The 114991-nt window shown below is 46.4% G+C and overlaps 2 protein-coding genes across 2 annotated transcripts; one reads left to right on the top strand and one right to left on the bottom strand.

Annotated features, from left to right (window-relative positions):
• The first annotated feature begins 6140 nt into the window (after positions 1–6140).
• Positions 6141–41932, top strand: MANBAL (mannosidase beta like). The gene is made up of 3 exons (XM_073555283.1): positions 6141–6298; positions 25769–25934; positions 41071–41932. Exons 1-3 carry the CDS (start codon positions 6225–6227, stop codon positions 41176–41178), a joined length of 348 nt encoding a protein of 115 aa, XP_073411384.1. The 5' UTR covers positions 6141–6224; the 3' UTR covers positions 41179–41932.
• Positions 41933–51506: 9574 nt separating this feature from the next.
• On the bottom strand, positions 51507–61023 carry LOC141059065 (uncharacterized). The gene is made up of 2 exons (XM_073555281.1): positions 60129–61023; positions 51507–54895 (listed from the first exon to the last, which is right to left on the bottom strand). Exon 2 carries the CDS (start codon positions 54887–54889, stop codon positions 52226–52228), a length of 2664 nt encoding a protein of 887 aa, XP_073411382.1. The 5' UTR covers positions 54890–54895; positions 60129–61023; the 3' UTR covers positions 51507–52225.
• Positions 61024–114991: the final 53968 nt, after the last annotated feature.

Below are 114991 nucleotides of genomic sequence, written 5' to 3'. Positions count from 1 at the left end.
GTGGATTGGGAGTCAGAAGAGGTAGAGGGTGGAGAAGAGGGTTGTGTTTGGGGCATGATGGGTGTTGAAGGAGACTGGTGGTAGGGGGCAGGGAGTGAATGCGCGGATGATGTGATTGGGAAGTGGTACGGGGCGGTATGTTGGTACGGGGCAGGATGCTGGTATTGCATAGGAGGGGGAGAAGGGACAGTGGCTAGAGGGGGAGCAGGTGAGGAAGTACCGGGGTGGGTTGAGGAGCTTGGGAGCTAACATGCGCTAGAGCAGACTGGCACAATTGCAGTACATGCATCTGCTGGTCAGGAGATAGCTTATCCATGCGCTCGAGTACTGACTGGAAAAATGTGTAGTTGGGAGATTTACTTGCATCTGACTGCATCCTAACCAGGAGTGTGCGCAACTCAAGAACACTATTTTGAGCAAATTAAATCCTGCGGTCATTTGCTCAGACAACAGTTTGAGACAGTTCTGGAAGGATGCACTCAGATGCAAGAACTCGGGCGCATAGCTCTTTTCCTGACCCCTCTGGCGCTGCCACCCAGAACCCACAGGTGTACTAGAGGTGGAAGCACCAGAGGGGTGGGGTAAAGGAAAAGCTATAATCTTCACCAGCAGATTCATGCAATGCAGTCGGCCATGACACTCCAGTGCAAGGGGGTGGGACCAAGGGATCAGATGTGAGGGAAGGTTGGGAAGGTGAAGATGGACCGGGACTGTCGAATTGTCCCTCGGTGGTGGACTCCTGAGGGATCGCCCCAGAAGGGTTCAACTCTGCAGGCTCCCGAGTGCTGCAGATGGTGCTGTGGAATAGAGAGAAAAAAATAATTAATATATTGATATTGCATGGCCCTGGCTGAAACCAAAAAAAAGTGTTAGACATGTAAACATTTTTTATTAAATGGGGTGGGTAATATTTACCTTTTGCTCACCATCGTTGACCGGAGGAACGACAGGGCGTTGGCATATTTGTACTTGCTCCTGCGACCTCCAAATCCACTCGAGGCCCGCATCTTTGTTGAACTCCTTCTTGAAGCGATCCCTAATTGACCGCCAACGCTTGATAATTCTCTCGCCTGAAAAGTGAAACCACAAATTGGTTAGTATACAACACTTTACAGCCAGCAACATAACTGACCTGCATATACTTACGCACTTGATTCTGGGCCCGAACATCGAGGCCCTCCCAGTTGGCCAAAAGTTGCTGGCATACTTGCTCCCAGAGCCGACGGGTCACAATGATATCAGCGTGGCGGCAGTCCCCCATATTATTCTACAGTGGCTCCTGCTCTTGGATCAGATCGATGAGGAGGTCGATAACTAGCCCAGCCTCCTCATCGTCCGAGTCAGGAGCACATTGTGAAGCCTGTTAAAAAAGACAAAAAACAAAAAGCACTAGACTCAAAACAACATAAAGTAGAAAAAAATAAATAATAAACAAATAAAGGTGCTTACCCGATGTCGACCGCCCGGCCTCTCACGCCGACGACCCTGGGAGGAGCTTTAAGGACCTCTGGATTGAACACCAGAATCAGAAGACTATAAAATAAAAACAAAAATTATGTGCTTGGATGTTGGCGTATGTGTTGTGTGTAGTGTGATGTCTGTAATGATCACTTTTTTATTTGTTGTGTGACGATGTGTTTCTGTGATGCAAGCAAGAAACTTACCAACTGCGAGCTCACTCCGGGTATCTCTCCACCCCTTCAGTCTTCTTCTGGAAGCACCTCTTCTGCTGCTGCAGCTTCCTGTTATACAAAAATTATAGATTAATATATATGTATATATATATATACACATGCATATACAGGGGGGTCCAAAAGTAGGTGGAAAGTATGTGTAAGATTGGGTAATGAAGCATTTCCTAATAAATGGATTGGCCGAAGAGGCCCACTTGATTGGCTGGCACGTTCACCAGACTTGACCCCAATGGATTTGTTCTTTTTGGGAGTACTCAAGGACAAAGTTTATAGTCGAAAATCAAAAAGTGTCAGTGATTTGAAAAATTACATAAGAGATGCATTTCAAGAAATTAATACCCAAAGAGACTTGTGCAAAATTGTTTGTCTAAGCATAAGAGGCAGACTTCAAAGCTATGCAAATTGTGATGGAAAACAGTTTGAGCACCTGCGTTGATAAAAATTTATTGTTCAGAAAAAAATTTAATTGTCAATGTTATGCTTGTGTTAATAAATATAATTTTACATATACATCAAAGTAAATGTTATTTTCAGTCCACCTACTTTTGGACCACCCTGTATATATAGATATACTGTAGGTATAGATATAGACATAAGTATAGCTATAGGTATAGATATAAATAAAGATATAGATAGATCGCAAACATGGCCAAAAAAATGGGGACATTAAAAACAAAAAAAATTAATTACCTCTAAGCGCTAACGACACGGGGGAGGGCTCCCAGAAGAAGAAGACGACATGTCTGCCGCTGGATGGCTGTAGCTGGCTGGCCTGGCTCTGCGACTGGCTGATCACGCTCTGTCGCTGGCCGCTCTACGGCTGGATGCGCTGCGGCTGGCTGCTCTGCGACTGGCTGCTCTGTGGCTGGCTGCATGGTAATGGATGAGTGCCTCACTGGCATTGTTTATATCTGTTTCCTGGGGGCTGGCCAATTGGATCTGAGCATGCTCAGACTTAAAAGCCGGATCCGTCTTTTTCAGGATCCGGCGTATTCCGGCGCCCATAGACTTCCATTGTAGCAAAAAGCAGGAAGCGCCGCATCCGGCGCTGTCCTTTTTTTGCCACAGACAAAAAACGTTACTAGAGATGTTTTTTCCAGACACCGGAAACAAAATTTTAGCCGGATCCGGTGAAAACCGGAAGAAACGGAAAGCCATGCGGCGCAATCCGGCGCTAATACAATTCAATGAGAGAAAATCGGTTCCGGCAGCAGATTTTGCTGGATCCGGTTTTTCTAAAAATAGCCGGATCCTGCCTGTAGGAAAAAACCTGATGTGTGATAGTAGCCTTAGTTAATTTATTTCAGTTCTTCAATACAAAAAGTGAAACTCGTATATTATATAGTCATTACAGTGATCTATTTCACGTGTTTATTTCTGTTAATGTTGATGATTATGGCTTACAGCCAATGAAAACACAAGTCATTATCTTGTTAAATTAGAATACTTTATAACAGCTTGAAAAATGATTTTACAATCCGAAATGTTGGCCTACTGAAATGTATGTTCTGTAAATGCACTCAATACTTGGTCGGGGCTCCTTTTGCATCAATTACTGCATCAATGCGGCGTGACATGGATGCGATCAGCCTGTGGCACTGCTGAGGTGTTATGGAAGCCCAGGTTGCTTTGATAGCTGCCTTCAGCTTGTCTGCATTGTTGGGTCTGGTGTCTCATCTTCTTGACAGTACACCATAGATTCTCTATGCGGTTAATAACAGGTGAGTTTGCTGGCCAGCGTAGACGGGGCCAAGTCCTGCTGGAGAATAAAATTCCCAACTCCAAAAAGCTTGTCCGCAGAGGGAAGCATGAAGTGCTCTAATATTTCCTGGTAAACGGCTTTGCTGACTTTGGTCTTCATGAAACACAGTGGACCTACACCAGCAGATGACATGGCTCCCCAAACCATCACTGATTGTGGAAACTTCACACTAGACCTCAAGCAGCTTGGATTGTGGCCTCTCCGCTCTTCCTCCAGACTCTGGGACCTTGATTTCCAAATGAAATGCAAAATTTTCTTTCATCTGGAAACAATACCTTGGACCACTGACAACACTCCAGTTCTTTTTCTCCTTGGCCCAGGTAAGACGCTTCTGGCATTGCCTATTGGTCATGAGTGGCTTGACACAAGGAATGTGACACTTGTAGCCCATGTCCTGGATACGTCTGTGTGTGGTGGCTCTTGAAGCAATGACTCCAGCAGCAGTCCACTCCTTGTGAATCTCCACTAAATTTTTGAATGGCCTTTTCTTAACAATCCTTTCAAGGCTGCGGTTATCCCAGTTGCTTGTGCACCTTTTTCTACCACACCTTTTCTTTCCACTCACCATTAATATATATATAATAAATTTTATTTCTATAGCGCCGACATATTCCGCAGCACTTTACATTTCAGAGGGGATTTGTACAGACAATAGACATTACAGCATAACAATAATCACATAGATCATAACAGATACCAAGAGGAATGAGGGTCCTGCTCGCAAGCTTACAGTCTATGAGGAAAAAAGGGAGACACGAAAGGTGGGTGGTAACAGTTGCTCTGATTGTATGGACCAGCCATAATGTTAAGTGTATAACAGTACAGACACAGAGGGCTAATGGATGCATAAAGCATGTGGGAACATGATGCGGGGAACCTGGTTATGGCAAAACTTTTGGCTCTGCCACACAGGGATAGATTAGGTTAATGTGTTGAGAAGGTAGGCCAGTCTAAATAAATGCGTTTTCAGGGCACGCTTAAAATTGTCAGGATTGGGGACTAATTGTATTGACCTGGAAAGTGCATTCCAAAGAATTGGCGCAGCACGTGTATAGTCTTGCAGATAGGAGAGGGAGGTTCTGACTATTGAGGATGCTAACCTCAGGTCATCAGCAGAACGGAGGGTGCGGGTAGGGTGGTAGACTGAGACAAGGGAGGAGATGTAGGGTGGTGCTGAGCCATGGAGAGCTTTGTGGGTGAGGGTAATAAGTTTGTACTGGATTCTGGAGTGGATGGGTAGCCAATGTAATGACTGGCACAAGGTAGAGGCATGCTTGGATACAGCACTCTGTGAAAAGCCAGCTTCTTTAGCAATGACCTTTGGTGGCTTACCCTCCTGGTGGAGTGTGTCAGTGTCTGCCTTCTGGACATCTATCAAGTCAGCAGTCTTCCCCATGATTGTTGAGCCTACTGAAACAGAATATGGGACCTGTTTAAACACTTAGGAAGCCTTTGCAGGTGTTTTTTGTTAATTATTCTAATTTACTGAGATAATGACTTTTGGGTTTTCATTGGCTGTAAGCCATAATCATCAACATTAACAGAAATAAACACTTGAAATAGATCACTCTGTGTGTAACGACTCTACATAATGAGTTTCACTTTTTTATTGAAGAACTGAAATAAATGAACTTTTTGATGATATTCTAATTTTGTGAGAAGCACCTGTAATATGTACAGTAGTCCCCCATAGGCCCTCTTTTTATATCTCCTTAGCCAGCCCCCCTTGTAATGTCCCCACCACTAGCCCCACAGCCAGACCCAATTGTAATAGCCCATAATCACTGGCAAATAAAAATAAGATAAATAAAAGCTATACTCCCCTAATCTAGGCTGCCCATCCACGGCAGCTCCGTCATCTCTTCTATTCTGTAAAGCAGTGGGCTCGGGAAGGCGAGGTGACATTGGACATTTTTCTCTGTATTAGTTAAAATGAATAGTCTTTCAAAACCACAACTCATCTGGCATAAAACAATCCCTTGTGCGGCTAAGTCTATAGAACAAACAAGAAAGTTAAAGGGATTGTCCAAGTTTGACTGCGGACTGAATCCTCACAGCACGTGACCGCACACTGTCAGGGTTCTCCAGTGCTGGTAACGAGAGGGGGAACTCACATTCCGACTAGACATGCGTGGCCTCGCTAATACAAGTGAATTGCGCGAAGCTGAGGACGTGTAGTCAGCGCATTGCCATGTTTATGCAAATCACGTCTGTAGTCACGTCACCGCCTACTCTCGCCACTGCCCAATCCTGACAGTGTGCCGTGCACGCGCTTTGAGGATTCAGACGTCTGCAGTCACATGTAAATCATTTTCAGAGTGTTATTACATCTTTCAGTTTTTTTTTTAACGGTTGTGGCTACAACAGCCATAAACTATACTGAGGTGAGCGCCAACTCTGCCCCATCCGTGTATGAGGTGGTGCACGGCACCTGCCTCACAAGAGCTTCCAAACTCACTAGCCAAGCCAGCCATTTGCAATATTTGGTGTGCTATATGCCACTGGAGCACACTTCTTATTTCTCCTTATTTTATATGTTGCTGTCATTATACACAGTGTAACGTTTACAGGATAAAGGTTTTAACCCAACATTCAGTAAAACTACAACTCCCAGCACACCCCGTCACGGCTGCAGCACGGCCACGGTACAGCCGGTAGGGTCTGCGCAGCACGGAGCACCCACCACAGCCGCCGCCATTTTTATGGAGACCAATCCCAGCGTGCAGTGAGCGCAGACACAATGACTTCTCCCGATACCATCCCATTCCATGGCAGCTCGTCACTTCCTGCTGCTGTACAATCCCTTCCTGGTGATCTGCCGGGGCTGCGGCTGCCTTTGTCTGTGAGTGTAATCATGCAGTGTGTTATACAGCAGGTGAATGTCTGTGAGGACGTGCCATTACTGTGCCTGGCCATACTGACCCACTAACCTTACTTTTCAGCTTCTAAAATCTGTTCACTTGAAAATAATGATTCTTGTTTTTATAGCATATTCCACGCTGCAGTACAAGCTGCACATTTTCCTATAGACAGTCCTATATTTACCTGGTGGCGCCTGTCACAGCCTCTGGTGTGCTGTCGCCTTGGCAACCAGACTGTCCTCTCTGACAGACATTAGGGTTGTGACCTTGTCCCTAATGGCTTCCAGATCCTCTGTATGATGGCTGTCACTGGTGCCCCATAGACTAATAATGGGCTCGGTCAGGTGCTAGTAAAATGGCTGCCCGTTATAATAACCACAATCCAGCCCATGACGGACATGGGAAATGACGTGTAATAAGTACGGGGCCCCCGAACTGAGCCATCTGCAAAGTTGTCATTCCTATCTGCTGACAGAAAGTTAAAGGGAATCTGTCACCCCCAAAATACTAATTAGGCCACTCATACAGATGTGTAGGCCCTTACCCAATAAGCCTCATACCTGTAGGATAGATTTCAGTAAGGGTGTGTGCACATGCTGCGGTGTACAGTACCATTATTCCTATGGATATTAAAAACTGCAGTGCAGATTTTTCCGCGCGGATTATCTGCGGTTTTCAATCCGCAGAAAGAATTGACATGTCAATTCTTTCTGCGGATTCGCTGTGGTTTGCAATCTCCTCCATTGTAGAGATGAAAAACCGCAGGATAATCCAAAGGTAAAACCGCAGGTCTTTCGACCTGCAGATTTACCTGCGGATCTTACAAAATCCGCGCTGCCAAATCCGCACTGCAATCCGCAGCGTGTGCACATACCCTAAGAGTCAGCTGCTGCATAGTGACACTGCTCCAGCTCAGTGCGCACTCTCATTACTGGTTACAGTTTTCAGTTACAGTACCAGGCCGCACACAGGAGCCATCGATGAGAGTCAGCACGGACACTACAAGAGCTAAGCTACACCCATATAGTGTCCTTATGGATTTTCCCAGCTGGATCTTGTTTGTAGTACAGTCTCGGGCTTAGGGCACAGACGGTAGCCCGCAATGAGAACTGATACTGCAGGATCCAATCCACGCGCCACTTACACACTGTGCGCCGTCATCCCTGGCTCCTGTCTGTGGAACTGTATTGCAAGCAGGAGCCAGCGATAAGCGTGCACACTGACACTGAGCACAGCTAGCCTCATGCACTGTCATTCTGGAGGTTCACAGCCACTATTTGACTTCAATCATCTATTTGTATAAAAGTGAATGTATGTGTGTGTATCACCAACCAATCACAAAGCATCTTTCATTTCACCAGAGCTGTTTAAAAGAGGCTGAGCTGTGATTGGTTGTTATGAGCAACAGTTTTCCTTGCAACCAATCACTAAGCAAAGAAACTGAGCTGTGATTGGTTGCTGTAATCATTAGTTTTCTCACTCCATGACAACACCTCAGCAGACACTGCCATAGTGGGAGAAATCTAGCATCCCCGGGAACATAAGCTCTCAGCCATTGTCTGCCCCCCAGAAAGGAGCAGAGCACATGACAGAAATGAATTTCCCCCTCCCTGCCCATATACCCATCACACATCCTCCATCCTCCATCCCATAGGCACATCTTCCCTCTTATAGGGATCCCCGGTATGGAAGTTAGGATGTGGGATATTAGTGGTAGTAGTCCGGTGGCTCTGGCTGACGGGATGATGTGGGATATTAGGGGTAGTAGTCCGGTGACTCTGGCTAATGGGATGATGTGGGATATTAGTGGTAGTAGTCCAGTGGCTCTGGCTGATGGGATGATGTGGGATATTAGGGGTAGTAGTCCAGTGGCTTTGGCTGATGGGATGATGTGGGATATTAGGGGTAGTAGTCCGGTGACTCTGGCTAATGTGATGATGTGGGATAGTAGTGGTAGTAGTCCAGTGGCTCTGGCTGACGGGATGATGTGGGATATTAGGGGTAGTAGTCTGGTGGCTCTGGCTGACGGGATGATGTGGGATATTAGTGGTAGTAGTCCAGTGGCTCTGGCTGACGGGATGATGTGCGATATTAGTGGTAGTAGTCTGGTGGCTCTGGCTGACGGGATGATGTGGGATATTAGGGGTAGTAGTCCGGTGGCTCTGACGGGATGATGTGGGATATTAGGGGTAGTAGTCCGGTAGCTCTGGCTTTAGGGGGTGAAGGGGGATATTAAGCGTAGTAGTCCGATGGCTTTAGCTGAAGGGATGATGTGGGATATTAGGGAGTAGTCCAGTGGCTCTGGCTGATGTGATGATGTGGGATATTAGGGGTAGTAGTCCGGTGGCTCTGGCTGACAGGATGATGTAGGATATTAGGGGTGGTAGTCCGGTGGCTCTGGCTGATGGGATGATGTGGGATATTAGTGGTAGTAGTCCACTGGCTCTGGCTGACGTGATGATGTGGGATATTAGGGGTAGTAGTCCGGTGGCTCTGGCTGACAGGATGATGTAGGATATTAGGGGTGGTAGTCCGGTGGCTCTGGCTGATGGGATGATGTGGGATATTAGTGGTAGTAGTCCACTGGCTCTGGCTGACGTGATGATGTGGGATATTAGGGGTAGTAATCCAGTGGCTCTGGCTGACGGGATGATGTGGGATATTAGTGGTAGTAGTCCAATGGCTCTGGCTGACGTGATGATGTGGGATATTAGGAGTAGTAGTCCGGTGGCTCTGGCTGACGGGATGATGTGGGATATTAGGGGTAGTAGTCCGGTAGCTCTGGCTTTAGGGGGTGAAGGGGGATATTAAGCGTAGTAGTCCGATGGCTTTAGCTGAAGGGATGATGTGGGATATTAGGGAGTAGTCCAGTGGCTCTGGCTGATGTGATGATGTGGGATATTAGGGGTAGTAGTCCGGTGGCTCTGGCTGACAGGATGATGTAGGATATTAGGGGTGGTAGTCCGGTGGCTGATGGGATGATGTGGGATATTAGTGGTAGTAGTCCACTGGCTCTGGCTGACGTGATGATGTGGGATATTAGGGGTAGTAGTCCGGTGGCTCTGGCTGACAGGATGATGTAGGATATTAGGGGTGGTAGTCCGGTGGCTCTGGCTGATGGGATGATGTGGGATATTAGTGGTAGTAGTCCAGTGGCTCTGACGGGATGATGTGGGATATTAGGGGTAGTAGTCCTGTGGCTCTGGCTGACAGGATGATGTAGGATATTAGGGGTGGTAGTCCGGTGGCTCTGGCTGACAGGATGATGTAGGATATTAGGGGTGGTAGTCCGGTGGCTCTGGCTGATGGGATGATGTGGGATATTAGAGGTAGTAGTCCAGTGGCTCTGGCTGACGTGATGATGTGGGAAATTAGGGGTAGTAATCCAGTGGCTCTGGCTGACGGGATGATGTGGGATATTAGTGGTAGTAGTCCGGTGGCTCTGACTGAAGGGATGATGTGGGATATTAGGGGTAGTAGTCCGGTGGCTCTGGCGGAAGGGATGATGTGGGATATTAGGGGTAGTAGTCCGGTGGCTCTTGCTGAAGGGATGATGTGGGATATTAGTGGTAGTAGTCCGGTGGCTCTGACGGAATGATGTGGGATATTAGGGGTAGTTGTCCGGTGGCTCTGGCTGACAGGATGATGTGGCATATTAGGAGTAGTAGTCCGGTGGCTCTGGCTGACAGGATGATGTGGGATATTAGGGGTGGTAGTCCGGTGGCTCTGGCTTTAGGGGGTGAAGTGGGATATTAGGGGTAGTAGTCCGGTGGCTCTGGCTGAAGGGATGATGTGGGATATTAGTGGTAGTAGTCCGGTGGCTCTGACGGGATGATGTGGGATATTAGGGGTAGTAGTCCTGTGGCTCTGGCTGACAGGATGATGTAGGATATTAGTGGTGGTAGTCCGGTGGCTCTGGCTGATGGAATGATGTGGGACATTAGTGGTGGTAGTCCAGTGGCTCTGGCTGACGTGATGATGTGGGAAATTAGGGGTAGTAGTCCAATGGCTCTGGCTGACGGGATGATGTGGGATATTAGGGGTAGTAGTCCAGTGGCTCTGGCTGACGTGATGATGTGGGATATTAGGGGTAGTAGTCCAGTGGCTCTGGCTGACGGGATGATGTGGCATATTAGTAGTAGTAGTCTGGTGGCTCTGGCTGACGGGATGATGTGGGATATTAGGGGTAGTAGTCCGGTAGCTCTGGCTTTAGGGGGTGAAGGGGGATATTAAGGGTAGTAGTCCGATGGCTTTAGCTGATGGGATGATGTGGGATATTAGGGAGTAGTCCAGTGGCTCTGGCTGACGTGATGATGTGGGATATAAGGGAGTAGTCCAGTGGCTCTGGCTGACGTGATGATGTGGGATATTAGGGGTAGTAGTCCGGTGGCTCTGGCTTACGGGATGATGTGGGATATTAGGGGTAGTAGTCCGGTGGCTCTGGCTGAAGGGATGATGTGGGATATTAGGGGTAGTAGTCCAGTGGCTTTGGCTGACGTGATGATGTGGGATATTAGGGGTAGTAGTCCGGTGGCTCTGGCTTTAGGGGGTGAAGTGGGATATTAGGGGTAGTAGTCCGATGGCTCTGGCTGATGGGATGATGTGGGATATTAGGGGTAGTAGTCCAGTGGCTCTGGCTTTAGGGGGTGAAGTGGGATATTAGTGGTAGTAGTCCGGTGGCTCTGGCTGAAGGGATGATGTGGGATATTAGGCGTAGTAGTCCGGTGGCTCTGACGGAATGATGTGGCATATTAGAGGTAGTAGTCCGGTGGCTCTGGCTGATGGGATGATGTGGGATATTAGTGGTGGTAGTCCAGTGGCTCTGGCTGACGTGATGATGCGGGAAATTAGGGGTAGTATTCCAGTGGCTCTGGCTGACGGGATGATGTGGGATATTAGTGGTAGTAGTCCGGTGGCTCTGGCTGAAGGGATGATGTGGGATATTAGGGGTAGTAGTCCGGTGGCTCTGGCGGAAGGGATGATGTGGGATATTAGGGGTAGTAGTCCGGTGGCTCTGGCTGAAGGGATGATGTGGGATATTAGGGGTAGTAGTCCAGCGGCTCTGGCTGATGTGATGATGTGGGATATTAGGGGTAGTAGTCCGGTGGCTCTGGCTTTAGGGGGTGAAGTGGGATATTAGGGGTAGTAGTCCGATGGCTCTGGCTGATGGGATGATGTGGGATATTAGGGGTAGTAGTCCAGTGGCTTTGGCTGACGTGATGATGTGGGAAATTAGGGGTAGTAGTCCAATGGCTGTGGCTGATGGGATGATGTGGGATATTAGGGGTAGTAGTCCAGTGGCTCTGGCTTTAGGGGGTGAAGTGGGATATTAGTGGTAGTAGTCCGGTGGCTCTGGCTGAAGGGATGATGTGGGATATTAGGGGTAGTAGTCCGGTGGCTCTGGCTTTAGGAGATGAAGTGGGATATTAGGGGTAGTAGTCCAATGGCTCTGGCTAAAGGGATGATGTGAGATATTAGTGGTAGTAGTCCGGTGGCTCTGGCTGAAGGGATGATGTGGAATATTAGGGGTAGTAGTCCGGTGGCTCTGACGGAATGATGTGGCATATTAGAGGTAGTAGTCCGCTGGCTCTGGCTGACGGGATCATGTGGGATATTAAGGGTAGTAGTCCGGTGGCTCTGACGGGATGATGTGGGATATTAGGGGTAGTAGTCCGATGTCTTTGGCTGACGTGATGATGTGGGATATTAGGGGTAGTAGTCCGGTGGCTCTGGCTGACGGGATCATGTGGGATATTAGTGGTAGTTGTCCGGTGGCTCTGACGGGATGATGTGGGATATTAGGGGTAGTAGTCCGATGGCTCTGGCTGACGTGATGATGTATATTAGTGGTAGTAGTCCGGTGGCTCTGGCTGAAGGGATGATGTGGGATATTAGGGGTAGTAGTCCAGTGGCTCTGGCTGAAGGGATGATGTGGGATATTAGTGGTAGTAGTCCGGTGGCTCTGACGGAATGATGTGGCATATTAGGAGTAGTAGTCCGGTGGCTCTGGCTGTAGGGATGATGTGGGATATTAGGGGTAGTAGTCCGGTGGCTCTGGCTTTAGGGGGTGAAGTGGGATATTAGGAGTAGTAGTCCGGTGGCTCTGGCTGACGGGATGATGTGGGATATTAGTGGTAGTAGTCCGGTGGCTCTGGCTGAAGGGATGATGTGGGATATTAGGGGTAGTAGTCCAGTGGCTCTGGCTGAATGGATGATGTGGGATATTAGTGGTAGTAGTCCGGTGGCTCTGACGGAATGATGTGGCATATTAGGAGTAGTAGTCCGGTGGCTCTGGCTGTAGGGATGATGTGGGATATTAGGGGTAGTAGTCCGGTGGCTCTGGCTTTAGGGGGTGGAGTGGGATATTAGGGGTAGTAGTCCGATGGCTCTAGCTGATGGGATGATGTGGGATATTAGGGGTAGTAGTCCGATGGCTCTGGCAGACGTGATGATGTGGGATATTAGGGGTAGTAGTCCGATGGCTCTGGCTGACGGGATGATGTGAGATATTAGTGGTAGTAGTCCGGTGGCTCTGACGGAATGATGTGGGATATTAGGAGTAGTAGTCCGGTGGCTCTCACTGACGGGATGATGTGGGATATTAGGGGTAGTAGTCCGGTGGCTCTGGCTGAAGGGATGATGTGGGATATTAGTGGTAGTAGTCCGGTGGCTCTGACGGAATGATGTGGCATATTAGGAGTAGTAGTCCGGTGGCTCTGGCTGACAGGATGATGTGGGATATTAGGGGTGGTAGTCCGGTGGCTCTGGCTTTAGGGGGGTGAAGTGGGATATTAGGGGTAGTAGTCCGATGGCTCTGGCTGATGGGATGATATGGGATATTAGGGGTAGTAGTCCGGTGGCTCTGGCTGAAGGGATGATGTGGGATATTAGTGGTAGTAGTCCGGTGGCTCTGACGGGATGATGTGGGATATTAGGGGTAGTAGTCCTGTGGCTCTGGCTGACAGGATGATGTAGGATATTAGTGGTGGTAGTCCGGTGGCTCTGGCTGATGGAATGATGTGGGATATTAGTGGTGGTAGTCCAGTGGCTCTGGCTGACGTGATGATGTGGGAAATTAGGGGTAGTAGTCCAATGGCTCTGGCTGACGGGATGATGTGGGATATTAGGGGTAGTAGTCCAGTGGCTCTGGCTGACGTGATGATGTGGGATATTAGGGGTAGTAGTCCGATGGCTTTAGCTGATGGGATGATGTGGGATATTAGGTAGTAGTCCAGTGGCTCTGGCTGACGTGATGATGTGGGATATTAGGGAGTAGTCCAGTGGCTCTGGCTGACGTGATGATGTGGGATATTAGGGGTAGTAGTCCGATGGCTCTGGCTGACGGGATGATGTGGGATATTAGTGGTAGTAGTTCGGTGGCTCTGACGGAATGATGTGGGATATTAGGAGTAGTAGTCCGGTGGCTCTCACTGACGGGATGATGTGGGATATTAGGGGTAGTAGTCCGGTGGCTCTGGCTGAAGGGATGATGTGGGATATTAGTGGTAGTAGTCCGGTGGCTCTGACGGAATGATGTGGCATATTAGGAGTAGTAGTCCGGTGGCTCTGGCTGACAGGATGATGTGGGATATTAGGGGTGGTAGTCCGGTGGCTCTGGCTTTAGGGGGTGAAGTGGGATATTAGGGGTGGTAGTCCGGTGGCTCTGGCTTTAGGGGGTGAAGTGGGATATTAGGGGTAGTAGTCCGGTGGCTCTGGCTGAAGGGATGATGTGGGATATTAGTGGTAGTAGTCCGGTGGCTCTGACGGGATGATGTGCGATATTAGGGGTAGTAGTCCTGTGGCTCTGGCTGACAGGATGATGTAGGATATTAGTGGTGGTAGTCCGGTGGCTCTGGCTGATGGAATGATGTGGGATATTAGTGGTGGTAGTCCAGTGGCTCTGGCTGACGTGATGATGTGGGAAATTAGGGGTAGTAGTCCAATGGCTCTGGCTGACGGGATGATGTGGGATATTAGGGGTAGTCCAGTGGCTCTGGCTGACGTGATGATGTGGGATATTAGGGGTAGTAATCCAATGGCTCTGGCTGACGGGATGATGTGGCATATTAGGAGTAGTAGTCTGGTGGCTCTGCCTGACGGGATGATGTGGGATATTAGGGGTAGTAGTCCGGTGGCTCTGGCTTTAGGGGGTGAAGGGGGATATTAAGGGTAGTAGTCCGATGGCTTTAGCTGATGGGATGATGTGGGATATTAGGGAGTAGTCCAGTGGCTCTGGCTGACGTGATGATGTGGGATATTAGGGGTAGTAGTCCGATGGCTCTGGCTGACGTGATGATGTGGGATATTATGGGTAGTAGTCCGATGGCTCTGGCTGACGGGATGATGTGGGATATTAGTGGTAGTAGTCCGGTGGCTCTGACGGAATGATGTGGGATATTAGGGGTAGTTGTCCGGTGGCTCTGACGGGACGATGTGGGATATTAGGGGTAGTCCGGTGGCTCTGGCTGACGGGATGATGTGGGATATTAGGGGTAGTAGTCCGGTGGCTCTGGCTGACGGGATGATGCGGGATATTAGGCGGAGTAGTCCGGTGGCTCTCACTGACGGGATGATGTGGGATATTAGGGGTAGTAGTCCGGTGGCTCTGGCTGAAGGGATGATGTGGGATATTAGTGGTAGTAGTCCGGTGGCTCTGACGGAATGATGTGGGATATTAGGGGTAGTTGTCCGGTGGCTCTGGCTGACAGGATGATGTGGCATATTAGGAGTAGTAGTCCGGTGGCTCTGGCTGACAGGATGATGTGGGATATTAGGGGTGGTAGTCCGGTGGCTCTGGCTTTAGGGGGTGAAGTGGGATATTAGGGGTAGTAGTCCGGTGGCTCTGGCTGAAGGGATGATGTGGGATATTAGTGGTAGTAGTCCGGTGGCTCTGACGGGATGATGTGGGATATTAGGGGTAGTAGTCCTGTGGCTCTGGCTGACAGGATGATGTAGGATATTAGTGGTGGTAGTCCGGTGGCTCTGGCTGATGGAATGATGTGGGACATTAGTGGTGGTAGTCCAGTGGCTCTGGCTGACGTGATGATGTGGGAAATTAGGGGTAGTAGTCCAATGGCTCTGGCTGACGGGATGATGTGGGATATTAGGGGTAGTAGTCCAGTGGCTCTGGCTGACGTGATGATGTGGGATATTAGGGGTAGTAGTCCAGTGGCTCTGGCTGACGGGATGATGTGGCATATTAGTAGTAGTAGTCTGGTGGCTCTGGCTGACGGGATGATGTGGGATATTAGGGGTAGTAGTCCGGTAGCTCTGGCTTTAGGGGGTGAAGGGGGATATTAAGGGTAGTAGTCCGATGGCTTTAGCTGATGGGATGATGTGGGATATTAGGGAGTAGTCCAGTGGCTCTGGCTGACGTGATGATGTGGGATATAAGGGAGTAGTCCAGTGGCTCTGGCTGACGTGATGATGTGGGATATTAGGGGTAGTAGTCCGGTGGCTCTGGCTTACGGGATGATGTGGGATATTAGGGGTAGTAGTCCGGTGGCTCTGGCTGAAGGGATGATGTGGGATATTAGGGGTAGTAGTCCAGTGGCTTTGGCTGACGTGATGATGTGGGATATTAGGGGTAGTAGTCCGGTGGCTCTGGCTTTAGGGGGTGAAGTGGGATATTAGGGGTAGTAGTCCGATGGCTCTGGCTGATGGGATGATGTGGGATATTAGGGGTAGTAGTCCAGTGGCTCTGGCTTTAGGGGGTGAAGTGGGATATTAGTGGTAGTAGTCCGGTGGCTCTGGCTGAAGGGATGATGTGGGATATTAGGCGTAGTAGTCCGGTGGCTCTGACGGAATGATGTGGCATATTAGAGGTAGTAGTCCGGTGGCTCTGGCTGATGGGATGATGTGGGATATTAGTGGTGGTAGTCCAGTGGCTCTGGCTGACGTGATGATGCGGGAAATTAGGGGTAGTATTCCAGTGGCTCTGGCTGACGGGATGATGTGGGATATTAGTGGTAGTAGTCCGGTGGCTCTGGCTGAAGGGATGATGTGGGATATTAGGGGTAGTAGTCCGGTGGCTCTGGCGGAAGGGATGATGTGGGATATTAGGGGTAGTAGTCCGGTGGCTCTGGCTGAAGGGATGATGTGGGATATTAGGGGTAGTAGTCCAGCGGCTCTGGCTGATGTGATGATGTGGGATATTAGGGGTAGTAGTCCGGTGGCTCTGGCTTTAGGGGGTGAAGTGGGATATTAGGGGTAGTAGTCCGATGGCTCTGGCTGATGGGATGATGTGGGATATTAGGGGTAGTAGTCCAGTGGCTTTGGCTGACGTGATGATGTGGGAAATTAGGGGTAGTAGTCCAATGGCTGTGGCTGATGGGATGATGTGGGATATTAGGGGTAGTAGTCCAGTGGCTCTGGCTTTAGGGGGTGAAGTGGGATATTAGTGGTAGTAGTCCGGTGGCTCTGGCTGAAGGGATGATGTGGGATATTAGGGGTAGTAGTCCGGTGGCTCTGGCTTTAGGAGATGAAGTGGGATATTAGGGGTAGTAGTCCAATGGCTCTGGCTAAAGGGATGATGTGAGATATTAGTGGTAGTAGTCCGGTGGCTCTGGCTGAAGGGATGATGTGGAATATTAGGGGTAGTAGTCCGGTGGCTCTGACAGAATGATGTGGCATATTAGAGGTAGTAGTCCGCTGGCTCTGGCTGACGGGATCATGTGGGATATTAAGGGTAGTAGTCCGGTGGCTCTGACGGGATGATGTGGGATATTAGGGGTAGTAGTCCGATGTCTTTGGCTGACGTGATGATGTGGGATATTAGGGGTAGTAGTCCGGTGGCTCTGGCTGACGGGATCATGTGGGATATTAGTGGTAGTTGTCCGGTGGCTCTGACGGGATGATGTGGGATATTAGGGGTAGTAGTCCGATGGCTCTGGCTGACGTGATGATGTATATTAGTGGTAGTAGTCCGGTGGCTCTGGCTGAAGGGATGATGTGGGATATTAGGGGTAGTAGTCCAGTGGCTCTGGCTGAAGGGATGATGTGGGATATTAGTGGTAGTAGTCCGGTGGCTCTGACGGAATGATGTGGCATATTAGGAGTAGTAGTCCGGTGGCTCTGGCTGTAGGGATGATGTGGGATATTAGGGGTAGTAGTCCGGTGGCTCTGGCTTTAGGGGGTGAAGTGGGATATTAGGAGTAGTAGTCCGGTGGCTCTGGCTGACGGGATGATGTGGGATATTAGTGGTAGTAGTCCGGTGGCTCTGGCTGAAGGGATGATGTGGGATATTAGGGGTAGTAGTCCAGTGGCTCTGGCTGAATGGATGATGTGGGATATTAGTGGTAGTAGTCCGGTGGCTCTGACGGAATGATGTGGCATATTAGGAGTAGTAGTCCGGTGGCTCTGGCTGTAGGGATGATGTGGGATATTAGGGGTAGTAGTCCGGTGGCTCTGGCTTTAGGGGGTGGAGTGGGATATTAGGGGTAGTAGTCCGATGGCTCTAGCTGATGGGATGATGTGGGATATTAGGGGTAGTAGTCCGATGGCTCTGGCAGACGTGATGATGTGGGATATTAGGGGTAGTAGTCCGATGGCTCTGGCTGACGGGATGATGTGAGATATTAGTGGTAGTAGTCCGGTGGCTCTGACGGAATGATGTGGGATATTAGGAGTAGTAGTCCGGTGGCTCTCACTGACGGGATGATGTGGGATATTAGGGGTAGTAGTCCGGTGGCTCTGGCTGAAGGGATGATGTGGGATATTAGTGGTAGTAGTCCGGTGGCTCTGACGGAATGATGTGGCATATTAGGAGTAGTAGTCCGGTGGCTCTGGCTGACAGGATGATGTGGGATATTAGGGGTGGTAGTCCGGTGGCTCTGGCTTTAGGGGGGTGAAGTGGGATATTAGGGGTAGTAGTCCGATGGCTCTGGCTGATGGGATGATATGGGATATTAGGGGTAGTAGTCCGGTGGCTCTGGCTGAAGGGATGATGTGGGATATTAGTGGTAGTAGTCCGGTGGCTCTGACGGGATGATGTGGGATATTAGGGGTAGTAGTCCTGTGGCTCTGGCTGACAGGATGATGTAGGATATTAGTGGTGGTAGTCCGGTGGCTCTGGCTGATGGAATGATGTGGGATATTAGTGGTGGTAGTCCAGTGGCTCTGGCTGACGTGATGATGTGGGAAATTAGGGGTAGTAGTCCAATGGCTCTGGCTGACGGGATGATGTGGGATATTAGGGGTAGTAGTCCAGTGGCTCTGGCTGACGTGATGATGTGGGATATTAGGGGTAGTAGTCCGATGGCTTTAGCTGATGGGATGATGTGGGATATTAGGTAGTAGTCCAGTGGCTCTGGCTGACGTGATGATGTGGGATATTAGGGAGTAGTCCAGTGGCTCTGGCTGACGTGATGATGTGGGATATTAGGGGTAGTAGTCCGATGGCTCTGGCTGACGGGATGATGTGGGATATTAGTGGTAGTAGTTCGGTGGCTCTGACGGAATGATGTGGGATATTAGGAGTAGTAGTCCGGTGGCTCTCACTGACGGGATGATGTGGGATATTAGGGGTAGTAGTCCGGTGGCTCTGGCTGAAGGGATGATGTGGGATATTAGTGGTAGTAGTCCGGTGGCTCTGACGGAATGATGTGGCATATTAGGAGTAGTAGTCCGGTGGCTCTGGCTGACAGGATGATGTGGGATATTAGGGGTGGTAGTCCGGTGGCTCTGGCTTTAGGGGGTGAAGTGGGATATTAGGGGTGGTAGTCCGGTGGCTCTGGCTTTAGGGGGTGAAGTGGGATATTAGGGGTAGTAGTCCGGTGGCTCTGGCTGAAGGGATGATGTGGGATATTAGTGGTAGTAGTCCGGTGGCTCTGACGGGATGATGTGCGATATTAGGGGTAGTAGTCCTGTGGCTCTGGCTGACAGGATGATGTAGGATATTAGTGGTGGTAGTCCGGTGGCTCTGGCTGATGGAATGATGTGGGATATTAGTGGTGGTAGTCCAGTGGCTCTGGCTGACGTGATGATGTGGGAAATTAGGGGTAGTAGTCCAATGGCTCTGGCTGACGGGATGATGTGGGATATTAGGGGTAGTCCAGTGGCTCTGGCTGACGTGATGATGTGGGATATTAGGGGTAGTAATCCAATGGCTCTGGCTGACGGGATGATGTGGCATATTAGGAGTAGTAGTCTGGTGGCTCTGCCTGACGGGATGATGTGGGATATTAGGGGTAGTAGTCCGGTGGCTCTGGCTTTAGGGGGTGAAGGGGGATATTAAGGGTAGTAGTCCGATGGCTTTAGCTGATGGGATGATGTGGGATATTAGGGAGTAGTCCAGTGGCTCTGGCTGACGTGATGATGTGGGATATTAGGGGTAGTAGTCCGATGGCTCTGGCTGACGTGATGATGTGGGATATTATGGGTAGTAGTCCGATGGCTCTGGCTGACGGGATGATGTGGGATATTAGTGGTAGTAGTCCGGTGGCTCTGACGGAATGATGTGGGATATTAGGGGTAGTTGTCCGGTGGCTCTGACGGGACGATGTGGGATATTAGGGGTAGTCCGGTGGCTCTGGCTGACGGGATGATGTGGGATATTAGGGGTAGTAGTCCGGTGGCTCTGGCTGACGGGATGATGCGGGATATTAGGCGGAGTAGTCCGGTGGCTCTCACTGACGGGATGATGTGGGATATTAGGGGTAGTAGTCCGGTGGCTCTGGCTGAAGGGATGATGTGGGATATTAGTGGTAGTAGTCCGGTGGCTCTGACGGAATGATGTGGCATATTAGGAGTAGTAGTCCGGTGGCTCTGGCTGACAGGATGATGTGGGATATTAGGGGTGGTAGTCCGGTGGCTCTGGCTTTAGGGGGTGAAGTGGGATATTAGGGGTAGTAGTCCGGTGGCTCTGGCTGAAGGGATGATGTACGATATTAGTGGTAGTAGTCCGGTGGCTCTGACGGGATGATGTGGGATATTAGGGGTAGTAGTCCTGTGGCTCTGGCTGACAGGATGATGTAGGATATTAGTGGTGGTAGTCCGGTGGCTCTGGCTGATGGAATGATGTGGGATATTAGTGGTGGTAGTCCAGTGGCTCTGGCTGACGTGATGATGTGGGAAATTAGGGGTAGTAGTCCAATGGCTCTGGCTGACGGGATGATGTGGGATATTAGGGGTAGTACTCCAGTGGCTCTGGCTGACGTGATGATGTGGGATATTAGGGGTAGTAGTCCAATGGCTCTGGCTGACGGGATGATGTGGCATATTAGTGGTAGTAGTCTGGTGGCTCTGGCTGACGGGATGATGTGGGATATTAGAGGTAGTAGTCCGGTAGCTCTGGCTTTAGGGGGTGAAGGGGGATATTAAGGGTAGTAGTCCGATGGCTTTAGCTGATGGGATGATGTGGGATATTAGGGAGTAGTCCAGTGGCTCTGGCTGACGTGATGATGTGGGATATTAGGGGTAGTAGTCCAGTGGCTCTGGCTGACGTGATGATGTGGGATATTAGGGGTAGTAGTCCGGTGGCTCTGGCTGACAGGATGATGTGGGATATTAGGGGTAGTAGTCCGGTGGCTCTGGCTTACGGGATGATGTGGGATATTAGGGGTAGTAGTCCGGTGGCTCTGGCTGAAGGGATGATGTGGGATATTAGGGGTAGTAGTCCAGTGGCTTTGGCTGACGTGATGATGTGGGATATTAGGGGTAGTAGTCCGGTGGCTCTGGCTTTAGGGGGTGAAGTGGGATATTAGGGGTAGTAGTCCGGTGGCTCTGGCTGAAGGGATGATGTGGGATATTAGGGGTAGTAGTCCGGTGGCTCTGGCTTTAGGGGGTGAAGTGGGATATTAGGGGTAGTAGTCCGGTGGCTCTGGCTGATGGGATGATGTGGGATATTAGGGGTAGTAGTCCAGTGGCTCTGGCTTTAGGGGGTGAAGTGGGATATTAGTGGTAGTAGTCCGGTGGCTCTGGCTGAAGGGATGATGTGGGATATTAGGGGTAGTAGTCCGGTGGCTCTGACTGAATGATGTGGCATATTAGAGGTAGTAGTCCGGTGGCTCTGGCTGACGGGATCATGTGGGATATTAAGGGTAGTAGTCCGGTGGCTCTGATGGGATGATGTGGGATATTAGGGGTAGTAGTCCGATGTCTTTGGCTGACGTGATGATGTGGGATATTAGGGGTAGTAGTCCGGTGGCTCTGGCTGACGGGATCATGTGGGATATTAGGGGTAGTTGTCCGGTGGCTCTGACGGGACGATGTGGGATATTAGGGGTAGTCCGATGGCTCTGGCTGAAGGGATGATGTGGGATATTACGGGTAGTAGTCCGGTGGCTCTGGCTGATGGGATGATGTGGGATATTAGGGGTAGTAGTCCGGTGGCTCTGGCTGATGGGATGATTTGGGATATTAGGGGTAGTAGTCCGGTGGCTCTGACTGACGGGATGATGTGGGATATTAGGGGTAGTAGTCCGGTGGCTCTGGCTGAAGGGATGATGTGGGATATTAGGCGTAGTAGTCCGGTGGCTCTGGCTGATGGGATGATGTGGGATATTAGGGGTAGTAGTCCGGTGGCTCTGGCTGAAGGGATGATATGGGATATTACGGGTAGTAGTCCAGTGGCTCTGACGGAATGATGTGGGATGTTAGGGGTAGTAGTCCGGTGGCTCTGGCTGACAGGACGATATGGGATACTAGGGGTAGTAGTCCGGTGGCTCTGACTGAATGATGTGGCATATTAGAGGTAGTAGTCCGGTGGCTCTGGCTGACGGGATCATGTGGGATATTAAGGGTAGTAGTCCGGTGGCTCTGATGGGATGATGTGGGATATTAGGGGTAGTAGTCCGATGTCTTTGGCTGACGTGATGATGTGGGATATTAGGGGTAGTAGTCCGGTGGCTCTGGCTGACGGGATCATGTGGGATATTAGGGGTAGTTGTCCGGTGGCTCTGACGGGACGATGTGGGATATTAGGGGTAGTCCGATGGCTCTGGCTGAAGGGATGATGTGGGATATTACGGGTAGTAGTCCGGTGGCTCTGGCTGATGGGATGATGTGGGATATTAGGGGTAGTAGTCCGGTGGCTCTGGCTGATGGGATGATGTGGGATATTAGGGGTAGTAGTCCGGTGGCTCTGACTGACGGGATGATGTGGGATATTAGGGGTAGTAGTCCGGTGGCTCTGGCTGAAGGGATGATGTGGGATATTAGGCGTAGTAGTCCGGTGGCTCTGGCTGATGGGATGATGTGGGATATTAGGGGTAGTAGTCCGGTGGCTCTGGCTGAAGGGATGATGTGGGATATTACGGGTAGTAGTCCAGTGGCTCTGACGGAATGATGTGGGATGTTAGGGGTAGTAGTCCGGTGGCTCTGGCTGACAGGACGATATGGGATACTAGGGGTAGTAGTCCGGTGGCTCTGGCTGACGGGATGATGTGGGATATTAGTGGTAGTAGTCCGGTGGCTCTGGCTGACGGGATGATGTGGGGTATTAGGGGTAGTAGTCTGGTGGCTCTGATGGGATGATGTGGGATATTAGGGGTAGTAGTCCGGCGGCTCTGGCTGACGGGATGATGTGGGATATTATAGTGAATTTGGCTATGCGGAGTGGGCAGGGCTATCTACTCAGCTGTATCTATCTATCTGTCTATCTATCTGTGTGTGTGTGTATATATATATATATCATTATAGTCTGTTATAACTAACTGTAGTTAGTTACTATGCCCGGGCAGCGCTGGGCTCTTCAGCTAGTCTAAGATATGGCTAAGTGCCCAGTATTCAAATTGAGGGGGTGTAGTGTTGCACTAAACTCTTGGTCATGCCAAGGATGCACCAAAACCCCTTACTTTGCATACTAAATACACACGTGGTTAAAATTGTTGGTACCCCTCGTTTAATGACAGAAAAACCCACAATGGTGACAGAAATAACTTAAATCTGACAAAAATAATAATCAAAACTCTGTGAAAATGAACAAATGAAAGTCAGACATTGCTTTTCAACCATGCTTCCACAGAATTTAAAAAAAAAAATAAAACTCATGAAATAGTCCTGGACTGAAATGATCGTAACCCTGAAAATAATGTTACAAAATGGACATGTTAAATCAAGGTGTGTCCACCAATTAGCATCACAGGTGTCTACAATCTTGGAATATGTGAGTGGGCCTGTATAGAGGGCTACAGATACTCACTGTGATGTTTGGTGACGTGTGTATCACACTCAACATGGACCAGAGGAAGCGAAGGAAAGAGTTGTCTCAGGAGATTAGAAAGAAAATTATAGACACACATATTAAAGGTCAAAGTGATAAGACCATCTCCAAGCAGTTTGATGTTCCTGTGACTACAGTTGCACATATTATTCAGAAATTTAAGCTCCATGGGACTGTAGCCAACCTCCCTGGACCTGGCCGCATGAGGAGAATTGATGACAAATCAAAGAGATGGATAATACGAATGGTAACAAGAGAGCCCAGAAAGACTTCTAAACAGATTAAAGGTGAACTTCAAGCTCAAGGAACATCAGTGTCTGATTGCACCATCTGACGTTGTATGAGCCAAAGTGGACTTCATGGGAGACGATCAAGGAGGACACCATTGTTGAAAAAGAAATCATAAAAAATCCAGACTGGAATTTGCCAAACTACATGTTTACAAGCTACAAAGCTTCTGGGAGAATGTCCTATGGACAGATGAGACAAAAATGGAACTTTTTGGCAAGGCACATCAGCTCTATGTTCACAGACTGATAAATGAAGCATATCAAGAAAAGAACACTGTCCCTACTGTGAAACATGGAGGAGGCTCTGTTATGTTCTGGGGCTCCTTTGCTGCATCTGGCACAGGGTGTCTAGAGTCTGTGCAGGGTACAATGAAATCTCAAAACTATCAAGGGATTCTAGAGAGAAATGTGCTGCCCAGTGTCAGAAAACTTGGACACAGTCACAGGTCATGGGTCTTGCAACAGGATAATGACCCAAAACACACAGCTAAAACACCCAAGAATGGCTAAGAGGAAAACATTGGACTATTCTGAAGTGGCCTTCTATGAGCCCTGACCTAAACCCTATTGTGCATCTTTGGAAAGAGCGGACACATGCCATCTGGAAAAGGCAACCTTTAAACACGAGACAACTGGAGCAGTTTGCTCCTGAGGAGTGGGCCAAAATACCTGTCGAGAGGTGCAGAAGTCTCATTGACAGTTACAGGAATCGTTTGATTGCAGTGACTGCCTCAAAAGGTTGTGCAGCAAAATATTAAGTTAAGGGTATCATCATTTCTGTCCAGGCCTATTTCATCAGTTTTATTTTTTTTTAATTCTGTGGAAGCATGGTTGAAAAGCAATGTCTGACTTTCATTTGTTCACTTTCATAGATTTTTGATTTATTACTTTTGTCAGATTCAAGTTATTTCTGTGACAATTGTGGGTTTTTTTGTCATTAAACGAGGGGTGCCAACAATTTTGACCACGTGTGATACATTGTACTTCTCTGCCGACTAAAATCTATGATACAGGTATGATTCTATAGGGGTTCCCTACGGACCTGTATAAGTGGTTGAATTAGTGTTTTGGGGTGACAGACCTTTTAAAAGGTTATTCCCACTACTGGCCTTCAAAACAAGACTCTGAAATGTTCAGAATGGAGTGGTGGCAACATATGTGTGCCACCGCTCCATTCATTGGCTACAGTACTAATGAATATAGACGATAGCGCTGCAGAATATGCAGGCAATAAATATTGAGAGTCAGCCATTGACAAACACTGTAGAAGGTCCAATCTCCAGGCTCAGGCCAGCAGGTCATATTTTACTAATTGGGTATTCACTCAATTTTGTAGGTTTTTTTGTTTGTACCATAATTATGACAAACTCGTGGCAAAAAAAGTAAAACAACCTGCAATTTTTCAAAAATTTTTGAGTGTTCAGTTGCAAAAAAAAGACATTGCACAACACCGTCTCATGTAAATATTACCTGATGGGTGAAGGTTTCCCATCATGGCAGATTCAGCTGAGGTGACAGTATCCTAACCGCAGGAGCGGCCAACTAGTGTTGAGCGAACGTGCTCGGATGAGGTGTTATCTGGGCATGCACCGGTGCCAACTGAGTGTTTTCAGCGTTTTGAATAATATGTTTGAGTTCCCGCAGCTGCATGTCTCGTGGCTGTTAGACATGCAGGGATTGTCTAACAAACACTCATCCCATACATGTGTTGGGGCTGTCGCACAGCCGTGAGACATACAGCTGCTGGGACTCAAACATATTTTTCGAGCACGCTGAAGACACTTGGTTAGCACATGAGCATTCTCAGATAACACCTTATCCGAGCACGTTCACCGATCACTAGTGCCAGTCTGCACCACGGCATCACCCTTTTCACCCTCACCTTGTATTTATCCTTCCATTTAGTAGAACTGTTCATGAATCAACAGTCATAGGAAGAATGCAGATATGTGTAAAATACGAAATCCATGGGTTTAACCTAGTGTTCTCCATGCTGTTAGGCGAACATCCAGTACAATGCCAGAACCTCTGGATCTCTCGCCGCCTGACATTCCAGAGCCGACCTTCCTAGAGACTTTACTTCGTTATGGACTCTTTTGTGGAGCAATTTTCCAGCTCATTTGCATTTTGGCAATTATATTCCCCGGGAGCAAGTCACAGGAAATGGTGAGTGACCTTAACAAATTGTTTGAATTGCACACTGCGCACAAAATCCCAAGTACTAGTCTGAAAAGGTGTGCTTGATTTAGGACCACATAGTGCAGAATGTGACCACATCCACCTATAATAACTGTATTAAGAAAAATCTGTCTTTACCATCTCCACAGACTAGTCTTCTTAAAGGGATATTCCCATGAATATGATTTAAAAAAAAACAGCCCACATATGCAAAATAAAGCATTCTATGGTTTTTTCCTACCACAAATTAGGACATCACTCAACAAAAGATTCCTGTCCGTTTTGCTGGTAGCACTTGCATGGCATCACATCTTAAGCTGGCCATACACATTAGATGGCTGTCGTTGAAAGATGCTTCGGCTGATCGTTTGGCTTGGCCGGCAGCCATCTCATCCGACTTTCATTCGGCTGAGTGCTCCTGTTTTCTCTTTGAGAAAGCTGTCGCCGGAGAAGTATGGCAAAGGCTTATTTCCAGGCAGGGCTGCCACCATGAATTTCAGGGCCCATGCTTGCAAAATGTTCGGGCCCTTTTGAGACTCTGCCCAGGCTCCACCCAGACCTGCCTCCACTCCTCGAACCTTCCACAGTCCCACCGCACACCCTTGGAAAACCACACGTGCACCACGTCCTTACCAGCCACACATTAAGTTCCCATCACGAGATGCCAGCAGCTTTTCTTTTGTCCAAAACATTTTTTTTAAACTAAACAGAAAGTGGCCGCGCTGAAAGTACTGTGTGAAAAAAATGCAGTGGAGCTGAGAGTGCAAAAGAAATCTAAATACAATTGTAGGCAGTCATGGGACAGAATGGTGGTACTCACTCACAAATGAATGCTGGCTGCCCGTGATGGTGGAACTCATGAAGCCACACGTGAGTCAAACATTGCAGGGAGCGTCCTCCCGTTTGCTCAAAAGGAAAAACACCAAACTCCCCTCTCTCATATAAGAGAGAGAATTATTGTGGGTATGTTTATATTTTGATATATTTATATATACACGTTTTTATATTATATATATTTCCATATACAATTTTTCTTGGGGGTTTTTATATCCCGTTTTTATATTCCATTTTTATGTCCGCTTTTAAATGTCTATTAAAGTATTGTTTTTATGTACTTGTATTAGTTTTTAACATACAGCCTGAGGGCACTTTGCTGTTAGTAACAGGGCATGTGTGCGGTATATTCTGCACAAGAGATGCGGGGGTATAAAGAGTGTTAACGGTAGTGCAAGTTGCAAGTTCCATACTTTTGAGGAAGGGGGACGGTTCCCCCGAAACGCGTCAGGATTGGCCCTTGCACATGTCCGTCTTGTACGGACCGGTGACGTCACCGTTCACGCCCTCCCACTCGTCACGCCACTGCTCGGCGGCGCCATCGGCCGCTTGCCGTCCCGTGGGGTGCGCTCTCCTGTGGGGAGTTTGGTGTTTTTCCTTTTGAGCAAACGGGAGGACGCTCCCTGCAATGTTTGACTCGCGTGTGGCTTCATGAGTTCCACCATCACGGGCAGCCAGCATTCATTTGAGTGAGTACCACCATTCTGTCCCATGACTGCCTACAATTGTATTTAGATTTCTTTTGCACTCTCAGCTCCACTGCATTTTTTTCACACAGTACTTTCAGCGCGGCCACTTTCTGTTTAGGTTTATTTTGTGGATTTTGGCGGCGGAGAGCACACTTTATCCGCCAGGTGTGCCAGCAGCTTTTAGAGTTTACTGTGTGTCTATCCCAGCGCCGGTGTGATTATTGTCATTTCATTTTTTTAAGCTGCCACCACGACTATGTAGACTGTTTTGACCAGGCCCTACTCTGTGTCTTCCCTGATCCCGCCCTATTTGTTTCCCCTATCCCGCCCCATCTGTCTCACCTGATCCTGCCTCATGATCCTGCACCATGTGTCTCCACCCTGCCTCATGTATCCCATTATGCTTCCCAATTTGCGTACATATTGCGGCTTGCTGCTTTCAATTATAAAAACAGACTTTCTCCTTACCTGGCCACTGTTCAGCGTCGTTGTTTCCTCCATCCTTTTAAAACGTGGATTTCCCGGCGTACGACCGTGACGCCATAAGCCGGCGAAATCCGCGCTGGCGTCAGCTGCCAGCCTGTGATTGTCTGGTGATTTTTAACTATTGCTGTGCGGGCCTGCACGGCAATAGGTTTTAATTGAACCAGCAGGATCCTCACGGTGCTCCATACGCCAGTAAGGACAGTATTTCCCTGATGGCGGCCCTGTTTCCAGGCGACAATGCGATTGGCAGTTCAAATTTGGACATGCCCAGTTGACATCTTTCCCGATGATCAGTTGGCTGGCGCTCCCATACATATTAGACTTTTGGCTGAACTCATTGATATCCGAGGGTTTGGCCAACATTAGTTTAACATGTTTAGGGGCCTTCACTCCGCTCCCTTATTGATCATATGAGCATTGCATTATGGGGAGCACTTAGTGTGTATTGCCTGTATTCTACATCCCTTGTGAGCTAATGAACAATGCAGCCATTGGGGAAAGTGTACAGACCATACCTTTCCTGCATTTATCTTCAGTCCAAGTAGTATACAGCCTATACAGACTCCCCAGGTGTCAGTGGGGTCAGAATTGCTGGCTTCATTATTCACTAGGTCAATAGTGATGTAAAGCACGACACTATACATTATCTATGCACTCTCCAGGGTGTCCGGCTAAAGAACTAGTGTGAACTACTTATTTGAACATCTGCTGTCAGCCCTCCTGACACCCTTTGAGGCGCATAGATAGTGGACATTGCCGGCACTTATCCTCTCCTTTTGATCCTATGAATAATGCAGCCTGTGCTCCTGACACCCTGGGGACAATGTATAGACTAATACAGTACATGACTTTATTAGAGGCAATTTATAGTCTATACACATTCCCCAGGGTTTCAGGACCCCTGGTTGCAGTGTTCACAATATCAAAAGGGATGATCCTGATCTATGTGTTTACTCCACATCCTATTAGGACCACTGTCAGGAAGCTTAGGAGGAGTTCATGTGAGAGACCTGCTGGCCATAACTGCATGCTTTGGCCATGGGCCTTCTATGCTCTACTGCTATTCGGGAGGCACATTATGGTCAGACAGTAATGACAAAATACACAGTACAAATTATACATTTTTTAAATACTCCTTTTAATGTAAAGCCAAGACCTGTATTATTATATAGGAGGGTATTGTATTCGTGGTAAAACACATTTTACATTTCCAATAACAGCTGCAGTAGTTATTCTGCTGGACGGCTGCAGTGATGGTGAGTTGCATGTGGACTGGTGGCCGGGTATGTGCGCTTCCACCTACTATAACTGTATAGGAAACACACATACATGTGGATGAGGAGAGGCTTGAATCCCCATAGCTGTTGCTGGGGCACATCAATTGGATAGTTCTCTGGCTAGGTAATACACTCACCCTATGCTGATCACTTTTTTTTTTTTTTACTCTGAAAATGGGGTAACATACGGATGTACACTACAGGAGTTCCCTAACCACACATTCCACCTTCTAGAGTACACCACCAATGTTTATCTATTGGAAATGGAGATTTGTTGTGTACATGCTGCTGAAAAATATGCGCGGATTTGCAGCGTTTTATATTCCGCAGCATGTCAATTCTTTTTGCGGATCTGCAGCGTTTCTGCACCCATTGTCTTCCATTGAGTCAGGCAAAACCGCAGGTTTAAAAAGATCTGCGATTTTGCTGCGGATGTGGGTGCGAGAAACGTTGCAGATAAAGAGGAGGAAGAGTGTGTGGGCGGAGATTGTGTGTGCGGAGAATGTGGGTGGGTATGTGTGCGGGTCTGTATGCAGGCAGGCATCGTTCAATGTGACTACTAGTCCCATTTGGCTATGCCTGCTACAGTGACAGCTAGCCGATGGGACAGTGGTAGTCCCATCATCAGGCTAGTGTGTTCAAGTGTCAAAAAACAAAACAAAAACACATACACACATAGAATACATACTTGCCATATAGCTAATCCCTGACGCCCTTGATCAGTTGTAAAAAAAAAAAATGAACATAATAAAGCAATAGTATACTCCTTGTTCCGATGTAATCCATGTAATAATAATTGTCCCTCGACGATCTCCCATGGAGAGCTGTCACATCGGCAGGGTGATACACTGCGGGAGGATGCCTGCAGTCATTGTATCACTCCGCCGTCAGAGGTCTCTGGAGTTCAGGCTGTCACTTGCGGCTCTGCTGTGTGGGAAAATTCTCACGCAGCAATGCCGTAAAGTGAGAGCATGCACTCAGGTAACCTCTTCAGTGATGTACTGCAGAAGCCATTATCTCCTGTCAGTGTGTCACTGGAGGCACTATAGAGCAGTCAAGTCTCCTGATGTGACTGCTCTAAAGGGGAGATCATCGTGGGACACTCGTTATTAAATGGATTATGTCAGAACAGGGAGTATACTGTTGGTTTATTTTTATTTTTTTACAGGTGATCGAGGGCGTCGCAGGAATTAGGCATACAATAAAGATGGGAAACTGTTTCATGTTTTTTGTTTTTTTTCATTAAAATACTTTATTCTGCCTGTGTTTTTTTTTTAAAACCCTTTACCAACTCTAGGATTAGTAATGGATAGGTATCTTATTGACACCTCTCCATTACTAACAGGGCTTGATGTCACCTTACAATACAAGGATGCCATCAACCCCCAAAATATTACCCCATATGCCACTGCTACACGGCAGTGGGAAAAGAGAGGCTAAGTGCCAGCTTTGGCGCACCTTAGAGATGCGCCATTTCTGGGGCGGCTGGGGGCAGATGTTTTCAGCCGGGGGGGGGGGGGCAATAACCATGGTCCCTTCCTAGGCTATGACTGTCTGCCTCCAGTCATCGTCTTCCCCTCTCTGGTTCTCTGGTGCTGAAAATTGCGCGGGAACCCAGACCATTTTTTCCCTTTTTTTAAAATTAAACATTGTTCGTTAATAAACATCAGCCTTGGTATTACATATCTATCTATATCTATCTATCTATTTCTGACTATATATCTATCTATCTATAGATCTATCTATAAATCTATCTGTGTGTGTAAACATTATTCTTCAATGGAGTTTGCAAAATAAGAGGTTGGACAAAGAAATTACATCACACCTTTTTTTTCTTTTTGTTAAATACTAGATCATTACTTAGCTTACAAAAACGCATCAAATCCGCATAAAAAAGCGCGTCAAAGCTGCGCGGATTTTTACCTGCCCTTTCTGGTAAGAGATGCAGATTCTGTGCAGAAAATTCCACAGGCAAATCTGTAACGTGTGCACATACCCTAAACCGGTCATGCTGGATGATGTTGCATGCAGGTTAGCATTCACCACATCTCCAGACTCTTTCATGTCTGTCACATATGCTCAGTGTGAACCTGCTCTCATCTCTGTAGAGAAAGGGAAGTCAATGGCAGACCCATTGTCTTTAGTGAATGCTATTCGGACTGTATACTGCTGGGCTGTGAGCACAGATCCCACTACAGGATGTTGGGTCCTGAAGCCACCCTCTGAAAATTTTGTCCGAGACGCACACCAGTTGCCCTCTAGAGGTTATTCTGTAGGGCAGTGGTCCCCAATCTTTTCTCCTTCGTCTCATTGGGGGACACAGAGACTGTGGGGTGTGTGCTTCTGCCGTCTGGAGGCCGACACTAAGTGTACAAAAAAAGAGTTAGCTCCTCCTCCGCCGCATACACCCTCGCCCCTAGGCCGGGCGTAACTCAGTTTTTTGCTTAGTGTCTGATGGAGGCACACGCAGTCTGGAGTTCCAGACTAGATTTTTTTTTTTTTTTTTTTTCTTTTTTCCCTTCCTTTTTTTCTATGAAGATAAGATAGGGGCGACGGATCCTATAGAGAGGATCCGATCTCCCCAAATCACCAACGGGCGACCACGTGTGAGTAACCCTCCACGTGTCCTCTCCCGCACCGAGGGACACATCTGGGACTTTTTTCCAGACATCTATTTTTTTAATGAAAGAGGGGCAACGCGTCCTGATTAGAGGACTCGGTTTCCCCACAACTTCATCAGGCGCGTGTGAGCAGCCAGTGGTCAGCCTCCACGTTGTTCCTCTCCTACAGCAGCAGTGTATGGAGGCCCCGTCCACCCCTTGGTTGTGAGTCCAGGGGGTTGAATCGGAGGCGCAGGTGAGAGCGGAGCGGGGGTTCCGGTACAGGGGAAGAGGCCGCGAGTAAAACCGACAGAGCCAGACCCCCCCCCACGGCGAGTGGTCCTGCTCACCTATTTAATATATGGGTCCGCTCCGGGAGCGCACCGCAAATTGGCGCTGGTGAGTAGCGGTAGCCAGGGCGTTGCACCCGGGCTCCGCACACCGCGTGTATCGGAGCGGGCCGCGGCCCCGCTGCAAGAGGAGCGCGAGTATCGCGCGAGGCCGCGCGCCGACTTCCGGTGGTAGCCGGAAGTCCCGCCCGCTGACTTCCGGTGGTAGCCGGAAGTCCCGCCCGCTGACGCGGCGGTGGCGGCGGTATGAGGCCCCTCCTTTGATGCGGAGACGTGCGATATAGGGCAGGAGGTCAGAGAAACGGCGGGCGCACAGATCCCGGAGAGACTTCCGCCCTAACACCTCGCATCCACGCAGGGGTACTGCAGACAGGAGCCGGTGGGTGAGTGTAACTCCGTGTGGAGAACCACGCTGCTTGTCAAGGAAGAGGTTACCCTCCTCCTCCTTCTACTCTGCCTTCAGCCTGTGCAAGTATGTCTGCCAAAGGGAAAGCTCACTCTTTCCTTTACGCGGTTTGCGTCTCCTGTGGGGTCAGGCTGCCAAAGGCACAGGCGGGTAAATATTGTGAAGCCTGTGAGTCGGAGCGCGCCCAGGAGCCCCCCACTGTTTCTGAACCCAGGGGTCAGGACCCCCCGGAATGGGCGGTGTCCTTATCGCAGTCTATGCTGTCCCTTACAAGGGCAATTGAATCCCTTCAGGGCCCGGGCAGGAACAGGGAGGGGGGTCTGCCAGCGGAAGAGAGCTCGTCCTCGTCTCAGGACCCTCCAACCATTAGAGGTCGCTCCAGTACCAGGCAAGCTCATATCAAGAGGGTTCGTTCCCCGTCGGCCGGACCCTCCGGGGCTTCGGCGGCGGGTATTAGGGCATCCCGTTCCCCGTCACTAAGCTCTGGGAGCGATCAGGATGAAGGAGAGGAGGAAGAGGCCTGGAATCTAGAGAGTCTGGGGTTCCAGGATTCGGTGGACAGTCTCATTGAGGCAGTCAACCAGACATTAGAGATCGAGGACGATTTGCCCACAGCCTCAGGTCACAAGGTCTCTTTTAAGAAATCCAGGCGACCACATAGAAGATTTGCCACGCATCCGGAGTTTGAGGAGCTAGTCCAGAAACATAGAGATCACCCGGATAAGCGTTTTGCAATGCAAAAGGCGCTGCAGGCAAAGTATCCGTTTCCTCCTGAGCTCCATAAGGCTTGGGTAGAGTCGCCAGTAGTGGATCCTCCGGTGTCACGTTTAGCATCAAGATCGCTATTGTCGATACCCAGTGTTTCCTCTATAAAGGACCCAACTGATCGCCTCATGGACGGGCTTGCCCGCTCGGTATATGAGGCAGCAGGGTCGGCTCTGGCCCCCTCCTTTGCGGCGACTTGGGTGGCTAAGGCCATGGTTTCGTGGGGGGACGCTCTGTATAAGGCCCTCCAGGACAGGGATCTCCCCGCGGAGGTCTTAGAGGTGGCAAATCAGATGTCAGGAGCAAGTGATTATCTTGTCAGCGCCTCACTGGACGCGGCCGAGTGTTCGGCGGTGGCGGCGGCAAATGCGATCGCCATTAGGCGTGCATTATGGCTGAGACTGTGGAAAGCGGATTCTATCTCTAAAAAATCCTTAACCTCATTGCCGTTTCAGGGCAATCGACTGTTCGGTGAGAAGCTGGATAGGCTTATCTCAGAAGCCACAGGGGGGAAGAGTAGTTTCCTTCCGCAGCAGAGAAGTCGCCCGGCATTCAGGCAAACGCAAAGGCGTTTTCGACCCTTTCGTAGCCCCTGGGGGGGGACTTCGGCCAGGGCATACTCCTCCGCAAACGATGGCCAGAGTAGGGAAAGACAAGTCTCTTACAGGGCCAATCCGCTGGGTAGAGGCCGAGGCCATTTACCCAGAGCGAAGGGGGCCAAGCCCCAAAAACCTCCAGCTAAATGACTGGAGGCACTCCGTACCTACGGACGACAGAGTGGGCGGACGCCTACTAAGGTTCAGCCACGTTTGGGTCGCAGTGACACGCGACGCTTGGGTGGCAGAACTTGTATCGTCCGGGTACAAGATAGAGTTTGTCGGACGGCCACCTCAGCGATTCTTCCGTTCGCGACTTTCCATAACAGATTCGCAGGCGAAGAGTTTGTTACAGGCTGTAGCGTCGCTACAGCACAAAGGGGTCATCGCCCCAGTGCCGCAGAGCGAAGAGTCGCAGGGGTTTTACTCCAATCTTTTTTCGGTCCCCAAAAAAGACGGGACTGTGAGGCCGGTTCTGGATCTAAAGATCCTAAACAGATTCATCAGGGTCAGGCGATTCCGGATGGAATCCCTCCGCTCGGTCATTGCAGCCATGGATCCAGGGGAATTCCTGGCCTCAATCGATGTGCAGGATGCATATCTGCATGTTCCGATATTCCCCCCACACCAGAGGTTCCTGCGATTTGCGATCGGAGGACGTCACTTCCAATTCGTGGCTCTGCCCTTCGGTCTGGCCACTGCCCCCAGAGTCTTTACAAAGATAATGGCGGTGGTTATGGCCATCCTGCATGCACGGGGCATAACGGTGTTACCTTACCTGGACGACCTTTTGGTAAAGGGGCCGTCGTTTCAGGAGTGCCAGGACAATGTCAGTATTACTCTGGATACCCTGGCCCGTCTGGGCTGTCTGATCAATTGGAGCAAGTTGTCCTTGGTTCCAGCCCAAAAAATTGTGTTCCTAGGCATGATTTTCGACACCTCCCGGGGGCTGGTGATCCTCCCTCAGGACAAGGCGCAAAAAATCAAGCAAGGGATACGGAACCTTCTACAGCCGGGCTCCAGGTCCATCCGGTATGGCATGAGTGTTTTGGGCAGAATGGTGGCGGCAATAGAAGCAATCCCGTTTGCCCAGTTCCATCTCCGTCCGCTTCAGCATGCGCTCTTGACAGCATGGGACCGGAGGCTGCTGTCTCTCAGTCATCGGTGCAAGTTGTCTCCGCTGGTACGGAGTTCTCTCCGGTGGTGGTCTCGCGACTCGTCTCTGGTCCAGGGGAAACCCTTTCCCCCGGAACAATGGTTGGTGGTGACGACCGATGCAAGCCTGCAAGGTTGGGGAGCAGTTTTCCAGAGTCACATAGCCCAGGGGCGGTGGTCCGTTCAGGAGATAGTTCTCCCGATCAACATTCTGGAGATACGGGCAATACGATTGGCCCTACAACATTTCCAGTGTTTCCTGAGACACCAGCCGGTGCGCATCCAGACGGACAATGCTACAGCAGTAGCATATGTCAACCATCAAGGGGGCACGCGCAGCCAGGCAGCCATGCGCGAGGTCGGACTGGTACTACGTTGGGCGGAGAAGAACCGCGTGGTAATTTCAGCGGTGCACATCCCAGGAGTCGAAAACTGGGCGGCAGATTTTCTCAGCCGACAGGGGGTCGCGGCAGGGGAATGGTCCCTGCACCCCGAGGTCTTTCAGCAGATCTGCCAACGGTGGGGGACACCAGACGTGGACCTTATGGCATCCAGAGAGAATGCCAAAGTACTAAGGTTTGTTGCTCGATCCCTCGATCCGCAGGCAATCGCAGCAGACGCGCTGGTGCTCCCGTGGAGCCAGTTTCGTCTCCCGTACTTGTTCCCCCCGCTGCCGCTGCTTCCAAGAGTTATCAGGAAAATAAGGAGAGAGAAGGTTCCAGCAATTCTGCTGGCCCCGGACTGGCCCCGGCGGGCCTGGTACGCAGATCTGGTCCAACTAGTGGTGGACGTACCCTGGCGTCTTCCAGATCGGCCGGACTTACTGTCCCAAGGGCCGATCTGCCATCCGAACTTAGGGGCCCTGTGTTTGACGGCGTGGCCATTGAATCTTGGCTGTTAACACAGGCAGGATTCAGACGCGATGTGGCGGCCACGATGGTGAGTGCCCGAATGCCTTCCTCGGCGAGGGTGTATCATCGAACTTGGGAAGTTTTCTTCCGTTGGTGTAGGGATCGTGAAGTGGCTCCTCTGGTTTTTTCGATCCCCAACGTACTGGCTTTTCTACAGGCAGGGCTGGACGCAGGGTTGGCCCCGAGTTCCCTCAGAACGCAAATCTCGGCCCTGTCGGTACTTTTCCAACGAAAAGTCGCTTCCGTCTGGCAGGTTAGGACGTTTATGCAAGGGGTCGCACATTTAGTACCCCCCTATAAGGCGCCGACGGAATCATGGGACCTGAACTTGGTGCTCAGAGCCCTTCAGGAGGCCCCTTTCGAACCATTGCAAGAGGTATCCTTGCCTTACCTGTCCAGAAAGGTCGTTTTTCTAGTAGCCATAACGTCTATTAGGCGGGTTTCGGAATTGGCGGCCTTATCTTGTAAACCACCGTTCCTAACCTTTTATAAGGATAAGGTAGTTTTAAGGCCAGCTCCCCCCTTCTTGCCGAAGGTTGTGTCTGCATTTCATATCAACGAGGACATCGTCTTACCTTCATTTTGCCCGGCACCGGTGCACAGGGTAGAGAAGGCTTTGCACACCCTGGATCTGGTAAGAGCTCTTAGGAGGTATGTGACAAGGACGGCGCCATTCCGCCAGACAGATTCTCTATTCGTGGTTCCAGAGGGACGGCGGAAGGGGCTCGCTGCGTCCAGAGCGACTTTGGCCAGATGGGTTCGCCTGACGGTCCAAGAAGCTTATCAAATCAGTGGCACGCCGGTTCCGGCAGGGATCAAGGCTCACTCGGCACGGGCAGTGGGTGCCTCATGGGCACTACGACACCAGGCTTCAGCGGAGCAGGTATGCAAAGCAGCTACCTGGTCCAGTTTACATACGTTTGTCAAACATTATAACGTACATACCCAGGCATCCTCGGATGCAAGCCTGGGAAGAAAGATTCTCCAGGCAGCAGTTGCGCACCTCTAATCAGGGGCGCAAATTAGCATGGATTGGGTGAGCTAAGATCCCGCCCAGAGGACTGCTTTAGGACGTCCCACAGTCTCTGTGTCCCCCAATGAGACGAAGGAGAAACATGGATTTTTGTGAGTACTCACCGTAAAATCCTTTTCTCCGAGACGCTCATTGGGGGACACAGCACCCACCCTATCAGCCAGTTGGCATTTACTTATTTTGAGTTTTACAATTCCTTGTACAAGGTTTAGGGTGGCCCCCTTTTTCAGACATATAGTTTCTTGCCTGAGTTTAAGGCGCGTTCTCCTACTGCTTATGCACTAAACTGAGTTACGCCCGGCCTAGGGGCGAGGGTGTATGCGGCGGAGGAGGAGCTAACTCTTTTTTTGTACACTTAGTGTCGGCCTCCAGACGGCAGAAGCACACACCCCACAGTCTCTGTGTCCCCCAATGAGCGTCTCGGAGAAAAGGATTTTACGGTGAGTACTCACAAAAATCCATGTTTTTTCACCAGGGACCGGCTTCAAGCAAGACCCTTCTTCCATGGCAGGGCGGGGATGGAGGTGTGGCAGGGGCGGTGCTTTGGTCATAAGGGGGCAGGGCTATGGTTGGGGTTGTAGTTTAGTAGTGCATACTTATCATTTAATTATAACATTTATAATGTGAATGTGACTCAACTCACCATAGGTTTTGAATGAGTTTGAGCACCGGGCTTGTTTCCCTGTATCAGTGGGAGCACTGGGCTTGTTTTCCTGCAACAAGACGATCCCATCTAGGGGTGATGGGAGACAGCGACACCCTTGTATGCATGCCTCCGCTCCCACCCTTGTATGCATGCCTCCGCTCCCACCCTTGTATGCATGCCTCCGCTCCCACCCTTGTATGCATGCCTCCGCTCCCACCCTTGTATGCATGGCTCCGCTCCCACCCTTGTATGCATGGCTCCGCTCCCACCCTTGTATGCATGGCTCCGCTCCCACCCTTGTGTGCATGGCTCTCCTCCCACCCTTGTGTGCATGGCTCTCCTCCCACCCTTGTGTGCATGGCTCCGCTCCCTCCCTTGTGTGCATGGCTCCGCTCCCACCCTTGTGTGCATGGCTTCGCTCCCACCCTTGTGTGCATGGCTTCGCTCCCACCCTTGTGTGCATGGCTCCGCTCCCACCCTTGTGTGCATGGCTCCGCTCCCACCCTTGTGTGCATGGCTCCGCTCCCCCATCCTCCCCCATCATACTTACCTTCACACCGTCGCTAAAACTTCCCTGCATCTCTATCCTGGCGCGTCAGCTTCTTCCAGGGCGGAGCGGTCACGTAGTACCACTCATTAAGGTCATGAATATGGACGCCACGCCTAAGGGAGTGGAGTCGCGTCCATATTCATGACCTTAATAAGCGGTACTACGTGACCGCTCAGCCCTGGATGAAGCTGCCGTGCCTGACAGGGATGCAGGAACTGAGGTTGAATATGGATGTCTTCGGGAAGCCGGCGGTTGCAGCTGTCACTACAGTGCTACAGCCGCCAGCTCCCCTTGTGTCCAGCATTCTGAGCCGTGGCTCCGTGGACCGGCAACAGAACTGCAACGGCCCGGTCCTGGGCCGCGGACCGGTGGTTGGGGACCCCTGCTGTTAGGGCCATCACACAGAGGAGCAGATACCAGTCCTGTTGCTGGCACCATGCTTTTCGATTTCCTTCTCCAGATCTCCTTGTGTCCTGCTCCAGACACTACTGGGAGCTAAACTTTCTAGCACATATGGATGTGGCATAGAGGGGGAGCTGTGCTAACCATGCCAAATGAATGGGCTTCAGGTACTGCCTCAGGCTACCAATAGTAACAAGGACTCTAGCAAAACCAAAAAGGAATCAATCAGGAAGGATAAGGAGAGTGTAATTGGCCTGAGGCCACCACCTGCAAATCCATTCATTTTTTGGCCATTGACTCTCTAGTGTTCCTGTTGTCTCTTTAATGTACAGCAAAACAGGTGCAATTTCTTCTCATTCACTTCTGTTTTCTAACTTGACAGATTGATATCCCTGAAATTTTATTGAGATGCAATGTTAGGCTGGAGTCACACACAACCATTAAAAAATCGGTCCGATTATTACGGTACGAAATCGCACAAAGGTTTCTTGTCCAGAGATCCGTCTGTCATCCGAATTTCTGGCGATGAACCGATTTTTTTCGCATCTAAGCATCCGTTTGACATACAGTACTAATGCCTGATGCTCTTTCCTGTTGACCTGGAGAAGTCTTGCGATTTTATTGCAAGTCACACGTGTGGTCCGTTTGTAATCCGATTTTTTTATCGCCTCCATAGACTTGCATTGGCGAGTCCGATCCGAAAATCGGTGACAATCGTAGCATGATGCGATTTGTCTCTGTCCGAGGAAATGTTCCGAAAGAAAATCGGATGATGGGAGCTGCCCCATAGAATAACATTGGGACGAATGCAATGCGATTTTTTATCGCATTGCATTCGTCCGATTTTTTCGCTAGTGTGACTCCGGCCATACTGTGATCTGCAACTCTTCTCTTAAAGGGTGTAATACTATTGTAGGAACTCGAGGATTCTGATAGCGTGGGGCAATGATCAGACAGAAGCGGGTTACTTTAGTGCAAATAGTGTATTTTATAACAGCAGTGACACCCAAAAACAATATGCTGATAACCTGAAATGAGACAAGTCCTAAAGCTATATAGCCATTCAGTACAGTTCCTAAGACAGAGTCCTCATAAACATGTGATCCAAGGTGAGTGTAACACTCAGGTGATGTGGCGCAGTTCACAACGTAGTGATGCAGAGAGTCCAATCAGGTATGTAACAAGCACAGGGAAGTCCAGAACAAGTCTATAGGTAAATCCCAGACGCAGCAAGAGCACAGGACAGTCCAAAAGCTGATTTACAAGCTGATCCCAGGAGTGGCGTGAACACAGGTGAGTCCAGGAACAGGTTCACATTAAAGCATACGGTTGGTGACAGTTCCGACTGCTCTCATTGGGGAAGAGTGAAGGGTTAAGAACCACACATAGTTCAGGAACACAGTTCTTACCAGATACCGTGAACCAAGGGTTAAGTTCCAAAGATGAGTGCAGCTTTCCTACAGAGAACAGGGAATGTCCAGAGCCACAGCAGAAGCACACTAAGAAACAAACAGCACAGCTGCAGGAAGCAGAATACTCCAGCAAGGAAGGCAGCACCTGAGCCGGGTTTTATACACATGAACAGGAAGTAGGGCACACAAGAACAGCAACCTCCATCTTAACAAAGGGCAAATTCATTCACAAGGTGATTTAGAAAACCCGGAATACTGACAAAGGGGTTGTCCACTACCTTTTATCGATGCAAGATTTAGAAAAATATGCTCACCAATACCAGTTTAATATATTGGATTTATAAAAAAAATATGAATCCTTTATTTAATCTTCATTAAAATTCCATCTGTGTGTCAGGGAAAAGCAGTAACAAGTGATTCCTTTCGGCCGTTATTTGTATTTTTATGTAAATTCATCAGCACTTATTATTATTTTCACAAGCTATTAATATCCGGTCGGTGGGAGTGCGACACCCGGCAGCCCTGCCGATCAGCTGATACACTAGTATCGGCAGCCAGACGTTCTCAGATACTGCTGGAACACAATGGCGCCATCATTTCTATAGCGGCCGCTACCGGCTCCTGCAGACCCACTTCCTGTTTTATTGATTATGGGGTAGATCTGCAGTACCCAGCCACGTCCACTATAGTTTTACTAGAACTGCCGAGGGTCGCACCTCAATCAATCAGATATCGATGGCCTATCCTAGGGCTAGGCCATTTAATAAAAAATACATTTTTTGGAGCAGTGTGTATTGGAACCACAAAAGTTCAGCTGGACAGCAGCTTACAGGACATAGAAATACTGGCGGACTTTGCACATAAAAATCATTTGTGGCCTACATCTATTTATTAGGTTACAAACCACCTCTGGCAGCATAACATTATGAGGTTCATTTCAGTGTTCTTCGTGTTTGGTAGACATAGATCTGCCTACGTCTTATTAATATTTGGTATTTTGTCGATTACGCAGGATACCGAGACTTCAGAAGCAAAAATCACAGAAGTGGTGAAAAAACCCAAGACGGTACCGGTGACTGCAGGGAAAAAGCAAAAGAAGGAGACAAAGAAAAAGCGATGAATGAGAAGAAAAGAGAAAACCTTTTTTGTAAAAAAAATTTCGTTGCCTGGACTGATCATTCACACTATCTTTATTCCTATAACAACACTTATAGTTTTTCATAGTGTTATTATAGGGACATTAAGCGGATTCTTATCCCCATTCCCATAGGTGTACACTAAGGGGCATGATGGATACTCCTGACATCATTTACACTACAGATCGCTGTGAAATTCTTGGTATATGTGTCTCTAATAATTACTTTTTCTACTTTTGTAGGAACTGTATAGATTCCAGGTGCAATAGGACCCCTCCCTGCAAGTGTTACTTACCTGGTATGGCTCTGTCCCAATTCCATGCATTGGTTTCTGTGTCCTTCTTTCAGATCACTTTGTAAAGCTGCAACTCACAGAATGTGGTGACGACTTGCAAGAGTTGTAGCTTTGCAATAATTGGACAGTCTCAGGCTGGAAGACGCTGCTCCAGATCAAGTTAGGCAGTGTCGCCTCGTTCTTTCCCCGCCATCTGTTTAGGGTGATAATGCCATCAAAAAACAAACGTGCGTGACATCTGCCTTATAGAAAACATGCAAGGAAACCAAAAATCTTCATAGGCTTCCATGTAAGCGTTAATTATTTAATCTTATTTTAGCTAAAATATATACCGATGTACATGTATAAAGATGTCCTTATAGATCGCAACATTTCAATTCCTCAGCATTTTTTTTATATAGATAACTTGGTAATTGTGAACAATAAATATGTATTTGGGTTTTTTTCATTGTCTTTTCTTTTTTCACTTGTGTAGTTCAGTCTCTGATCCATACTGCTATTGTGAGACACATCTCGTTTCATAAAAAGAGCAGTCGTAAGGTCTGGTGATTATTACTGCAGTGTATATGATGTTGTTACTTCATACTTACTAGACTAATATATTCCATCTCTTTTAGCCCCTTAACCCCCAAAGGTATTTTCATTTTTGCGTTTTCGTTTTTTGATTATTCCCAGAGCCATAACTTTTTTTATTTTTCTGTCAATATGGCCGTGTGTGGGCTTGTTTTTTGTAGGACGAGTTGTACTTTTACACGACACCATTGGTTTTAACATATAGTGTACTGGAACATGGGGAAAAAAAATCCAAGTGCGGTGCAATCCCACAGTTTTGTTTTGTTTTTGTTTGTTTTTTTAAAACGTGTTCTTTAAATGCTAACTCTGCCCTGCCATTATGATTCTCCAGGTCATTATGAGTTCCTAGACACCAATCATTTCTAGGCTCTTTTTTATCTAATTAAAACTGTAAGGGTGATAAACTTGATGAATTTAATAGTTAATAAAGCACTAAAAATACAAAATAAAACAATAAAGTAATATAAAGTAAAATCCAAGTTGGAACACCCCTCTGAAACTATGGATGGCAGACAATCCGGAAAAAGTGACTATACATACTGAATATGGGGGAAAGGACCGGCAAGGTACCAGGTGAATGTAAATAAAATGTGTGCAACAAAACGCAATAGTTATTAAAATACCCTTTATTAAAATATGGGTATATACATAAAACAATTAAAAGAAAAAGAAAAACATACCAGGCATGTACATGGTATCATAATATAATATATTGTAGCATAAAGCTTAATGTATAACCATGTCAATAATATAGAAACACGCTCAATAATGAACAGGTAATAGTTATATCTTAATATAGAAACCCCAAGAAAAAATAAAGTGATAAAAAGAGGAAATATATATAAAAAATATATTTATAAAAAATATAATAAAATATACGTGAATATTAGGTGTATAATAATACAAAAAATAAAGTGATCCAAAAATTGCAATGTGAAGGAACAGATAATGTAAACCAAAATGCCACAATATGACGAAGGAAATTTATTCCGAAACGCGCGTCGGGGCGCGTTACCAGGCACTCTTCACAGCTCATCAGGTAGTTATTTAACCCTTGACTTTCACTTTGCGGTTTCCACAAAATTTGTGTGGCTTTTTGCACATATTGTGGCATTTTGGTTTACATTATCTGTTCCTTCACATTGCAATTTTTGGATCACTTTATTTATTTTTTGTATTATTATACACCTAATATTCACGTATATTTTATTATATTTTTTATAAATATATTTTTTATATATATTTCCTCTTTTTATCACTTTATTTTTTCTTGGGGTTTCTATGTTAAGATATAACTATTACCTGTTCATTATTGAGCGTGTTTCTATATTATTGACATGGTTATACATTAAGCTACAATATATTATATTATGATACCATGTACATGCCTGGTATGTTTTTCTTTTTCTTTTAATTGTTTTATGTATATACCCATATTTTAATAAAGGGTATTTTAATAACTATTGCGTTTTGTTGCACACATTTTATTTACATTCACCTGGTACCTTGCCGGTCCTTTCCCCCATATTCAGTATGTATAGTCACTCTTTTTTATCTAAGTGGTGAAAAAAAATTCCAAACTTTGTTAGAAAAAAAAAATTTGCGCCATTTTCCGATACCCGTAGCGTCTCTACTTCTTGTGATCTCGGGTTGGGTGAGGGCTTATTTGTTGCGCGTCGAGCTGACGTTTTTAATGATACCATTTTGGCGCAGATACGATCTTTTGATCGCCATTTATTGCATTTTAATGCCATGTTGTGGCGATCAAAAAAAAGTAATTCTGGCGTTTTGACTTTTTTCCTCATTACGCCGTTTAGCGATTGGGTTAATTCTTTTTTTATATTGATAGATCGGGCGATTCTGAACGTGGCGATACCAAATATGTGTATGTTTGATTTTTTTTTATTTTGAATGGACCAAAGGGGGGTGATTTAAACTTTTATTTTTTTTTAATATTTTTAAAAACATATTTTTTTTTTTTACTTTTGGCATGCTACAGTAGTCTACATGGGAGACTGGAAGCTGCCATAATCCGATCGGCTCTGCTACATACAGGCGATGATCAGATCGCCTGTATGTAGCAGAATTGTTCACTTGCTATAAACGCCGACCACCGGGCGACTGTGTAAGGTTACGTGCACATAAAGTATTTTCAGGCAGGTACCCCCTGGAATTGTCTGAAATGTCACTGCAGAACTGCTCCGAAAAAATGCACAGCAATGTAAAAGTAACATTAAAGTTGGGAAACTAAAGTGGTTAAAAGAAGTCACGTGCAAATTGTCTCTTCAGAGAGGATGAGGAGTATAACTGTAGTGTCACCTATTGGATGTACCAATCCTAAAAGTTAATGGCGACCCTTTAACGAAACGTCAATATGAATGTTCATTCATTGGGCGACTTCATTTGGAAGCCGCCCACTCTTTACTGTTGCAAGTATAAGAAAAAGGCGCCGATGTAGGAATCGCCACAAAATATGCCTGCAAAACCGCCAGCGAAGTCGCGTTAGAAAAAAAACATGTATTTTTCTTTAAGCAGCTTTGCATAGGAAAACCTTGCAATTAATACGTCAAATCTACATATACCAATTCTTCAGTTTCTCTAGAGACAAGTGACACCAGAGAAGGCTGTCAGCCATTGTTCCTGCTTGCGGACTGAAATGCATATTTAGAAGAGAAAAACATGTAGGAGACATTTGGAGCACAAATTGCTGAACATGTAAGAAAAACATTTGACATAAGGATTCAGGAGCACACTCAAGGATTTTTTGTTACATGGAAGTGATAATCAGTCATTTGATATCACGCTCTTGACCTCAGCTAAGTAACATTCTGTTTTTTTCTATTTACCGTATATACTCGCGTATAAGCTGAGATTTTCAGCCCTTTTTTTTTTTTTTTAGCGGAAAGCCCAACACACCACCCCCCCTCGGTTTATACACGAGTCATATACCGGGGGTCGGAGGGGGAGCGGGGGTGACAGAGATCATACCCCCTCCTGGCGCGTCTCTGCAGCCCCCTGTTTGTTCCATGGTCTCGGCGTCCCTGCTCTTCCTGCGTTCAGCAGTCACGTGGTACCGCTCATTAAGGTCATGAATATGCGCATGTTCATGACTTTAATGCGCGCTACCACGTGACCGCTGAAACTTGGAAGAGCAAGGGCGCCGAGACCATGGAAGAAGAGGGCCAGCAGAGACCGTGTGCCAGGAGGGGGTATGATGGGGGAGGATGGGGAGCAGTGCAATATTCACCTGTCCCCACTCCACCGCTTCCCACCGCTCTGTCCTCCGCGTCCTCTGACTGACGTTCAGGTCAGAGGGTGCGATGCCATAGTCAGTGCGCGCCCTCTGCTGAACGTCACTGCAGAGACCCGGGAGACAGAGTGGCGCCCTGCGATGGAACGGGGACAGGTGAATATCGCCAGTGCCGGGGGCCTGAGCCAGCGGCGACATCGGCACCTGTTCCCCATAGCGCGCCGGTGTCCCCACCTGCTCAGGACACTGGCACCTGGCCCCCAGCGACGAGAGGTTAGTATGTCATTTTTATTTTTTTTTTTAATTGCGGCAGCAGCAGTCTATGGGGGTATTTATCTATGGAGCATCTTCTTGGGCCACCATTAACCCTTGTGCAGCATTTTATGGGGGGTATTTATCTATGGAGCATCTTCTTGGGTCACCATTAACCCTTGTGCAGCATTTTATGGGGGGTATTTATCTATGGGGCATCTTTTTGGGCCACCATTAACCCTTGTGCAGCATTTTATGGGGGGTATTTATCTATGGAGCATCTTCTTGGGCCACCATTAACCCTTGTGCAGCATTTTATGGGGGTATTTATCTATGGAGCATCTTGGGCCACCATTAACCCTTGTGCAGCATTTTATGGGGGGTATTTATCTATGGGGCATCTTTTTGGGCCACCATTAACCCTTGTGCAGTATTTTATGGGGGGGGTATTTATCTATGGAGCATCTTCTTGGGTCACCATTAACCCTTGTGGAGCATTTTATGGGGGGTATTTATCTATGCGGCATCTTTTTGGGCCACCATTAACCCTTGTGCAGTATTTTATGGGGGGTATTTATCTATGGGGCATCTTTTTGGGCCACCATTAACCCTTGTGCAGCATTTTATGGGGGGTATTTATGCGGCATCTTTTTGGGCCACCATTAACCCTTTTGCAGCATTTTATGGGGAGTATTTATCCATGGGGCATCTTCTTGGGCCACCATTAACCCTTGTGCAGCATTTTATGGGGGGTATTTAACAATGGGGCATCATCTTGGGACACCATTAACCCTTGTGCAGCATTTTATGGGGGTATTTAACTATGGAGCATCTTTTTGGACCACCATTAACACTTGTGCAACACGACCCTCGGCTTATACTCGAGTCATTAAGTTTTCTCAGTTTTTTGTGGCAAAATTAGGGGTCTCGGCTTATACTCAGGTCGACTTATACACGCGTATATATGTATCTTATTACCCAAGACCCCCAAGATTTATAATGCACCTTATTTAGTTGCAAACTTTATTGAATTAAAAAAGGGGTTCCATCATGAGTGTAGACACAGCTACTAGTTTCGAACATCCATTGCATTTTTTAACAAAGCTTTGATAAAGAGCACAATGGATGTTCACTCATAATGGAACCTTTTTTTAATTCAATACATTTTGCAAGTTTGGAAGCTAGATAATCTCTTTTCCTTCATCCACACAAGCAGTCCCTTGCATTTCCGTCCTTCCAAGAACACCTAAAGCCAGGGTGAGCTGGTTTATTTTTACTTTTACCTTATTTAGTTGTTTCTTTACCACTGGAACGCAACATATATTTCTCTTCAACATGGTCATGTGATCACATGGTGACTCTGGGAAGTATTTGACTTTATTTATACTGGACGGGATCAACATATCAATCAATAGAAGTTTCTTTATGATAAAATTGCATAGACTGTACTGCTGAAGTTCTCCACAGGGAGAAATCAGAAGCGCCTATCACAGATAAAGAGGATGACTGCATGTGCCTCTCTCAGTTATAATACAGGAGATTCCAGCTCAACTTCTCGACTGTTTACATATAATGCATTTGCTCATTTAACAGTGTAGGGCTAAAGCTCTGACTTCCTCTTGATAAATTATTCGTCTGACGGCGGGGACAGTGAAGGCGGCACTGATTGGGCTCAGGGCTTGCATGATGTAACAACATCACAAGAGCCCAGGGAACGTGAGTGCCATCACTGCTGGAACAGCGCCAGCACGGTAGGTGAGTAGAAATGTTTTAATTTTAACCGGGACACACATTCAGATTGAGAAGGCGTTGTCCTAGTAGTGGATGACCCCCTTTAATCACAAGATGGTCTATAGACAATGATCACACTCCCAAATACGGAAATTTAAATGATTGCATAAAACATTTATGAATACTCTGTGAATGAAGATAAAAAATAAATACACTAGAAAAATCTAACATTAGAGGCATTATTCCATGTTTTATGTAGAGCAACAATAGCTGTATACATCAAATGTCTTTAGTTGCTTAATGTAAAGGATTCTTGGGGAAATTGTCATGCTAATTTTTCTGTTCCCCGCTAATGCTCTTTGCCGTTCTATATATACACTGCTCAAAAAATAAAAGGAACACTTAAACAACAGAATATAACTCCAAGTAAATCATACTTCTGGGAAATCAAACTGTCCACTTAGGAAGCAACACTGATTGACAATCAATTTTACATGCTGTTGTGCAAATGCAATAAACAGATGGAAATTAATGGCAATTATCAAGACACCCTCAATAAAGGAGTGGTTCTGCAGGTGTAGACCACAGACCACATATCAGTACCAATGCTTTCTGGCTGATTTGGTCACTTTTGAATGTTAGTTGTGCTTTCACAATCGTGGTAGCATGAGACGGACTCTACAACCAACACAAGTGGCTCAGGTAGTGCAGCTCATCCAGGATGGCACATTAATGCGAGCTATGGCAAGGTTTTCTGTGTCGGTCAGCATAGTGTCCAGAGGCTGGAGGCGCTACCAGGACACAGACCAGTACACCAGGAGACGTGGAGGGGGCCATAGGAAGGCAACAACCCAGCAGCAGGACCACTACCTCCCCCTTTGTGCAAGGAGGAACATGAGGAGCAATGCCAGAGCCCTGCAAAATGACCTCCAGCAGGCCACAAATGTGCATGTGTCTGCACAAACGGTTAGAAACCGACTCCATGAGGATGGTCTGAGTGTCCGACATCCACAGGTGGGGGTTGTGCTCACAGCCGAACACCATGCAGGACACTTGGCATTTGCCACAGAACACCAGGATTGGCATATTCACCACTGGCGCCCTGTGCTCTTCACAGATGAAAGCAGGTTCACACTGAGCACATGTGACAGAGTCTGGAGACGCCGTGGAGAGCGATCTGCTGCCTGCAACATCCTTCAGCATGACCGGTTTGGAAATGGGTCAGTAATGGTGCGGGGTGGCATTTCTTTGGAGGGCCGCACGATGTTGGGCTGTGAGCACAACCCCCATCTGTTAACGTCGGGCACTCAGACCATCCTCATGGAGTCGGTTTCTAACCGATTGTGCAGACCTGCAGAACCACTCCTTTATTGAGGGTGTCTTGATAATTGCCAATAATTTGCATCTGTTGTCTATTCCATTTGCACAACAGCATGTGAAATTGATTGTCTATCAGTGTTGCTTCCTAAGTGGACAGTTTGATTTCACAGAAGTTTGATTTATTTGGAGTTATATTCTGTTGTTTATTTTTTTGAGCAGTGTATTTTTCTTGGAATTTTTTATTTTTATCTTCAAGTATATATTAAGGTTAACTTGTTTGTTTCTATGCTGATATTAAAGCCTACGGCTAACTTTAGTTATGATGATGATAAGCACAATGGTAAAAGTATATATAGTGGGTATGGAAAGTATTCAGATCCCTGTAAATTTTTCATTCTGTTTCATTGCAGCCGTTTGGTAAATTCAAAAGAGTTCATTTTTTTCTCATTAATGTACACTCTGCACCCCATCTTGACTGAAAAAAAACAAATGTAGAAAGTTTTGCAAATTTATTGAAAAAAATATCACATGGTCATAAGTATTCAGACGCTTTGCTCAGTATGGAGTAGAAGCACCCTATTGAGCTAGTACAGCCATGAGTCTTCTTGGGAATGATGCATCAAGTTTTTCACACCTGGATTTGGGGATCCTCTCCAGTTCCATCAGGTTGGATGGTGAATGTTGGTGTCAATATGATCACTGCAGATGAAGACAATGGGGAGTGTAGTTTGTAAAATGAGTTCACATATAGGAGGTTTCTGCTTTTCTTGCACCTCAGGGGCTCTGCAAATGTGACATGGCACCCTCAAACCATTCCAGCAAAATCTGAACTCCAATATGGCGCCTCTTCCATTCTGAGCTTTGCACAGTGCCTCAAAAGTAGTATTCCCCCACATTGGTGTATCGGTGCACTGAGGATAAATTGCACAGCAAGTTGTATGGTGCAATTACTCCTGTTACCCTTATGAAAATGCAATATTTTGTGCTAAAAACATTTGTGGGGAAGTTAGATTTTTTTTTAATTTTTACGGCTCAAAGTTATAAACTTCTTGTGAAGCACCTGAGGAATCAATGTGCTCACCACATATCTAGATCAGTTCCCTGAGGGGTTTAGTTTCCAAAACAGTGTCAATTGTGGGGGATTTTCAATGTCTGCCAATTTTTCCAGCAAATTTTGTATTCAAAAAGTCAAATGGCGCTCCTTCCCTTCTGAGCTCTGCCGTGCGCCCAAAGAATGGTTTTCTCCCTCATATGGGGTATTGGCGTGCTCAGGACAAATTGCACAATAACTTTTGGGTCCATTTTTTCCTGTTACACTTGTCAAAATAAATAAATTTGGATCTGAACTAAATTTTTTGTGAAAAAAAGTTAAACGTTCATTTTTTTTTCCACATTAAAAAAAAATTCCTGTGAAGCACCTGAAGGGTTAATAAACTTCTTGAATGTGGTTTTGTGCACCTTGAGGGGTGCAGTTTTTAGAATGGTGTCACTTTTGGGTATTTTCTATCATATAGACCCCTCAAAGTGACTTCAAATGTGATGTGATCCCTTAAAAAAATTGTGTTGTAAAAATGAGAAATCGCTGGTCAACTTTTATCCCTTATAACTTCCTAACAAAAAAAAAATTGGTTCCACAATTCTGCTGATGTAAAGTAGACATGTGGGAAATGTTACTTATTAACTATTTTGTGTGCCATATCTCTGTGATTTAAGGGTATGAAAATTCAAAGATGCAAAAAATTGCAAAATTTTCACCCAATTTCTTTTCTTTTCACAAATAAACACAAGTCATATCAAAGAAATTTTACCACTATCATGAAGTACAATATGTCACGAAAAAACATTCTCAAAATCACTGGGATCAGTTGACGCGTTCCAGAGTTATTACCTCATAAAGGGACAGAATTGTAAAAATTGGCCCGGTCATTCATATATAAACCAGCCTCGGTGAGGTGATAAAGGGGTTAATACAGCTAACATAAAATACACATATGATATTACTATAGAATTCACACAGATTCACAATAAAACAGACAAATAGGGTGGTAAAACACTGTGCTTAAAGGGATGTTTACTACTTTTTTGCTATTATCAGTCTTTATGGAAGGCTTATCTTGGGACCTTACCCATGTTTGTGGAGTCCAAAAGTGCTTATTATCAAACACTGGGCTTTACTTTATTACCCTAATTGCTATATTAGTTCTCCCTGACTCCATGAAAATGTTTATATTTACTACACTTGTGGTTATACACTGCTATCTTGTGGTACACATGTAAATTGCATGGTGTACTTTTTATACAGGTGTTTTCCCATCTTAACCCCTTTCTGACCTTGGACGTACTATTCCGTCCATGGGCCCTGGGACTTAATCCCCATGGACGGAATAGTACGTCATACGCGATCAGCCGCACTCATGGGGGGAGCACAACCGATCGCGGCCGGGTGTCAGCTGGTTCTCACGGACTGTTCCCGGCACTTTAACCCCCGACACTCCGATCAAACATGATCGTAGCATTCCGGTGGCATACAGAAGCATCGCGCAGGGCTCCCTGCTCGCTTCCCTCAGAACAACGCGTTGTGATCGCGTTGTTCTGAGGATCTCCATGGAGACCCCCCGGCTACAAGATGGCCGCGGGGTCCTTCTGGGTACTGCAGTGAGGTGGCTTGTCAGTGCCTGCTGAGAGCAAGCACCGTCAAGCCTCATTCACTGCCTGTCAGATCGCTGATCTGACACAGTGCTGTGCAAAGTGTCAGATCAGTGATCTGACATGATATAATGATGTCCCATCCTGGGACAATGTAATAAAGTAAAAAAAAAAAAAATAACGTTGTAGAAAAATATATATATATATCTTCTTGCACGGTTGAGAATCAAAAAGTAAAAGCAATGTTGAGGATAAAATAAATCTTGTTTTTAATTGTTCATTCAAAAAGTGATTACAAAAATGAAGAAAAGTAAGTTCATGACATGCAATAATTATTTGAAGAGAAAAGGAGCATTGTTCTTACATATAGTCTTGAGCAGCTGTCCGGGTGTTCGAGAGTCTCAAGGGATATGAGATCTCCTGAACAAGAGTTAGACCGGCTTATATACTATTCTGACCTATAAACTATAACTACATATGGTGGCTTGCCACTATGTTCAGAAGTTCTTCCATATTAAGTGAACCGTAGTTATTTTAACAATATGTATACAGTTATTTATGCATTACCTTAGTCTGAGATATTTAAGCCTAAAGTCTGAGATCTTTAGAACCATTCATTATCTCTAAATAGTCACATTTTGACAGCTTTGACTATCTTGACCTATACATTTGACAAGAGAGACAGCTGTGTGAGCCAAGGAACTCAGAATAACTCAGTCACTTCTCTAAAGTAAGCAAAGCCTGTTAGCTAGATTCTGTATGAGAGAATTAATCCATATATTTTTTTATTATAGAAATACTGATATTTTACAGTCCCCCCTGATTATGATTTGAGACATATCATAATCAATCCTAACTCATTCTCTCACCATTCGTATCACATTCATTCTTTATTCTGAAAACCTTGTATCACCATCTGCCCTGAATGTCATCTGAATTTTCAAACCTATTGTAAAAACAAAAATTAGATCAGAGAGTTATATTTTTTTCGTTTTAACATCTCTCTTAAAATATCATCTTCCTTTTTCATTTCTATCTTTATATTCTTATAAATTCTCCTAATTTTACACATAATAATTATTTGATATATTATACACAGCAAAACTATGATAAATAAAATAACGATCGGATTAGACAATACATTTCCTGCTGCCATTTTCGCTGAAGACTGTGACCAACTAGTTACAGATTTTCCTAAATTTCTCCACCAAGATGAGCCTGACATACTCGTCCATTCATGTTCAATATCATTTAGATTACCTTGCTCATGTCTAAATACAATTTCAGCTTCTTTTAATTGTTTTGTCAGCAGATTTAATAAACCCTTGTCTTTCTTTATTTCATTTGTCCACAAATCCCAAGGGAATTTATTGACTTGTGACAAATTGAACTGGATCGGAAGGATTTTCAGACGTCTTGAGCTTATTGACGTAATATTAATACTTCCTTCCTTCTTTGTGAGAGTTTTAACATTTCCCTCAATACAATATAAACCCATTGTCAGATTTTCGACATGTACACAAGATGAGAAGAATGCAGAAACTGCTTCTTTTCCTGACATGACTTGGAAACAAGTTTTGTTAGCGCTTACTGGTGTCACCAAGTCATGTATCGTGTGGACATTCTCAACTCTGGCATGACAAGAAGTATGATTATGGAAACATGAATGATAAATGACTTTATCCTGTCCAGGTAGACACATTACCTTGGAAACAAAATTTAAGCATGACGAAATGTCTAATTGTTCAGTGTTGATACCATCAAATGCAAAATCTGTGTACTGTAATTGATAATATAACAATTGTGTAGGGCTGACAGGAATTCCCAGAACACCTATAGGAACCAGGGTTTCTTCTCTTCCTGACACTGGAATCAGTGATGTTCCTACACAAATGTTCTGTTCACATCCTAACCACTTATTTACCCACAAATCTGTATGGTTTAACGCAAAGTTATATTCTATGGGCAAATTTCTTATTAGCCCTAAAGGGGTAATTCCACTTTGTAAGGCTTGTGCAATCATTTTCAGATTGGTGGAATATTCAATCTGAATTTCTAGACATGTTTTGGCCACTTGAGATTCCTGTTCACTTTCCATTAAAGCTAAAGTAGCATCTTGAAGATGTGATACAGAAGATCCCAATACAGTAGCAGTGTTCAAAACCATCTTTTCAAGGACTTGATTCAAACTTTTCTGAATCTTTACCCCTTTTCCTCCAATATACCCAATATTTTCCAGATCTGATTTAAGTGTATGAATGTCCATAGTGTTAATTAAACTTCCTACTGTTCCTAGTCCCCCCAAAATACCTTCAAACACTCCCCTTTTACTTCTAACCTGTGTTGAAGTTCTTTTCCCAAACCATTGTTCTATTCCCATCTCCATGTTAGTGAGATGTGGTTGACACTGGGGATATCTAGAAGAGATTTTCCAGTTAGACATGTTAAAGGTCCATACCATGGTTAGAAACACTCCATCTCGTAACAGAGGTTTAGTTTGGAACTGATTGATCTGAAAAGGAGTAGATGGTTGAAATCTTGTCTGTGTGCATACATTATCTACTGCTGACCATATATTTACCTTTACATCTCTACATTGTTTGTAGTTATATTTCGTTAAAATGCAACATTGATAAAGTCCAGAATCCTTAGGAGATGGATTATCTACAGAAAAAATAAAATCCTTATTTAACCATCTCACGTTACCGGATTGACCTCTGTGTATAACATTTGTTGGACCATTTGAAAAACTTCCCAAAAATGATTTATCTTTGGTCCATATTAACAAAGATTCTGAAGGTAGCTCTAACCTCGTGCTGCATTTTAGTAATAAAGGAGACATATTTTCTTGACTATATACTGCTTGTGGTGTAACCCTTACTTCTGGAGCTATAGTATTTGAAACTGTAAAAACTACAGATACCTGTACTTGTACTGGTTCTCTGGTTATCTGAAAATTCCATGTTTTTACCCAATCCTCGTCTCCTTCTGTAATAGAAAGAAATGCAGGATCTAAAACTTTCCCAAATAGTTGTGTCCTTAACCAAGCATCTGTTTTGGATGTTTCAACTTTCCCTTTTGCGATCATATCATTTGTAATGTCTCCTGACCACACAGCTCTCTCTTCACCTCTTATCTCTATATTCCAGAATAACACATCTGTAGGACTACATTCCCATGTGCCTGTCTTATTATTGTGTATATAATCTCCTTGTAACTGTGTGAACTTCGTCTTAGGTCCTGTGGCTGCATGTAATATTATGTCAGTGTCATGTATGAAGTGTAGCTCAATACAGCATTTTGCACCAAAACCCATGCAAATGTTTCCAGTAATATCTACTGAATCGTCCGGTATGTCCTCATCTATTAAGCTTTGTAGATTCGTTCCTCTTGGTTTCCTTGGATGTAAAGTTCCTTTGAAAAGTTCCTTCACTTCACTAGTATTTGTTCCATGGTGTGAAATATCTTCAGCGTAGATCACAGTTGAAACAGTACAAAACAGCAGAAATGTGATTCCCATCAGATAGTAGCTTTTCCTGGGAAATTTCTTTTTCTCCTGAAGGATTGGTGTTGAATCCCTTCCATCAAGGACGTGGAGTTTCGTATTCCAGTTCTTATTGGAATCCATTTCTTCCTAAAAGAAATGCAGTATCATTATTTTGCAATATACAGTTTGCATTGATCAACATGTACCCACAATTTTTGTTGTCTGCGGGTATTTTTAACCACCTTAGATGCTCGTTGCACAAGTATCATCACTTGTCCCATGGTTTCGATAATTTCAAAGGGACCTTCCCAATTACTTTCCCAAGGTCCATTCTTCCTGAAAGTTTTAATCATCACTAGAGCCCCTTTCTTGAATTTGGATACATATGGTGGCTCCATTCTCTGCATTCTTGATGCAGCATGTGGAAGAATCGTTTTCAAATTTTCCTGTAACAATTGCAACCATTTGGACCTTGCAACAGCATCTTTTTGTGGTGTAGACAAAAATGGTTCATGAGGAAAAATCAATGGCATTTTTCTTCCTGTCATCAGTTCAAAAGGAGTAAACTGAGTTGTGGCAGAGGTTGTTCCTCTTACACTCAACAGTACAAAAGGTACTGCATCAACCCAAGTATTGCCTTTGTCCAATAACATCTTGGCAATTCTGGATTTTATTGTTCTATTCATCCTTTCCACAATACCAGCAGACTGTGGATGGTAGGGTACATGAAACTGCTGTCGTACCCCTAGAATAGCACAAACGGCTTGCATGATTTTTCCTGTAAAGTGACTTCCTCGATCAGAGGTGATCATTCTTGGGATCCCCCAAGTACAAAAGACATGATTAACTAATGCTCTAGCTGTAGACAAAGCATCATCTTTCCTGACAGGTAAAATTTCAACCCACTTAGAAAAAACATCTACTACAACCAATGCATACCTGAGACCATTTTTACCTGATGGTAACGGTCCAATGTAGTCGATTTGCAACGTAGACCATGGACCCTCTGCAGGTGCGATTCGGAGTAGTGGCGGTTTCTGTCCTTTTGGTCTTGGATTAATTTGGGCACAAATGAGACATGATTGAACAACACTTTGCACTGTCTCTTCCATCTTTTCCCAGTAAAATTTCTCTCTGAGAATGCCTAACAATTTTTGTTGGCCCAAATGACCCAAACTTTCATGATTGTATTTTGTGAACTCAACCTGTAGATGTCTTGGGACAACAGGACGCAACTCCCCGTTTAAGTCATGACACAAAACCCCGTTTTCACAAACAAAGGGAGGTTTTGGATCAACCCGGGAAGCAACAAGAGATGAGTCTTTTTCTTGTTCTTCCGCAAAAGAAGGGATATGCGTGTCTGTTCTTTGAACTGCTGAAACCTCGAGAGGTTCAGGTTCAAACACCTCTTCTCCTGTCAGGGCTGCCTCTTTGGCTAGCATATCTGCGGTTGCATTTCCAACAGATAATTCATCATCAGATTTTTTATGGGCCGGAACCTTGACAATAGCAAAACCATTAGGGTTTTTTGATGCTATCCTGAAAATTGTCTTCAGTGTGTCACTGTGAACAAGAGTCTTATTAGATGAATCTACATAACCTCTTTTTTCCCAAACTGACAAGTAATCTGTCAGTGATCTTACAACATAAGAGCTATCACTGTAGATTGTAATGGGACACTGATCATCTGCTTCATTCAGCTGTAGTACCATTTTTACTGCTTCTAGCTCTGCTCTTTGAGCTGAAAAATGACTCGGTAATTTGTGCTTCACAACCTGTCCTCTGTTGGGATAAAAAATGGCATATCCTGAATAATAGTGCCCATCTGAATAGAATCTGGAACCATCTACAAAAATTGGTTCGTCTGTTACCTCTGCTTTCCGTCTGAAAAGTGATGGACTTGGATCCTGAAAAGACTGTAAACAATCATGAGTTTGTCCTTCATATTGCATCAGCTGAGGAAGAACATATTTGGCCTTGTAATCTACCTCAATTTGTTTGGGAGACAATGACAATAACCAATGAGCAAATCTCTGATGTGACACACCTGGGATATTATTCTCAAAGAGAAGTTTTAGTGTAGAGTGAGGAGTTTGCAAAATGATTTTGTTGAACCTGACAATATGTTCGGTTGCTTTGACTGCAAAGTACACACCTACCAAGTGTCTTGCACAGGTCTCAAAACCTTTTTCAACAGGTGAGAGAAGTTTTGAAAAATAGCCCAAAATTCTCCACTCTTCTCCTTGTAATTGCAGTAATACAGCAGAAACAGATGTTCCTGATGTATGCACTTGCAAAGCAAATGGAGCCGAAGGATCTACTGTGGACAAAGCAGGTGCATTTTGTAAATTCATTTTCAATTGTTCAAATGAGGTTTGCTGTTCATCACCCCAAGGACCAAAGTAATCACTGTTTTCACCTTTCAAAAGATCATATAAAGATCTGGCCTTATCTGCAAAATTCTCAATGAAATCCCTTGAATAATTCATAAGACCTAAAAAATGTCTCAATGCCTTGTGTGATGTCGGAATTGGTAGGGAAGCAATTGCCTCAATTCTTTCCTGCAGTGGCTGCCTTTTTCCTGGACTCAACAGCACTCCTAAAAATCTGACCTCAGTCTGCATCAATTTGACCTTTTTGGTGTTCAATTTCAACCCTGCATCATGCAGCAACTCAAACAATTCTGTCAGAAGAGAAACATGTGTCTCTTTATCCTCTGTAGACAATAAAATATCATCCACATATTGCAGAATGCAATCAGGCCTCGAAAATCTGGATAATACCTTTGCCAATGCCTGATGAAAAACACTAGGTGACAAATGTGCTCCTTGAGGTAACCTGCAAAACAGATATTGCTCGTCCAAGAAAGTAAATGCAAACTTATACTGACAACTCTTTTCAAGAGGTATACTGAAAAAACCATTGCTAATGTCCAGTACAGAAAAGTATTTGGCCTTTGCATTTAACCTTGCCATCATGTCATGAGTATCTGCCACAATTGGTGCGACATTGGGTGTATGCTTATTGAACATCCGTAAATCCAATATCATTCGATAAGAACCATCAGATTTCAAAACACACCACAAAGGATTGTTACTTACAGAATTAGCCTTTCGGATAACACCTTGATCTAACAATTCCTGTATGATCTTTGACATAGAGTCAATTGATTCTGGAGGCAATTTATACTGACGCTGTGGCGGGGGATCACGCCCCTCCACATTCACGATAACGTCTTTCATTGTTCCAACCTGATTCCTGAACTGAGCCCAAAGAGAAGGAAAAAGCTGTACAATTTCTGTCAATACCTTGTCATCATTAGTGTCAGGCCACAAATGGTCAGATGACACCACATCATTCAAGCAAATACTTCCAACATGGCTATAATCATTAGGATCAATGACTACTGGTTTACAACCATTGGAATCTTTCCAGATCACTTGATTTCCTAGGTCAACTACCCATCCGAATTTCTGCATAAAATCTGTGCCAAGTATATTTTCAGAATCACGACAATACCAGATGTCAATTTCTGTTTTGAAAGAACTAGGTATTTCCAAAATCACATTGGGAACTAAGGTTGCTTTAGTTCCACCTTTTCCACTGAAACCGACAATTGTACAAACTGGTGAATCTGGGTTTAGCTTCAAATCAAGGTTTGTAACACTTAACTGAGCTCCTGTGTCAATGAGGAATACAGCATTCTGTCCTGCTAAACTTACTTTGATAAATGGTCTTCCACAGTCATCCAATGTAACTCGAGTCACAAATTCCAATGGATGTGGTACAGGAATGGTCTGTGATTGTCAGAAAGATGAAGGAGATGGGAGAAGACCAGTGTCCTTTTTAAAAGACCTTGGAATTCTATCCCTTGACTCTGTTTCCTTTACTGTCATTTCTCTGATCTGTCTGATTAATGGTGCATATGGTGACTGTGTTTGTCTGTTGGCAGTATGAGCAGGTGCAGATGATTGTAATGCAGGTGCGGAAGGTGTGGTGTATGATTTTGGCATGAGTCCGTTTTCCCTTCCAAGCTTACCTGTTCCTTGTGTACCCATCTCTGATTCTGCTCTCAAAAATTTCCTGCACTGCCACTTCAAGTGTCCAGGTATACCACAAAAATAACAATGGATATTGTTCCTTTGTGTAGTATTTTTACCTCTATGCTCAATGTAATCCCTGCTCTTGGAGATTACTGTGGCTCTAGGTTTCAGTTGACTGTCTTCCTTCTCATGAACTACCGCTATTTTAGCCTTGACCTGATTTTGTTTCATGGATCTCCTTATTCTGTCAATAAAAACTGTTGCTTCTTGCAATGATGGCTGAGTGTTAGCCAATTGCACTGAGGCAGGATCTAAGTACTTGAACTTCTTTACAAAAAATTTGATCATGGATGCCGGCTCTTCGTGAGGCCTGAGATCCATTACCATCCTATAGGCCTGTTCAAACTTTACCAAAAAAGAGAATGGGTCTTCAGAAATATTTGTTTGTAAACTCCCTAAATATCAACTGTAGGCATGTCTTCTCCAGTTGTAAACAATACTAATTGTCTAAGTCTGTCTTCTTTTGTACTATGTGCCATTTCATTCTCATCATTTAATCTGGGTGTGGTCTGTAATCTTTTTCCCATATGTGAAGGTAACCAAACTTTGAATATTTTATTCTTTTGCTCATCATTCAGATTGTATTTGTCTGTGTTTGATTCAAAAGTGTCCGCATTATAAAAGGCATCCATCTTATCATTGTAATTTGGAATGTCTTTTACAATTTTCATTAGCTGATCGTGTATTTTCAGATTAATGCGTGCTGCTCTGTCATGTAATTTTTTCCGTTGTAATTCTACTGCCTCTAATTCCTCTACTGAAGCATCTGGATTTTGCATATTTGGTACAAATGAAGAGGCAACATCGTCCTCCTGTTTACCTGTTGATCTTGTGTTAACAGAAACCCTCTTTATATCTTGTCGTAATTTAGACAATAACTCTGTCCTGGTATCTATTTGATCTTCCAATTGTTCTATATGTTCTGACAAAATCAAACAATTTGGACAATCAAAGTAATCCCCGTCAGACTCTTGTGTATCACATGGTGTGTCAGTGTGATTAATGTCTTGTGTGACAATGCATGTTTTATAGGTGTTAGGTTCAGTTTTCTCAAAGACTAGGCTATTATACACATGAACTAGCTGCATAACATTCTGAAATTTCCTTTGTAATTTTCTAACTGAAAAAAACCTTTTGTCAATTTTAACATTTTCTGCCTCACATTGATTATACAAACTAGACCATAATTGGGCATCCGTATGATTATGAACAAACTTGAAATCTATGTTACTTTTCTTAGCATAATCATGTATAAAATCCATTATATTTTTTCTCACCTATTGAGAGTCTTTCCCGTCAATGGATGGTCCTCTGTGTCCTTATGCAATCCTCAGATCTCCGTCTGGATGAGACGCATGCAGCTCTTTACGATCCTCACCCGTCGTCTTCAGGTTCAGTGTGATCTTTGTGCCGTGAAATAGTAGAATTCCTGAGGAAGCTTGTACAACAGGTGGTTTTTTAGCAGAGTTCGTGCTCCCCCCTTGTACAATCGAGGAAGGAATGCCAACCAAAATTAGCACAAAAGATCAGGCTGGCTACGGCTCGCCAAAATGTAGAAAAATATATATATATATCTTCTTGCACGGTTGAGAATCAAAAAGTAAAAGCAATGTTGAGGATAAAATAAATCTTGTTTTTAATTGTTCATTCAAAAAGTGATTACAAAAATGAAGAAAAGTAAGTTCATGACATGCAATAATTATTTGAAGAGAAAAGGAGCATTGTTCTTACATATAGTCTTGAGCAGCTGTCCGGGTGTTCGAGAGTCTCAAGGGATATGAGATCTCCTGAACAAGAGTTAGACCGGCTTATATACTATTCTGACCTATAAACTATAACTACATATGGTGGCTTGCCACTATGTTCAGAAGTTCTTCCATATTAAGTGAACCGTAGTTATTTTAACAATATGTATACAGTTATTTATGCATTACCTTAGTCTGAGATATTTAAGCCTAAAGTCTGAGATCTTTAGAACCATTCATTATCTCTAAATAGTCACATTTTGACAGCTTTGACTATCTTGACCTATACATTTGACAAGAGAGACAGCTGTGTGAGCCAAGGAACTCAGAATAACTCAGTCACTTCTCTAAAGTAAGCAAAGCCTGTTAGCTAGATTCTGTATGAGAGAATTAATCCATATATTTTTTTATTATAGAAATACTGATATTTTACAAACGTGAAAATATTTTTTTAAGAATTCCTAAATAAAGAAAAAAAAATATTTCCCCAATAAATACATTTCTTTATGTAAATAAACAAAAACAATAAAAGTACACATATTTAGTATCGCTGCGTCCGTAGTAATAATAATTATAATAATAATAACTTATATTTATATAGCGCCAACATATTCCGCAGCACTTTACAATTAAGCGGGGACATGTACAGACAATAAATTCAATACAAGCTAAGACAATTTAAACAGTGACATTAGGAGTGAGGTCCCTGCTCGCAAGCTTACAATCTACCTGACCTATAAAACTGTCGCACTAGTTAACCCCTTTAGTGAACCCCAGAAAAAAAAAGCCAAAAAAACAATGCTTTATCATCATACTGCCGAACAAAAAGTGGAATAACACTCCATCAAAAAGATGGAAATAAATAAACGTGGCACCGCTGAAAACGTCATCTTGTCCCGCAAAAAACAAGCTGCCATACAGCATCATTAGTGAAAAAATAAAAAAGTTATGGCTCTCAGAATAAAGCGATGCAAAAATAATTATTTTTTATATAAAATAGTTTTTATTGTATAAAAGTGCCAAAACATAAAAAACGATATAAATGAGGTATCACTGTAACTGTACTGACCCGAAGAATAAAACTGCTTTATCAACTTTAACACACGCGAAACGGTGTAAACGCACCCCCCAAAAAATCAAATTCATGAATTGCTGGTTTTTGTTCATTCTGCCTGCCAAAAATCGTAATAAAAAGTGATCAAATACTGTCATGTGCCCGAAAATGGTACCAACAAAAACGTCAACTCGTCCTGCAAAAAACAAGACCTCACATGACTCGGTGGGTCAAAATATGAAAAAATTATAGCTCTCAAAATGTGGTGATGCAAAAACTATTTTTACAATAAAAAGCGTCTTTTAGCGTGTGACAGCTGCCAAATATAAAAACCACCATAAATAGTAAATCAATCCCCCCGTTATCACCCCCTTAGTTAGGGAAAAATAAGTGGGAAGTGACGACGCTCTTATACAAATGAATGCAAGGAGCCGCCCCACTATCCGCATCATACCCCTGCTTTAGATCAAATGAACAAATCAATACAATTTATAAAAACATACATTTACATTTCAAACTAATTAAAAATGGATGAACATAACACATATGGATGGATTTTTTTCTGAACGTGTCTGTTCCAACACCCACAGAAAAGTGGACACTTTTAGACAAAAAAACAGAAACAGACTCTGAGGGTAGGTGCACACGATCAGTAATTGCTGCGGGTCGGACACTGTGTACTTGTGCAGCGTCCAAATGTTACAGCATAGTGGATGGGATCTCAAGAAATCCCATGCCCACTATGCATCCTCAGATGCCCGCAGCTCACCCGCAGAGACGGACAAGCGGCGCGTCACTGCAGATCGCAACATGTCTATTTATCTTGCGGAGACGCGATAAATCTCACCCGTGCAATGTATTGGACACAATGAATCTGTACGGTTCAGTGATCACATATGGAGTTACCTGCATTCAACAGCCGGCAGCAGACATGTGCTGCGTCCAAAGCGCTGCCAATTCCTGATCGTGTGTACTCGGCCTAAGAAAATAAATCCGTCCATTTCAGAAAAAAAACAAATTCATTTGACCTCTGCTTGTGTCAGTGCAGTCTGTGGGCCCGTCAGGGATTTATGTGAATCCTATTTTAGGGGGATTCAGGCAGAGCCCCCGGACGCTCTGCAGAAGCACAATGTGAACAGGGCTTAATATACTATTGTGTGGAATAGTGCAGTCTACTATACTGTTCCGCACTGTCCCAGTACAGCAGCCACCAGTCATGGACACCGGCCAGACACGAACAGCGGCCAGACACGGACACCGGCCAGACACGAACAGCGGCCAGACACGGACACCGGCCAGGAGACTTTTTTCTTTATAAATCTGTTGCTGTTGTCTTTCAGCATTTATGCAGCGTTTTTTTTCCCCTATTCAAGTGAATGGGACACAAAAATGCAAGTGAAAAGCAGAATATTTCCTGCCAACACTGTAGATCAGTCCACAGCAGAAATGGTGCGTGTTAACAGACACCACAGGGGTTTTCTGAGAATGTAAAAATAATTAGCATGAGCTGATAAATCCCCTGTGACTCCAGCACTGATGTTCCGGGGGTCTCTGCCAGTCTCAGTACTGGGCTGCAGGGGTATGGTGGCTCTGGGGTTCTCTGCCAGTCTCAGTACTGGGCTGCAGGGGTATGGTGGCTCTGGGGTTCTCTGCCAGTCTCAGTACTGGGCTGCAGGGGTATGGTGGCTCTGGGGGTCTCTGCCAGTCTCAGTACTGGGCTGCAGGGGTCTTGTGGCTTCAGGAATCTCTGCCAATATTAGCACTGGGCTGCAGTCATCTTGTGGCTGCACCTTATATTATAGCTGCAAAGTCACTAATAACCATCAATGACCCCGAACAATAGACTACGGAGCCAGAGGGCATTTAGCAGAGTAGTTTGGGGGACATATAAGACTTTTTTAATCACTTTTTATTATGCTGTTTCTGAGGTTGGATGTAGAAAAAGACGGCAATTCTGCTAATGTTTTCTATTATGTGACTGTACAGCTCCCTTCACATGACCTATCATGTTTTTCACTGATGCACGTGTCCCCTATTTGACCTACGGTGCTGCACTCATGTCCGTTTTTTCCCAGCAGCACAGATGACAAGGGCCAATACAAGTCTATGGGTCCGTGGAAACATGCCGTACATGTGCCGTCCGTTTTTAACATGGAAAGTATATGAGACACTCTGTAATTTCATTTCCATTATCTATACTGGAAAAACACGGATGGCACACTGATTGAAAACACTGGCGACACCAATATCGGTGTAACACGTGCGTGTTTTCTATGGACATGGGAGCCCCACTTTGAATTTTGCCTAGGGCCCCAATTTGTCTAAACTGGCCCTGATTAACGTGCAAACCACTCTTGGGGGTAAAGGGGTTAAAGCATTGAAGTTCGGGTCCCTGTTGACTTATATTGGGTTTGGGTCCAGGGTCAAGATCGAGGTCAAGTTTGTACCTGAACTGAACTTCTTACTGTATGTTCGTCGAACCCGGCGAACGCTAACATCCACAGGTTTGCTCATCTCTATCCAACAGCAATCTGCAAGCATTGATGGATTCCATTATCCTTGGTATCTTTTCTTCATAGCCGCAATATCTTGTTGAACTCTCTCACTGTGCTTGTCGCTCACTGCTCCGCAGTTTGGTGGAGTCAAGATCCTTATATGTATTCAGGTAATTTTCCACCAACTCTTCATAGTTATCTGCTCTTGAGTTTTCAAAAAAATTAGTTACCACTAATGTGAATGACTTTTATGTAAAGCTTCCATTAAACTGTTTATACTGTTGCATGCCACAAAATCATCCTCCATGAAGAAGTATTGGACAAGAAATTTATCATGGTTGCGGAAAAAAGAAATTTGGATATCGCCCGCTTGGAGATTCCACTGCTGTAGCCTGGAACGCAAGAGCTCAGCCTTACTCACAGCAGATCAAAATGTCTAACAAGATTGTTCATTTCACTTTGTGCTATAAGGTGTGGTTCAGTTGAGTTTGCTGACAAAGTCTTGGTCATAAGAGGAAGATGCTTCATTACACCAAGCATCCTCTTCTTCCTCACTTGACTGAACTGAAAATGTTTCTGGCACTTTTTGAACCAGCAGTTCTGTATGTGATACTGGGCGTATTGCAGATGGAATGTTTGGATACTGAAAAGTCCACTTCTTCCTTGAAACTCCTTTCTTCTTTGTTTCATTGCAGCCAGTTGGTACATTCAAAATAGTTCATTTTTTTCTCATTAATGTACACTCTGCACCCCATCTTGACTGAAAAAAACAGAAATGTAGAAATGTTGCCAAATTTATTAAAAAAGAAAAACTGAAATATCACATGGTCATAAGTATTCAGACCCTTTGCTCAGACACTCATATGTAAGTCACATGCTGCCCATTTCCTTGTAATCCTCCTTGAGATGGTTCTACTCCTTCATTGGAGTCCAGTTCTGTTTAATTAAACTGATAGGACTTGATTTGTAAAGGCACACACCTGTCTAAGACCTCACAGCTCACAGTGCATGTCAGACCAAATGAGAATCATGAGGTCAAAGGAACTGGTCAAAGAGCTTAGAGACAGAATTGTGGTAAGGCACACATCTGGCCAAGGTTACAAAAGAATTTCTGCTGTACTCAAGGTTCCTAAGAGCACAGTGGCCTCCATAATCCTTAAATGGATGATGTTTGAGACCACCAGAAGTCTTTCTAGACCTGGCCGTCCAGTCAAACTGAGCAATCATGGGAGAAGAGCCTTGGTGAGAGAGGTAATGAAGAACCCCAAGATCACTGAGGCTGAGCTCCACAGATGCATTAGGGAGATGGGAGAAAATTTCACAAAGTCAACTAACACTGCAGCCCTCCACCAGTTGGGCTTTTATGGCAGACGGAAGCCTCTCCTCAGTGCAAGACATATGAAAGTCCGCATAGAGTTTGCTAAAAAACACATGACGGACTCCCAGACTATGAGAAATAAGATTCTCTGGTCGGATTAGATGAAGATAGAACTTTTTGGTGATAATTCTAAGTGGTATGTGTGGAGAAAACCAGGCAAAGCTCATCACCTGCCCAATACAATCCCAACAATGAAACATGGTGGTGGCAGCATCATTCTATGGGGGTGTTTTTCAGCTGCAGGGACAGGATGACTGGTTGCAATTGAAGGAAACATGAATGCGGCCAAGTACAGCGATATCCTGCATGAAAACCTCTTCCAGAGTGCTCTGGACCTCAGACTTGGCTGAAGGTTCACCTTCCAACAAGACAATGACCCTAAGCACACAGCTAAAATAACAAAGGAGTTTCTTCAGAACAACTCTGTGACCATTCTTGACTGGCCCAGCCAGAGCCCTGACCTAAACCCAATTGAGCATCTCTGGAGAGACCTGAAAATGGCTGTCCACCAACGTTCACCATCCAACCTGATGGAACTGGAGAGGATCTGCAAGGAAGAATGGCAGAGGATTCCCAAATCCAGGTGTGAAATACTTGTTGCATCATTTCCAAGAAGACTGATGGCTGTACTAGCTCAAAAGAGTGCGTCTACTCAATACTGAACAAAGGCTCTGAATACTTATGACCATGTGATATTTCAGCTTTTCCTTTTTCATAAATTTGCAAAAATTTCTACATTTCAGTTTTTTTCAATCAAGATGGGGTGCAGAGTGTACAGTAATTAGACAAAAAATGAACTTTTTTCAATTTACCAAATGGCTGCAATGAAACAAAGAGTGAACAATTTAAAGGGGTCTGAATACTTTCCGTACCCACTGTATATTGCAGCATATGTGTGGAGCCCAACTTTTGTCCTGATTTCCTATTCTGCAGCCAAAATACAGGTTATAGGCTTTCCTTATCATGGTAGTCAAGTTTTGCCAAAAACTATCCGTTTTGTTAATGTGAGAACGAGACATATCTGAAAAAAACATATAGAAACATGTCAATATGCTAAGAAATCCTAAAATCGTATACCTTACAGAGAGTATTTATAAAAGTAGGTGATGCCACTGTAATTGAGATTACGTCATCGGAAGTGAGTTAACGTTTTTTGATTGGTCACCCTAAGATGATACAGTACTGAGCTTTCAATAGACTAAAAATATGATGTAATAGACTACTTACTAACAATACAATAATGATGATGAAATAATAAAGACACAATTTTTCAATAAGCCTGCATGAAAGGTGTCATAATTACAACCTCCTCTGGATCTTGAAAACTAGAGCCAATCAGCAAATTTAAGCATCATATTCATTTTCAGCACCACAAAATTAGTTGGATTCAACTGTTTTTCATCTGTGAACTAATGTAGCTGTAGAATAGTGTAATCGGTCAATTTTCATTAACTCCAAATGGATTTTAATCAGGTAGATTTTTACTGGCGGCATATACTTCTTCCTGTTTTATGAATCATGAAAGGCAGCAACACTGAAAGGAGAGATGAACACACTCCACAATGGCTTAGGTTTCTCAGAGTGTGAGATGTAAGCCGACAAGCCTACAACCTGCAGTAACCACAAATCCACCAAACCGCTGCACGACCAGCTCTGCCCTCACCTATTGTATCCTCACCAATCCCTTGTAGATTGTGAGCCCTCATGGGCAGGGTTCTCTGTCCTCCTGTACCAGTCGTGACTTTTATTAAGATTACTGTACTTGTTTTTATTATGCATACCCCTTTTCACATGTAAAGCGCCATGAAATAAATAGCGCCATAATAATAAATAATAATAGTAATGCAATAATACAGCTGTGATCTCCTGGTATAATTTCGTGCATGAGTCAATGAGGGGGGAAGGGCAGTGCCGCTGAATTTAGTAGTGTCACACTACAAACCTTTCTATCATGCACCACCTTTCATATCACAGTCACCTCTGCTGCACTGACCCTGACCCCACCCTTCCTGTCCAGAGATGTATCAGTAATCACAATTATGTCTGCTATTCTCAAACAACTTGTACTCACTCTGCAGTGAGATCAGGGCTGTCATTACACCTCACGCAAGCATAACCTGCCAATTCTAGACTATTTCTGTGTTAGATGTAATGACAGCCTGCACTCTCACTACAGAGTGATTACAAGATTAGTACAACAGACACAAGTGTGATATCAACACATCCCAGGACAGACAGTGTGGGGGGGCCGTAAAGCAGAGGTGACTCGACTATGAAAGAAGGAAACCTGATAGAACGGTCTGTAATGTGACACAACTAAACTCAGCTGCACTCCCTGTCCCCTCACACTGACTCAAGCAGGAGGTTAGACCAGGAGATCAGGGCTGTATCATTACATTTCACATACTGAGAAACCTAAGCTATGCTGGGGGTGTGTTCTTTCCTTTGAGTGTTGCTGCCTTCTTACAATTGGACAACATAATACAGGGGAAAAAAGTACACTTCCCCAGTGAAAACTCTCTGATTAACATCCATTTGGCAGTTATAACATGGATGGCAGTTATAACATGGATGAATGTGACACGCATCTCTATTCTCTTCATACAGGTAACCAGCTTTTCCAATCTCTGCTCTGAATCCACTCCTGTGTCTCCATTCAATGTCAGCAAGCAGTTAATCCTGAATGCTATCTATGTGTTTTCAACTCTGCAAGCTTATATCTGGTATATAGTTTTTTTCAACTTACTCTGCTTGTTCCCTTATGTTGTGAGGTCAAGAAACTTTTCAAAGTGCTTTATGATCCATGTAGTGCTGGACATGTGTTTATTTGACCACAACATTTTATTGGGTCCTGGTGTCTCAATTTAGTGTGATTGATTAACGAGAAGAGAGAGCCAACAAAAAAAAAAAAACTTAGCCTTAACCTCCTATATATTCAGACATAGCTAGGGGGAGCATTTATGCAGGGGTGGCATTTATGCACATGTAATCCAAGTACATGTATCAAAGTACTTCTGGCAGTTATAACATGGCAGTTAGACAGGGCAGGAGACAGGTAAGACATTTATATACATCTACTCCCTGTACATTTGGAGTACAACAAATATATACCATATGCATTTGTGTAATTTATATCCTGGCCGCTGCATTCACACACATCCACCGCCCTGGCATTAACTCTCTACACTCCATCCATATTGGCCCCTCGCTTCTTTCCTCTCCTATGTATAGCACTCACGCTCTTTTCACATTGTTAAATTGCACAGATCCAGGCAGTCCCACCATTCAACACCAGAGACGCTCTCACAAATCACTTAACCATCTGCTCACTCTTTCTATCCTCCTTCTCCTAGTCGCAGGAGACATTGCTCCCAACCCTGGTCCCCCATGTTATAGAAAGTCAAACCCCCCCACTGCTACACTCAGAAACCCCTCTAATCTTATTAATATTCCCTGCATGCCATCTGTCTCTCTTAATTGTGCACTTTGGAATTCTCGCTCAGTGTGTAACAAACTCTCCTTCATCCATGACTTCTTCCTTTCTAATTCTCTTAACCTCCTGGCTCTTACTGAAACCTGGATCCAGCAGTCAGATACTACCGCTGCTGCTGCTCTTTCATACGGGGGGCTACACTTCTCTCATACCCCAAGATCAGACAATAGAGCTGGTGGAGGCGTTGGTCTGCTCCTATCACCAAAATGTACCTTTCAGGTTATCCCTCAAGTACCCTCACTTGTCTTCCCTTCTTTTGAGGTCCATGCCGTCAGACTCTACACCCCCTTCTCCATGCGAGTGGCGGTGGTGTATCGTCCTCCCGGCCCCTCCCATCAGTTCCTGGATCATTTTGCCACTTGGCTTCCACATTTTCTCTCCTGTGACATCCCTACCCTCATCATGGGAGATTTCAACATCCCCATTGCTCTTCCCCTCTCCCCATCTGCTACTCACCTTTTATCTCTAACCTCCTCATTTGGCCTTTCGCAGCTTACTAATTCTCCAACGCATGAAGACGGAAACTCCCTCGACTTGGTCTTCTCTCGGCTTTGTGCAGTGGATGATTTTGCAAACTCCCCTCTCCCGCTCTCTGACCACAATCTTCTTTCATTCTCTATAAAGAACTGCCAGGCTGCTCAGGTCACCCCCACTGTCCAGACTTATAGAAACATACAGGCCATTAACACCCAGAAACTTCTGAAGAACTTGCAGTCTTCATTGGCCCCTATCTCCTCCCTCTCATGTCCTGATTCTGCATTGAAGCATTACAATGAAACACTTCAAAGTGCCCTGGATGAATTTGCACCCCCTATAAATAGAACACCACAACACAGACGGCGACAACCCTGGCACACGGTGCAAACACGTTTCCTGCAGCGGTGCTCCAGGTGCGCCGAACGTCTGTGGAGAAAATCCAACCTACACGAAGATTTCATCCATTTTAAGTTTATGCTTAGAATATACAACACTGCCCTTCACCTCTCCAAACAAACCTATTTTAACACCCTCATCACCTCACTGTCCAATAACCCGAAACGTCTCTTGGACACTTTTCATTCTCTACTCAATCCAAGAGTACAGGCCCCAACCACGGAGCTCCGAGCTGACGATCTTGCCAATTACATCAAAGAAAAAATTGACCAGATCCGACAGGAAATTATCTCCAAATCCCCTCATACCATGCACTGTCCTCCCTCCCCCACTGCATCTAACTCACTCTCTGATTTTGAACCAGTCACAGAAGAAGAAGTAAGCAGGCTCCTTGCATCTTCTCGCCCAACTACTTGCACCAGTGACCCATTTCCGTCACATCTCCTCCAGTCCCTTTCCCCTGCTGTCACCCCTCACCTAACTAAAATATTTAACCTCTCTCTCTCTTCTGGTATTTTTCCCTCTTCATTTAAGCATGCCATCATACATCCACTACTTACAAAACCATCCCTCGACCAAAACTGTGCCGCTAACTATAGACCTGTCTCTAATCTTCCCTTCATCTCTAAACTCCTGGAACGCCTGGTCCACTCCCATCTTATCCGCTATCTCTCAGAAAACTCTGTTCTCGACCCTCTCCAATCCGGTTTCCGCTCTTTACACTCCACTGAAACTGCCCTCATTAAAGTCTCTAATGATCTGCTAACAGCTAAATCAAATGGTCATTACTCCATGCTAATTCTCTTGGATCTCTCTGCAGCATTCGACACTGTGGATCATCAGCTCCTCCTCACTATGCTCCATTCCATTGGCCTCAAGGACACCGTTCTCTCCTGGTTCTCCTCCTATCTCTCCGACCGCTCCTTTACTGTTTCTTTTGCCGGTTCCTCCTCCTCTCACCTTCCCCTTACTGTTGGGGTTCCTCAAGGATCGGTTCTAGGCCCCCTCCTCTTCTCCTTGTACACTGCCCCTATTGGTCAAACAATCAGTAGATTTGGTTTCCAGTACCATCTCTATGCTGATGAAACCCAATTATACGCTTCTTCTCCTGACATCACGCCAGCCTTTCTAGAAAACACTGGCGATTGTCTAAACGCTGTGTCTAATATCATGTCCTCACTATATCTGAAACTGAACCTGTCAAAGACTGAACTCCTGGTGTTTCCTCCCACTACTAATGTACCTATACCCGACATTGCTATTTCTGTGTGTGGTTCCACTATTACTCCCCAGCAACATGCCCGCTGTCTTGGGGTCATACTTGATTCCGAGCTTTCCTTTGCCCCCCACATTCGATCACTGGCTCGCTCTTGTCATCTGCACCTCAAAAACATTTCTAGAATTCGACCTTTTCTTACTTTTGACTCTGCAAAAACTCTTACTGTTTCTCTTATTCATTCTCGTCTCGACTATTGTAACTCTCTTCTAATCGGTCTCCCTCTTACCAAACTCTTCCCTCTCCAATCTGTCTTGAATGCTGCAGCCAGGATCATATTCCTCACCAATCGTTACACCGATGCCTCTACCTTGTGCCAGTCATTACACTGGCTACCCATCCACTCCAGAATTCAGTATAAACTTATTACCCTCACCCACAAAGCCCTCCATGGCTCAGCACCACCCTACATCTCCTCCCTTGTTTCAGTATACCACCCTACCCGCGCCCTCCGTTCTGCTGATGACCTAAGGTTAGTATCCTCAATAGTCAGAACCTCCCACTCCCGTCTCCAAGACTTTACACGTGCCGCGCCAATTCTTTGGAATGCACTTCCCAGGTCAATACGATTAGTCCCCAATCCCCACAATTTTAAGCGTGTCCTGAAAACGCATTTATTCAGACTGGCCTATCGCCTCAACACATTAACCTAACCTATCCCTGTGTGGCAGAGCCAAAAGTTTTACCATAACCAGGTTCCCAGCATCATGTTCCCACATGCTTTATGCATCCATTAGCCCTCTGTGTCTGTACTGTTACACACTTAACATTATGGCTGGTCCATACAATCAGAGCAACTGTTACCACCCACCTTTCGTGTCTACCTCTTTCCTCATAGACTGTAAGCTTGCGAGCAGGGCCCTCACTCCTCCTGGTATTTGTTATAATCTACTGTATGTGATTATTGTTATGCTGTAATGTCTATTGTCTGTACAAATCCCCTCTGAAATGTAAAGTGCTGCGGAATATGTCGGCGCTATAAAAATAAAATTTATTATTATTATTATTATCCATTTGGACTTAAGTTGTCCACTATTTGGACAACTTATAGAATCATAGAATGGTAGAGTTGGAACGGACCTCCTGGGCCATCTGGTGCAACCCCCTGCTTAAAGCAGGATTCACTAAATCATCCAAGACAGATGTCTGTCCAGCCTCTGTTTGAAGACTTCTATTGAAGGAGAACTCCCCACCTCTCGTGGCAGCCTTTTCCACTCACCCTAACTGTCAAGAATTTTTTTCTAATATCTAATCCTATTCAGTTTCATCCCATTGCTTCTAGTCTTTCTTTGAGCAAATGAAAATAAAGATGATCCTTCTACAATGTGACAACCCTTGAGATATTTGTAGACAGCTATTAAGTCTCCTCCCTGTCTTCTCTTTTGCCAGCTAAACATTCCCAAATCCTGCAACCGTTCCTCATAGGACATGGTTTGCGGACCGGTCATCATTTTGGTCACTCTTCTCTGAACTTGCTCCAGTTTGTTGTCTTTTTTAAAATGTGTTGCCCAAAACTGGACACAGTACTCCAAATGAGGTCTGACCAAAGAGGAGTAGAGGGCAATATTGACTTTACGTGATCTAGTCTGTATGCTTCCGTTAATACATCCTAGAATTGTACTTGCCTTTTTTGCTGCTGCATCACAGTGTTGGTTCATGTTCAGTCTGTGATCTATTAGTATACCCAAGTCTTTTTCACATGTGCTGTTGCTTAGCCCTATTCCTCCCATTCTGTATATGATTTTTTCATTTTTATTGCCCAGATGTAGTAGCATTTTTCCATGTTAAAAACCATTCTGTTAGTTGCTGTCCATTGCTCCAGTTTATTTATATCTTTTTGAATCCTCTCTCTTCTCTAGTATTAGCTATCCCTCCTAGCTTTGTGTCATCAGCAAATTTAATCAGTTTACCCTCAATTAGTTCATCTACATTATTGATAAAGATGTTGAACAAAACAGGGCCCAGGACAGAGCCCTGTGGTACCCCATTATTCCAACTGGATGTGCAGCAATTTACAACCACCCTTTGGTTTCGATCACTAAGCCAGTGTCATGATCTCAGTGCGGGTTTGACTCGCACACGTGGGGTTAATGTCTGGAACCAGTGCTGATGACTGGCATTTCTGGGGTTAAAGGTTGTGATCCCGATGCAGGCTTACCTGCACACCTGGGGCTATGATTGTGGCCTCTTCCTGGTTCTGGGGGAGGCTTCTTATAGCCTCAGGACGCTCCCATCCCTGTCAGTTATACTTTCGCCCTTGGCATTGTGTGGTGACCCCTGAGTGTGTTAGTGCTGTGTTCTGGTTACTTGATTCTCTGTGTATGACTCGGTCTGTTCTCTGGATATCGTTTTGGATTCTGCCTGGTACCTCCTATGTCTGTTTGGTTTTGATCTCTGCTTGGCCCTGATTATCCGCTCTGTCTCATTCCTGGTACTGTACTGTGATCCTGTGTATGACCTTTGGCTTTGTCTGACCTCCCGTCTGTTTATCCCTCCTGTGCCTCGTGTGCCCGTACTGTTGTGACCTCCGTTTTGCCTGACTCTGAGTTGTTGTATGGTGTCCTGTCATATCTGAAAGCAGGACGCTAAGCCACGCCCCCTTGCAGTCACATGACCATAGGTCCTGTGCAAGCTTGTTCATTTTCAGTGTCCGCAGGTCCCGTGCCTCTTTACTTTCCAGCGCTGACTGGACCCTGACACTAATAGTTGAAGCACGCCTGGTCACCTCTGCTGCCCTGCTCCCCAGGTAACTCTTAGCACTGCTTCTGTACTCAGGACACGCGCACTGGCTCTATGAGCAAGTGTAGTGCGGTGTCTCTGACAGCCAGTTATGAATCCACCTAACAGTTGCCTTGTCCATTCCATACTTAGTCATATTTTCAATAAGGATTGTGTGAGATACTTCGTCAAATAGTTTGCTGAAGTCAATATATACTATATCTACAGCATTTCCCTGATCTACCCAGTCTGTGATTCTGTCATAGAAGGAAATTAAGTTAGTCTGACATGACTTATTAGTTACAAACCCTTGCTGACTCCGGTTAATCACTTCATTCTTATCCAGGTACTTAAATACATGTTGTTTAATAATGTGTTCAAAGATCTTTCCTGGTATGGATGTCAGACTCACCGGCCTATAGTTCCCTGGGTCCACCTTCTTCCCTTTTTTGACGATAGGAACAACATTTGATCTTCTCCAGTCTTCTGGGACTTCTCCTGTTCTCCAAGAATTTTCAAAGATTATGGAGAGTGATTCAAAAATTCCTTCTGCTATCTCCTTCAGTACTCTGGGGTGTAATTCATCTGGACCTGGAGACTTGAATTCATTTAGGTTAGCTAAGTGTTTCTTCACTATCTTTCTGTTTATAGAGATCCTGGATTCTTCTATTCCCTTAATAGGACAGTGAAGAACAGTTGATGTTAAATTTCCTTTCTGAGAGAAAACAGATGCAAAATAGGAATTTAAAAGTTCAGCCTTCTCAACATCCTGTCTTACCATTTCATCATTTTCATGCTGTAAAAATCCTATAGCATCTATGACTTTTCTTTTACTTTTGACATATCCTCAAAATCCTTTTTTATTGCTTTTGAAGTCTCTTGCAAGCCTTAATTTATTTTCAGCTTTATTAATCTGATTCGTGCCCTGCAGGTTCGTTCTTAAGACAGCATTATTTTCTTCTTTAGATATGCATCCCTCTTTCCATTTGATAAACATTTCTTTCTTCCTTTTTAGCATGTGATTAAGTTCTGTGTTCATCCATCTTGGCTTCCTTAACCCCTTATTGTCCAATGACGGACACAGTCAGTCATTGGACGTCTCCCCCGCTTGTATGAGGGCTCTGGCGGTGAGCCCACATCAAAGCCGGGACATGTCAGCTGTTTTGAACCGTGATTTACCTGCACCTATTAACTAGTAAAACGCTGCTGTCAAACGCTGACTGTCAAATGCGCACATCGCTGACCCTCGTCACGTGATCCAGGGTCAGCGATACGTTGGCATAGCAACCAGAGGTGTTGATGCCGTACATCCGATCACTCAGTCGCTCTTGTCACCTGCATCTTAAAAACATCTCCAGAATCCGACCTTTTCTCACCTTTGAAACTGCTAAGACTCTTACTGTCGCTCTTATTCATTCTCGTCTGGACTACTGCAACTCTCTTCTGATCGGTCTCCCTCTTACCAAACTTTCTCCTCTCCAATCCATCTTGAATGCGGCAGCCAGGGTCATATTTCTGTCCAGTCGCTTCACCGATGCCTCCATCTTGTGCCAGTCATTACACTGGCTACCTATTCGCTACAGGGTCTAGTATAAACTCATCTCTCTCACCCACAAAGCTCTCCACTGTTCTGCACCGCCTTATATCTCCTCTCTCATCTCTGTCTATCGCCCTACACGTGCCCTCCGTTCTACAAATGACCTAAGACTGACATCCCCCGTAATCCGAACCTCGCACCTCCGTCTCCAAGACTTCTCTCGTGCTGCTCCAGCTCTCTGGAATGCACTTCCCCAGACGATCAGACTGATACCTAGCCCTGACCTATTCAAGCGCGCTTTGAAAACCCATCTCTTCAAACAAGCCTACCACATCAACTACTCAGCAAGCTAACTTTGCCCTGTTCCCTCCTTCCAAATATTATTCTGAATCTGCACCCTACTATTCATCTGTCTCCACACCCTTCATGCACATGATAACTGCACTTGATACTTGTCTATTGCACTTAAACACACGGGCTGATGACCGGATCATGCAGCTTTATATGAAAATCCCTATTATAATTGCCAGACCTGAATTAACAAGCATTTCTCACCTACTGTGTCCCCCCATTTCCTTGTAGATTGTAAGCTTGCGAGTAGGGACCTCACTCCTAATGTCACTGTTTGAATTGTCTTAACTTGTATTGAATTTATTGTCTGTACATGTCCCCGCTTAATTGTAAAGTGCTGCGGAATATGTTGGCGCTATATAAATAAAAATTATTATTATTATTATTATGCCTGATTGCTATGAGTGCCACCTGGTCGTCGGCGCTCATAACAATGCTGTATTTCTGCTAAATATAGGAGATCTGAGCATTGCCTATATGTAGCAGAGCTGATCGTGCTATGGCAGCTTCTAAACTCCCATGGAGGCTATTGAAGCATGCCAAAAGTTAAAAAAGAGTTTTAAAAAACATGAAAAAAAAGACTAAAAGTTTAAATCACCCCCCTTTCGCCCCATTCAAAATAAAGCAATAAAAAAATTCACACATACACATATTAGGTATCGGCGCATTCAGAATCGCCCAATCTATCAATAAAAAAAGGATTAATTAAACTGATCGCTAAACGGCGTAGTGAGAAAAAAATCAAAACGCCAGAATTATGTTTTTTTTGTCGCTGTGACATTACATTAAAATGCAATAACGGGCGATCAAAAAATCATATCTGAACAAAAGTGGTATCATCAAAAGCGTCAGCTCGGTGCGCAAAAAATAAGCCCTCACCCAACCCGAGATCACAAAAAATGGAGACGCTACGGGTCTCTGAAGATGGTGCAATTTTTTTTTTTAACAAACTTTGGAATTTTTTTTTCACCACTTAGATAAAAGAGAACTTAGAACATGTTTGGTGTCTAAGAATTTGTAATGACCTGGAGAATCATAATGGCAGATCACTTTTAGCATTTAGTGAACCTAGCAAAAAAACCAAGAAAAAACAAGTGTGGGATTGCACTTTTTTTTGCAATTTCACCACACTTGGAATTTTTTACCATTTTGTAGTACATGACATAGTAAAACCACTGGTGTCGTTCAAAAGTACAACTCATCCCGCAAAAAACAAGCCCTCACATGGCCATATTGATGGAAAAATAAAAAAGCTATGGCTCTGGGAAGAAGGGGAGAAAAAAATGAGAATGCAAAACCAAAAATACCCCTGGTCGTTAAGGGGTTAAATGCTTCATATTCTTCCCTCTTTTTGGAATTGTTAACGATTGTGCTTTGAGAATCTCATTTTTCAAGATTTCCCATCTTTCCTGGACATTTTTGTCCTTAAGGATATCCAGCCATTGGATCCCTCCAATTTTCTTTCTGAGTCCTTTCAAATCTGCCTTTCTGAAATCTAACCTTGACGTCTGAGTCTTCACAGGTCTTCCTCCTCTAGTTATCCAAAATTCTAAAATAGCATGGTCCCTACCTCCTAGGGTCCCAGCCACTTTTACCTCCTCAACCATTTCCTCCCTGTTTATAAGGATTAGATCCAAGGTAGCAGTTCCCCTTGTTTTCTCCCCTACCTTCTGGAAGATAAAGTTGTCAGCAAGAGAGGATAAGAATTTCCTTGACCTGTTAGTTTTGCCTGAGAGAGATTCCCAACAAATGTCTGGATAGTTGAAATCTCCTATGACAACTGTCATATTTTTTGGAGAACTTGGCCATTTGATGCATAAAGAGCTCATCCATATCTTCAGCTTGCACAAGCGTCCTGTAGTAAATGCCTACAATGGTGTCCTTTCCTTTGTAGGCATTTACTACCGTGCGCAAAGAAACTTGAAGGAGGGGGAGGAGGGCCTAGAGTTTATCATAGTGATCAAAATGAATGAATGGAATCTGCCAGCCGGAGCCGGCAGATTCCCGGCGGGCACACTGCGCATGCGCCCGCCATTTTCTTCCGGATCAAAGATGGCGGCGCCCACCGGAGGACGCCGGCAGGACGCAGGACCACTGGGAGGGGACCCTGGACCACGGAGAGGTACCGGGGGGGAATCGGGGACACTAGTTCTCTCTCCTCTGATGTGCGATCACATCAGAGGAAAGAGAAATTTAATGCAAAATCGCGGCTTTTTTTGCGGTCGCCGTTCTAGGGTTAATAACGACGATTGCAAAAGCGGGGTCGGTAAAAACCGACCGATTCATGTTCTCTGGGGTCTCGGCTACCCCCGGTTGCCGAGACCCCGGAGAAAATCCGACACTGGGGGGCGCTATTCACTTTCTCCACAGCGCTGTGGATTATGTACACTTAATTACCGCCGTTAAAAGGCGTATTGGCGGTCGCTAAGGGGTTAAAGTGTAACCGTGGCCTTAATGTTTTCAGAAATCACACACTTGAAAATAAGGAATTTAGTAATATATCTTATTAGAGAAATCTGTTTGTTCTCCTCCTGAACTGATCAGGGTAAAAACTGTCTTTTGTGAATATAGATTTTCCTCATTACTGAGATAGGTGATGGCAGTTGGTTCTCATAAAGTTCTAAGGAGAACTGTAAATTGAGGACAATTTGCAGCAGAGTGTCTGTATGAGTCCAGCTCCTGCTCCCTCCATAGAATGTTAAACGCACCAACTCTCATCTCTTATCTTATTAATGCAAAAATCTGTTTTCTTAAAAGCTAATTTCGTTGGTGTTAGTTTCTTGTACTTTGTACATACAGGGGGGTTGCTCCCACTTTTTGAGGCTGTGCATTTAGTTTATACAGTGGCATGAAAAAGTTTTGGGCACTGCTAGTCAAAACTACTGTTATTATGAACAGTTCAGCAAGTTGAAGATGAAATGATCTCTAAAAGGCCTAAAGTTAAAGATGGCACATTTCTATTGCATTTTAGGCAGAAAAAATATATATACATTGTCATCTTTTACATTTTAAAAATTACAAAAAGAAAAAGGGACCAGTGTAAAAGTTTGGGTACCCTTTGAGATTTGTGTGCTCAGATAATTTTGACCAAGGTTTCAGACCTTAATTGGCCTGTTAGGGTTATGTCTTGACCAGGGGTGCCCAAACTTTGTACATGCTACTGTAGCTTTCCACGAGCAGGTGCTGAAAGCGAACCTGTCAGCTGTTTTGGCCGCTATAAGATGCGGCCGCTGCCTTTCAGGGCTTATCTACAGCATTCTATAGCAGGAGGGCGGTGTCGCAAGAAAATGGGAGGCGCCGGATCCGGACCTGCGACACCCATCGGACGGGACCGGATCGGACTGCCCTTCCGGATGAGTATAATAAAACTTATTTTTCTTATCTTTCAGGTCGGGTTGTGGGCATATATACATGTAGATAAGCCCTCAAAGGCAATGGCCTATTTTAACATGAGCTTTTACATACAGCAGTTCTCTCTATGTTAAATCTCATGTTAAAATAGCATTGTAAAAAAAACTGTACACATTGTTTTAAAACAAAATAATCTTCAAAACATACATATATACTGGATATATATGTGTGTGTGTGTGTATATAGATAGATATATACATAGATATAGTAAAAGCTGGCAGATTCCGCGTACAGTAAAGAATAGAATAGGTTTGAATAGAATAGACAAGATATATTCACATAGTATAGTGTATATATATATATATATATATATATATATATATATGTCACACACATATATATATATATTTGAGAGAGCTAGATAGCAGAATAGCCGTTAATTCATTTGTCGGCTTTTGTAAATTCATTTGTCGGCTTATGTAAAATAATTGCAGAAGCCGACAGGATAGTAGACATGGTTTATATATAGTAAACCATTGCATATCAGGGAGATTTATATATGTCAGTGACTACTAATTTTCTTAGTGTGTTTGCAAAATGTTGGATCTGTAGGTGTTAAATGAAAGAATATAATCACAGAAAAAAATTGCGTGGGCTCCCACACAATTTTTTCCGCCAGAGAGGGAAAGCCAGTGACTGAGGGCAGATATTAATAGTCTAGAAAGGGACCATTGTTTTTGCCCCCCCCAGGCTAAAAACATCTGCCCCCAGCCACCCCAGAAAAGGCGCATCTGTAAGATGCGCCAATTCTGGCACTTAGCCTCTCTCTTCCCATTGCCCTGTAGCGGGTGGCATATGGGATAATAAGGGGTTAATGTCACTTTTTCCGTGAATTAATTCTTTAATTTGACACCGCCAATATTTCACACACAGACACTACTAACATTATTAGTGAGGAATATATATATCTTAACTGTTCTGCATGGGTTTACTGTATTTAAACCATGTCTCATATCCTGTCGGCTTCTGCAATGACTTCACAAAAGCCGACAAATGAATTATCACCTATTCTACTATGCATCTCTCTATGAAATCTAAAGATATATATATATACATATGTGTGTCACTGACATTATATATATATATATATATATACTGTATATATATATATATATATATGCACCTACTCTATGTGTATACATGTATTCTATCTTTTGTATTGTGACATGTCAGTGTGATTTTACTGTATAGCCGCATATGAATTGCCGGCTTTTCAAAGGACACCGGTGCGTAAAAATCGGCGCTGATTTCACTGAGGCTGCCCAGAGGCCCTGTCTGAACCTAAGGCAAGGTACGTAGCCCCGGAATCTTCACCATCAGAAGTAACCCGGGGAACAGGGAGAGCTAAGTCGCCGCTTAGAGATAGGGACAGGGAAGGAGCCCTTGGTCCCAGGACACCCGACAACAGAGTCGTGACACCATTATTGAGAAATCAGCATTCCAATTGATATGCAAACAAGGCTGAAGAACTGTTTGTAGATCTGAAGCCTCTGTCACTCAAGCTCTATACCGTACCCAGTGCCACCTTTTCCTGCTTAATTGATGGCTCGTTGCTTGAAATTACACAGCATAGAGATTGTCAGTACAGCAGGAGAAGGCAGCAACGCTGAGTGGGGAATAGAGCTGGAGTGACAGAGGTTTCTCATCTATAGCCTCATTAGCCTCAACAGACTAGCCATGTAAAGGTTTTGCTGTACTTATCTTTGAAAGAGCTACAGGTACTTGTTAATAATTTGTGGGTTGAAATCCTGCTAACATTTAGAGGGAATCTGTTATGAATACATAAGCTCAGATTCTAACTAAATGTGATGTATTTTGACTAGGTGGAGTTGCAGCATTTAAGAAGCTACTATTCCCCAAATTACTATATCTGTTCAGATCTCTTCCTATTCACCATTAAAATCCTCTTCTGCTATTCAAAAGCTTAGTAACTCATAGTAAATAGTAAAAATCATGCAACTTAAAAGAGAGAAAAGGATCAATTATTTAGCAATACTATTAGGATATGTGCACAATTTGGGAATTTGCTGTCGATCCGCAGCGGATTTTCCACGTGGATTCGCTGCAAATCTGCAAGTGTGTGACCAACCAATGCAATTCAAAAGGAAAAAAAAAAAGCTGTGCACATGCTGAGGAAAATTCCGCATGGAATCTGCAGCGGTTTATTTTGTGCAGCATGTCAATTCTTTTTGCGGATCCGCATGCGTTCTTACACCCATTCCACAAAATCCACAAAAAAAGCGCGGATTTTTACCTGCGTTTTCTGCCAAGAGACAGGGGCACACCTACCATGGGTCAAGTTGAGCACTTTGTCTCAGGCGGCGGTGCCTCCCTGAAGAGATGAGGCAGCAGATTCTCCACTCCTGCATCTGCTCGGGTTGCTCATATATGGCTGTTCTGTGTGCACAGGACCTGTGATGAGGTCACAGGAGGGGAGGAGTCAAGGGTCACATGATCAGAGGCCTCAGTGTATGCAGGACTCCGCAGTGCTGGTTGTTTTGTTGATGGATGAGGGGAAGTGTATATGTGGGGTCAGGAGGGGTTTACAGGGTGGATGTTGTAGAGCCGTGGGTGTATGAGGTGTACGGAGCAGACCTGTGTGTACGAGGTGTGAGGAGTGGAGCCACATGTGTACAAGGTGTATGGAGAGGAGCCGTGTACTTGGTGTATGAAACGGAGCCCTGTTTGTACGAAGTGTACAAAGCTGAGCCGTGTGTGTATGGAGCGAGAGCAGAGCCGTGTGTGTACGGGGTGTATGAAGCAGAGCTGCATGAGTACGAGGTGTATGGAGCGGAGCCACATGAGTACAAGGTGTATGGAGCAGAGCCGAATGTGTACAAGATTTACGGAGTGAAGCCATGATTGTACGAGGTGTACGTAGCGTGGCCACGTGTGCACATGGTGTACGGTGCAAAGCCGCATGTGTACAAGGTTTACGGAGTGGAGCCATGTGTGTACTGAGTGGAGCCGTGTGTGTGCGAGATGTACAGCGCAGAGCCGTGTGTGTACGAGGCATACAAAGTGGAACCGTATATGTATGAGGTGTGCAGAGCTGTGCGTGTACGAGGTCGGTGTATGGTGAGGGGAGCATTCATACCTCACAACTGTCCCGGATCCAGCGGGACAGTCCCAATTTTGAGAGTCTGCCCCGCTGTCCCAGCCGGGAGCTTACTTTTCCCCCAGACATAGGTGTACACGGCGGAGCCCCGAAGAGCACTTTAAAACTCGCAGAGGACATTACACCAGAAGTGATGCGCTTGAGGCTGACCGGAAATTTGGTAATTTCAGGAGGAGATTGTGACAGAACCATGGAGGCGCTTCAGATCCATCACCGTGTCCTCCTCCAACAGCGCGGACAGCGGAATCGCCTTTAAATCAGGGATGCCAGCCATGTGAGAGGATCATGATATGTCCTTCATCGGGAGGCTCAGGTGGGCACTACAATGGGAGCCGGGCTGCTATGGTATCTTTATAAAAACTTTCTTTCATTCTCTGTTTCTTTCTCTCTCTGTTCTTTCTTTCCTTCCCTCTATAATCTTTCTTTCTCTCTCTGTTCTTTCTTTCGTTCTCTCTGTTCTTTCTTTCGTTCCCTCTTTGTTCTTTCTTTCCCCTCTTTCTCTCTCTGTTCTTTTTTTCGCTCTCTGTTCTTTCCTTCCTCTCTTTCTTTCTTTCTCTCTGTTTTTTCTTTTTCTCTCTCTGTTCTTTTTTCCCCTCTTTCTTTCTCTCTCTGTTCTTTCTTTCTCTTTCTTTCTCTCTCTCTGTTCTTTCTTTTTTCTAGGATGGGGGATATTATTACCACAGGGTCTAATTAAGGGATATTATTACTGCAGTGATGTATTTATTTTATTTTTTGAGTATACTGTTTTAAATGGGGGGAAGGCGGTCCTGTTACTGTGTAGGGTGACACTATGTTGCCTTTTTTTCTTCATGTGATGTAATGTAGAAGTTGTGAAAATTAAGTAATATGTTCTGCAAGCGGAGCTCTAGGTAACTGTGTTATTTCCTGCAGAGATGAGCCCTGGCTGGAAGACGTGATGGCGGTCTGTGCTGGATGAAAGATGAAAAGCAAAGATGAAGGACTTCACCTAGAGACGTCACTGGTGAGTTAGTGTGTCACCTATACACCGACACTATACACTGTATAGAGGCCTTGTGTATAATGTCATTGATCACTGTATTACCTGTACACAGACACTGCATACTAAGTACAGATCTCCAGTGTATAATGGCACTTATGGTGATAGTATCGTGTTTTTTTTTTATTACTGATCAGTATTGTAGTATTCAGTCAGTGTGGTGGTAATATGTGGTCTGGTCATGGTGCGGTGCTGTTCCTTGTATGTGATATTATTCGGTCACTGTGGTGGTTATATGTGGTCTGGTCATGGTCTGGCGGTATTTGTTCCTTGTGTGTGGTATTATAGGTCACTATGTGGTCTGGACATGGTGCGGTGGTGTTTTTCCCTTGTATGTGATATTATTGGTCATTTTAAAAATTGAAAAATAGAAAAAAACCTAAATTGTATCACATATTTTAACAAATATTTAATAGGTTACAGTAGAATAGAGCTCGGCCAAAAGAGTCTACCCTGTTATGGTGGCGGCTTAAAAAATATTTTGGCCAAAACAAAAGCTGCCGGCTATATGTGTGATCTGGTGATGGAAACTGTTAATGTGTGATTGGTGAGAAGTGGAGTTTTTCCAAGAGAGAGCGGTGGGACTTTGGACAGTTCGAGGGGTGGAGGCGGGGCTGCGGTGGAGCCTGGGCGGAGTCTCAAGGGGGCCCCGAAAATTTTACCAGTATGGGGCCCCGAAATTCCTAGTGGCAGCCCTGGATATGAATGTGACTAGTTGTGAAATGGGTGTGGTCAGGGGCATGGACTAAAATTTGCCACGGGCCAGAATGGAGCACGAGGGCAGAATGGAGCACAGGGGCAGAATAGAGCAGGGGGCAGGATCATTGGGCAGGATGGAGACAGATGGGGCAGGATGGATACGATGGAGACAGATGGGGCAGGATCATGGGGCAGGATGGATACGATGGAGACAGATGGGGCAGGATCATGGGACATCACATGGGGCAGAATGGATACTCATGAGGACAGGATGGGAGAACATACGGCTGGAGCCAGGAATTTGACACATGGGGGCCAGGATATACCATAGTAGCTAATTAAGGGATTATCTGTGTAGCAAGGTGGATATTAAAACTTAACATTTATTAGGTAAAATTCTAAAAAGCCAAATTAGTCAAACAACAAAAACAAAGGGGTACCACAGAGAAGGAAGTGCCATATAACCAATGAACAGAAAAGGGGGGGTTGTTACAAAGGTACTAATGGCCTCTCAAGATCCTCACTATTAATCTGACCTGATAGCAGATGTTCCTATGAACTCTACTTGTACGGCAGACAGCTGTAGCCTGCTTCGGGGACTCCTTGCTACCAAGTCCCGGCTCTCTCTTATGTTGCTGTTGTGCCCCCAAGTCTTGTGTGGGAATAAAGTGATAACTTCTATTCCTCCGGTGTCTGCTGCAGGACCATTAGTATCCGTACAACCTCGGGGACCGGACCCCGGCCTTGCGCTTAGAACTTGAGAAGGGTTCTCCTCTAACCCTAGTCCTTGTTCTCTTATTCTCCTCACGTTCCGTGCTAATCCTTCTTCCCAATGGAGAATCAAGCTTCCTTTCTCTGTGTCTTTCTTGTGCCAGCAGACCCAGATCACTGTGACCTGCTGCAGCACTTCCTTCTTCCATCCCTCTCCCGGGGATCTTCTCTGTCTCACTCTCTGTCCTTCTACATCCTCACTCACTGACTGAATGAATGACTGACTGAACGACTGACTCAACTCTTCCCGCTCTTTTATGTAAACTAAACTCCACCCGCCTCCCAGCACGTTTCGTGTTCCAAGCAGGGAGCCACCAAGGGGTGCTATGCTACACTCCAAGCAGGGAGCCGCCAAAGGTGCTTTGCTACACTACTTTGTGGTGTGTGGTGCAGGTGTTGGAGTGTGGTCAGGTGTCTCCACCTTACCTGGATAGTGGGGCATCACACCTCAGGAGGAGGTGCAGTACCTCTGTGGCGACTGAGCTCTCAGGGGCACCACATATGCATAATCTCATTTATATGGTACAAATAAGTGGTGCTTAACATGTTATACCCATACATATTATTGTGACTTACTTGGGCAAATAGATGACATATCCTATGGGCAACTTTAGTCAATTTGCTATCAGGTCAGATTAATATTGATGATCTGAGAGGCCAGTAGTACCTTTTTAACAACCCCCCCCTTTTTTCTGTTCGTTGGTTATAGGGCACTTCCTTCATTGTGGTACCTTTGTTTTTGATTGACTAATTTGGCTTTATACAATTTTACAGCAGTGATGTATTTATTTTATTTTTTGAGGATACTATTAATGTGCACTGTCGCTTTTTTTCTTCATCTGGTGTAGTTTATAATTTGGGATAAAATTAAGTAATGTATTCTGGAAGTGGTGCTCTAGATAACTGTGTTATTTCCTGCAGAGATGAACCCTGGCTGGAAGAAGTGACGGCGGTCTGTGCTGGATGAAAGATAAAAAAAGCAAAAATTAAGGGCTTAACCTAGAGACGTGACTGGTGAGTTAGTGTGTTACCTGTACACTGACACTATGCACTGCATACTATATACAGCGGTCCAGTGTATAATGTCACCGGTGGTCACTGTATTACCCATACATTATATACAGAGCTCCTGTGTATAATGTCACCAGTGATCACTGTATTATCTGTACACTGACGTATACAAAATAATAATAATAATAATAATACATTTCATTTTTATAGCGCCGACATATTCCGCAGCACTTTACATTTCAGAGGGGATTTGTACAGACAATAGACATTACAGCATAACAATAATCACATACAGTAGATTATAACAAATACCAAGAGGAATGAGGGCCCTGCTCGCAAGCTTACAGTCTATGAGGAAAGAGGTAGACACGAAAGGTGGGTGGTAACAGTTGCCCTGGACCAGCCATAATGTTAAGTGTGTAACAGTACAAACGCAGAGGGCTAATGGATGCATAAATATATACTGTATATATATATATATATATATATATATATATATATATATATATTCACCTAACTGGGTTCCTCCACATTCAGTACAGGATAAAAAAATCTTACAATTTTTTTTCTGTTTGGACATGAGAAGGCTGCAGGTTATGTGTGGTCGCTGATTGGCTGCAGTGGTCACATGACGACCCCTTCAAAACCGGATATTGATGCCAGGAGGAGTTCCACTGTTCCAGCAGGTGAGTATAAAATTATTTCTTACACCACCCTAAACCCACTAAGGTTTATTTTTAAAGTAGGGGGCAACCCCTCTAAGTACTTTATTTTTAATTTGAAACATAAACGTATAGTTTAAATTTATGTAATGCAAAATATATCATCATTATTACACGATAAGTCATCTTCCCTTATTCCCATCTGTCGGTTGCACTACTTGATTTTGTGGTCTAATCATTTCTGTTCTATAAGGGGAGTATACGGTGGGTACGGAAAGTATTCAGACCACTTTAAATTTTTCACTCTGTTTCATTGCAGCCATTTGGTAAATTCAAAAAAGTTCATTTTTGTTCTCATTAAGGTACACTCTGCACCACATCTTAACAAAAAAAAAAACAGAAATGTAGAAATTTTTGCAAATTTATTAAAAGGGAAAAACTGAAATATCACATGGTCATAAATATTCAGTCCCTTTGCTCAGACACTCATATGTAAGTCACATGCTGCCCATTTCCTTGTAATCCTCCTTGAGATGGTTCTACTCCTTTGGAGTCCAGCTGTGTTAAATTAAACTGATAGAACTTGATTTGTAAAGGCACACACCTGTCTATATAAGAATCACACAGCTCACAGTGCATGTGTAACAACCCTGCTGGCATCACTGCATGGCCTCCCATGCCCCGCACACCAACTTACTTTCTGCTTCAAGCCATGCTATGAATTCTATCTGTTGCCAGCCCTGAGCTCCATGTGCTATACCTCTTGTTTTCCTGTTTGCTCTCCATGTTTCCTGACTGTGTGTATAGGGGGGCGGCGCCTGAACTCTCTGGTTCTTATGCAGTCAGGGTGCACCTGGCTAATGGGTCCCTGACCAATTACCTAGAGCCCTGGACTATTTAACCCTGCCACATCCACTGAAACATTGCCTGTGCAATGTCTAAACTCAGTTAGCTCCTTGCTGCTGAGCTAGCCAGGCCCTGTCCTATGTCTTGCCTTCTCTGAAGGCTCTGATTGCGTATTCCTGTGTCTTGGTACCTTGCCTAGTACTTCTCTGTCCGCCTGCCAGGAGGCAGAATATCCTGGTCCTTGTGTCTTTGTCCCTGTGTCTCTGTCTGAACTCAGTCTTACCTCTGTCTGTCTCCTTGTCTGTGGTTCCTTCTCTGCTGTGTCTTTCCTTGTGTCCTCCCTATCAGAGGCTCTGCTCCCTAGCCGCTCTGTCTGCACGGCTCCCTAGCCGCTCTGCCTGCACGGCTCCCTAGCCGCTATGCCTGCACGGCTCCCTAGCCGCTCTGCCAGCACGGCTCCCTAGCCGCTCTGCCTGCCCGGCTCTCTTGCAGTCTAGCCTACTCCGCACCTCCTGTGTGAACAGGTCCAAACCTGTTCCTTCATATTCCACTCCTTCCTGCCTATATCCAAACCTGCACCTCCTGTGTGAACAGGTCCAAACCTGCCCCTCATATTCCACTCCTGCTTGCCCATTGTCTCCAAGCCGTGCCCGCTTGCCCAGTGTCTCCAAGCCGTGTCCAGTGTCTCCAAGCCGTGCCTGCTTGCCCAGTGTCTCCAAGCCATGCCCGCTTGCCCAGTGTCTCCAAGCCGTGTCCAGTATCTCCAAGCCGTGCCCGCTTGCCCAGTGTCTCCAAGCCGTGCCCGCTTGCCCAGTGTCTCCAAGCCGTGCCCGCTTGCCCAGTGTCTCCAAGTCGTGCCCGCTTGCCCAGTGTCTCCAAGCCGTGCCCGCTTGCCCAGTGTCTCCAAGCCACGCCTGCTTGCCCAGTGTCTCAGCCGTGCCTGTCGTGTCTACCTGCCTGCCTGTCTATAGCACCTGTCCAAGTGACTTGTCCCCGATTGGGATCGGCAGCCACAGCCAGACACCACCCTGGAGTGGCACCTGACAGCTACCTGCCGCACAAGCCTGACCTCACCATCAGAGGCTCCAGTGAAGACCGAGGTAGCTGTCGTAGTCACGCCCCTTCCAGGGTAGTCTGGTTTGTGGCACAGTGGGGCCACAAACCCCCGGCTCGCGCCATTCAGCCAAGGCACGAGCGTGACAGTTTGCACAGGCCATGGTCCCCGCTGAGTCCCATGTCCTTCCGCTCGCAGAGCATGATGAACTCTCTCCCTGCCAGTATGAGCAACCAGAGGAATTTGTTCCGTCCTGCGTGGTTCCGATTGTGGAGACCTCTGAACCAATCATCGTCTCCAATTCTCTCTACAATCAGCTCCTGGCCTATGAAGAGCACGACCCAGCAGACCCACCTAGGTTCTATGCGGACCCTAAAGAGTGCCAAGGGTTCCTGAAGAAATGCCTGCACTACATCCTGCAGAATGCAGCTTGTTTCCCCTCTGACCGGGTCAAGGTGGGATACATCATGTCCTACCTAGCTGGTGATGCCTTGATGTGGATCTGTCCCCTTTGGGAAGCAGGGGACCCTGTCGTCATGAGCCTGGGGGCCTTCCTGGTGGCCTTCCGTAAAGTGTTCGACATGCCTCTTCCAGCTGCTCTTGAAGTCTTCCCCTCCAAGCTTCCAGAGACAAGAGGAACCTGTGGGTGAATTGTCTCAACCACCTATGACTGTCCAGCCATCACCTGTTTCACAGTCTGCCGATGCGGCCTTCCGTGCAAGATCCAAGAGGTCTAAAAAGAAGAAGCGGGCCAAGTTGCAGCCAGAATCTGGCCTCTGCCCTGCGAAGCCCGTACTCCAGAACCCTGGTCCAGTAGGAGAGGCTGCCCCTAGCGAGAGTCCTCCCTCTCCATTAAAGCCTACGACTGTTTTGTTGCCTTCTGGGAGCTTTGGGGTGTTCGAGCCACCAGCCATACAGAGTCGGTGTGTGATCTCCATTCTTCAGCTCCAGAACCCGGCGTGGGCATTGTCTAAAGGTGGCCGAGCCCTCTTTGAGAACAGTCTAGTCCTGCAAGGACAACTACAGCTCCAGGTCGGAGCTTTGTATACGAAGAAGTTCGTCTTCTATTGGCTGTCTGGTATGCCCATGGGTCATTCTGAACCAGAGATCCTGATGCCCATTTATGTTTGGAGACCCAGCAAGGCACCACACTTGAAACAACCAAGTGACAAGAGGTGTCTGGTTCCCTTGCGTCGCATTCAGTCAGCAAGGTCGCCTTCTTCGCCTGGTTTGCTAGTAGCCGAGTCAATGTGTGAGGATGCTTCTGAAGAGGGGGAGGCGGTCTCAGTCTCCTCTCACATTCCCAGCGACTATACCAGTGTTCTGCTCCCAAGAGCATCCCTGTCTCTTGATTGTCCTCCCCTGGATTACGGGCTGAAGATGGGTCCTAAATATATGCCTTCAACCCCCGTGTGGCCAGTGAGTGAAGATACTGAGTCAGAGATTTTCTCACCCTCTAACCGGGTAGAGGAGGCCCAGTTTTTTCAGGGTAACAGGCTGAAGTGGCCCCCTGTATGTATGCCTCCAGCTTCCATTTGGCAGGTGGGTGAAGAGGTTGGAACAGTGACCCATGTATCTCCGTTTCTCACCAACCGGGAGGAGGAGGTCCAATTTTTCTGGCATGTCGGGCTGAAGTCGGACTCAGTGAAGGTGTCTTCTGTTTTTAGCTGGCCGGCGGATGTAGGGGCGAAGTCTGGAGCTGCCTGGTCCCAGCCTTTTGCCAATTTGGAGGAAGAAGTCTTTGTACCCTCTGTGTTGGAAACTGACTCCCTTGGGCACCAAGAAACTGGGCAATCTGGGATTCCAGATGGCACACATACTCCACCCTACCTGAAGGATGTCGTGTCAACCTGGACTGCGTGTGATCCCATACTCCTTCTGGTCATTCTGGCAGGCTTGAGGAAGAGGGGCCGTAAAGGGGGGGTACTGTAACAACCCTGCCGGCATCACTGCATGGCCTCCCATCCCCCGCACACCAACTTACTTTCTGCTTCAAGCCATGCTGTGAATTCTGTCTGTTGCCAGCCCTGAGCTCCATGTGCTATGCCTCTTGTTTTCCTGCTTGCTCTCCATGTTTCCTGACTGTGTGTATAGGGGGGCGGCGCCTGAACTCTCTGGTTCTTATGCAGTCAGGGTGCACCTGGCTAATGGGTCCCTGACCAATTACCTAGAGCCCTGGACTATTTAACCCTGCCACATCCACTGAAACATTGCCTGTGCAATGTCTAAACTCAGCTAGCTCCTTGCTGCTGAGCTAGCCAGGCCCTGTCCTATGTCTTGCCTTCTCTGAAGGCTCTTATTGCGTATTCCTGTGTCTTGGTACCTTGCCTAGTACTTTTCTGTCCGCCTGCCAGGAGGCAGAATATCCTGGTCCTTGTGTCTTTGTCCCTGTGTCTCTGTCTGAACTCAGTCTTACCTCTGTCTGTGTGTCTCCTTGTCTGTGGTTCCTTCTCTGTTGTGTCTTTCCTTGCGTCCTCCCTATCAGAGGCTCTGCTTCCTAGCCCCTCTGTCTGCACGGCTCCCTAGCCGCTCTGCCTGCACGGCTCCCTAGCCGCTCTGCCTGCACGGCTCCCTAGCCGCTCTGCCTGCACGGCTCCCTAGCCGCTCTGCCTGCACGGCTCCCTAGCCGCTCTGCTTGCACGGCTCCCTTGCCGTTCCGCCTGCCCGGCTCCCTTGCAGTCCATCCTACTCCGCACCTCCTGTGTGAACAGGTCCAAACCTGTTCCTTCATATTCCACTCCTTCCTGCCTATATCCATACCTGCACCTCCTGTGTGAACAGGTCCAAACCTGCCCCTCATATTCCACTCCTGCTTGCCCAGTGTCTCCAAGCCGTGCCCGCTTGCCCAGTGTCTCCAAGCCGTGCCCGCTCGCCCAGTGTCTCCAAGCCGTGTCCAGTGTCTCCAAGCCGTGCCCGCTTGCCCAGTGTCTCCAAGCCGTGCCCGCTTGCCCAGTGTCTCCAAGCCGTGCCCGCTTGCCCAGTGTCTCCAAGCCGTGCCCGCTTGCCCAGTGTCTCCAAGCCGTGCCCGCTTGCCCAGTGTCTCCAAGCCATGCCTTCTTGCCCAGTGTCTCAGCCGTGCCTGTCGTGTCTACCTGCCTGCCTGTCTATAGCACCTGTCCAAGTGACTTGTCCCCGAGTGGGATCGGCAGCCACAGCCAGACACCACCCTGGAGTGGCACCTGACAGCTACCTGCCGCACAAGCCTGACCTCACCATCAGAGGCTCCAGTGAAGACCGAGGTAGCTGTCGTAGTCACGCCCCTTCCAGGGTAGTCTGGTTTGTGGCACAGTGGGGCCACAAACCCCCGGCTCGCGCCATTCAGCCAAGGCACGAACGTGACAGCATGTCAGACCAAATGAGAATCATGAGGTCAAAGGAACTGGCCAAGGAGCTCAGAGACAGAATTGTGGCAAGGCACACATCTAGCCATGGTTACAAAAGATTTTCTGCAGTAATCAAGGTTCCTTCGAGCACAGTGGCCTCCATAATCTTTATATGGAAGAAGTTTGGGACCACCAGAAGTCTTCCTAGACCTGGCCGTCCAACCAAACTGAGCAATCCTGTTTGAAGAGGCTTGGTGAGAGAGGTAAAGAAGAACCCCAAGATCACTATGGCTGAGCTCCACAGATGCAGTAGGGAGATAGACAAAAGTTACACAAAGTCAACTATCACTGCAGCCCTCCACCAGTTGGGCCTTTATGGCAGAGTGGCCCGACGGAAGTTCCAGACATATGAAAGCCCACATAAAGTTTGCTAAAACACACATGAAGGACACCCAGACTATGAGAAATAAGATTCTCTGGTCTGATGAGACGAAAATAGAACTTTTTGGTGAAAATTCTCAGCGGTATGTGTGGAGAAATCCAGGCACTGCTCATCACCTGCCCAATACAATCTCAACTGTTGTGAACACTTTTAACCTGGCTTGAGTTTGGGCTCCCTCTGGTGGTTGCCGCTTGTAATGGAGCTGGTCTAGCTGACAGAAGTCAATCACCTGAGCAGGATGATTGGAGGTCAGGGGTTACAGACTGGGGAGATTCAAGTGAAAAACCTTCCCTCAGCTCTTGCCTGTGATTTGGTTTGCTTCCTGAGCATATTCTGAAGTCTGTTTGTCTCCTGCACTATCCTTCATCTTTCAGATAAGTTATTTGTCTTCTTGAATTTTTTTTGCATTGGATCCATTTTTGCTGGTCTCTGATTTTTGCTTAGCTGGTGTTAGTTGAGCCTGGTTCCCTGTTGGGACCTGTGCTGGACCCTGTTCCATATGCCACAGCATATGTTAGTCTTTTTACTAACCAGTTCACACCAGAGTTCTGATTTAGTGGGGGGAGAGGTCGTGTGGCCTCAGCATTTTTGCATATCAGACATGTTGGATTTTTCTTAGGGTTTTTTGCGTGATTGCAGACAGTATCCTTTCCTGTCCTGTTCTATCTAGACAGTTTGGGCCCCATCATTTGCTTACTCTATTCTCTGCCTGTGTTTTGTGCTTCATCTTGTCTCACCGGCAATATATGTTCGGGGGTTATCTATTCTATGTTCTACTCCGGGGCAGTTTAGCTTTCCCATTTCTCTCTTTAGGCTTAGTTAATTCTGTGGCTGTGCCGAGGCGTCTAGGGCATCGTAGGTACGTCCCACGGCTAATTCTAGTTGTGTTGTCAATTTAGGGGTCTGCAATCCGCTAGCTACCAACCTCTCTGGTTATCTGGTTGCCTAGTTTATTCCCCGTTATCCTCCTCGGTTACCTAATCATAACACTCAACGGTGAAATATAGTGGTGGCAGCATCATGCTATGGGGGTGTTTTTCAGCTGCAGGGACAGAACTACTGGTTGCAATTGAAGGAAACATGAATGCGGCCAAGTACAGAGATATCCTGGATGAAAACCTCTTTCAGAGTGCTCTGGACCTCAGACTTGGCCGAAGGTTTACCTTCCAATAAGACAATGACCCTAACCACACAGCTAAAATAGCAAAGGAGTGGCTTCTTGCCACAGCTCGCATTGATGTGCCATCCTGGATGAGCTGCACAACCTGAGCCACTCATGCTACCATGAGTGTGAAAGCACAACCAACATTCAAAAGTGACCAAAGCATCAGCCAGAAAGCATTGGTACTGAGATGTGGTCTGTGGTCCCCACCTGCAGAACCACTCCTTTATTGAGTGTGTCTTGATAATTGCCAATAATTTTCATCTGTTGTCTATTCCATTTCCAACAGCATGTGAAATTGATTGTCAAACAGTGTTGCTTCCTAAGTGAACAGTTTGATTTCACAGAAGTTTGATTTACTTGGAGTTATATTCTGTTGTTTAAGTGTTCCCTTTATTTTTTTTGAGCAGTGTATATATATATATAATGTATCTCTGTGGACATGTATAACCTGCAAATTGTCCAATCTACATCATTCTAACCTGTGACTTATTGGTGGGGATGCAACTTGCACACATGGAAACGTGAGTTTGAGTCCCGGAGAGACCCGAACACAGGAAGGAAAAGCAGTGAATATATAATTTCATTTATGCACTGAACAGAGAGATGCGGCCCAGGATCAAGATGGATTCTCCCTAAGCTTCGACCAGAGAAGGTCACCTAATCTTGACCTTGCTGTGACCTCTGGATCTGAAGAGACGGGGAAAGTTTTTTTGGGGTCCTTCTCCTTTCAGAGGACTCGCAACAGACTGCATCCTTTTGAACCTTTTTGTGTATCAATCTTCTTTTTTTTCCCTCAATTGAATATAGAGATTATTGCTGTGATCTGACAATGATGGTCGGATCATAGCGACAATTACACGTAAACCCTGCCTAAGTTTGTGATTTTAGCAAACCCTAGAATTTATCAAGTAGATTAGGTTCTGAATAGGGTCTTTGTGATAGCGTAGATTTATGGTGCATATTTGTGTCTGTAGGTACCTGGGTAACTGCAATACTCTGAGTTTTACTAGTTTACTAATCCATTGGTAAAATTCCAGAGACGTAAGTAATAACATTCCAGACAGATTTTTTTCTTTACCTCTGTTAGCTGTCCTTCTGGCATCCATATCATTTCACCATCAGACATTACTAATTTGTACTTCCTAATAATTCATGTTTATTTCTCATAATAGCAATAGTCTTTCCATGGGGAAGTAACACTTAATACTTCCCCATCACTCACAGGGGCTTTTCCAGCAGAGTTATCAGTTTTGGGAAAAATAATATAACCAGACATTGTTGAATGACTTCCTCAGCAACTAGATTCCGGTAGTATCTAACTACCTCTTATCTATCAGACAAAAACTTATAGGTAAGGTGTGATCAAAAACTATCGAAATGCAACTAGAAAAATGTGTGTATTTTACGCATCAGCTATTGACCTTAAGGCCACGTCCCTAGGATAAGCTTTTACTGATTTTTTTTTTTATGTAAATTAGGTTACTTGTCTGTTTCATTGCATTTTTATGTGCCTTTTTTTAACGTTTTTAATGCGTTTTTGACCCTGTGTTTTTTGTCTCTTGTTGGTATGTCATAGTTTAAAGTTGCTTTTATTTTGATACTTCTTGGTATTTGGCTTTGACAAAACTTTATTGATACAGTCCTATAGGGGTTCCATGAGTTTTTGATGCGTTTCTACTGCGGAAACGCACTAAAAATGCATGTGTGTTTTCATTTCCGGAATGTCTGCATCTAATGCAAGTCTATGGGGAAAATCTGCAGGGGAAACTGAGTGTAAACTCAAAATACAATCTCTGAATTGCTGTTTTTTGTTAATTTTGTCTCCCAAAAATCGGATTAGAAAGTGATCAAAAAATATTATGTGCCCAAAAATGGTACCAATAGAAACGTTAACTCATCCTGCAAAAAATAAGCCCTCACATGACTGTCGGCAGAAATATAGAAAGATTATAGCTCTAAAAATGTGGCTATGCAGAAGCTTGTTTTGTTTAGTGTGTGAGAGTAGCCAAACATAAAAACTTATAAATCTGGTATCACTGTAATTGCACTGACCCACAGAATAAAGTCATCTAGTCACTTATAACGCATGGTGAACAGCGTAAGAAATAAACAAAAGTAATTCTTCACCTGCTGTTGATTTGTTCATTCTGCCTCCTCAGTCACGGCCTGATCAACAACAGGGGTAACACGGATTGCCCTTGCAGGGGCTCTATACAAGCAAACACAAACGGGTAGAACACGACTACTTCCGGCAGTAGCCGGTCACTATAGGGCCTTAATTGGCTGACTACGGGTCCTTAATTATATAGTCAATTTAGCCGTCCAGACGTCCCTCGCCGTTCGGGACAGAAGTTTATATAAATATAGCTTATGAATTTATGCTTAAGAAATAAACACTATTTGGAGATTATTTGTATGTAAAAAATTAAAAAAGAAAAGAAAAAAACATTCTGTGATTATGTTGCATAAAGCTTAATTCTGTGAGCATCTATCATTACATTTGTACTCCCCTTTTTTAGAAATTTCCTTGTAAAAAAGAATTTTATGAAATTTATTAATAAATGATTGGTTTTATTGATTCATCTATTTTTTGCCTATTTGCCTTTGTTATGTCTGCACAAATTTGTGGCAGAAATTGAGATATAATAGAGTTGAAAGCTGTCATGCCGGCCAGGGCTGCCATCAGGAATTTCAGGGCCCCATACTGTAAAAATTTTTGGGCCTCCTTGAGACTCCATCCAGGCTCCACCCCAGCCGTGCCTCCACCCCTCAAATCTTCCAGAGTCCCACTGCCCACTTTTGGAAAAACTCCACTTCTGCACCACGTCCTCACCAATCACACATTAACATTTCCCAGATCATACATATAGCCAGCAGCTTTTGTTCTGGCCAAAAGAATTTTAAGCCGCCACCACAACATGGTAGACTCTTTTGGATGAGCTCTACTCTACTGTAACTTATTAATCATTTGTTAAAATACCCAATACTCTGTTTAGGTATACTTTTATTTTTCTTTAAGGAAATGAGACACATACTTTTTTTAAAAATAATTGAAACCAGATTGTGACTTTTTTTATAATCTGTATTTCTGATTGCAGATTATTGTATTGTTTTCTGTACATGTATGAAGCTGTCGGTGGATATCGATCTGCGCTCGGACCGCAGTGCATGGACGGGCCGCCGGTCTCCTGACTAGAATTCAGCAGCCTCACAGCATGTATGAGGATGCAGGCCAGGAGATCGGCGCCCAGTCCATGCACTGCCGTGCGAGCGCAGAACAATTTCCCAAATAAATAGGTTTCCCAATCATATATACCCACTTTTTATTTTTCCATCAATATGGCCGTGTGAGGGCTTGTTTTTTGCAGGACGAGTTTGACATGATTGGCTTTACCAAATAGCGTACTGGAAAATGGGAAAAAAATTCAAAGTGCAGTGAAATTGAAAAAAGTGGAATTCTAGAATTTTTTTGGTCGTTTCAGCAGCCTCCCATCTCCTCACCTCAGCAGCCTCCCATCTCTCACCTCAGCAGCCTCCCATCTCCTCACCTCAGCAGCCTCCCATCTCCTCACCTCAGTAGCCTCCCATCTCCTCACCTCAGTAGCCTCCCATCTCCACACCTCAGCAGCCTCCCATCTCCACACCTCAACAGCCTCCCATCACCTCACCTCAGCAGCCTCCCATCTCCTCACCTCAGCAGCCTCCCATCTCCTCACCTCAGCAGCCTCCCATCTCCACACCTCAGCAGCCTCCCATCTCCACACCTCAGAAGCCTCCCATCTCCTCACCTCAGAAGCCTCCCATCTCCTCACCTCAGCAGCCTCCCATCTCCACACCTCAGCAGCCTCCCATCTCCTCTGCAGCCTCCCATCTCCTCAGCAGCCTCCCATCTCCTCAGCAGCCTCCCATCTCCTCAGCAGCCTCCCATCTCCACACCTCAGCTGCCTCCCATCTCCTCAGCAGCCTCCATCTCCTCACCTCAGCAGCCTCCCATCTCCACACCTCAGCAGCCTCCCATCTCCATCTCCTCAGCAGCCTCCATCTCCTCACCTCAGCAGCCTCCCATCTCCACACCTCAGCAGCCTCCCATCTCCATCTCCTCAGCAGCCTCCATCTCCTCACCTCAGCAGCCTCCCATCTCCACACCTCAGCAGTCTCCCATCTCCTCAGCAGCCTCCATCTCCTCAGCAGCCTCCATCTCCTCACCTCAGCAGCGTCCCATCTCCACACCTCAGCAGCCTTCCATCTCCACACCTCAGCAGCCTCCCATCTCCACACCTCAGCAGCCTCCCATCTCCACACCTCAGCAGCCTCCCATCTCCATCTCCTCAGCAGCCTCCCATCTCCTCACCTCAGCAGCCTCTATCTCCTCACCTCAGCAGCGTCCCATCTCCACACCTCAGCAGCCTTCCATCTCCACACCTCAGCAGCCTCCCATCTCCACACCTCAGCAGCCTCCCATCACCTCACCTCAGCAGCCTCCCATCTCCTCACCTCAGCAGCCTCCCATCTCCACACCTCAGCAGCCTCCCATCTCCATCTCCTCAGCAGCCTCCCATCTCCTCACCTCAGCAGCCTCCCATCTCTCACCTCAGCAGCCTCCCATCTCCTCACCTCAGCAGCCTCCCATCTCCTCACCTCAGTAGCCTCCCATCTCCACACCTCAGCAGCCTCCCATCTCCACACCTCAACAGCCTCCCATCACCTCACCTCAGCAGCCTCCCATCTCCTCACCTCAGCAGCCTCCCATCTCCTCACCTCAGCAGCCTCCCATCTCCACACCTCAGCAGCCTCCCATCTCCACACCTCAGCAGCCTCCCATCTCCTCACCTCAGAAGCCTCCCATCTCCTCACCTCAGCAGCCTCCCATCTCCACACCTCAGCAGCCTCCCATCTCCTCTGCAGCCTCCCATCTCCTCAGCAGCCTCCCATCTCCACACCTCAGCAGCCTCCCATCTCCTCAACAGCCTCCCATCTCCACTCCTCAGCAGCCTCCCATCTACTCTGCAGCCTCCCATCTCCACACCTCAGCAGCCTCCCATCTCCTCAGCAGCCTCCCATCTCCTCACTTCAGCAGCCTCCCATCTCCTCTGCAGCCTCCCATCTCCACACCTCAGCAGCCTCCCATCTCCTCTGCAGCCTCCCATCTCCTCACATCAGCAGCCTCCCATCTCCACACCTCAGCAGCCTCCCATCTCCTCACCTCAGCAGCCTCCCATCTCCTCACCTCAGCAGCCTCCCATCTCCACACCTCAGCAGCCTACCATCTCCTCTGCAGCCTCCCATCTCCTCAGCAGCCTCCCATCTCCACACCTCAGCAGCCTCCCATCTCCTCACCTCAGCAGCCTCCCATCTCCTCAGCAGCCTCCCATCTCCACACCTCAGCAGCCTCCCATCTCCTCAACAGCCTCCCATCTCCTCACCTCAGCAGCCTCCCATCTCCTCTGCAGCCTCCCATCTCCTCACATCAGCAGCCTCCCATCTCCACACCTCAGCAGCCTCCCATCTCCTCTGCAGCCTCCCATCTCCTCACCTCAGCAGCCTCCCATCTCCTCACCTCAGCAGCCTCCCATCTCCTCAGCAGCCTCCCATCTCCTCAGCAGCCTCCCATCTCCTCAGCAGCCTCCCATCTCCACACCTCAGCAGCCTCCCATCTCCTCAGCAGCCTCCCATCTCCTCAGCAGCCTCCCATCTCCACACCTCAGCAGCCTCCCATCTCCACACCTCAGCAGCCTCCCATCTCCTCAGCAGCCTCCCATCTCCTCAGCAGCCTCCCATCTCCACACCTCAGCTGCCTCCCATCTCCTCAGCAGCCTCCATCTCCTCACCTCAGCAGCCTCCCATCTCCACACCTCAGCAGTCTCCCATCTCCTCAGCAGTCTCCATCTCCTCAGCAGCCTCCATCTCCTCACCTCAGCAGCGTCCCATCTCCACACCTCAGCAGCCTTCCATCTCCACACCTCAGCAGCCTCCCATCTCCACACCTCAGCAGCCTCCCATCTCCACACCTCAGCAGCCTCCCATCTCCACACCTCAGCAGCCTCCCATCTCCATCTCCTCAGCAGCCTCCCATCTCCATCTCCTCAGCAGCCTCCCATCTCCTCACCTCAGCAGCCTCCCATCTCCACACCTCAGCAGCCTCCCATCTCCACACCTCAGCAGCCTCTCATCTCCTCACCTCAGCAGCCTCCCATTTCCACACCTCAGCAGCCTCCCATCTCCACACCCCAGCAGCCTCCCATCTCCTCAGCAGCCTCCCATCTCCTCAGCAGACTCCCATCTCCACACCTCAGCAGCCTCCCATCTCCACACCTCAGCAGCCTCTCATCTCCACACCTCAGCAGCCTCCCATCTCCACACCTCAGCAGCCTCCCATCTCCACACCTCAGCAGCCTCCCATCTCCTCAGCAGCCTCCATCTCCTCACCTCAGCAGCCTCCCATCTCCTCAGCAGCCTCCATCTCCTCACCTCATCAGCGTCCCATCTCCACACCTCAGCAGCCTTCCATCTCCACACCTCAGCAGCCTCCCATCTCCACACCTCAGCAGCCTTCCATCTCCACACCTCAGCAGCCTTCCATCTACTCAGCAGCCTTCCATCTCCTCACCTCAGCAGCCTCCCATCTCCACACCTCAGCAGCCTCCCATCTCCTCAGCAGCCTCCATCTCCTCACCTTAGTAGCCTCCCATCTCCACACCTCAGCAGCCTTCCATCTTCACACCTCAGCAGCCTCCCATCTTCTCACCTCAGCAGCCTTCCATCTTCACACCTCAGCAGCCTTCCATCTACTCAGCAGCCTCCCATCTACTCAGCAGCCTCCCATCTCCTCACCTCAGCAGCCTCCCATCTCCACACCTCAGCAGTCTCCCATCTCCTCAGCAGCCTCCATCTCCTCAGCAGCCTCCATCTCCTCACCTCAGCAGCGTCCCATCTCCACACCTCAGCAGCCTCCCATCTCCACACCTCAGCAGCCTCCCATCTCCACACCTCAGCAGCCTCCCATCTCCATCTCCTCAGCAGCCTCCCATCTCCATCTCCTCAGCAGCCTCCCATCTCCTCACCTCAGCAGCCTCCCATCTCCACACCTCAGCAGCCTCCCATCTCCACACCTCAGCAGCCTCCCATCTCCACACCTCAGCAGCCTCTCATCTCCTCACCTCAGCAGCCTCCCATTTCCACACCTCAGCAGCCTCCCATCTCCACACCCCAGCAGCCTCCCATCTCCTCAGCAGCCTCCCATCTCCTCAGCAGACTCCCATCTCCACACCTCAGCAGCCTCCCATCTCCACACCTCAGCAGCCTCTCATCTCCACACCTCAGCAGCCTCCCATCTCCACACCTCAGCAGCCTCCCATCTCCACACCTCAGCAGCCTCCATCTCCTCACCTCAGCAGCCTCCCATCTCCTCAGCAGCCTCCATCTCCTCACCTCATCAGCGTCCCATCTCCACACCTCAGCAGCCTTCCATCTCCACACCTCAGCAGCCTCCCATCTCCACACCTCAGCAGCCTTCCATCTCCACACCTCAGCAGCCTTCCATCTACTCAGCAGCCTCCCATCTCCTCACCTCAGCAGCCTCCCATCTCCACACCTCAGCAGCCTCCCATCTCCTCAGCAGCCTCCATCTCCTCACCTTAGTAGCCTCCCATCTCCACACCTCAGCAGCCTTCCATCTTCACACCTCAGCAGCCTCCCATCTTCTCACCTCAGCAGCCTTCCATCTTCACACCTCAGCAGCCTTCCATCTACTCAGCAGCCTCCCATCTACTCAGCAGCCTCCCATCTCCACACCTCAGCAGCCTCCCATCTACTCAGCAACCTCCCATCTCCACACCTCAGCAGCCTCCCATCTACTCAGCAGCCTCCCATCTCCACACCTCAGCAGCCTCCATCTCCTCACCTCAGCAGTCTCCCATCTCCTAAGCAGCCTCCATCTCCACACCTCAGCAGCCTCCCATCTCCTCAGCAGCCTCCATCTCCACACCTCAGCAGCCTCCCATCTCAGCAGCCTCCATCTCCTCACCTCAGCAGCCTCCCATCTCCTCAGCAGCCTCCCATCTCCTCACCTCAGCAGCCTCCCATCTCCTCAGCAGCCTCCATCTCCTCATCTCAGCAGCCTCCCATCTCCACACCTCAGCAGCCTCCCATCTCCTCTCCTCAGCAGCCTCCCATCTCCTCAGCAGCCTCCCATCTCCTCACCTCAGCAGCCTCCCATCTCTTCTGCAGCCTCCCATCTCCTCACCTTAGCAGCCTCCCATCTCCTCTGCAGCCTCCATCTCCTCACCTCAGCAGCCTCCCATCTCCTTTACAGCCTCCCATCTCCACACCTCAGCAGCCTCCCATCTCCACACCTCAGCAGCCTCCCATCTCCTCAGCAGCCTCCCATCTCCTCTGCAGCCTCCCATCTCCACACCTCAGCAGCCTCCCATCTCCTCAACAGCCTCCCATCTCCACTCCTCAGCAGCCTCCCATCTCCTCTGCAGCCTCCCATCTCCACACCTCAGCAGCCTCCCATCTCCTCAGCAGCCTCCCATCTCCTCACCTCAGCAGCCTCCCATCTCCTCTGCAGCCTCCCATCTCCACACCTCAGCAGCCTCCCATCTCCTCTGCAGCCTCCCATCTCCACACCTCAGCAGCCTCCCATCTCCTCAGCAGCCTCCCATCTCCTCAGCAGCCTCCCATCTCCTCTCCTCAGCATCCTCCCATCTCCTCAGCAGCCTCCCATCTCCTCTCCTCAGCAGCCTCCCATCTCCTCTGCAGCCTCCCATCTCCACACCTCAGCAGCCTCCCATCTCCACACCTCAGCAGCCTCCCATCTCCTCAGCAGCCTCCCATCTCCTCAGCAGCCTCCCATCTCCTCTGCAGCCTCCCATCTCCTCACCTCAGCAGCCTCCCCTCTCCTCTGCAGCCTCCCATCTCCTCACCTCAGCAGCCTCCCATCTCCTCTGCAGCCTCCCATCTCCTCTGCAGCCTCCCATCTCCACACCTCAGCAGCCTCCCATCTCCTCTGCAGCCTCCCATCTCCACACCTCAGCAGCCTCCCATCTCCACACCTCAGCAGCCTCCCATCTCCTCAGCAGCCTCCATCTCCTCACCTCAGCAGCCTCCCATCTCCTCAGCCTCCCATCTCCTCAGCCTCCATCTCCTCACCTCAGCAGCCTCCCATCTCCTCAGCAGCCTCCCATCTCCTCTCCTCAGCAGCCTCCCATGTCCTCAGCAGCCTCCCTATCCTCAGCAGCCTCCATCTCCTCAGCAGCCTCCATCTTCTCAGCAGCCTCCATCTCCTCTCCTCAGCAGCCTCCCATCTCCTCAGCAGCCTCCATCTCCTCACCTCAGCAGCCTCCCATCTCCTCAGCAGCCTCCCATCTCCTCAGCAGCCTCCCATCTCCACACCTCAGCAGCCTCCCATCTCCTCAGCAGCCTCCCATCTCCTCAGCAGCCTCCCATCTCCTCAGCAGCCTCCATCTCCTCACCTCAGCAGCCTCCCATCCCCTCAGCAGCCTCCCATCTCCTCAGCAGCCTCCATCTCCTCTCCTCAGCAGCCTCCCATCTCCTCAGCAGCCTCCCATCTCCACACCTCAGCAGCCTCCCATCTCCTCAGCAGCCTCCCATCTCCTCAGCAGCCTCCCATCTCCTCAGCAGCCTCCCATCTCCTCTCCTCAGCAGCCTCCCATTTCCTCAGCTGCCTCCATCTCCTCTCCTCAGCAGCCTCCCATCTCCTCAGCAGCCTCCCATCTCCTCTCCTCAGCAGCCTCCCATCTCCTCAGCAGCCTCCCATCTCCTCAGCAGCCTCCCATCTCCTCACATCAGCAGAGTGCCATCTCCTCACCTCACTCCCCTCTGCAACTTCCTGCAAGTCCTCACACACTGCCCACCTCCTCTGCCTATTTCAGCATCTTCTGCCTCCCAGAAACGTGACATGTTGCTGCTCTGCTCGAGAATGAAGAAGAGCGTGCAGTGTGTCACATGACCTGCGTCAGGACCATGATGCACTTGGTCCTGCTGCTGCTTTAAAGGTACAGCACCGATTTCTGGCCGCTGCATTCACTAACAACACTGTAGGTGTATCTTTAAATCACTGCAGTGTTGTTGTGTATCTGACTTGCAAAGCCATGAACTATTGCACCTGTAGCCCAAACAGCAGTATCAAGAGAGGAGGACCCGGGCTGCCAGCGTTTCCGGGCCCCTCTTTTTGCAACTGTTCATGGGGCCCCATACACTAGTAAGGGCAGTAATGCCCTGATGGCGGCCCTGATGCCGGCCATGCTGCTTGCGCTGCATGATCCCCATTGTCATGCCTGTCATGCCTCATTGTCCCCAGGTCCGGGTCCCTGCGGGCGCCCAACGGGTCTTGCCTTTGTGTACAGGCGCACCTCATGACTGTTATGCCGCAGGACGCCTGGAGCAGTGTGCACGCGCGCCTTACCTCATGGCTGCACGCTGTTGCTAGGTAACCATCCGTCTCTGCTCTGATTCAGCAATCCTCTGTATTCCTGGAACCCCTGATCATGTGACCTTTCCTATGTTCCAGCACTGTCTGATTCTGCAATCCTCTGTATTCCTGGAACCCCTGATCATGTGACCTTTCCTATGTTCTAGCACTGTCTTATTCTGCAATCCTCTGTATTTCTGGAACCCCTGAGCATGTGACCTTCTCTATGGTCCAGCCAGTCTGATCTAGCAATGCTCTCTATGACCCAGGAGGATCTGAACCGGAAGTCCTTCCCTGGTCCTGACCCGGAAGTCCAGGTGCTATTGTGCTATATCAGACCGCCCCTTCCTATGGTCGGGGCCTGAGTATCGTGTTGCTTCCCTGCATGGCTGCTTGGTTTTTCTCGGTCGCTCCATGTATTCTGTGCCCCTGCACTCTGCTCTGTAGTGCGTCTCTGCACACGCTCTGTGCTTGTACTCTGTCTCTTGTCTCATGCCATGTCTTGTCTCTCGTGCTGTGTTTGCTTTTGCTATGCTTTGCCTTTTAGTACTTCCTCTGTTCTCTGCCTTTGCCTGTTTCGCTATGTCTTGCCTAAGCTCTTTCTTGCCTTGTTGTTCGTCCTGTGTTCTGTGTCTAATCTCAAGGCTATGCCTTGACCGGCTCTGGGCTCCGGCCTACGCTCCGCTGCTGGACTCTGTTCTATGGTGCTCTCTAGCACACTCCCTGACTAGTCTCAAGGCTCCACCTTGACCCGGCTCTGGGCTTCGGCCTACGCTCCGCTGCTAGTTCTATGCCTCTCTGTGCCTCAGCCGTGCCGCCTCTAGTCATGCCCCCCTGCCTGTGCCTCCAGCCGGTACCGAAAGGCCGGTGCCCCAGTCGTGGTTTCCGTGCTCCCTTGCACTCACGCTGTTTTCTCGCACTGTGCGTTTTTGTGCTACTCTTGCACAAGTCTTTCGCTTTCCTTGCTCTGTCCTGAATCTTGTCTCTCTGTCGTGTTCTGAGTTCTATGACCTGTCTTGTATCCTTGTTTTGCTAGTACCTTGCTCTGTGCTTTGCTCTTTGCCTTGAACCCTGACCTTGGCGTGCCACTCTGCAAGCGCAGGACACCAGTCCTGACCTTCAAAGCCCAACGTGTTCTCTAGCACGTGTGGGACCCGCTGCTAACCTTGTACCCTGGCGTGCCCCCTAGCACGGCCAGGACCATTCTTTGTACCGTGCCCCTGGCGTGCCCTAGCACGCGCAGGACCTTGAATCTTGAATCCTGTCAGCTTCCTTAACGCGCCAAGGACCTTGGACCTTGAACCCTGGCGTGTCCCTTCACACGCACCCTGTCTTGTCCTTTGAACCCTGGTTTGCTTGCCGGATGCCCGAATCCTGCCGATCGCCATCAGAGCTCCAGAACCTGATGACCCTGTTGATCGTTGCCTGCTGTCCGGAGTCCGACGTCATCGTGCCTTTGCCTGTACCCAGCCATACCATCTAGCACGTATCATGCCATGGACTTTGGCGTGCCCCCGCTCGCACCTTGCTGTGTTTTCCCTGTGTTTTCACGTCTTGTACCTGATGTTACCCTGAAGTTTTCCTTAATGAAGATACCTTGAACTTACGACTTGTCTTGTTTCCTGCCCGTCCCTGGTCGTCAGACACTCACATTATGTCTTCCTAGAGCTGGCCGTCTTGTTCCAGCAGTCATGGTGGCTCACCTCCTTGGTCTTGCCCCTGACACTCTCTGTATAGGGGGTGGTTCCTCACAAGGTCAGCTCGCCCTCGGTGGGTGGTTGCCATGACCCAGAGGGTCCACTCTAAAGAAAAGTCGACTCAGCTAAAGCTGACTCCTCACAAAAGCCAAAGGTGGATTTACAAAATACTAACAAAATAATAAAATATAAATTTAGATTTTTAGGAGCAAAACAGTAACAATACAGTGACATGACAAGAATCTACATAGCTAATTGTATGCTGAATACCTACAAGTCACATTTATTCATGAGATAGCCAAGATGATTGTCTATAAAATGATGCTAGTCTCACTTTCGAAGCAGAAGTGGATGGTGAGATATGGAGCCTGAAAGTAAAAAATGCAAAACATTGTTACCCTTTTTCTTGTCACTGTGTGTCCGAGTTCCCATGGCTCCATGTCTCGCAGCTGTTAGACAGCCGCAACACATGCAGGGATTGGTTAAGAAACAATTGTTTAATTTTTTTATACAATTTTGTGAAACACATGTGCTTTCAATATGCTCACTGCACCCCTATATGAATTCATTGAGAGGTGTAGTTTGTAAAATGGGGTCAGTTATTGGCACCTTAGGGGCTCTGCTCCTGTGACATGGCAGCCACAAACCATTCCCGGCAAATCTACAATCCGATATGGCGCTCCTTCGCTTCTGAGCTTTGCACTGTGCCTAAAAAGTAGTTTTTGACCACATATGGGTATCGGTGAACTCAGGAGAAATTGAGTAACAAATTTTGTGGTCTATTTTCTCCTATTATCCCGTTTGAAAATTAAAAACTTGTGGCTGAAACAACATTTCAGTGGAAAAAAATGTAACTTTTCATTTCACAGCCCAATGTTATATATTTCAGTGAAGTACCTACAGTGGGGAGAATAAGTATTTGATACACTGCCAATTTTGCACGTTTTCCCACCTACAAAGAATAGAAAGGTATCATCCAAAAAGGTCTAAGGAAGCATATAGTCATAAAATTACATAGCTTTTTTAAAGTCAATACAAGGCATAGACAATGATTAAAAAGATACATATCCAATATTATACTGCAAAGTACATATGTTAATCAATCAACAATATATTTGGCGTCAGGTTCCTGCAGCTGCACAGCGGGAATCCAGAGCCTTGCATCCAGCGGTCTCCCATTCTCCACCGACCGCTCAGGAGCCTGCACAGCAATCTCGGCATCCCAGACACTCTGCTCAGACCAGCTCTGTAGGACTGGTTGTTGCTGCCACCTCTGGGTCAGCAATAGCAGCGCAGGCTGTCCTGCAGCAAGCCACTCCTGAGGCTAAGTCCTCTTGTTGCGCTACTGGGCATGTTCACGAGACGATCTCCCATTGGAGATCGGGAGTCACGTGATCAGGTCCTTCTCCTGATCTGATTGGTCCATCTCAGAGATCTGGATGGTCCCTGAAGCGCATGACTATAAGGCCTCTTTCACACATCAGGTTTTCGCCGTCAGGCGCGATCCGGCGCTTTTGACAAAAACCGGATCCGGCGAAATGCAATGCCGGATCCGGTTTCCCCCCCCCCCCATTGACTTGCATTTGCGCCGGATCGCGCCGGATGGCCATGCGTTTCATCCGTTTTTCGCCGGATCCGGCAATGTGTCGTGATCCGGCGTCTGGAAAAAACGGCTACTGTAACGTTTTTTGTCTCCGGCAAAAAACGTCCGGCTTTTTCAAACAATGAAAGCCTATGAGCGCCGCAATGCGCCGGATCCGGTTTTTTTGGTCTGAGCATGCTCAGTAGCTCTGCCCACAAAACACATATATAAAAGCATGACAGTGGGACCCTCAGCCACACCCAACATGCCACCCAAGACAGCAACCAGGCGCAGGAGAAGGCAGGAGACCACTGCAGCAGCACCACCACCACCCCAAATGGAGCAGCATGCTGAACAACGGGAGGGGAGTCCAGCAGCAGATGAGAGACGGTAATTATCAAATCCCCCATTCCTCCAAACTAGGGCCATGGAATATCAAGATATTCATTGCCCCTTTGTTTCTCTTTATTCAACAGCCGCCCAAGAGATGCAGCAGCAGCAACAGTGGAAGCACTGGCAGCAGCAGTAACACCACCCACAGGCATGGAGTCTGGCCAGCAGGAAGACAGCACATCTTCTTCTGGGAGCCCTCCCTCGCATCGTCAGCGTTTGACGGTAAGTTTTTATTTCCAAAATCCATCATCTCTGTAATATATGTCTATTCATTGCCTTTTATTTCAAAACAGGAATCACAAGATGAAGAGGAGCTCCCAGAAGAAGAAGGAAGGGGTGGACAGACACCTGGAGTGGGCTCACAATTGGTAAGTTTTTTGCATCAAACGCAGAAATACAACATCACACTACACACAACACATAGAAAACAATGTTCTGCAGACCACACACAGCAAACAAATGCCTACATCCAAAGACATAACATTTTTTGTTTTCTTCTCTAGTCTTCCCAATCTGGTGCTCGGCCAAGAGGTCCTCGCAGTGCCTCCCAGGGTCGTCGGCGACAGCAACGCGGCGGTCACCAGCGTGTAAGTATAAATATTTTTGCTTTGTTTTTTTGCACTTTTTATTTCATTTCTTTTGTGGAGGCAAATTATGTTATTTTTGTCTTTTTCTTTAACAGCCTTCACAGCGTGCTCCCGACTCTGACGGTGAGGATGGAGGGATTGATGTGGACCACCTCATCGATCTCGTCAGAGAAAGGGAGCCGCTATGGAATATGGCTGACCGCCACCATGCTGACCTGATCGTTACCCAACGACTCTGGGAGGAAATCTGTTCGCTCCTTGTGGACCGCTGGGAGGACCTCGATGCTCGGGCCCAGATTAAAGAGCGTAAGTATATACAGTACCGGTTGCTTGATGTAAACCAGTGTTTCCCGAACTCCAGTCCTCGTGGTCCCCACGGATCATGTGTTCAGGATTTCTATTTACTATGGAAATCCTGAAAACATGACCCCTGGGGACCATGAGGACTGGAGTTTGGGAAACACTGATGTTGTATACTAACCACTCCTTTCTCGTTTCAGGGGACAGAATTGTGAAGCGGTGGCGGTCTGTGAGGGATCGTTTCAAGAAGGAGTTCAATAAAGAGATGCGGGCCCCGAGTGGATCTGGAGGACGCAGGAGCAAGTACAAGTACGCACAAGCCCTGTCGTTCCTCCGGGAAACAATGGTCACCAGAAGGTAAATATTACACACCACATGTGAAAAAAAATGTTTAGATGTAACTTTTTTTTTCAGCCAGGGCCATACCATGTCACTATTTTAATTGTTTTTTTTTCTCTTTATTCCACAGCACGGTGAGCAGCACTCGGGAGCCTGCACGATTGGACCCTTCTGAGGCGATCCCTGAGGAGACCGGCACCGAGGGACACTTCGACCGCCCCAGTACATCTGCACCTTCCCAGCCTTCCCACACATTCGACCCATCTGTCCCATCCACCAGCACAGGAGCATCGTGGCCGCCTACATTACATGAAGCTGCTGGTGAGGAGATCGATTTCCCTTTACCCCACCCTTCTGCCCCTGCCACCTCTAGTACACCTGCGGGTACTGGGCGGCAGCGGCAGAGGGGTCAGGAAAAGACTTATGCGCCAGAGTTCTTGCATCTGAATGCATCTTTCCAGAACTGTCTAAAAGTCTTGTCAGAGCAAATCTCCGCAGGCTTTCAGCAGATCAACTCCAGCATTCTGGAGGTGAAGACACTTCTGCAAACCATGCATTCAGAAGCAAGATCTTCGCCAAACCACACCTTTTTCAGGTCTGTTGTGGAGCGCATGGAAACGCTCTCTCCTACCCAGCAGATGCATGTAATGCATTCATGCCACGGTGCTCTCCAGCACGTTACCTCCCAACCTCCTCCTCCCACCACAGTAGTTCCTCCACCTGCACCCCCTCCAGCCACTTTCCATCTTCCCCCTCCTATTACATACCATCCACCTCCCCAGCACCAGCCACCTCCCCAGTACCAGCAACCTCCCCAGTACCAGCAACCTCCCCAGTACCAGCAACCTCCCCAGTACCAGCAACCTCCCCAGTACCAGCAACCTCCCCAGTACCAGACATCTCCCCACTTCCAGCAACCTGCCCCGTACCAAACTCCTTCCCCATACAACTTGCCATCAACATCATCTGCTCCTACAGTCCCTGCCCAACCCTCCACTCCACCGCCCACCACCTCTTCTGCCTCCCACATGTCCACCCATTCTGTAGCTTTTTCCACACCTTCACCTCTAACTGTTCCTTCCCCACCACGATCCCAGTCCTCTCTCCACACTCCCAGTGTCGAAGTGTCCCGCAGCCCCTCCAGCACTATTTCCACCCCACACTACACCGAGTTATAATGTTTTTTGTTGTAATAAAAATGCCCATTTGGTTGGTTTCAAACATTTATTAAAAAAGTTTTTTAAACTTTAAAAACATTTTACAAAAAAAAAATATTTTAAATAAAAGTTAAATTATCGTTTTACAATGGTTGTCTGTCATTTCTTTCTGCGGCGAACTATGTTTAAAAAAAAGGTTAAATACAGGGTATTTCAAAGGTAAAAAGGTATTCAAAACCAGGTATATAACTGTGGGTAAATTTTAGCTTTTTGCCACAGTTGTGTTCCTGGTTGTGTTTGAAGCAAAGTATTTCACCTAAAAAGTTGTGTTTATTGTTGGTGATTTCCTAACAATGTACACAACTTTTGTTAAAAGGTGAAATACTTTGCATAAAACACAACCAGGTACACACCTGTGGCCTAAAGCTAAAAATAGAGACCATGACAAGATAGCCAACTTTGGTTGGCAAAGGTATATACTGTTGGTACAGAAGGTACACAAGTTTGGTTAAGGGCACAAATCTTTCACACTCTGTCATCCTGCCAGTGTACTCTGCCTTGAGGCGACATAAAGTATAGTGCAAAATTGTCCCTCATTACTGAAACCGTCACAGAACTTCTAGTGGTAATGTCATGGTAATCTTGCAAGGTGGTTTCTTCAGAGGTGTCCTCAATGGAAATGGGTTCCTTGCAGCTAACAAAATTGTGGAGTACCACGCAAGCTTTGATCACCTCGTCCACAGTTTCTGTCTTGAGGTTGATCGCAGTCAATAGGACCCGCCATTTGGCTGTCAGAATACCAAAGGTACATTCAACCATTCTTCTTGCTCTTGTGAGGCGGTAATTAAAAATGCGTTTTGTTCTTGACAATCCTCTGCTAGAGTACGGTTTCAAAAGGTGTTCTGACAGCTGGAAGGCTTCATCCCCTACACAGACAAATGGCATAGGTGGACCAGATGTTTGCGGCAGCGGTCTAGGTGGTGGGAACTGGAAGGTGTTTCCATACAGTTTACGCCCCATGGCAGACAGTTTGAAAACTTGAGAGTCATTGGAGCGGCCATAGGCCCCAATATCAACAGCAATAAATTTGTATTCCGCGTCAGCGATGGCCATGAGGACAATGGAAAAATATTTCTTGCAATTGAAATATTCCGATCCCGATCCGGCTGGCTTTACAATGCGGATATGTTTCCCATCCACAGCGCCCAAGCAGTTCGGAAACTGACATATCTGTAGAAACTTTTCAGAAATTTCAATCCACCTCTCTGTTGTGGGCTCTGGTAAAAACTCTTCAGCTAAGGAGTCCCACAGTGCACGGCATGTGTACTTCACTATTCCAGATATGGTGGAAATCCCGAGTCTGTACTGGAAATGCAGTGACGAAAGGGATTCTCCAGTTGCAAGAAATCAGTGGGGAATTAAAAAACAATCAATTAGTTTTAAATCACAGCATTACATACCAAAACTAAGCTATAACACTTGGAGATACAAACTACCACCAACAAGATTGCAGTGAAAGTGTGCTCTGATGCGATCACATCCAATAAATGTGGCTTACCTTAAAGTCACCATCAGACGCTCTGCGGGTGAAACAGAGAAGCTGCAATAGGTGTCCGCTTTTCTTATGAGGTGTGCAATGCGCTCCACCAAGTAATCAAAATTCTCCATTTTCATCCGAACATATCCAAAAAATTTATCCGGGTTTCGTCTAAGGTCCATGCAGAGTGTAGAATAGACCCCACGCGTCATTCTCTTGGCTGTGAAGGGGTGGATCCACAAACGTCGTCTACGATGCCTGATGCGCTGCTGTCTCGCTCTCTCCTTCTCCAGAACAATCACCCTCAAACGATTCGCCTCCGCTGTAAAATCCGCCAAATTCTTCAAAATATTTCCAATCACAACATCCATCTTCGCCAGTAACTTGCTCTTCTCTCCAACCTGCACTTTCTCCTCTACAACCTGTCAAAGAAGGGCTGTAGGAACACGCTATATATAGTTTTTCAGTAGCCAATCCCGTTCGGAAGGCCACAAGGGTCAATTTTAAAAACCGGATCCGGCGTAATCCGTCAAAAAACGGAACAAAAACCGGATTAACCGGATGAGACGGATCCGGTTTTGTCTGTCATGAACAAGACGGATCCGGCAGAAAAACGGATCCGTCACATCCGGTTTTACGAAATATTTGCCGGATCCGGCGCTCCGGCACGACGCCGGATCGCGCCTGACGCCGAAAACCTGATGTGTGAAAGTAGCCTAAAAGGCCCGAATGGTTGCTCGGCCATGCGCTAGTATAGACTCTAATTGCTACTGTGTGAATGGTGATGAATGTATGGACTGAGAATGACTCATTAAGATTCCCCTCCCTCTGATATTGCAAGTGCGTTTAGGGATCTAGTTATAGAGTCAGCGCCAGTCAGTGGCAAGTTACTGGCCACACGGCACATCCTCTACAGTGCTAGCGTCCGATAGTGCACCCCTCTTGGGCACTGTCGCATTGCGGCTGGGTCTGTCGCTGTGCTGCTGTAGCAGCACTAGTTGGCGACCGTAGTATGCAAATACCATTCCCGGTGTACATGAAAACAGTAAGTAGCAGTGCTCCTATACATCAGATTCCCGGTCCCCGACGCGCGTTTCGCGTTAGCTTTATGTCAGGGAGGGGACCGGGATACTGCAAGGTCGTATGTTTTTTATTCTTGGGACTGTTTTCATGCACACCGGGAGTGGTAGCCGTATACCGCAGGGGTCCTAAGGACGTTTTACCTGGGCACTTATGCCGATTTTGGATGTGCTGACCGCTCCTGAGTGTGTATGTTCCACCATTGTTATATTGCAGATATAATCTGATGTGCAGGAGCACTGCCACTTACTTCCAAAGATTTAACCATTGCCATGTTGTAGGCATTACTTGCTTGATATGAAAGGGAGTGCCAGTATATACCCTAATTAACAACTAGCTACTTTTTTACCATCTTATTGATGCTACTACTGGGGTTGATTTTGTCTAATCTTACCAACTTTTGGAAAATACATTGTAAAAATTTTTTTTAGAGTGTTATTATGGCAGATTTTCCTTTGGTGCTATATATGATCACTTTCATACATTATTATGCATGGTTTTTGGTAATGGTTTGTGGACCATACCGCAATATTAAACATGCCATCATTCTGTTCTATGGTGGTGTCCCTTTGATTATATTTCAGCATTTTGCATATTACTGTTTGTTTTTGTTGATTGATTAACATATGTACTTTGCAGTATATTATTGGATATGTATCTCTTTTTAATCATTGTCTATGTCTTGTATTGACTTTAATAAAGCTATATAATTTTATGGCTATATGCTTCCTTAGACCTTTTTGGATGATATGTTTGATTGGAAGTGCCATTTTCTTAGGCCATTTATTTTAGATTTATTTTAAAGAATAGCAAGGTCTGTAATTTTAATCCTTGGTATACTTCAACACTTCAACTGTGAAAGACTGAATCTAAAAATTAAAAAAAGATAATCACATTGTATAATTCTTAAATCATTGCATTGCATTTATTGCATTAAATAAGTATTTGATCACCTACCAACCAGCAAGAATTCTGCCTCTCACATACCTGTATTAATTGCACAAGTTTGAACTCATTTCCTGTATAAAAGACACCTGTCCACACACTCAGTCAATCACACTCCAACCTCCCCAACATGACCAAGACCAAAGAGCTGTCTAAGGACACCAAGGACAAAATTGTAGACCTGCCCAAGGCTGGAATGGGCTGAAAAACAATAGGCAAGCAGTTGGTGAGAAGGCAACAACTGTTGGCGCAATTATTAGCAAATGGAAGAAACCCAAGATGACTTCCTTGATCTGGGGCTCTATGCAAAATCTTGCATCGTGGGGTTTCTGAGAACTATAAAGGACGACATGGTCAATCACCTGAAGAGAGCTGGGATCGCAGTCTCAAACATTATCGTTAGTAACACACCACACAATCATGGATTAAAATCCTGCAAGGCACGCAAGGTCCCCCTGCTCACTCCAGCACATGTTCAGCCCGCTTGAAGTTCGCCAATGACCATCTGGATGATCCAGAGGAGGCATGGGAGCAGTTCATGAGGTCAGATGAGACCAAAATAGAACTTTTTTTTATCAACTCCACTCGCCGTGTTAGGAGGAACAAGAACACCGTCCCAACCTTGAAGCATGGTAGGGGAAACATTATACTTTGGGAGTGCTTTTCTGCAATGCGGACAGGATGACTGCACTGTATTGAAGGGAGGATGGATGGGGTCATATATTGCATGATTTTGGCCAACAACCTCCTTCCCTAAGTAAGGCTAGGTTCACATTAGCATTTGAGTCCGCAGCGTATCATCCGCATGTGCAAACACATGAAAAAACACATGCAAAACGCGTTTACGCAGCATTTTTTATTCGCATCATCTTACGCATGGAAAAAAAATGCTGCGTGTGCATGCGTTTGTATGCGTTTTTGCATGCATTTGCGTTGTTTCTGCGCATGTGTTCAATATTTCCGATGCTTTTCCAGTAGAGTTTCCTTGACACCAAACACCCAATGGGTGTGTCTCATGGGCTTTCTATATATAGACATAATGCACAGATGAAATCCTCGTCTTTTGCTGCTGTATCCAGCTTCAAGATGGATCTTAGTGCGGAGAGCTTCCTTCTTCATCTTGATTTGTCATTGAAATTGGCTCTTGCCTTTGCTTTTGTTTGTGAAGAAGAAAGAAGAGAAAGACGGAGAAGACGTCCGAGAGAGCCGTGGAGCCTACCACTCCTTGTACACTGAGCTGCGTGAAAACCCGGAGAAGTTTTTCGAGTACACGAGAATGTCAGAACAGAGCTTCAATGACTTACTGTTACATGTCCGAGGATCCATCACCAGGCAGGACACACGTTACGTCAAGTAATTCCTGCTGAGGAACGTCTGTTGGTGACCCTGAGGTGCGCAATTTTGAAAAGCAAACACATGTTATTATTATTATTGTTATAAAAGCCATGCACTTAATTTTTTTTTCCATTTTTTGTTCGGCAGATTCCTAGCTACCGGAGAGACCTTATCATCTCTACGTTTTCAATTCCGGACTGGAGTGTCCATGCTATCTGGGATTGTTTGAGACACCTGCCGTGCTTTATGTGACGATCTGCATGAAGAATTCCTCCCCCAACCCACAACTGAACTCTGGCTGGAAAATGCTGCAAAA

Source organism: Dendrobates tinctorius, unplaced genomic scaffold (assembly GCF_039654945.1).
Source record: "Dendrobates tinctorius isolate UK_male_01 unplaced genomic scaffold, ASM3965494v1 ptg000223l, whole genome shotgun sequence".
In the NCBI taxonomy this organism is placed as follows: Eukaryota; Metazoa; Chordata; class Amphibia; order Anura; family Dendrobatidae; genus Dendrobates; species Dendrobates tinctorius.
Note: the sequence above shows the minus strand (reverse complement) of the source record. Positions and strands in the feature narration are given on the sequence as shown.

Excerpts from the sequence above, each read along its gene's own strand:
- MANBAL (XM_073555283.1), top strand. The coding sequence starts at position 6,225 with ATGGCAGCTCGTCACTTCCTGCTGCTGTACAATCCCTTCCTGGTGATC. Across the intron at positions 6,299-25,768 it reads GGCTGCGGCTGCCTTTGTCT|GCGAACATCCAGTACAATGC; the intron begins GTGAGTGTAATC and ends CCATGCTGTTAG. Across the intron at positions 25,935-41,070 it reads GGAGCAAGTCACAGGAAATG|GATACCGAGACTTCAGAAGC; the intron begins GTGAGTGACCTT and ends TCGATTACGCAG.
- LOC141059065 (XM_073555281.1), bottom strand. The coding sequence starts at position 54,889 with ATGGATTCCAATAAGAACTGGAATACGAAACTCCACGTCCTTGATGGA.